The 140366-nt window shown below is 52.2% G+C and overlaps 1 long non-coding RNA gene and 1 pseudogene across 1 annotated transcript; both read left to right on the top strand.

Annotated features, from left to right (window-relative positions):
- Positions 1–5640: 5640 nt before the first annotated feature.
- On the top strand, positions 5641–8964 carry LOC129735154 (uncharacterized). The gene is made up of 2 exons (XR_008730600.1): positions 5641–5713; positions 8924–8964. It is a non-coding gene; the product is annotated as an uncharacterized LOC129735154 (long non-coding RNA).
- Positions 8965–40613: 31649 nt separating this feature from the next.
- Positions 40614–139744, top strand: LOC129735133 (hydrocephalus-inducing protein homolog; annotated as a pseudogene).
- The last annotated feature ends 622 nt before the right edge of the window (positions 139745–140366 follow it).

Here is a 140366-nt window from a genome sequence, read left to right as displayed (position 1 = left end):
CATTATCATAACAGGATTACATAACAAAACACAATACAACATTTCTTAGCATATATAAGGTTTGTTTGTGGGGGTTAAGAATCAAGAGCCAAGAGGTGGGCATTTAAAGGGGTAAATTTTCATGCCCCTTTAAGGTTAGGCTGCGCATGCGTTTTCATTGTGCAGTTTTGGTCAGGGCATTAGCCTGAATCTTGACCAGGAGGGTCACGGACCAATTTGTTTGTCTCGCCACAAACAATCCTTATCATTTTGGAAAAGATGGGAGCAGGAGACGACACACTCTGTACGGTTTTGCTGTTCAGCCTTTGCCTCATCGTGACTACAGTAACCATCAGCATGTGCTTTTGTGAGTGTTTTTGGTCACGCCGGTACAGAAGAGTGGGATCTCTTCCTCACAATCCGCCCCGAGTAGTGGAACCCGTGGGATACCAAAGCAGAGTGCGAGAGACTGTTACATAAACAAAAGAAAACTGTTGATCTCCAGCAGTTACCATGTGACTTGTTATTTGTTTCTGTTCATTTTCGTTACCTCGTGAAGAAAAATACCAAGGACCAGACAGACTATCGTGGAGGGAACAGATGGAGTTACCACCCCGACATTATTCAGGACCGTGCTGGACTCACGAGTGAAGAAGCCTGTTTTCCACCTCACATGAGACTTTGCTGGACTGTCATTCTGTTATTCAACTTCTAGTTCATGTTTGTTAAGAAATTGTTATTTGTTGTTTACTGGTTGTCAAATGATTCATTGAATTTACTTTACATCTAACACACGGTTTTCAAAATAAATCAAAAGGGTTGGGTAATACATATAATAACCTACAAAAACAAAACCTAAAACCAACACTGATAACTCTACATTCCAGTTAAGTAATAAATGAACTATAAATACTATAGTTTCTTTAAACATTCTTTTTTTTTTTTAATACATATGCGTCACTATCATGGCTAGACTATAGGGATTTCGCATGCGCGGTCTTTCCAGATTGTTCCAGTACATTCTGTGGGGTTTAAAATTGCGCATGCGCATGTTCAAAGGCATACACGATAAAAGATGGCTGCTGGGTGTCCAGATGAAGTCCTGGACCCATTTCCCGAGCTTACCACTCCGGTAAGTTTGTTAATGGTAACATTTATGGCACTATGGCCAAATGACAGGTCCTTGCTTTCAGTGCAATGTTTTCTCACCATCAGACCGCCACGTCACCTGCCAGGGAGGAAGGCTCTGGATGGTCTAACCTGTATGGTTCATTATAAAGGGGAATCAAACCCCCCCTTTTTTTTTTTTTTTCTCGTTGGTTAGGCAGAGGGTGAGTTTTTCTGCTGTCACACATCAAGAACTTATGGTGGAGGTGGAAAAGTATAAAAGACGTTACCACATCCTCGTCTGTGCGTTCCTGATGGTTGTTTTCTTTGGTATTCTACTTGTATTCTTCATCAGCCTACATTGTTGTATGAATTGTTAATAGTTAATTATTCCCAGATTCCTGTTTGCTATTAAATTGTTATTGTGTTAACTATCTAATCTGTATTGTCGACTGTACATTTCGGCGTACTACTCGAATTTGTTTAACGCCATTGGGTGAAATCATAGTAGCAAATTGCATGTTAGTTATAACGTGTTGAATTAATCTTATAAAACATGGAACAGCACATGGCAAAAACAATAAGGTGGCTAATCCACATAACAAATAAAATAGGATTCGTTTTACCCAGGGGCTCCCGAGAAGCCAGGAAAACAAGTCAATATTCCAGTCTTTCCAAGTTCGGACGGGAACATGGGCTAACCTCCCTGTCTCTGATGTGATTTGTTTAACTCCCTCACCATTGCCATCAATTTTCAAATAACAATTGGAAACATTTCATTTACCACAAACACTTCCTTCTTCGGCTAGCAGGTAATCGAGAATCATTAGAATAGTTTGGCTCCTGATCTGTACTTACAGTTTGGATTTTACCATCTGGTATTAAGGATAATTCCTCCTTTCCTACCTCCTCTGCTGCTGCAGAGTTTCACCTGCACATCCCATAACAAGTCACTGTCATGGTAAAACACACAGATTTACATTAGTAGAACTACTACAGAGTGTATTTTATTTCAGTTTTTCTGCCAATATTCCCCATAGCCTTGCTGAGCAAGGGATATTGTTTTACCTGAACTAGGCAGGCCTTCCCCTTATCATTTTTACTGTAACAGGTAAAGCATTTTTTCCTTACCTGGAATTTATTTCCAGATATACCTGGTTAAAGATTTCTTTTCCACTTAAAGATTTTGGTGAATTTGGCAGTCTTACTTGTTTTCTTAGTTTGTACTTTAAAGGTTTCAGGATGTTTTCCTGGTGGCCAGCAGCTCCCACAACTGTAACAAATTCTTTTCACTGAAGTTTAACACCAAATAAGTTGGTTTTGTATTCACTAAAAATTCCACCTCATTTTTCCTAGTCCCTAGTTCACCAGAACCCCTTGTTGGTTCTTTAGCTCAGGGCCCTCTCGCTTCCAGTGTCCACTTTCCCTACAATATGCTCATTCGCTTCTGCCTGATATTCCTCCTCGGTCTCTGCTTCATCTCCTCTACCAGTTTAGCACGACCCAGCTCTTCTTCTCTCACCTTCTGTACACGTCCCCTGTTCCTTCTATCAACTTTTCTACATCACGATTACCTTAGTAAAAATCAACTCAAACCTTTATCCAGGCCTATTCACAACCAACTTTCCAACATCTAAATTTCCCCATCCGAGATTCACCTTCACTCTCCTCAGACCCGCTGCCTGCCCTAGAGGGGCCGTTACCGGTCCCGTTGTGCTGCAAATGCTGCAGCAATCGGGGTGACATTGTCAGGTCCTTCTGCTCAATTGTCAGCAACAGCAACCCCCTCCTCCCCACCATCAGAAGGGTTCGGGGCAGGAGATGCTCTTCCTGCTCTGCAGGTTACACAAGCCTGCCTCTGCTACAGCACTTCTGTTTTGACTCTTTCTGACCCTGAATGCAAATCTGCTCCTTGTTGCTTTAAGTCTGCGTTCTTACATACCACGCCTTCGCAGGCAAACAGCAAACACCCTGCCATGCGTCCCGCAGGGCTCAGCCGCACCTTCGAGGGGCGACGGGGCTTTGTACAAACTCACCCCGATACTTTAACACTTTCACAGGGTCTAGATAGCAGCGGGAGGGGAGGGAGGGAGGTGGTAAGGGCTGCTGCGGGGGGGGGGGGGGGGCAGGGGGGGGCGGTGGAGGTATATACGGAGGGGGAGAGGTAGGGATCTCATCCTCACTTCTATTCTTCTTCTTTTCCCCCCTTTGTTTTCTTTTAACGGGAACAAAAGGGCCCTAGTTTCAGACCCTGCCCATAAGGAAGCATACTCACTTTCCTCCGGGCAAAAGGGGTCTTTTGAATTCACATATCTATTCAAAGCCTGGCATATCCAGTCTTCAGGTGGCCCGAAGACTGGTCGGTAGAGGTGGTCGCCCCTGATTTGTTTCCCACCCCAAACTTCCATACAGTAGTGTATCAATCTTACTTTACTCTTACCCTGCCTAGAAGGGTACGCATCCCAAAATTTTACCATGAGTCCTAGCGGACTCTCCGGTGGTATCTGTGGGAGCCTAATCTGGACCCCAGAACCACCCATGGGATCAGAGGGCTTGCTTTTCCTCTGTCCCATCTTCCGAGGCGCCTTCTTTCACTCGCGCAGTCGCTTCCCCTGGTTCGTGGCGCAGCCCCTCGCGGGGTCTGGAAACCGCACTACTGAGGGTCCGCACTCACTTCGCCCTCCCTGGGCGTCGCACACAAGCACGCTTCAGGATACCCAACCCCAACCGAACGGTGAACCGGCCTATACTCACGCGTCCTGCGTCTTCATTCGGGCTTCGTGCACAGAGGTTATGGGGTAACCGGTTTTATTTGCTTACTGTCACATTTGAGGTTCGTCGGTAAAGGATTTGGCGTAGAAGCACCCTGACAAGGGCCGCTTATCCAGCGGGGCGCCTCCCCTGCCACGGACCTCAGGCCAGACTGCCCTTATCCGAGTCACGGCACCAAAATTGTTAGAGTTTACCTGTCCAATGAAATGACAGAGACTGGCCAATTAGAAAATGTGATTTATTAAAGCAAGCGACAAGTAAGCAAAACAGCGCTGGGCGGCCGGGGAGTCTCCTGCTCCACCAGCGGCGCGCAAATTCAAGCAAGCTGAGCAGCTCTTTTTATCTTCCCCGAGGTCGCTTCTGACACCTTCAGTAGCCCCTCTGCTGCTTCTGTTATCGTGGCTTCTCGTCAGACAGGACGTTCCCATGTTTGGTGCAGCAAGATAACATTGTGGAAACGTCTCTTCTTGTTAAACAGTAAGTTCTTAAGGCCACCACGATGGGTTCCTTCCTCTTGCTTACCTTGGTTGATCAGCAAATTCCCTTTAGTTACTTATGACAGTACCAGCCCAGGAGAGAGGGGAGGCTGCTGCAGCCCCCCCCGGCTCCGGCCAAGGAAGTGTGTTCCAGTGGGCACACGCGTGCCGAGCGGGCATGCCCGCCACACACACGTGTGCATGCAGGTAGGGTCAGCGCTGGGTTATGCGGTGTACACACCCGCACAGGCAGGCAGAGGCAGCCCCCAGCCCCTGGTGCCTGTAAGCCCGCCGCAGGGGGCTGCGCTTTTCCAGCGCCGGGTGGGCACCGGGGCCCGGGGGGCAGCGATCTCGCTCGGGCTCTCGGCAGCGGAGCTCGGCAGCAGCCCGGGCTGCGAGAGGGGGGCGGCTCGGGGGGCGCGGGGCCACCCGGGGCGGGGGGACACCCCTCCCGGCCGGCGGGCGGTCCGGCACCGGTGCCGCGGGCTGGAGCGACCCCGCCCGCCCCTCCGTCGGGGCCAGCCGGCGGCTGGAAGCCGGTGGCCGCCCCCCGCCCCCCCGCGCCGCGGTGCGCTCGCTGCGGGGTGCGCCGGCGGGGCCGCTGTGCCCGGGCCGCAGAGCCCGCACGGCAGCCGGGGAGGGCTCCGCCGTCCCCCCCCGCCCTGCCCGGGGGCGGCTGCGGGAGCGGCGCGGGCGAGCCGGGGGAGCTGCGGGTGACGGGCGCCCCCCGAGCGGCTGCGGAGGACGGGCACGACCGCGGCAGAGGCCGCGAGTGCGGCGTGAAGGTGCCGGTCAGCCGGAGCCGCCTCCCGCGGGGGGCCCGGGCTCGCTGCCGGGTCTCCGCGCGGTCGGGGCTGTCGCTGCCGAGGTTCGAGACGTTTCGCCGCCGCCCCTCGCCCCGACACGCTCCTGCGACGGCGGCGCTGGCCGTGCCCGGCTCGGGGCAGGCGTTGGCCAGCCGGAGAGCGGACCCCTTCTCCGGGAGAGGCCGGAGCGAGGCGGCGAGCGCCGGGGAGCGCGCAGGGAAGGGAGCGGGCAGCCCTGCGCAGGGGGCGAACCCGGGGGCTGCGCCGCGGCTCCGCACTCGCGGCTCCGCCTCAGCCGCCGGCAGCCCCCGCAGAGCCGGCCCCGGCCCCGCACCGCGCCGCGCCGCGCCGCAGGCAGCCCCCGGCGCCCCGGGAAGCGTTGCGGACCGACGGCTTGCACGTAGGGGGTCAGCAGAAGGCAGCTCTGCGCCTTAAGTGGCGACGTAGAGAAAAGATGTGAGGGTCTGCAGCGAAGCACAGCAGAGGGTCCGGAGGACGGGCGTGTCGCAGGCGCTTGGCAGCACACGGCCTCGGGAGGGGGAACAGACGCCATGGGGCAAGCTGGGGCACAAGGTAAGCTCAAGGAGAACCAGTTGGTTAATGGGACCAAACAGAAATTACTTGAACTGTGCATGAACACTTGAGTGAAACTAAAGACCGCTGTGCCTTTAAATGGGGACGAGGCTCGTAAGACCCAGTGAGGGTTAAGTGTGACTAAAGGTCATCGTAAACGGTTTTTCCAGGTGTATAAAGTATTTCCCTGTCGCGAAGAGCTGTGCTAGCTTTGTGGGTTTGCCCCCCAGCTCCCGTCCCCGCAGACACGCGTAGCTGGTCCCTCGGCCGTGCGGGTGCTCGATCCGTTGCGCGGCGGGCGATGGGATCCGGCCGTTGGACGGCAGCATCAGGTCCCGAGGAGACGGTCGCTGCCGGCCTCGGCGCTCGGAGGGGCTGCGCGACGTCCCGGTGCGACATGTCCCTTCCCGGGGCTCGCCCCCCGTCTGGGTGCGAGGGGGGTGGCGGCCCGGCGAGTGGCGGGCCTGCCGGGGTGGGAGATGCGGCTCCAGGTGCTTTGGCCGCCGGCCCGGACGGTGCTTTCGCCTCTCGTTACGCGTTCGGGGGAGGCAGGAGGGTCGCCGTTACCGTCAGCGAGCCCGTGCTGCCGCCGCTGCCCGGCGCCGGGGCTGTGTGGCATCCCGGGGTGGCGGGGAGCGGAGCGATGCGCCTCGTCCTTGCAGGGTGCTGAGCTGCCCTTCCCCGGGGCCAGGGCTCGCTGCCGCTTCCAGCTGCGCAGGATTTGGTCCCGCAGCCTCAGGGTGAGGGCTGGATTTTCGCGAAACGAGGAGGAGCTGCTGGCACCTTCTGTACTGGCGGGCGGCTTGATTTCTTGCTGTGCTTTTCGTACATTTTTAATAGCCCGGTGGAGTACAAATTGTAAAGGAAACTTCATACGCAGAGTTTTAGAGTTTGAAGAGAGATTATTCACCCTCCAGCTGTCGTGAGGTTTCACCTCTCCTTCCTGGCAGGACTGATCTTCCAGTTAGAAGTGAAACAAGGTCAAACGGTTAAAAAAAAAGGTTTCCTTCTGTCAGGGCGAATCTAAATCAATCAAATTCCCGGGCACCAAAGTGTGTTGTGTAACAAATGTGAGTGCAAAGGTAAGCACGTAGCTACAGGTAGCAGAAGAGCATGTGCGAGAGAAGTTGTGGGTCTTCTCTCTAAGTTCTAACACCTTGCTCTTTGCGCTGTTCTTCTGCAAATTTGCCTGGATTTTAAGCATGGACAGAAGAGGGAGAGAACGAACATATGCATTTGATTTACTTAATAGAAAATATCTTGGCAGAAACACATGCTTGTGCTGTGTATTCTGTTAGAGTTTGGCTTTTTAAAATACTCGTATGTTCTGTCTAATGAAAAGCTGGTAGTATCTCCCATTCACCTAAGAATATATGTTCAAACATAGCTTGAGGTATGCTGCTAATCACGTTAAGAAAAATGTATAGCTTAATATCAAACTAGCTAAAGTGCAGTCACTGGGGAATATCTCGGTGCTTGTAAACTTTAATTTAAAGAGTGCTATGAGGCTGGATTACCCGATAACCAGTACAATTGAAACAGCAATATAGCCCCTCTTTTTTGAAGGAAGACTGTAGGTCATTTTGAACAGCATAGAATCATAGAATCATTTAGGTTGGAAAAGTCCTTTAAGATCATTGAGTCCAGCCATTAACCTAACACTGCCAAGTCCATCACTAAACTGTGTCCCTGAGCACCACATCTACACATCTTTGAAATGCCTCCAGGGATGGTGAGGCCACCCTGAAACTTCCCTGGGCAGCTGGTTCCAGTCCTTGACAACCCTTTCAATGAAGAATTTTTTCCTAATGTCCAATCTAAACCTCCCCTGGGGCAACCTGAGGCCATTTCCTCTTGTCCTATCCCTTGTATCCTTGTTGGATCTGGTAGAAATGATCCCTAAATGGCAGTGTGTGAAGGATTAATTTAAATTCCAGATTCTGGTTGCCTGGCATTAGCAAAAATAAAGTTTTAGTGTTATTTCTCTTAACAGTTAAAAATTAGATGCAGGAAAAATAAAGAGAAACACTAAGTACTGAATTCTGCCCCCCCCCCCCCCCGGCCCCCATTTACATTTGGTAAGACAGAACTAATTTGCTCTCCTATCTGCTGTGCATCCTGGTGCTGAGCTAATCTTTTCTATGCCCTAGATTGTTATTAGCCTTGCTTGCTTATTACTGAAAGATTTACTTTCTAGGACTCCTTTTAATTCCATTTGCTCCTACACTGCCTTTCGTCTTAAATGTTATTTTTTTGTGGTGTCCTTTGAAAGATTCTTGGCCTTTTCTAACCTGGGACAAATTTATAGTAGCCTGCTCGAGTTTTCCTAATCGTTAATGATCTTCCCAGCAGGATATGTTCTTTGTCTTCTTCCTAACATGATTCGGGACACATTCTGTTTTAAAGTGCCCTTACCCTTGAACCATTGTGCTGGGATTTAGTGTATTGACCCAAACTCTAGTAGATTTTTCTTGAGGCTTTTCTGTGTCACTTTGCACAGCGCTCATAAGATACCTGCTGTCAAAGTGCTTGCATTTTAGTAATAACACCTTGGCATTGTTAAATTAAGTCTGTTTAAATTTTCCTTTGGCCGACTCATCTGTTTTAATTCCTTAAGTATTCAGGTTTGTTCTGAGACAGGTCGAGGAAAGGAGCACTTGTTCTTTACAGAGGATGAAATAGCAGAAATAAATGTGTAAATAGGCATGACCATTAGGCCATCAGGGGTGTTTCTGTGGGTATGCCTGCCATGCCCAGAATGGTGTAAGAACAGTAATCCGCTTTGCAGATTTGGCTGTATGACCATATCACTATGTTTAGAGGTGCAGGCATCAATAGATGCAAGTGTTTTCACAGAATTAAGAAAACCATCTTGTCCATGCAGTCCAGCCATAAATGATGCCGAGAACAACAAATAATAGAAAAAAAAAAGTCTTTTCAGAGGCATATGAGTAAATAGAGTATTCTGTGCTGTCCTGTACATGCATGTGTGTACATGTATTCGTAGCCAGTGAGTCATGGCTCCTAAGCCTGATTTAAAAACTGAATGAGTTCATTATAATCCCCCTCCCCGCCTTCCCACCCCACCCCCCCAAAAAAAAATAAATCTGAGGAATCAATCTAATCTGCTTTACTAAATGAACATGTGAAAGTGCTTACCAGGGATAAACCTGGGGACTCTACATATTTCTCTCTTTTTTCCTCCAACAGAATGAAAACACCTTTGAGACAATAAAGGAGTTGGAAGAGGAGCCAGTGTGTCCCATTCAGTATTCTCTGTGTATCTGCGTGCACCGCTTCCCCTGTTTGGTTTCTGATCGAGACGGGAAGGACAGGGAGGGTGTAAGGACATTGCAACTCTCAGAGAGAAGATAGGCTTTTGTGCTGGCTTCAGCCAGTTCTGAGCTCTTTGGGGCTTAAATCTCCCCAGAATGGGTGTGATGTTGAGTTGTCTACTCCAGGGCAAATGGAGAGGAGGAGGGGCGCCTGGAGGGAGGACCACTGGCGCAGGGGACACCCTGAGCATCAGAAGTTGTTGGAACCAGTGATGACTAGAGCTGTGACCAGGGGGGACCTCTCAGATTTCTCTGCATGTGGTACCCCAGTTGCTGGGACATACATGAAGCAGAGATTGTGCGGTGTGGCGGGAGGGTGACTTGGTTTGCAAAGGGGGAGCTCAGGCCAAGCCCCTGCAAGGCAGGTAGAACTGCAGATCCTCCCTGTGCTTCGTGTTCACCTTGCCTGTGACAACGTGCCGCAGAAAAGCTGAGCACAGCCCTTTGCTGATGCCAGCAGCTTGTGCTCCCTGCTGTGCGCCTCTGAAATATTTTGGTTGATCCTCATTTCATGGCGAGCTCTATTGTCCCCCCAGCCAGGGCTACTGCAGCAGTAGCAAACCAGGGCTTCTAGTTCCTCCCCGACGCCTGCCTTCCTCCCCCTCTGCATCTCCCCAGCTCTCACAGAGGAGGGGTTGCCAGTGGTGCCTTCTCCAGGCAGGGCACATCTGCAGCTTCCATTGAATACCCTCCTTCCCTTTGAAAGCCCTGCCTCTTTCTGGCGGGTGGGGTTTGCTCATTTCCGTGAGCGCTTTTGCAGGTGGTGGTGACATGGGAAGGAAAGGGACATACAGTGCTGGAGGTAAAGAGCCGCTGCGCGTCTGTTTACACCGTGTTTGTACAGCTGAGGTGGGTACAAATCGGGGGTGGCTTTGCTGGAGAACTCTGCCAGGGCTATAACTGACCGCCTGTTTGGGAGTCCCAGAGCAGCACGTTCGGTAACAGGAGATCGCTGCGCTGCCTGCCCTTGCCGTTGCTGTTGCGCATGCGGCAGTAAACACCTCCTCTGCACAAAACTGAGTCCGGGTAGAGTCCACGGAGACAGTTTTGGTAAGAATCCCAGGTGCTGCAGAAAAGCGGTCTGAGGTCTCAGCTGAGCTGTACTGCTTCAGAAGGGAGATCAGCCATAGATGCGTACGTGCTTTCCTTCTCAGAGAGGGGAAAGATGGTGTGGGATAGTCCTTTGCTCGGTGGTCCTGTGGGCATGTGCACCGGAGAGGAGCCATCACAGGCCACCTCTTCCTGAGCAAGCCACCACTGTGGGAGGCACTGAGGTGCTCAGCAGAGGCAGTTTAGGAGCGACAGGGGTGATCTGTCCCGCTGCTTGGAGGTAATCCCCTCCATACAACCCTGAGATGCAACGTACCCAGCTAGAAGGAATCCCAGTAGAGGTGGACAAAAAGATGAACACGTGCAGGTATTGCTCCCCAGCAACATGCGAAAAAATTCATCAGCCGTACATATCCTGGCATGTATCCGTTCATATGGAAGGTGAATATTTATGGTTTTTAGTGTAAGTGAAAAGTTGTTGGACAGTCTGTTTTGCCTTGGAACGAAACCATACAATTAAATTTCGCGAAGCAACCCGTGTTTCACATCCGTGGACAAGGTGAAATGCCATGTGCATGAGAGCGTTTCTCATCAGCGCGGATCTTTGCTGTCTCTAAAGCAGTGCAGGCTGGGGCTGTGGGTGCTACTGGAGATACGCAGCCCGCCTGCACTGCAGGAAGGTCATTCTGGTCTGACTGTCAGCTGGAGCTGTATGTTGTACACTATTGTACGTGTTGTGCCAAGCTTTCTGCAGGTAAAGAAAGAAGCAGTCATGTATTTGACAACAGCAATCATAGGTGATGCTGTGAAGAAATTCAGGGAAAATCTGCGGCGCATGTGATTTTGACTACAACCAAGCTGTAATTCTGACTTGTCTTGGTCACTTTAATTAGTAATGTGTCATTAATTTAAAAATAACCGGTGCGGTTAAAGAGCATGGGTGTTGGTCAGAAATGCCTGGTTTCTCATGTGTAAATTCACCAAGTCAGAGGCACTGATGCAAGTGCCTGGATGAATCGGTAAAACAGGGCTGGGCTAGCCAGGGCTGGCACGGGCAGCGTGTGCAGCATGTAGTGGTTTAGGCAATAGCTCTAATTCAGAGTTATGGTGGAGGCGCTGAACGTGCTTGGGTTTGAAAGCACACAGTCTTCGTTAGCTTCAGCGGAAACTGCAGGATTCTGCTGTGCAAATCAATGAAACTGTGAGATACAATCCACTGTTCAGGAAAGTCAGAACATGTTTTTAAGGAGGTCTCTGTTGGGAGGTAAAACCGCTGCTGAAGCGATAGCAGCGATGGAGCGTGTGTAAAAGAGCCTGGGGAGACCCGCAGCCTTCTGGAGCCAGGCAGAATATTTCCTGTTCACTTGAGCTATTGGTCACGAAGGGAAGATGCTTCCTACAAACTGGGGTTTGTTCTAATGGAAATAGGTGACTGGTGAAGAAAGAGGGCAGTGGAGGGTTGTCTTTTTTCCCCATTTTTGCAAAACGGAATGCATTATTGTTCCAGTTTAGCAGCAGGTGGCACTTGGTTCCAGTGCAAGTAGTTATCTCTTCATTGCCATAAAAAGAAATCCATACAATTATATCAGTTCTGATTCTGAATCAAAGAATGAAAATAGCTTCTGAACAGGGTCCTGACTACTAATTCATGTGCTGTGATATCTGCGTGGTGTGTCTTCATTGCCTTTCACTAAAATTCCTCTTTCCTTTGAAACCAGTTGTGTTTGTGGGTTTGAGATCTTTTTTTCTTTCCTCTCCTTGTTCACAGTTCCACTTGATTTTTTTCTGGTGGTGTTACAACAGGCATTGTGCAGTCCTCCTAACGCTTTGTCCATCAGTAATGCTTTCACTTTTTTCTTGTTCCTGTTTTAAGAGACACTATTGTTTTCTTTCTAAGGGCTGTATTTTTGTTATGTCTTGCATCATGAGTGAATTCAAAGTACTTTCAATGGCATAATACACTTTGTAGTGTAATTTTGTGAAAATGCTTCTCTATGAATTACAAAAAAGATGATTTTATATTATTTCAGGGGTAAACCCTGAATTAATCAATCTTGGATGTGGTGTTTCTGTCTTCTAGAAATACGTGAAGCTTAACTTTGTTTTTATAGGTTAAGAAGGAAAAAAGCAAACAAAGATGTTCAAAAGTGCAGACCGTGGCAAAACAAAAATGTGTGGATAAATTAATTAACATCACTAATCGGCAAATGAAACAAAAGATTACTGTAAGGAAGAATGACTGTTTGAAAATGGAGAATGAAAACATGATAGAAGAAAAAGACAAAAAGTTTTTCATCTGGGGAGAGCTCAAAATTGAGTAAAGTGCCAATGAAAGGGTAAGCTAAGGAAATAATCTCTAATTCTTATTTGTAGTACTATGTAAGTGTCTTAGGTTTTCTGATACTGTGGTAGTTGAAGTAGTTTCCTCAGTGGTGAAAGCCATAGTGAGTAGTCCACTGCTTCTCAAAAAATGAAGAAAAATTCTTTTTTGACAAAATGAAGCGCACGATGGAGGTTCAAATTTATTGCCTGCTCTAAAAAAAGAAAAGGGGAAACCAAAAGAAAACCCCCACCTAAATTCCTGTGATTTCCATGTCAACACTGAGGTAAAATGCATCTTCAAAACCAGAACTGAAGACTGGAAAAAGCAGTTATTTTTGTAGGAAATGGCCACCTAGAAAAGAAAAGTAGGAACTTGGGGTTTGCTACTACTCCCTTTTCTAGGTGATTTTAGTGATCTCCGTGCAGTTGGTGTTTTCCTTTTCATTAAGTTAATATGCCCTTTGTCAGGAGAGGGGAAAAGATGATATTACCAAACCAATCTCAAAAGTCTAAAGAAGGCACACGTATTTTTATGCAGACCTAAGCAGGAGCTTTTTCTGTCTGTCCTTCAAAGGAATCTCTGCTCTAGGTGCTTTCTGTAACGTGGCTATTGGGTATAGTCCAGCTTAACCTGGATCTAGCTCAGATTCCACGTGTCCCCCGCACTCCTAGGGGAAGGGTTTTAAATACTTGGGCGTATTCCATGATCTTTACAGTCAAGTCTGTGATTTTATCATAGATATTTTTTGTCTCAGTTGTTTCTGGACATCATCTTAATGTCTGTTTCACAGAAATATTTTTTATAAACCTAGTAACTTGGTGATTTCTTTCTTTCTTTCTGTGTAATGCAGTAAAATTGCCCTGAATGCCAAAGTTGCAAAGAAAGGTAAAAGACAGCCTTCAAAGCAGAGGGCTCATCAGCAGATGAGCTCTTCCAGTGGCAATCATGGTCAAGTACCGGATGAGAGCACTTCCAGTGAAACATCTGAGGATGAAGGAAGGTATGCATGTAAGGAATGTTGAAAATAAAACTTACTTAATGATAAAAATTGGCCTGAGAGCTAGAGGCAAGTTTGGGTTTTTGTTGTGTGTTTTGGTTTTTTGTAAACCTGATGCATATGAAGATTCTTGTTCTTTCATGTGACCGCCTGATGTTCTTTCTTGTTCTTTCTTGTTCTTTCCTGTGACTGCCTGATGCGCTTTGTGTTGACAAACAGTTCACTTTTGTTTAGAGTGCTTTTGAACATGCTGGCCAAGTTAACAATAAGGTCACGTGCACAAATTCTGATTCATTACATGAGTGTGTGTGCACAGGCATAGAAGTATTTCATGTGTTTAAAAAGGGTGAGGTATCTCAGGTTTTTTCACGGCAGGTATCTCAGGATTTTTTGCCCTGCTCCCCACTCCACCTTTTCTCTTGCAGCTGCGTACCCTCCCGACTTCTTGCCCACCCTGAACTTACTTGTGTGGGTTGTGGCAAAGTGAGAAAGAGCAAGTTGTTGACACTGTTCAGCCCTAGCTAAAAATCTGGTGTGTTATCAACACTGTTTTGGTCAGAAGTCTAACACACAGCCCTGTGTGGGCTGCTGTGAAGAAAATAAACTGCATCCCAGCCAGACCCAGGACACCAGAGAATCCAAAATTACAGTTCTTTGACCTGTAGGAGAAGGATTCTCGGTACTGAAGAGAGCTAAACCCCTGGTATTAAACAGGGAATGCACATAACCGTATAGCTACATGTCTGTAGCTGTAAGATTTCTGTCACTTTGCGTGAAGTTTAGGGAACAGTTATTTCAACTATTTGCTTAATATCTTGCGGAAAAATTAGCCTTCCAGTAGACATTAATAGTACACAATAATTGTTTCAGTCTTGAACTATATCTAGCAAAGTTACTATACCAGATTTTAGTTTAATTCAGTTCTGCAATTAAGTTTTCAAAGCTACTGTAGGTATTATTCATAATGCAAAGTAAGCATTTCAGTACTGAAATATATTTCTGTTTTCTAGACCTGCAGCAACACCCAGGAGTGAAAGGAACGAGGTACTGTAAAACTAGTTTCTTGGTAAACAGTCTCTATCAGCTTTTAATCACGTAGATGGGAGCAGTGTTTATGTAGTGATCAACCAGATGTACAAATTGCTGCTGGTATGCAGCTTTATTGTATTTGAGACAAATCTGTGGGCTGTGAAGGAGAGAATGAATCATTCATGCATTTGTAATGGTCTGTAATACTAGACAGTGGAATTACAGAAAGTACTGTATTTTTTGTAGGTCAGCATACCAATGGAAGTAACTGATGGCCCTGGTTTAACTCACTCATCTGACCCAACTTCAGAGGATGTCCGGTTGGAAGCTTCAACCTACAAGGAGACTATGCTGCTGTTGGAAGAGCTTGGTGTGGTTCATATGGGTATGTTTTCAAGTCTCTGTCTTCAGCTGTTACAAGTTCCCCTTAAAACATGATTTCTTTGTATGCGCTCCTAAGTATTTTAATTTCATATTTTGATATAGTATCTCTTTGTGACTAGAGATCCCCCTCAAAAGCTGTGAAACTGTCACCTGACCTGAGATGTTGCCTGCATTACCAGCCGATGTGCCTTACGTTATCATTGGTTCTCTGTCTAGTCAGAGCTGGAGAAGCAGTTTCTTGCAAAGTACAGTTCAGCTCCTTCTAATGCGGTCATCAAAAGTCAGCAAGAGCTTTTTCTTCTTTATATCCCCTTGATGTGGTTTACGCCCAGCCACACCTAAACACCTAAGCACCACACAGCCACTCACTTGTTCCACCCCAGTGGGGTGGGGGAGAGCATCGGAAAGGGAAAAGTGAGAAAACTCATGGGTCGGCATGAAAACAGGTTAATAGCAAAAGCCACGCACGCAAGCAAAGCAAAGCAAGGAATTCATCCAGCACGTCCCAGTCCCATGGGCAGGCGGGTGTTCAGCCACCTCCAGGACAGCAGGGCTCCGTCACGCATAACAAATACTTGGGAAGACAAAGTGCCATCACTCTGGATGTCCCTCCCTTCCTTCGTCCTCCCCCAGCTTTATATGCTGAGCATGATGCCGCATGGCATGGCACATCCCTTGGGTCAGCTGGGGTCAGCTGTCCCAGCCGTGTCCCGGCCCGGCTCCTTGCGTACCCCCAGCCTGCTCGCTGGTGGGGTGGGGTGAGGAGCAGGAAAGGCCTTGGCTCTGTGTGAGCGCTGCTGGGCCGTAACGAACACATCCCCGTGCTACCAACCCTGTTTGCGGCACAACTGCAAAACATGGCCCCGTACCAGCGACTGCGAAGAAAATTAACACTATCCCAGCCACAACCAGCACACCCCTCAACAGCTAATGACAAAGAGTACAGCAAAATAATGGCTTTGCTTAAAAATAGTAAGTACATATATATAACAAATTTCAACTGTCATAAGATGCTTGCATATATGCACAAGGCATTATATAAACATAAGCATCACTTACTAGGGCTCTTAAACTATGCTAAAATTTCATTAGGCAAGTGTTAACCTTGGCGGAAGGCCAAACTCCCCCCCCAGTGCTGCCACTGCCCGTCCTTGACAAAATGGGGTGAAAAAGCTTGTGGGTCAGTGTGAAGGCAGGGCTGTCACTTCCCAGGGACTGTCACTGGCAAAACAGACTCCACGGATTAAAATACATTTGGATAGTGAGAAACAAAGACCCCAAACCTGAGAAGGACACGTCGGCACCCCCCCTGCTCAAGCTCTGCCGCGCTCCTTCCCTGCCACCTCCCCAGGCAGCGCGGGGAGGCTGCGGTCGGCAGTCGGGACGTAGCAGTTTCTCTGCCGCTCCTTCCTCGTCCCTTTTCCCTGCTCCAGTGTGAGTCCTCCCCCAGGCTGCAGTCCTTTGGGGAAAATCTCCTCCAGCCTGGGCCCTCCATGGGTCGCAGGTCCTTCGGGAAGGATCCGCCTGCTCTGGCACGGGGTCCTCCGCAGCACTGCGCTGTGGGTATCTGCTCCAGCATGGTTCTCTCCGGGGCTGCAGGGGAATCTCTGCTCTGGCACCTGGAGCAGCACCTCTCCCTCCTCCTTCGCTGACCTGGGTGTTCGTTTGCAGGGCTGGTTTTCACATGCTTTTCCCCTTCTCTGCCCGTGTGGTGGTTTCGCCCTTTCCTACATTTGTTTTTCCTGAGGAGCTGCCAGCACGGCTGAGAGGCTCAGCTGTGCCCTGCGGTGGGTCCATTGAAACCGTCCATGTCCAGCACGGGGCGACCCCTGGCTTCTCACAGGGACCTTCCCACTAACCTGCCACCTGCACCTAATACAGCAAAGCACTGAACAGCTTATCCATTGGGCAGTATTTGTGCAGCTTTGTGTCTTTTCTGTCTCAAAACAGGTTCTGCTACTTTGTTGAAAATGCAAAACATACTTCTTGAATATGAACGGAGAATAGAACGTCAGAAAAATCAGTATAAAGCGCTCTCAAGAGAAGTAAGGAAATTGGAAGACGAAAGGGAGGAGTCACAGTTCAGAGCGGAGAAGACTCAAGATTTGAAATCCGTGTTGGCTCACCAAGAAGCAGAATGGAAAAGGGATATCCAAAGCCTTAAGTATGTAAATTGTGGTCTGATAATGTATTATCTTGGTAGTGGTTTTGTTCCGAAAGACACTGATGGTGCAGGCAACAGGATGAGAAGTTTCCAGGCTTTTGGGTTTGGGTTTTTTGAATCCCGTGGGCCAGTTATGCTATGAAGTACATAATGTGAGAGGGGAAAAACGTCCGGATACCAGCTCCATGTACAGTCTTCTGGATGTTGTTCTAACTTTGTTTTCTAGCAAGAAAAGAGCAAGAGAGTGTGTACGGGGAAATCAGATTTATAAGAGAGATTTGAGAGATGGTTGGGTGTTTGGTTTTTTTTCATTTTGTCCTTGCAGCTTCAGTTGGCCTATAATACTAGGATTTCTGGTAACTCCACCCAGTGCAAGTCAAACCAGAGCTTAGAGCATTTGTTTGCTTACCTGTTTGTTTGTTGGAAGGGTCAAGTTTGGGATTGCCCCTTTCCCCACACTCCTGAGCTAGACCCGGAGGCGTGAGGTTTCTCATCGCTGTTGACATCACGTCCGACAGGGGTGGCCAGCAGGCACCGTAGGCAGTTGAGCAAGGACAACTGCAGAGCCCTGGCCTGGGAGGGGAGATCTCCTCGTGGTGATCCCCGGTGGGATGGCGTGGCTGGGGAGCTGGCCCAGCAGGGCCAGGCGGCCCAGGCAGAGAGCGAGCTCAGCAGGAGCCACCGTGAGCTGGCAGCTGGGGCGGCCCGCAGCGGCCTGGGCTGTCTGGGGGGCAGCAGTGCCAGGGCACTGGGGGCAGGCAGTGCCCACCCCTCCTCAGGGCTTGCTGAGCTGTGTCTCGAGCCCGGGGTCCGGTTTTTGGCCGCCCAGCCCAGGAGATCTTGCCCAGCCCGTGTGAGGTCGGCAGGGAGATGCCGGGCTGGCCCGGGGGCAGGAGCACCAGCCCTGTGAGGGGAGGCTGTGGGAGCTGGGCCTGGGGGAGTTGGGCCTCCCAGCGCGGGGGAGGGGAGTACGAGGAAGACGAGGCCGGTCCCAGCTTGGCCTGGGTTTGACTTCAGCAGGTGTTCAAAATCCTCAAGCATCTGTCAAGTATAAAGAAGTAGTATTTTCATTCTAAGTGAATTCTCCAAGCAGCGTTAAATTTATTTTTAATTCGCAACTTTTTGCGAAATTACACTAGAAATTACATGTAAAGCTTTTTCCTTGCAATATACACCATTCAAATACAAATGCTTCTGTCAGTCTTTCAAGTAATTTTAGTGGTGGTTGATTCTTGTTTTGCAGAATTTCTAAAGCAGGCTTTCAATTGGCAGTTCTTCCCTTACGTTGACGATTTTTTTTAATTTATTTTTTTGTTCACTGTTGCGAGTATATGGGAAAAAATAGTCAAAATAATGATCAAACACAAAGCTGCTTGCTTGTTTGGGTACCGTGGGCACACCATGGACCGTTTTTTACCATGTCAGTGCTTATTGCTGATTGTTTCAGTTGGTAAAGAAGCTGACCTTCCATAAGGCTTTCCTTGTAAGTCAGCTTCAAAATGGAATTGCTGTAGTTTCTCCCAGAGGTAGATCCAACTGAGGTTTAAAACTGTTTTTAATCGTATTCAGCTTAAACCCCATGCATTTCTGAATCTGGTTTTGAACACTGACATCCTTCTGGAGTAAACAGAAGCTGCTTGTTCTGCCTGTGGTCAGCAGTTGTTTTAGACTTACAGAAGGCTTGCTGAAAAATTGTTGGGTCTGCCACAGATAAGTGGCGTGCTGATTCACCAGTATTGCTTCTGGTCACTGAATCCGTAATGTGTAGGCAATGCTCAGTATACTAAGAAAATGTATACTAACCATAGTAAAAGTTTGCGATGCTTTGATCTGATGAGACAACAAACTCCTTTTTCAACAAAATGGCTGTAATATGAAGATGGGTTTTTTTAATTTTATTATAGAAGTGTGCACACTGGTGTGTGTTTCCCTATACAAACTTACAAATAACTGATAAATCACTCAAAGTTTTTTTTCTGTATCTTGTACAACTGATACCATGCACAATGGAATGAAGTTAGAATTCTTTAAAAAGTTGAAAAGTACAGTAAAAATATGAACTCTGAAAACGTTTAACATTTTTTATGGTTTGAGTTGTCTCTGCAAGTCCATCATGTGGAATATCTACTTTTATATCAGTGCTTTTGTTTCTCAAATACTCCGTTAAATCCCAGATGTTCTTTGAAACAAGAAGAAGAAAAGAGGCTCAGAGTAGAAGTGCTGTGTGAGAAAAGGAGAGAAGACCTCCGAAGGAAAGAAGATCAATATTGTAAAGAGATGGAGGAGAAACAGAAACTTGAGTTACAGTCTAGGAATTTAGAAATGGAATTAAGAACACTGAGAAAGCTCTTGAAACAGGTATATTAAATAATGAATTAAACTCTTTGTCTTATTTTCTGCTTCTTTTCAATTGTATTCCGGTATGCCTAGAGAAGGAGGCGCTTTGTTCACGGAAGAGGCGCTGGATAACAATTGTCAAATTTTGAGAACAGTAGAGTACAGTTGGTTCACAATTGGGTTGTTCTTTTTTTTTTTTTTTGCTTTGCAGTTTATTATTCCTTTTTTCCTTTTTCAAAATTTAGGTTTCATTTGTATTTCAGGCAAAGCCTGACCTTTTTTTGAATTACTACAAAACATCCTGTATTTTGCCTTCTTAAATTTTCCTAAGAAAATTTAAATTTATTTATTTATAGGTGGATTATCATAACGGTGGGGAATCAAAAATGTTTTCAAGTATGCAAGGGAGAATGGGAAGATGTATTGCTAGCTCTGTTTTTTCTTAAGATGCAAGCAGTTTTATTGTATTACTGTAGGCTGAAGAGGAACGTGATGAAACACAGAGACAGCTCTCTCAGGAAAAGAGGGCCAGAGCCCTTCAAGAAGGAATTTTGAACAACCACCTTGGGAGACAAACGGAACTAGAAGAAGAGACAAGAAGATCTATAGGAAAAAAATCAGAGGTAAGCAGATTTTTTTTCTAATAAATCAAATTTCACCATGTTTGTTTTAAAGTCATAATAAATCTTACATAGCTTTTTCTGTTTCTTGATGGTTTATTTACTGTTTACCCGTGTAACTTACCTGGGTAAATACCTTTCTTGTTTTCTCTTATGTCTAAAAGTTCTGGAAAGCAGCATCACTCCTGTATGTACCTGAATTACTTGTGCAAGTAGGAAACTAATAGAAGACACTATTTACCCCGTTTCTTAACCTATCTGTTATTTTCCATTTCATAGACATTTTGTCATCGCTTTTTAGGCTTTCTAGCAGTGAAACACCTAGCTACCTATGGCAAGGTTGACCAGGAAGAAAGTTGTTTGACAGTGTTTGTGTTTCCATTGCTTTTTTTTTTTAAATTAGTTATTCCCTTATTGAACTTACTTCAAGTATGCCTTTCTTTGCCACCTCCACATAACTAAAATTTTATGATCGACTATCAGCAATGAATTCAACTCTCTGTAAGAGTCAGAGTAACTGGAGGAGAAAAAGCAATCATAAACACTGTATTAAAAAAGATCTTGAAAAGAGTTTACTGAATTTCCTAAAGAATGTGCAGTGCCTGGAAGCCTTTTTGTTCTTGGCTGTGCTGCCCAATAAATGTAGGGTGAATGTGTTTAAGTGGAAAAAAGTTATACATACAATAAAGAGGAAATATACAGGACTATTGCATTCCGGGGGTGATTGAGTCTTATAGCTAACTTTCAGTAATACAAAAGGATAAGTGTTCAGAAGACATTTGAGAAGGAAATTACCCTTTCTAGCCTTGTTTTTACCAGATCTGTAGCACAACTAATTCAACCTTAAAGGCAGTATTATAAAGGCATGCACATACAAGAAAGCGCTGTCATTTTAAAAGCTTTGGTTGCTGGTTTAAGGGGGGGAAAAAAACGAAACTGTGTATTTGGGATGTTCATTTAGGTTTTAAGGATATGTTGCACTTCCGTTGTGTACGTACATTGTACATGTGCATGGGTTCACAGAGTAGCTTATTGCCTGAAACTTCATCTTTGAAGTCATGCTTCAGTACTAGAAATGTTAAAATGCAGTTTATTGCTGCAGGTTTTTTGTAGATTCATTTCCCAATTGGCTCTTTATTCATTTTCCCTGTCATTCAGGAATCCAGCACTGATAGAGAACAGGATCTGTTGTACAAGAATCAGTTACTACAAGATGAGATTGCTGTGCTAAGGCTAGAACTCACTCAAGTAAGACTTAGGCACCAGGAGGAACAAGGAAAATATTTAAAGGAAAATGAGACCTTGAAAGAAAAAAATGAAGCTCTCAAAAAGGAACTTAAACTGAACAAGGAAGCATTAAGACAAATGTTTTTTCAGTTCAACGCGGAGCTGGACTTAGTAAAGACAGAATCTGCAGTGCTGACTTCCAAACTTGAGCAGACGAACAAAAGCAAAGACAGACTAGAGACAGAAATTGAATCATTTCGTTCCTCCCTGAACGCTGCAGTTCAAGAACTTGAACTTCATTTGTCATCAAAAAGCAATGCTGAACGAAGATTTCCCAGAGAACGTGATGAATGCCTTTGCTTGCAAGTCGAGCTCCATCGTGACCTCTCTGACGTGCAAGAAACCAACAAGAGCTTGTCTCTGCAGCTGTGTAAAGCTAAAAGCAAAGCTAACAGGCTAGAAAATGAGCTTCACCAGTTGAAGCAAATGCTCAGAGAAAAAGCTTTGCTTTTAGAAATGACAAAAAAGAATTAAGTCAAGGCCAGTGTCGGGCACAGGAATGTGATCATGCTCGACAACTTGAGAAAGATCCAGTAAGCGAACCTGTAATAAAACAGGAGTCCTTGCAGGAGCGATTGGCCCAGCTCCAGAGTGAAAACCTTTTTACTCCATCAGCAATGGGAAGAGATGCAGAACAAGAGGATCATGAAAGAAAAAATAGTGGATTATGGGCAGGACCGTTTTAATGACATTTTCAACAAACTTAGAGCTGATACAGAAAAGCAAGTTTATCTAATAGAAGAGTGAAACAAGGATTTAAATGCCAAGTGTACTGATTTAAGGGAACAAGTCTTTAAATATGAGACTGACGTAGTAGAAAGACAGGTAAAGTATATGCGTAGAAAGAACAATTTAAAGTTTGTCCATTCTTGAAATCAGTTTGTTCCTACAATGTATCCGGTGCAAGTTACATGCATGGGACCAAAGAATACTGATTTGTTCTGGTTTGTTATGTTTCCCTTGGAATTGCGGAAAGTTTTGGCAACGGGGATATTAGTCCTCAGATCTAAGCAGAGAACAGAAAAAAGGTATCCAAGTCTAAGCTTTGATCAAGAAAGGTGATTCTTCTCTAGAACTTTTTTCCATCTATTTTCCTTAGTCCATGTTATGCCCTATAGAATAGTCTTAAGTATTGGATGGTTTTGATGTAAGTATTGCACTGATGACATGAATGAGAGTGGTATAAAAGGAGGAACCATCCAATACACGAGGGCTGAGAAATGAAGATACAGAGAAGTGAAGCGGTTGGGGATAGATTTATATGAAGCTTCTATAGAGGGGAAAAAATAGGTTCTCTGTAAGCTGCTATCAAGATTGAAGAGTATTAGTAATGTCCAGCTGTTGATTTCTGTATGTGTTTTGAGAGTTCTGAGGGGCCTGCCTGTTCCTCAAAGTTCATGTCAGACGGTGACCTTAAGCTTTCTCTTTTATGATGTGTAGCCACACTCCAGCAGTACTGTCAATCATTGTGAACTGTGACTTGCTTTGTATTCTTACTACCAAAATAATGGGTTCCTTTTGAAGATCATGTGAGAGAGTGTGTGTGTGTATATGTATATAGCTATATATATATATGAGCTATCCAGATTTTTGTAAACCTAATCTATCAGTATTTCTAAAACGAGCTGAGTAAGAAGACTACAAGAGGATGTGATTCAACATACCCTTAAAGTGTATCTCAAAGGAGCTTTCAGATATTTGTATTCATTTAATTGTATTTGTATAGTGAAGAAACAGAACAAAGAACAATCTAACACAAAGTCCTGCCTTCAGTCACCGGAGTAATATTTGCAGTCAAACTGTGGCTCTTGGATCACAACAGATTTCTTTGGGTTTTGTTAGGAAAAAATACCCGATTGCAGTGTGTTCCTGTGTATTGTTCAAGGAAGAACAATACCTGAGCCTTTTTTATGTGTTAGGAAACAGAAATCCTCGTGAACAGCTGCTGATAGTCAAAGGTGCTCAGCTGAGAAAGATGATGAGAGGTCATCATCTGTGCAGATGCCTGCTGGTGGCAGGCAAAATTTCATACTTTTGGGTTCAATCTAGACAGGTCTAATTGTATAACAAAATAAGTTAAAGGCGTATTTCATGTTCTTAGAACTTTCTTCATGCTCATTTAACTGTTTCGTTAGGGCATGGTTGGACAACTGCAGCAGGAGCTTGCTGATGCACTTAAAAAGCAATCTATGCCAGAAGCTTCACTTGAAGTTACTACACGCTACCACAGTGACCTGGAGAGAGACAAGCTGCGCTTGCAAAAGGAGTTGGAAGAAAAGTTGAAAACTAAGGTACTTAATGTCTGTAACTATATGAATAAATCTGAGTGTAGCTGTTGAAAGTAGGAGCGAATGTTGTCCTTTTGCACCACCTTTTGCAGTGTTCTTACGAAAACTGAAGTATAGAGGGAACCAGAGGAGCTTTGCAGGAAAGCTGTAGGGTGATTCTGTGTGTGTGTGCATGTCATCTTATCCCCCAAAGTTGTAACCTCATCCTGTCACTTCTAGAGTATTCCTTCTTCCCACCAGCTCCAGCTGCTGTTCTTGGTTATGATTCCTAAGGTGTGTCTTACACTCCACATCAACCTTGGCCATAGGTCTTGGACGGGGAGAAGAGAGCTTAGGCCTGTTTCTGTGTAAGTTACTGCATTCTCCTGCGCTCTTGTCTTTTCCGGCCACCTTACTTTTTCTTCTGCCACTGTTGCTTTCACAGACGCAGAAGCAGAACATGCTGGCTCTGACATCCAAGGACTTGCACAGCACGTGGGAGGAGCACTTGAAGTCAAGATCCCACCCTGAAGAGCGCGTTGCTCAGCTGGACAAGGAGAAGGCTGAACTGTTGCAACAGGTGAGCCCAGAAAATTCTCCAGGCACCGAGCCAATACCCAGGAGAACCACATGCACCTTCTGGTCAGGTTCTTACATATCATTGTTTTCTGTTATCCCTGCCATTCAGGCTGCGAGTACCTTATCGTTTGGGGGTCATGGAGGAAGCAAATAAAAGCTAGATGGGTGTCTTTGTGTAAGTTCTGGAGTGGCTCTGTTGGGAAGAGTTCCCAGTGTGGTTTGCTATCAGTTGAGCACATCGAGCAAGGCCACAGTTCCCAGTTCTTCCTTGGATTTTGTGTGGTCATCTTCTGACCCCTTGGTTTCTGGGCAGGTTTAAAATGCGTGATGTTTCCAGTGCGTGTGTGGAGGAGCTGCTGTATGTTTTCAGCGTAGCGGGAGCTTAAAAGCCTTGCAGGAAAACATACTGAAGGAATGCTGGGTAAATGAACGAGTGCTTGGGAAACAAGCAGCGCCTGCCAGTTGCCAAGGGACAGCCTTCCCCTTTTCTCCTTTTCTGTAGAGGGAAAATGGAAGTACAAAGTCAAAACAGCTGCCGGCTCTCCTCTGGTGTGGCTGAGAAAACACCAAGAGGAGGAAAACCAGCATGTGGCTAAGTAAATGCCCACACAGAAGAGGTGGAGGTAATGGCTGAGGGGAATAAAATGTTGAAGAACTCCAAAAGATCAGATTCCTCCACAAGCCCCTGCCTGCTGGTTGCTGGAAGATCCCATGAAAGCTTTGGATGAATCCGTGTTCTCCCATGAAGTGCATACCTACGTAATCCCTACTATGAGCAGAGGCACTGCCAAAAGTGTTCTCCAGCATCTTTTCCACCTGTTATGTCTAGAAGAGGACGGCCTTTGCTTCAGCGAGGGCATCTGTTTCTGTAGTTACATATTGGTCTGTTTGATGTGAAACCTGAAGGGATGGAATATCCTCAGGAATTCCGTCCCATGGCATTCTGTGGGACGTGGCTAACAGATAGAGACGTCCAGCAGCTTCTCTGTGGAGAGCGCTAGATGCACAGACTGTACGTAGGTATTTTTCCCGTGCTCTGTGTGTGTGATACATCTTTCTTTTCTCTTTTGAAAGTGTGAGAGTGAAAGAAAGGAAGTGAAGAAGCTGGTAGAGTTGAAACGCCCAGCTGAACTATGTCTGGACCAAGAAAAGAAAATAAACCTCCGCTGCAGAAAGACTGTAAGAGGTACGGCTTTTTAGCGTGGTGAAGAGGTATCCCTGCGTAGAAGTCATGTTTTATTAAACTTTAGTGTAAAAATAGGTGTACCTAACTGTGAGCAGATGCCAGCCTCGTGTTAGTTCTTGCAAGGTACTTCTGTACACCAGCCCCTAGTTTTCAATAGCTGCCAAAACAACTGCAGAGGCAGGTTGCCCTGCAGTTCTCCTGGGAAGAAGGGAGTCTTTCATTCCTCTTTTCAGGTGAAATCTGGACTCTCCAAGTGTATGTGGCACAGGAATACTGTTTTTTCCTGGTGATTCCTGGTGTGTCAAGTACATTAAAGATAAAGCAAGCGGTGTCTGTGCTGTTTACATGAGAGTATGTGAAAAAGTCCAGTTTTGTTCCTTTGCTTCATTGTTTTCATGACTAGTTTGCAGTGCAGGTTGAAGAGGCTGCTGAGCAGAGCTACGAAGGAACTAAGGGTGTATGAGGAGAGAGGGGGACTGTCCCAGCCTAATTTGCAGGGAGAAGTGAAGAACAGGTATTCTGAAATGGTCAATGAAATCGGCAGATTAAGAACAAAGGTGAGCTTTATTTTGTTTAGGTTATTGTGGTGGTTTTTCTTTTGTAACCTTTGTTCTTTCTTTATACTTCTTTTCATGTTGTTGATTTTGACTACTTTTTTCTTGGCTGTATTTCTGAAATTATTTGGCTGGTTTTTGATGTTCCTTCTATGGTCACAGTAGTAGGCGACTGTAATACTGATGTAGCTCTTAGGGGTAAAGATGGAAGTGTTACGTACACAGCAGTATCTGCGAGGGCACATCAGGGGTAGGCTGTCCTGCAGAGGAAGGGCAAAGCAAGAGCCACAGCAAGGCTGGCAGGGTCTGTGACCACACAGGCCAGGGATCAGCCCCACAGGCCCTCACCAAGAAGAGCAGAAGAGTTCTGGGGACAGTTCTGGGGACAGTAAGCAGAGTGCGCCAAGAGTGCAGATCACCAGGCCGGTCCATAGGGATGGGCAGGTCTGCAGTTCTACTGGGCCGTCACGTCCATGGGTGAGGGTCAGGGCTGAGAGCAGTGAAGGCCCAGCACAGGCCTGGCTGCAGCTTGAGGCCGTGGCAGCATCGTCGGGCTCCGACGGATGCATTCCCTCTCGGAAGAGAGGGGAGTAATGCCACCATCACTCGGAACAGCTCTGTGCAGTTGGCCTTGCCCGAGGTCACCCCCTGAAGCCTGTCTCAGGCACGAGTTGAGCAGGAGGCAGGTGGGGGTTTGCTTTTCGGAATGGTGTCTTTGCTTCCCAGGGCACAATGCAGTGTGAGGTGGTGCGGAAAAAACCCTGTAACTTGTTGCTTACTAGTAGCTGACTCAGTCGGTCTTTCCTGGTCTTAGAGACCCACAAATGGTTTTGAGGTTGCTCTGCGGCGAATGAAGAGATGGGACACAGCTTGATGCAAGCAAATGTCAATTTATTGTACAGAAGCACGCGTTTTTATACACTTTCAGAAGCTGCGCGTTTTAAACTAATTGGTTCTTGAAGCTAAGCATTGCATACTAGGCAATCCCTGATTGGTGGTTAACTACCAGCAATTAACCACAAGGTGTTACCTTTCCTTGGCGCCTTCCGTCTCCCACTCCCCTGTGCTCTGCAAACATGCCTCATCATGTTAATTGTTGTCTAGACAAGCCCCAGCACATTCCCCTCAGCTAACTGATTGCCACGCGTGGTCCTAGTTTCCAGCCCGCTCCTGCAGATCTGCAGGGGCTGCTTTTGCTGCTGGCTCTTCGGTTCATGAGAGCTCTTGGGACGTGTGAAGGGTGGGAAGAGGTTCAAAGGAAGAACCCGGGGAGCTCATTTCAGCAGTTCAGCTTCAACAGTCTCTATATGGAAAATGAAAACCTGCCCTTGTGCTGCCACTGCCAAAACGTGATGTGCTGGGAGTCAGCACGGAGACCTTGATCCCCTAAAAGCTGTAGAGTCTGACAGCGCCTCCGTGGCAGAGACCAGAGGCTCTTTTAAGGGATGCACTAGGTGCCCTGTTTAAAAATCAGAAAGCCCTGGCCCGGGTTCCAGCGCAGGGCAGCCTCTGCGTGGCTGCTCGTTAACAAAACTGTGTCTTTTTGGCAAAAGACTTTCCGCTACAAATGCAGTCAAATATTTGTCTAAGCAAAAGGTAACCCAGCAGTCCCTCCCTGAGCAAACCGGCAATTGCTTTGGGATTTTGCTTGAGTTCAAAGTGTGCCTTTGTGGTTGTGTTGGGCCTGTGAAGGCAACTGCCCAGAGCAGGTGAGGCCACATTCAGCTTTGCTTTTATTTCCTTGGTGCCTGCTTCAGGTTAACTTCCTTGCACAGCAGCGGTGGCGCCTGCCGAGTGCCCCAGCACCTCTTAGCGCAGCCCTGTGTGCTGCAGGGAGCTGCGCCAGCTGGCCCGGCAGCAGCCAGGAGATGAGCTTGTCCCTTCAGCGCTTCACAAGTGACAAATAAAAGAAGCTACTCCTTTCACAGCACCGCTTCTGAACACCCGATGGTGCTTTGTAGCTGCTGTGATGGTGCCAGGTGCTCCTGTGGGCTCAGGCTGAAACATGTGTCATGGGCTGGGATTGTCCCTTCCCTGTGTCCCACTGTGTTGTCTGATTTTTCCCTCTCGCTTGCTTCAGATCACAGAAGCAGATGCTGGTGTTTGAAAGTGCCTTGCAGGAGAGGTTAGGATCGGCTGGGGCTGTGGATGACCAGCTTGCTGTGAAGCCGAGGAGAGCAGTCCTACTGCAAATGGAACTGCCAAGTGGTGCCAGAAGCTGCAAATGCCAACCCAGCTGTTGTGGACTGGGTTAAGGCCGTGTGGGTTTTTTCTTGGCCTGGAGAAGTTGGAGGAAGGACCGTCTGTGGCGTTTAACGTGGTCTCTGGAGCCGACCGTGGGAGGATCTTGCTGGGCCGTGGGTGCTTGGGTATTGCCATGGTTTTAAATGCACGTGATGCCAAGCAGTAGAGAGCTGCCATGTGCTTAGGCTCTGAGGGAGGTCGGGTATGTCGGGTGGAGGAGAGGAGGGGCTGGTAGTCCCCAGCCTGTGGTGCCCCGCAGTATGGGGCGGGATGGGAGATGCCCTGGCAGGACCCTGCTAGCTGAGGAGAAGAGCTGGGTGTGAGGGAGGAGGGACTGCTCCTGCTCTGCATCTGTGACAGGCCACTAAGCCCCGCTCCTACAGCGTGGTGGTACTGCAGCATGGTTCTGTCCTCGGTGTCGTGGGGGCTTAGATGGCTCTTAGCTGCCAGAGGAAACAGGAGGCCAAGAGGGCTGGGGTTAAGGCAGCGTCAGCCCCAGGAACAACTACTTGACCGATCCTGTAACTGCATAGATATGGGTGTCCTTGACAGCTGTACCCTTTCTTGTCTAGGTTGAGATGTTGTGCCGATACCTTGCAGAGTCAGGTCTGAACCTCTATCCGGAATCTATCCATCCTTCTGTGGCACTGTCTTCTGGCAGTCGCAGCCTTGGATACTGCCTTGTTGACTTCCATGTCAGAGATTCCCCTTGAACTGTGATTAACTTCTTGAGGCTTGTAAATTTTCTTCTGCATGTACACAGAGACAGCTGTCTGCATTAAAGGGTGTCATAGTATTAAGGAAAAAGAAAAGCTAGGAGGCATCACACTTGTTAGGGCCAAAGATTTTGCTTTGTTTTAAAAAAGCAATGGGAGGAGAACAACTTACTCTGCAAGTAACTGCACAGTTAATGTCTCAAAAATGCAGGCATTTGAAATGCTGTCTTGCTTCAGAGAAGAAGTAGAGAAGCAGTTCAGAGTTTGGAAGTGAGATGTAAACTAAACAAAGTGAGAAAACGAAATGGGTTCCCAGCATGGGTATAAAAAGGGGGACAGCAAAGCCAGGGTTGTGCGTTCAGGTCTGTGCTACCAAAACCAAAATGAAATCGTTGTTCTCCCCTACAGTGTGGGGCTGCATTGCTCAGAACGCGGCAGGGGAAACACAGACAAAAGGAGCCACCTTGATTTTCCTTCTTTCTCATCGGGAAACAAATACGAAGCCTGTTCTGGCTCAAGAAGACTGAGCTGCCTATTTGGGACTTCATCAGGTGTCAGTGGGTAAGTGATCTGACTGCAGTTATTTGTTAGAGGATGTTTTGATAGCATCTAAAATGATTGAGTGTTGCAGTCAGTCCTTTCTTGAACCGAGCGCTGGAGTTCTTCCTCCATGGGTTAAAATGGGGGTAGTGAAGGCTCCTTCTGCACCCCCTCGTATAAGCTGCCTGTGGCAGCACTTCCCCCCCCTCCCTGGATCCTCACTGCAGCTCTTTGCCTTTGCTGCAGCTCTGTGTCCTCTGCAAGACAGCAGCCGTGTCCAGTTATTCTGTGGGTTTGATGGCGTGGGTGCAGCAATGATGACAGGAAAGGTGCTTCTGATGTGCCTGTTTCAGACCCTGTGCAGGGGTTTTGGTGTTCAGAAGCTGGAGAGTGCCTGTGCTGTCAGGGTTGACCTCGGAGCCCGCAGCAGGGCTTCTGGGGGGTGCTGGCTGACGGTGCTCTGTGTCCTTCTAACGCTGCAGCAAAGGAGAGGTTAATAATGCAAGGTGCCTGCTCTTGCCCGCGGCTGTAGGCTCCTTTGTTTCTGCAGGAGGAGAAGAGCTGTGTAAACAGTGTTTCCCCGGGGCTGGGGGGAAGGATTTTCAGCCTGGGTGGAGCAGCTCCCTGCATGAACCAAGTTCTCTGTGCCTCTAAAAGAGAGCAGGGCCACCAGCCTGGTTTGGTCAGACCCCGCTAGGATGGAGCAGGGTGGCTCGCTTGTGCGCTGCGCTGTGCACGAGTGTGATCCCCTGTCTGCTTCCTTGGGACTAGCTGCAGCCTGTGCTGCTGGGCATGTGTCTGTCAGGAGCGCAGGCAGCCAGCTGGGAGCCAAGTGTGAACCGGGAGGGATGGCTCCCAGCTGAACTGGATGGTGGCAGCTGGATGCTGTGAAGGAGAGCAGAGGTGAGCTGCTGGGGCAGGGGGGGTGTTGGCAGGGGAGGAGGGGCTTGGTCCCTGCGGGAGCAGAGCTGGCTGTGTAGGACGCCAGGAACAGAACGGAGAGGGGGCAGTGATATAAACCCTGTACCCCCAAGTCCATGGTCGTGAGCTTGGATGGTGCTGTGATTTTCAGCCTCTGGGCTCTTCCTGAAAGTGTGCGTCTCCCCCAGGGGAGGTGGCTAAGCCCTGTCCCGGGGAAGAAGCCTGGAAGAGACTTGGTTGTCCTTCCCCTTCCCTGTCTCAGCTCCGCCTGTGTGTCTGGGCGTCCAGCTCTGTGACAGGGGTGGTCTGCCTTACATTTCCATCTCCAAGCATGGCGAAGCCCAGAACTGGGTCAGAAAGCGGTGGCTGCAGTCTTCTACATCCTGCAGGGCATCCTGAACCATGTGTGTAGGCTTGCCAAGTGTGGGCACCCATACCGACTGTAACTTCAGGTCCGTGGCTGCTCGAAAATGGCAGCTTGGCAGGGCTGTCTGGTGTCTGTAGCCATCAGGAGCCGTGGCTCTGGTGAAAAAGCTGCAAGACCAGCTGGCTGTGGCCTCCCTCTTGTCGTCTGCCAGCAGGCTGGCTGACAGCACACACCAGCCGTGCCATCTCCCCAGCCTGCTCTCTGGGAATGCAGTGTATTCCTATCCCTCAAAGTCCCCGTGAGCTAGAAAAAAAGAATAGTCTGCACTGTTCACCTTCCCTGCCCTCAGAAATGAAGCAGCTTTGGCAGAACGTGCGTGTTTTGCAAAATGCTGGAGCACCCCAAGGGCTTTGCGTGCAAAACACGAGCGAATCAAATCAAGCTGCCTTTTGCAGAGAGCGTGGGTCCCCTTCTGCTGGATCACCAGGGTCTCTGCAGCTCCCCTTGCACGGGGCTGCATCATCTCTTCCCTGCTGCCTGCCAGGGTTTTTGTCTGGGTGTTTAAAGGCCCTGGCAAAGGGAGTTTGCCTCCCGTGGGGCTGGGAGCGGGTTGTGCAAGGGGGACCCACGCTCTCCCTCCAGTGACAGGCACTGCAGGGAGGCTGAAGAGCCTGTCTGAGCTGGGGCCCTCTGGGTGCTGTGCTTCTCTAGCCTGGGTGGCTGGAAGTAGCTCCTGCAGACCATCTTGGCGTGCTCTTGCCGAGCGATGACCTCTTCAGTGCTGTAAGTTGGGATTTCCACAGCGACAAGCTGTGCTGCTGTGGGTGCGCTGGTGTAGTTACCCTCCAGTTGATGGGCGTGGGTATGTCCAGCCCAGGGTCTGGCAACAGCAGATAGATTTGCCTCCATTACATGTGAGAGTTGGGATGTGGGAAGAGGAGCAAAGGAGAAAAAGGCTTTGAAGTCAAGGTGTATGCATTAAAAAAACAAACAAACAAAAAAAAAGCCCCCCAAAACTGAGCACGTTTCTCTCTGTCCAGCACGCTTGAACTCCCCTGTCCCAGGCTTCTCTTGTACTGTGAACTCTGCTTTACTTTAGGTTGAACCTGTCTAAGAAAAAAAAATAAACTGGCTAAACTTTGTGCAGGAAACTCTAAGATCCCGATGGGTCCTAACCTATACGAGAAAACAGAGTGAACTAACCCTATTGCAATGTCCACGTGGTAAAATGGGGGTGAGCAAGCTGACCTGTGATCGGAGGCTGACGAAGGAAGGCGCTGGCTGGGAAGAATGGTGGGTCCTGCCTTCCCTGCTTCCCTGCCCTGCGTTTGCCTCTGCCAAGTAATGACTGGCTCATCTCGGTGGCAGTGCAGGGAGCACAGGCTAAAAGTGAAGTGGCCCACCGGTAGCGTGTAACTCTGAGATCAAAGTCCGGAGGGAGGAGGGTGAGCCCTGGCTGTGCAAGGCACCGGAGGGTGATGTGCTGCACATCGGGGTGCCTTTTTATTGCATGCCTTCGTGTTTTGTTGCTCAGTCCTTGGAAAAGACTGTGCTGAGGATCAGACGTGGCCCCGTGTCCCTTTCCTGTACCAGGCTGAGCCTTGCCTGAAGGGCTGCAGTTACCCAGGATTGCAATGCTCGTGTTCCCAGGTGCAGTGCGATAATGGCTGTGGGCCTTCTGAGGTCCAGTTACTTGGGCAGAAGCCTTTTTGAGAAGGAAGTATGGGGAAGACTAATATACAACACAAATTCTTTTTGGATGATTATTTCACACTCTGCGATCCCATGGCATATGCCCAAGGCTCAGGCTTTGAGGTGTCCTGCTTGGCTTCTTGATGAAATACCAGCGATGCTCACTCTGAAGTGGGAATAAGTCTCCAGCTGTCTGATTTGGAAGTGCTCTCATTTGCCATCTTACGCAGCTCCATGTTTCCCCTGTGGTCTCACCAGCCAAAGAAGCAGTTCTGTCCTCCTAGCTGGAGGAGCCTCTGTGTCCTTGAAAGGAACGTGAGGGATTCAAACAACACTCAGCAAGCAGTGACCTCCCTCGAGCCCTGTGTCAGACCCTGCACAAGGGCAGGGCAGAGGCACCCAGGTGAAGTGCATCTGTCTGAATGGACCACCGGTGTGCCTGGTGCCCGAGCTCCTCAGCGAGGGCGTAAGGGCACCTGTGGGCTCTGTCAAGAGTTGAGAGCTGTGTGTGATGCTGTGCTTAGCAGGGTTTGCTGGCTGCGGTGCTTCCCCGAGGACAGGTCAGTTGTGCTGGTTTGTGCCCGGGTGTGAGCCTGCGCCGAGAGCCCTGCCGCAGGCAGGCTGTGAGGGGCGCGGTGGCAGCGCAGCAGGTGAGCTGCTTGAGCTGGGCTCCAAGTTATCCCAAAGTGAGCAGGCCAGAAGAGCAGCTGGTCCCTTCTGAGGGCAGTGCTGGCACCTCTGTGGGTTGTGTGGCTTGATTTTTAGGATCTGTTGTCATAGTGGGTGTTTCCAGATGGCGTGTGGCTCTTGGATGATGAGTCTGGAGTGCTGGCTTGCTTTCTTAGCCCCGGGGGAAACCCTGTGGGTCCTGCCATGAATTTCTCTAAGGGCTGCCGCCGTGTTTTGTGCTGAGACGGGCAGGGCTGTGGCTGTGCTGAAGCTGGGAGGGTGTGTTGGAGGCAGTGTGGCTGCATGCTTGCTGTGGGCGTTGCACGCGTTCCCTGAGCTGCTGTTGGTGCTTGGAGAGCAGGCTGTGCTAGCCAGGCACCTGCAGTGCCTGTGCCCAGCAAGTGCAGGGAAGCGCGGCTGGTTCCAGTTGCCCTGGGGCAGGGGTAAGTGGGAGCTCCCTGCTGAAGCCGTGAGCTGGTGTGGTAGCTGGGCACAGCTGGGCTCCTGTTTGTGGGTCCCCCTGGGCTGGCAGAGGCTGGGTGGGAGCCGGCTGGGTGCTGAGCATCCCTGCAGCCCTCTGCTGTGCCTCTCCGCGTCCCTGCCGTTGCCACGGTGGCATTGGCCACTGCCCCTGCCGTTGCCACGGTGGCATCGGCCACTGTCCCTGCCGTTGCCACGGTGGCATCGGCCACTGTCCCTGCCGTTGCCACGGTGGCATCGGCCACTGCCCCTGCATTAGCCACTGTCCCCGTTGAAGTGGCAGCCAGGACAAGGGGCTGGCTGTCAGCGCCGACCGGGAGTGCGCGGAGTGCGCGGGTGTCCCTGCGGCCCCGCCGGTGAGGTGGCGGGTGGCTTTCGGTGCCGGGGCCACCTGCGGGTGGGAGGGCTTGGGAGCGGGGCTGGGGGCAGCTCGGAGCGGGGACACAGAGGCAGGGCTGTGCGTGGGCCGGGGTGACACCGCTCCTGCCAAACGCCTCCCGGCAGGACGTTGTGCCCATCTTCCGGCGGGGTCTGTGTCCCTGCAAGGAAGCTGCTTGTGGGGGGGAGGGTTTGGGGGATGTGGCTGCCTGTGGAGGGAGGGGGGGGGCTCCTGAGGCACCTGGAGGCTGCAGACATCCCTTGTCAGGCACCGGCAGTTGGAGCCCCTTCTCCTCCCCTCCCGAGCCGGACAGGGAGCGAGCTTTGCTCCCCGAAAGAAAACTCGGTTCTTCCTTGCTTCCCATTCCCACGGGGTGTCGGTGTGCCTGCATCCGGACTGGGTTAACCGTGGAGGGGATGGAAGCTGCCTGCTTAGCTGCTGCTGCTCTCGCCCTCCTCATCTTGCTTTCTCCCTGTGTTGCCCCGTCTGTAAATGAGGGGTGAGATGAGTTGTTCTTGCTCTGTCTACAAAATGCTGTGAAGGCTCGCGATGAAAAATCGGACAGATGGCCCAGGTAGAAGTGACTGCAAAGCTCACTGCTTTCCTTGCATTTTAAATCCATAGGTGACTTTCTGAGAAAAAGCAATTTGTGTATACATCTAGAGAAAATGCAGAGGCTAGAGCGCTCCAGGAGGGAGCAGATGATTCTTAACAGGCTGTCCAGCCTCACCCCTTCACTGAAGGATGAGCAGTAACTTGGTGGTGAAGCCAAAGCTTCCTCTGTAACACCTTGGGGTCGCAGCCAGTGCTGTAGTATTACAGCAGCAATCCAGAAAATGCAGAATATTTACTCTTCTGGCAGCCAGTAATGTGTGTGTGTGTGCTGGAGAAGCAGGCAGAAGGCTGGAGCCAGCCCAGGCCGGCTTGGGGGGTTGTGTTTCTGCTTTTGGTTGTTTCCCTGCCTCCACTCTGGTGTCTTCAAACTGAGTTAATGTTTATGCTCTGCCAGAGGTAGAAACTCCTGTGTGACAACTGGGCATGAATATACGTAACTTTTCACTGAGGAAGTTTTGAAGACTGAGGTTCTAACACTTTGGGTTGGATTAAGGCTCGTAGGAGCATTTTGGACAACTGGGCTGATGCCCGAGCTCTCAGGGTCCTGGCAGGTGAAGGCAGCTGGTGGGTATACGTGAACACCGTGCAGCCTGTGCTGTGCGCTGCGAGTTGATGGTGCAGAAACTAAGAGATGGTGCAGAAACAAGGGGAGTGAGTGGTGTTTAGGGCTGCTGGCAGTGTCCCTTGTTCCATCTTGGTGTGCACTTAAAGGGTGGATTAACAAATTCTTGCAGATCATCAGAATGGAGATTACTGGTCTTATGCTTTTTCATGCTGCCCAGGGAAGCGGTTGAGTCACTGTTCCTGGAAGTATTGAAAAGGCACATAGACGTGGTGCTTAGGGACATGGTTTAGTGGTGGACTTGGCAATGTTAGGTTTATAGTTGGGCTCAATCCGAAGGGTCTTTTCCAACCGAAATGATTCTATGAAATGCGATCCAGGTGCCAGAAAAAGAGTAAATAAAGAGGGAGTTGCAAATCTGCAAAGCTAGGGTAGCCGAGATCAAATGCTGGGTGAGGCAGCCTGGAAAGGGACAATAGTACTGTAAATACTTAGGCAGGAACCAGAGTTACTGTAAATGATGGTACGTGAGGCTAGGGAATCTCCAAGCAGACCCTTGGAAGTGAGCTTGGTTGCTGTCACTGTCAGCTGGCAGCTGAAGTTTATTGAAAGAAATTAACAGGAAAGTATAACATGAGGCTCCTATTAATTATCTCGGCTATGGTAGAGCTTTTGTAATAAATTGCAGGATGGCAGAATCAAAGTGATAAATTAGAGGTGGACTGGAATATAAAGGTGACAGGTGAGGCTTCCTGCGTAGCAAGGCTTGATTTAGAAAGCACTCAACCACTTAGCAGCGGGCTGGAGGGGCAAAAGAGTAGTCTTGGAAAATCTGCTTCTCCTTTCCTGGCTTCCTTGAGATGCTGTTGATATGGTAATTATAGGTAAGCAGGTGATTTCTAAGCAAGAGATGTGATGATGCTACTGAAGCCTGAACAGGGCAAGACGGTCTAACTGAACAAAATTGTTCAATAGCATCCTGATTCTCACTTTTAACGGATCTCCTTGTCTTGCTCTTCCAGCAAAGTGTAATAGAAAAGCAAATTAAGCAGTTGCTCCAGAGAGAGATGGTTTATCTTTGCGGAAGCAAGAAGAGGATTTATTGTGTATGCCAAAGCAAGACTGAGCCACCAGTCTGTGCTCCTACCAGAAAAGCTGGGTGTAGTGTGTTGCAGCGCAGTGTGCGGGTCCATCCCCAGCCTCTGCCTGGAGAGCAATCGGCTGGTGTCAGACCGGCTCAGAGGCTGGTGCTGGTGCTGCAGCACGAGTGACGTGGGGTCCTTCGAAACAGGAGCACTGGCACATGGCATGGTGACAGCTGCAGGATCTGTATGGACAGAGCTGTGCCTTTCCGTCAAACTGCCCTTTTTCTCCTAGTGGGCATTAAGGATTTTGCTGTTTGTTCTTAATTTCCTGTCTTGTTTGAGCACAGTACCATCAGAGAGCGGTTCAGTTTCATTTATAGAGGGAAGCTGTTGGACATGCACACAAAGGGATTTGGATGCTTTAGGGCCATATCTAAGTGCTCTCGTCAAAGTGTTCCTCAGCACAGCTTTTGCCAAGCTCACGGGTGCTGAAGGGCCACTCTGTGCCTGCGTTGGTTGAGCTTTCTGACTTTTCAAGACGTGAAGCCCTGCCTTGTGCCTGCAGACACTTCGGCTGTACGGCCCTAGCCCGTATCGTGAGCCAGGCAGTGTTCAGAGGTTAATACTGCTGCCCTAAGGAGAAGAGGTGCTTTTATTTATCCTTAATGTAGCTCATGGCCAAAACACTCGCCTGGGAGCAGGATGATCCTGTGCAGACCCTTCTTTTCTGCCTAACCTGACTCAAGGAATCTCTGTAGTAGCTGTGAGCCCACATCATGAAACGGATCCTTTTCTGTCACCTTGAAGATTGTCCTGATCTTTTTAATTTTTTTCTCCAGAGGCTCCTTATGTGCTGCACATGAGTCATTAGCTAAAAGTCTTTGTAACCCAGGGAGCAGAGCCCCCCCAGCCAAGGGTTTTCCTTAGCTCTCAAGCATCCTAGCTGCTAGCCTGCAGATCAAGCTTTTTCTCACTTGCTTTCTGGAGGCAGCATTGCTAGGAGATCTGGAAGTGATCTTGTTACCGAAATCTCGGAATGAAGAACTTATCGACACCAATGTGATGTAGATAAGCAGACACTTCTTTATTAATGGCCGGGTGTGTGAGCGAGTCCTCTCACGATCAACGCACGCCAGGTCCCAAAATCAGATTCCATATATAGAACTTATTCATACATATTCATTAATTATTCATGCATAATCATAACATTTCCCGTAAATCATTAACATACTCTCCTCCTATATCCGATTCTGCGCAGTAGAGCTTAGAAAGGTCTAGAAATGGGTCTGGGGTGCAATTTGGGTAGGTGGTGTATGAGTCGGTGGTCGTGATCTCCCCCTGCCGGAATTACCTTTTACTGAAGTTCACAGTTTCTTGGCAGGTAACCACAAGCTGTTCCAGTCGACTCTCCCCAGTTCCCATTCATCTCATATTCTGACATTTCAGTACACCTCTGCATACAGAAGACTGGTTAAATACAAAGAAACCTTTCAACCCTAAAGTTATTACCTAAGTTTTAACAATGGTTCCAGCCCCTTCTTCTAGCCTTGGTACAGGACGTACAGAAGATCTCATAGCAGCTTTTACTGTGCAGCTATAAGTTTCTTATAAGATTTTTTTTCTTATCCTTCTATATTTTAATTTTATTAAATGATTTTATAAAATCAATTAATCAATCAAATAAAATCAATCAATCTTAACTTATTAACAAATCGATAACAATCTTGTCTGGGCTGACGAGCAGGGCTGAGGAATGGATTTGGCCCTCTCCATCTCCCTGGGAGGGCGGAAAGGTTTGGGCTGGAAAACCAGAGGAGTTCAATGGCAGGGACGCAGCTGAGTGTGGGAGCAGGGTGCTTGGGTTTGAGAGCAGGCTGAGATGCCAGCGTTGGATGCTGCGGTGCTTGCAGGCTTTGCACAGGTTCCATGTGGCTTCTGCCATGCAGCTCCATGAAGGCACTTTGCAGCTAGTGGTTTCCCTTGCTAAGCACCTGTGGCTGCTTTGTCAAGTCCTCTGAGTGTGAAGCCTGGCTCCAGCTGTGCTGCTTGCCTGCAGCAGGCAGGAGTCACTTCTGTGCCGAGCCGGGGAGGCTCTGGCATTGCTTCTGAGGTGGGGGAGCGGTGGGCAGGAGCACGTGGTGGCAGACCTGTGGGTGCATCTGAGGCCAAGCATGAGAGCCCTGATGGGTCTCACCTTGACGTCTGTCTTGGAGTTCTGCCTTCTGAGGCAGGAAGCATCACCCAGCGTCCGGTTCCCTTTCTTTAGAGCGCTTCTGTCTTGGAGCCTGGAGCGCACCGGGGTGTCATATCTGAGCTCTGCAGTTCCTGCTCAGATTTGTGGCTGGACACCATGTGGGAGACGTGTTAGAGTGAGTTGCCGCAAGCTAGCTGGCTGGAGAGCCAGCTTTTATCTTCCCTGACCGGACTGTAAAGCCCCAGATAATGTATGCTGGTTTTCCAGCGGAGGGTTCCTGGTTCCCTGCTGAGCAGATGTGCTCATTTGGTTTGCTTGTGGCCGCGAGTCTCATGGGAAGCGTTTGTTTATGTCGTATGCTGCGCTGAAAATGCGTGAAGCTCCCTGGCAGCCGAGATGGCCTTGTAAGTTGGATGTCCTCAGCTGGCGTGTGTGTAGATGTGTGCATGGTTAATTGGAACAAGCTCATTAGGTGGCTACTCACCAGGTGCAACAACAGAGGACACCCCAAAGGCATTGTTGGAGCTGTGGCAACACGGTGATTTGCCTGTTCTCTTTTGCGTTGATGTGCTTGGGGTCCTCCCCAGGCAAGCAAAATAGGAATTAAGTTCTTGCTTTGTAAGTCAGCGTGGAGGTTTTTCTGTACTCCTTAAAGAAATGAGTAGCTTGTCTGCAGTGTCTGGATGAATTTACCTGAAGCTGGGATCTGTGAGTTTTTGCTTAATTTCGGGATGTCAAAAAGTGTTAGGGTAGAGCTGGGTCTTTCAAGTCCCATAAAATAAGAAGTGGGCAAATCCATCCGTCCCTTGGTCCAGTTAGCCAGAAAGGGAGGGGAAATGATTTCTAGTCCAAAGTAGTGCTTAGTAAGTGCTGTACATACCTCTCTTTGATTTTTGTCGATGCTTGAGACCTGCTTTCTGGGGGTGTTTTCTCCTCTTTCCCTTTCTTGCACCCGCACTTTTTGAGATGCAGATGGAGAGGTCGTCAGCAGGCTGGTGGTAGAAAAAGAATGGCCCATGGACCTGTTGACCCATGTGGCCTGCAGGATGAGGATGCTGGAGAAGAGCTGCCGTGAGGATAGCCTTAAGTGGCCCTGCTTTCACTAACGTTGCGTTTATATTTGAGCTAATTGCTCATGCAGCTTGAATGGTTTCATGCTTTTCTTTCTGCTGTTACACCTTCGAACGCCTGTAGGGAGCCTTGAGTTTGGGTGTTAATAAGTGAAAAAAGGGGCCCTCGTTCTCCATGGAGAAAGGCTCTTGGTCACTGTGGCAATTTCATGCCTGGAAGGAGTCCTGTTTGCTGGATCATTTTTGCAAGTTAACCAAATTAGCTTTGAGAAACCATAGTTGATAATCAGAGTACTGAGCTCTGTGCTCCATTAGTTAAAACCATCACCAACCTCCTTGCACAAAGGGTGGGCATTCGGTTTGCAAAGTAGGAGAGCGGTCTGATTTTGATGCTCGGGGCAGCAGCGATCCCCGGCTTTAAGGTTGTTCCTAATACTCTGAGCACTTAGTAGGGTCAGGCGCAGAGTCGCATCGGGTCAGCTGCTTTTGCAAAATGAAGCAGTGAAGTGACATTTCTCTTTTGTTCCCACCGAAAAACTTTTGAAGAGTAATAAAGGACAGTTTGGGTATTAATCGAGATTTGGATAAAAATTCCAGTAAATAGTTCCAAAATAGATGGAAGTTGGAGGGAGAAGGTGAGAAATGCCAGCAGGCTCTGATGTGTGCGTGTGGCTTGTGAAAGGCTGTTTTGGCTCAGGGAATATTTGTTGTGGGGTTTTACTTCTATCAATCTTCACTCTTCTGCTTCAACATGGTCTAATTATGAGACAGGGTGGGGAGGCCGCAGTTATGAAGGATGCCACAACCCGGAGACACAGCTGTCTCCTTTGGGTCTGCCATGAAGGGGATTCTGGATTTTCAAAGTCCTGTTGTTGTTCCTTGCAGGTCAACTGAGGCATGGCCACTGGAAAGCCCTGCTGGTTCACGGGGTCCTCCAGGATGGCTGGTGGATTCCCGAGGCAAGTGGTAGTGCCTCGTAATCCGAAGCTAGTCAGAGAGACGGAGAAGCCTGCAGCTGTAAGTACCTGCTGCGGCCAGGTAGGAGCTGTGTAAGGCTGGAAACTGCCCCCGTGTCCTTCCTCTACCTGCCCCTCCTGTTGTCTGGCCGCACTGTGAAGCTGGACACCACCTCCCCGTCTCTCTGCTGCCATGCTTCTGTCGGAGGTGGCGATCATGGTGCAGTAGGGGATGGACTGTGTGCTGCTTCAGGGCAAGCCCAGAGTCTGTCTGGATGTGCCACCGGAGCCAATTTAAATGGACGTACCGGGCATTGCACCGGAATAGCTGAAGCATGAGCATGTGCTTCGTTCTGTCCCCTTTGTGTGGGCAGCAATGTTTTGTCACGTCGGGATGCTTGCCAGCGCTGCTCTGACCATACCTGCCCTCCAGGCAGCTGGGCATGTGGTGGGCTGCTCAAACTCTGCCTGAAGGTTTCGAGAGGTATGGCTGGTCCCAGATGGAACAGGTTCCAAAACAGTTGTTCTGTCCCGTATCCCCTGTGGAGCACAGACCCAGCGCTGCAGACAGCAGCGGAGTCAGGGCAGTTCCTCCTTCCCATCCTCAGACGTCCTTTGCTGACCAGAGCTCACCTGACTGAAGGCGACCTGGCGCTGAGGCTCTGTCGAGGAGATCTCTCTGCATACTTCTGTGGAGAGGTCTCGGAGGCCAGAACAGAGAAAACAAGTGCTAATTCAAAAGAGATAACTAAAACTTGGAGCCATTCCTCTCCACCTCAGTTTTGGCACAACACTGCTTCTCTGCTTTCCTCTGACTCACCCAGCAGTGACGTCTCCACACGTGTGGTGGTTGTAAGCGTTGTGCAAGGATGGAGTTAGGGGGTTGCTGGTAACTCCTCCCGACCTTCTTCAAAGGTCACTGGCTCAATCCAGCAAATCTGAAGAGGAAACAAATGCCTGAAGAGCCAAATCCCCCAACATGTCACATCAAATCACAAAGGAGAAGCTACTGGGACAGAGCCACTTGGTTGGAGCGTGTGCATTCCGCTCTCTGTCATTAATTTACTGATGTTAAATATTTCAGCGGGTAATTATGGGACTTCCAGGACTATCCTAGTGGCTGTGATCACAAATTATTCATCAGTGGCTCTTGCACAAGAAAAGCCTTTCTGAATGAAGGCATTTCTGTAGCTCTTGCTGGTGTTTTGCATTTCAGCTGACTCCCTCTGCCTTCCTGAAGGAGATGACTCTTAGCACCAAGCAGAGGCTGGCCAGCACTCGGGAGATGCGGCGGCCCCAGATTACCCAGCTTCTCGACGTGAGCGAAGCCTCCCGTCATAAGGTAGCCTTTTCTTGCCCTTTTCCTTGCTGTTTGACGTGACATTTGAAGTGGGCCTATGCTTGTGACAGGCTTGCCTCCAGCTTATCTAAATACTTTGGTGGCAGTTTGTCGTTTCAAACTGCTGGTGGTGGTGGCGGCGTTCCTTCTGCTGGGGGAAAGGTGAAATGTTTTCCCCCAGTGAGCTGTTGAAGTCCTGGCCTGCACTAAGCCCATATAAATCACCTCTGCTGAAGTTGGTGGCTTTTGCTGGAGACGAGCTACTGTGGCTAAAGCATGATCCTGGAGAAAGGCTGGGGGGGGACACAAGAATGCAAGCTTGCAATTTCCCACCCTCCTGCTGAAATAGGCAGCCCTTGGTCTGGTGTAGTCTCTGTCAAACGCTTGGGGTCATCGGATGGCCTCAATGGTGGCAGCGTTGGTCTTTGAGGGCTGAGGGCCTACGGTAACTCTTCAAGGTGTAGCTCAAGCAATTGCATGAATGCTTTGGGTTGGAACGACGAGTGGGACCCTTACAGGGTGTTAGATTTTTCAGGCTGCCAGGTACACAGGGGAATGGCGCTGGGCAGAGGGGAGCGGGTGTGCTTTATCTGGATCAGTGTTTGCTTACATGTATGTTGAAAGCTGCTCTTCTTACACATCTGCTTAGTAGAACGCACGTTCCAAGTGGGTAGATGACTGAGGTAGGCTGTTGAGTGGAAAAGTGCCAGCAAGAGACCTCTAACAAATTGGTTGGGGATTGCCTTAGACAGCACGTGAGGTTGGGAACACCTCGGACGAGCGCACACAGAACTGGCCGTGTGCTGTGGCTGCTGGCTTCAGCACGACCCTGACTCCTGTGCAGAAGCAGGAGACGTGCCTGTGTCTTGTGAGTGCGAAGAGTTCAGCTGGAAGGGGGGAGACAAAGCAGGGAGGGATTTTCTCCAAGTAATGCCTCTGCGCCGTAAGCGTTTGCTGTTTCTGTGTGTCGTCAGGCGCGCTTCTGTAGTGGTATTAACTGACGTGGCAATAATGGACTGTAATGAAGCATCCGTTGAAAGCTCATGGGAAAAGGAGATGCCAAGTCCAGCCCTATTCAAGTTGCGCAGTAGTGCTGGGGAAGGAGCTGAACCTTATCACCTCATCTGTTGCTTTCTTAACGGCGGTGTTCCTTTTTGGCCTGTCTTCTCTTCCTCATGGTTTCTAGGCTGTGTATCAAAAAAGAGATTTGAGGATGGGTTGGACTTGGTGACTGTCTCAGGGTAAAGATAATCCCCAAACTGTTTCCCGTGGAGTCTCCTGTAAATGCTTGGCTTTCACTTGCTGCACGAGTGCTTACGGCTCTCGCAGTAAGTGCTCTGGAGCGGTGTGACCGTGTTAGCCCAGGGCTCTGCCGGAGGTAAGCGCTGCCTTGCCTTTTGGAGCAGGAAACCTGGAGAAACGGCCAGCAAAAGAGCTGCTCGCTTGAGCCTGCTCAGTGTGGCCCAGAAACATTTGATCTGCTCAGAGCACAGGTGGGTGAGCTGCCGTTCCCCTGGCGTGAGCTGGGCAGGCGTACTCACCGGGAGACTGTACTTCACTGGGGACCGATGTAGTATTCTCTGATTGATGAATCTTTCTCCCAGCGGCTGAAACTCTGTTTTGCATCTGCAGTTCTCGGCACCTTCCCCGAGACAGCGCTCGTTCCAGCCTTTCCCGTCAGAGGTGGTATTCCAGAGCTACGTCCCCTATGAGGTCTATGAAGTGCCACTGACTCTGAGGAACGAGGACAAGGTAAGTGCTGGGATGTGGAAGTTTAACCCTGTGCTGGAACTGGAGAGCAGTGTCATCCGCGCGGTGCACAGCACAGCCAGTCACCTGCTGCAGCACAGCACATCCGGAGTAAAATGTCTCGCCACCTTTATTTTGCAAGATGGTGGAAATCTTGCCATGCTGAGGTTTCTCGCCCTGGTTTTGGCTGTGTGTTGGTAGTCCCTAACCGAAAGGAGCTTTTCTAGTCAGCATCCTTCCCCCTGAAAGCCCTGGATGGCTGGGAATGTTGAGGGCTGTACAGTTCTTCCCCGCCCTCGTGCTTTCCCTCGAGTGTGCACCGCGTCCTGGTGGCTCCGTGGTTAATCTTGGTTTCCACAGGGCAGCTCTGCCTCTGGGTGAGCTGCACAGAGAGCTGAACGGGCTGTCAGAGCGCAGGGGTTGAGTCTTCTCCGCTTTATGCTGGAGTAAGTTATAATTAGTGGTAACAGCGCTTCAGGAAAGGTGGTTTGAAACAGCAGTGGAAACAGACTGATGTAGCAGAAGCAGTGGGAGGCCTTTAGGTGCCGCTTCAGGCTCCTGCTAAGCTTAATTGGGTTCTGCTCAGGTTTTTCTGAGGCAATGTGACGCTCTGCTTCCCCTTTGGAGAGCCACAGCACGTTCAGAGTCAAGTGCCCTCGGAGGTCTCCACCTTTGCTTGAAAAACCTGATCATTTTGAGATTTCCGAAGAAAGCTGCAAATGGAAAAGTTGGAAAATGTCAGCAGTTTTGTTCCACTGTAAAGAGGGAAATTGAGACCTTTTGAATTTCAGTTGGGGAAACATTTGCTGGAATGAGGCATGTGCCAAGAGCAAGCTGGTGGGAAAAGGCAGAGGGAGGAAAGGAGCTGAGCTCGGTGTTCTCTCACTGCGCACTTTCCTACACGCAAGGGTTTCTCTTGATCTGTAGCAGTAAGTGCACTGGCAGCAGAGAAAGGTCAGGAAGAGAGGTGTAATTAAGGATACTCTTTTGTAATGAGGAATAAGAGGTATGTGTGAGGGGAGGGTGGGATGGGAAGATGGAAGTGTGCGCAAGAGCCAGTGAATTCCGCCCAGATTTCCAGATTTACCTGCTGGGGGGGACAAACAGGTGGACAACAAAAAAAAGCTGCCAAGGCAGCGAGTGGAAGGACAGCGGGAGAAGTCCAAGTATTTCCTGAGAGAACAGGTTTTGACAGGGATGTGGGTGAAAAGGGAAGACCCTTTGGCTGGGAAGGATGCGTGTGTGGTCCCTCAGTTATTCCTGGAGAGTACTGCACCATTCCTGGTCTGGCATTTAACTTGGGAACGTGGATAAGGTGTGGCATGGGTGCCTGCACCCAGGGAATGCCACTGGTGTGGTCTACACTGGGGTTTGGGCACCCCTTGCTGTAGGTATCTTCTTCCCAATTAAAATGTGCCTCAGTTTCTCTCTTCCTACTCTCTGCTTCGTTCCCACTGAGTCTTTTGGCTTCAGCTGCTCCATTATCCATGCAGCACCTCAAAATGGTTATCTTTGCCAAGTACCAGCCAACAGGCAAACAGTTGATTTGCTCTGTTCATGCTTCCTCAGGTGGAAAAGAACATCTGCATAACATTTCTGCCCTTCCCAGTAAGGAATAATAAACTTGTCCAGCTGCACCTTGGGGTTTACGTGCCCTGTAAAGGGGGAGGCAGTGTGTGAATGTGGGATTTTTCCAAACCGAACTAGTTTTGAAGCCGGTAAGACCTCAGCCATTGGAGAGCGTGGGTGTAAAAGTAAGATTAGCTCTAAGGAAAATCCTTGGTATGTTCTAAATACAGAAAGGTAGAGATGATAATCCTGAGAGGGTGTTCTATTCTAATTTTGTTGGCTTTTGGCAATGTCCTGGAGAAGAGCAGTGTTGTGCTCTGTCTCAGAGTTTTCACGCTGGTTTCCCAGATTCTTCTGAATCTTATACTGCATGGCAGCCTGAAGTTGTTTGCCCCCTAAAAATCCAGCTGACAGCAAAATGTATTCCAAATAGAGGCTCTGTAATGGTGCAACTACAGAAGTGCTTCGCTATATACTTACTGCTCTCACCGGTGTTGTACAATTGCTTTTCTGTCTTCAGGCTGTTCCTCAGCACCCTCAGGTGTTCTGGGTGGCTTTTGCTGAAGGTCTTAGCCACACGTGCTCCTCTCCTAAGGGACTTGGTGACCAAACTGCTTGTGTGCGCTGTGAAACTGGCTCCTGGAACCCGCTGCCCCAGGACATTGCTGGGTTCCAAGGGCGTTTGGAGAGTTCAGGACTGCCTGGGCCATGGGTTACCAGGCTCGGGTGGGTGGTGCAGAACAAGCCTCCATTTTTTCCAAGCCTCCTGTGGGGTTGTTGTTTGTCAGTGAAGCTGCCCGTGAGTCCAAATCACCTGCTTTAGACTTTGAGATTTGGTGCTCAGGGGTCGAGAAATGCCTGCGTGCTGTCTGTGTGCTGGTGGTGTCCCAGAGGGCAGAACCGTGCAGCAGGGTGCCTGCAGGGACTGCTGGGGGTGGGCAGGGATCCCCAGGGATCTGGCTTGCCTGCGCTGGCAGCTGCCTGGCTACGGTCACAGGCAGCAGGAGCCTCCGGAGAGCAGAGGTTGGCTTTTAAAACTGAGACTCCAGCGGCAGTCAGTGCCGGTCATGTATCTCGAGGCAGAAGATGCCTTTGGAGCCCATAGTTGATAGCCACAGCCTGGGGGGGGTCGCCTGGCTTTCCATCACTTTGCCAAGTTGCTGGCTCTCATCCTCTGCATCAGTCTTTCCTTGTAGCGTATTGTGCTTCTCCCTTGCTTCTTTACAGCTCCCTGTGAATTTTCCTAGCCATCCTCTGTTTGTGGGGTTGTCGCTTTGTCTTCCCATGTTCCTCCTTTTGCTCTTCAGGCTTGCTTTTATTACCAGTGAGGCCACAGTATGTGTGGTCTCCTCCTCTTGCTGGTCTGCATGCATGACTCTAGCACTGCAGCTTGAGTGCCCTGCTCAAACCCAGCACGTTAAAGTGCATTTCTTCCCCCAGGATTAACACGTACTGTTTGGCTTTCAGACAACACAGTCCCCTTCTAGGGGCATGACTGCCTGGATGTGTATGGGCAGAAGCCGGCAGGTTCTTTGGGCCTGTTGAATACACGGGTGGCTTGATTCAGATATTATATCTCGGTGCTGCTGGTGTCTTCCCTGCTTGGCCCTTCCTTCATTGCCCTGCTGCCTCTGGCCTTGAGCTATTTTGCCCAGGCAGAAGGGATTAATGTTGGCTCTTGTGTATTATGTGCACGTACCTCCAGAGCTAAAAGTGCTTTGGAAAGGTGGTTAAGGAAGGCTATTGGCAGGTCTCTTCTGCTCCTGTTTCCACAAGCTGCAAAATCATACTTTCTTACCTTTTCTGCAGGTTCCTCAGCTGCTGAAGGTCACCTTGGAGAGGTCACCTTATTTCAAGTTGATCAGCCACCATGCCGTGTGCCGCAAAGTACCGCCTGGCATGCTTGTGACTTTCCACATCGTTTTCACCCCCAATGAGAACAAGGTGAGACTGGAGGTCCCAAGAGACAGGTGCCTTCAGCGGGAGGCGAACCTGCGGGGCTGGGTTCAGAACAGGGCGTCTGCTGTGGGGTTTGCGGCACTGCTAATATCTGTCCGTTGCTGTATGGTTATGGGTTTGCTCTGATAATTATAAATACAAAAGCCTATTTAAAATTGACCTGTTGTTTGGAGGACGCGAAGTTGAGCCTGATCAGAGTGAGGACCACCACTTTTGAAAACTGGAGTCACTGGGATGTGTATCACGTTGGACACAGCAGTGAGACAGTGGAACGTTCTGTCTGAAGCCGGCACTTTCCTTGCGCACTGGTTATAGCCCGTGCCGTGCTGCAAGGTTTGCTCTAGGCTGTGGTCAGGCAGCCTGCGGCTGGTCACATCCTGGCTGGCAGCACCATGCGATGCCACCGCAGCAGGGACTGACGGGCTGTGCATTCCCTCCCCGTGCTTTCCTGGGCGTTTGCAGGGGAAGGTGCACGTGGGACAGTAGGAAGATGGCCGGGAGGAGTGTTGATGTTTAGCCATCCCACCTCTCTACTCAGTGTTAGGGGCTTAATTATGATAGAAAATACTAGAGGAGTGAATAGATGCAGAGAGCTTTCCTCTTTCCCATCTGGCAACCAGTTCCCTGCCTCACCCTGGGCTGGAGCGAAGGTGATGCTTTTTCATAGCCTCTGTGTTCCAGCCTTGCCGCTGTGCGGCCCCTGAGGATACTTGCCTGCCTGTGCTCCAGCTGTGATTCTAGGGGAGAAGATGTGCTCGTGGCGGGGAGCCAGCCTGGCACAGCTGCACTGAGCTCTAGATGTCTTTAATCACAGGGGGCCGGTGTGCTGCAGATGACAGAGACATCTGGAGCACACCCAGGCATTGAAGGGGCAGGTAGAATCTGCAGGCAGACACTTACCCCGGAGCCTTTGGGCAGTCACGCTGGTGTGGCTGTGGCTGTGTGCATGTGGCTGTGGCTGCTGTGTCAGCTGGCACCTATTCCCTGCCCCATGTGCCATGCTTTTGCTTGGAGGTTGGAACATCGGTGCTGTGGCTCTGGCAAGCCTGGCACGGTGCCGTGATGTGACGGGGTGACAGTGTTGTCTGGAGGCTTCTTAATGCAGAAGGGTTTAGCACATGGCATGGAAGGGAGGAAGCATCGCAGGGGCATACAGCCAGGCTGACTCTTTCCAGCAGCACTCTGCTGCCTCTTGGCAGGGTTCTTTGTGTGGCTGTGTGGGCGAGGCGAGGTTAGGGGATAGCTCTGAGCCAGCTGATGCTTCTGCGCCAGGCCAGAGGCGCAGGATCCCTTTGGGCACAGCTGTTCTCTCATCTTCTGTTTGCTGCTTAGATTTAGTTTAATGCCCTGTCCTATCCTCAAACAGCGTGGCTGTAGCAAACTAAAGAGGAAATGCCCTGCGGCCCCTGGCTCCCTGAGCTTGTGAAATGATCTGTTGCTTTGGGGAGGGACTGAGAAATGGTTTTACATCATTCGTATGGAAGGTTAAAATGACCTTGGCCTAGGGCAGTTCTCCATACTGCCCAAGTGACATAAGAGCTTAACCTCACCGAGGTAGGCTTTGCAGAGGACGCTGCTTCCTTTAAAATGTGATTTATTAGTATTCATGAGCATTCATTTTTGGGGTGGAAGTAAATCGGTTCCCATGAAGGGCAAATTGCTGCTCTTCAGCTAGAGAGAAGCAGCAGAGCAACAGATGAACATCACCCCAAATAGAAGTAGGGTGAGAGAACCCCCAGGAGCACTCATGTCCAGTACTTTGTCCCTTGTCTTGCCCTTGAACTGGTGAGTGTGTGGCATTAGGGAGCTGTGCCAGCGAGGTCCTCCGCACAGCTTCAGCGACACCACGGCAGTTTCTGCTGACCTGGGTTTTGTGCTCCTTGCAGGGCATTGGGGGAGGGATGTGGGCTGCTTGGTGAGGAGCACAAGGGGATTGTACAGCAGAACCAGAATGTTGTACAAACGGAATGTTTTGGCTCATACTTGATGGAGCGTGAGTCAGCGGAGTGCCAGAGTGCTGTAGCTGAGCTAGAAATGCATCCACAGCGTGGTCAGGAGGTGCAGAGCACCTTGCAAAGCCCTTAGCCAAGAGGCAGGCTTTGGGAAATGGTTCCGTAAAGCCACCTGTGCTGGGCTTGCAGTTGCTTGCCTGCAGAGTATCTGTGTGTTAATTGTGGAAGGCTCAGGAGTGCTGCCTTTGAACAACCTCTACATCCCTGATGCTGCACGATCCACAGGGACTGTGGGTAACCCAGTGAACTGGGATGCGGGTCTTCCTGATGGGGAGTTGGTTTGTATAATTCTCTTGCTTTGAATCTGTTCTTCCCTGGGGTAAGTCTGACTTCAGTGAAGTCACTCCTGAATCAAAGGAGTACAGTTGTGGCCAAGCCTTAAGTACTAGGGCCATGTGAGCTGTTGGTGGCTGAAATGCTGTGTGCCACGTAGCCCTTCCTTGGAAAATGAGCAGTTCCCTGCTGTCTGGCAGTCATTTGGGAATGTGCCACGTGATTGGACTGTCAGAAAATAAATAAACAGCTGACGTGTCTGTTGGTTTATTGGCACTTGTGTTATAAATGAACTGCTAATTTTTCTGCTGGGCAACATTTCCAATTTGTTACTCTTGCTGCTTCTGATTTGCACGTTTCTGTTTTATGGCTCCAGTTGTACAGCGTGGGTGTTCTCGTGCCAGCCCCTGTTCCCACATGTTCTTGCGTTATGGTCTGACGGCCTCTGCTGAATTGGAAACCATTGTGGCACTGACTGGCAGATAAACAACAGACAGAAATACTTCCATTTGTGCGTCCTACAGGCTTATTAATAGTTTATTGTAAAGGAAGAAGGAAGTAAGAAGCACATAAAAACATAGCACAGCTTATTCCGTGTTGTCGTCTTGCTCTTTTCACTGTAGCAGTGCACTGTTTTCAGGCAATGCAAGTTCAGTCTGTGAGGTTTGTGAAATTCATTACTGATGCTCGGTGGAGACTGAATTAATGCACATTGATTACTATGAAATACGACAGGACAGCGAGTTACTGCATTACTGAAATGAAGTCCTTTACAATTCAGCCCAGCCCTGTTAGATGCTTTGTAGCGCCCAGAAGCTATTCCAAGTATACTTTCAAGATGGCTCGTGTGGGGAGGAAAGGGGCAGAAGACCAAGGCAAATGGCCCGGTGATAAATGAACCTGGAGCTAAGCGACTCATTTCAGAGTGCTGCGAACCGGCAGCTGAGGGGGGCAGGTGCAGGGGCACCCCCTTCTCCTGCGACTGTATCTTCATCCTCCGGTCCCTCCTCTCTGGTCATGGCCCTTATTTTCCAGCCTTTGATATCAGGGTTTCAGCGGGAGCTTTCCCTGCTTGGCTTGCCATGTGACCTCATGCTACAAGGATCTTTTCTGTGCAAGTCGTCTGCTGCAAGGAATTCAGTGCAGGATTTAGGATGGGTTATGCAGGAAATCTGACATCCGAGTGTGGTGTTGTGGGCAGCTAAGGTTGATATCACTGTGGCAGTATTACCGTTAGCCCCTGAGTTTGCAGAGAGCCTGAAACAGCATCAGAGACGAGCAGCTGCTTCAGTTCCAGCGGGTGCCAGTTCAGATGCCAGTGGCGATACCTGGAAGGCCAGAGCTTGTAATTTACTGCTTGTCAAAGGGGTGTGAGAGAAGGGGAACCATCGTACAACTGTCTGCCATCCTTGCAATGGAGAGGGGAGTTGTATGAAGGATGTAGTCATGTTTTCATGAAAATCTGTAGCCTGAAGCTGTGTCTAAACACAACAAACTTTAGAGCATAGATGGGATGCAACCCCTCTGTCATCCAGGCACGTTTATTTAGAAACCTGGTCTTAAACAGTCTGCTAAGGGTTTGTAGTTGCGAAGCAGAACAAGATTTTGAACTGGTCTCAACAGTTGCCCAGGCTGTAAGCAAGTGTGTAGCAGAGTTAGTGTCCAGGTAGCACGAGGCAGTGCTGCAGTGGAGACTGCAACCCGTTCCCCACCCAGGGGGGCAATTCAGCTTTCAAAAGCTTAAGGGACCGTGGGTCCACAGCGACACAAACAGCCAGCTTCTGCCTAGCACCCCTCCTGCCTTGGGTTTCGCCCTGTTTGGGCTGACGCTGCATTCAGCCTGGTGCAAGGTCCCACTTTGGTGGGGTGGTAGAGCGTGGCTGAAGGGTCAGCCTGCTCTGAAGTGCTGAGTCAAGCCTTGCATGGGATGCCATGTTCCACGGTGTCCCTGGAGAAGGGGCTTGGGACATGATGTGCATCTGCATGAATGGTGAGAGGCAGCTTTCTCTCCCAAGGTCGTGGTTGTCTCTGTGAAACCAAATCCTTGCTGCTTTAGCCTTGCCCTCAGGTCCATGGAGAAAGAATTCCCTTTCCTTGTGCGTTGCTGTGCAGGTTGTCCCGGTGCCCCTCACCAGCAAAGGAGCTGGGAAGGTTGCCTGTGCTTGCTTTTGGGGGAGGGGGGGATTTATTTCTTGGGCTCTTAATTACCTTGCTGTCATCCATTTGCTCCTTAGCAATGACAACGACTTGACAATTACTTCCTTTTACTTCCCTCAAATACCTCCAGTTGTTTTAAGTTCCTTTTTTTTTATCTCCCTGCTGATCTGAACTTGCATCCTCCTCTGTCTACCTGGCATCTGGAAGAGAGAGATAAGTAAATATGGCATGCCAAGACTAAGGCAGGTAGCTTTCAATTGGATTTGCCTTTGTTACAGTAATGTGGCCGAAATAACAACAACAGCAAAAGCAAATGGCACTCTCCATTTGCTAATGCAGTTTCTGAGCATCTGAACAGTCTGGGAGGTGAAGTACCCAGGAGGTAATGGGTGCTTTAAAGTCATATGGGCTGCCCGTAGCTTTTATTTTAGAGGGCTTGGGCTGCAAGATTGAGTACAAACTTGCTAATTCAGAAAGACTTGCTGAAGATGAAACCCTTGCCTGGAATATGATGTTAAATCCTGCAGGTTGCTTGCTGCAGTTCCCTTGCTAGTATTTTACCTTCCAAATAGGAAAAGCAAAAGCCCTTGTGCAGTTTGTAGGGTGACTGCTTGAGATGTCTAGAAGAAGAGATCCTTCTTTATTCTTTGTGCCTTGGATGGGGCAGCATCTGTTTTGTCAACCTTAGTGGTGGGTGAGGCGCTGGGTGGTGGGTGAGGCGCTGGGTGTCAGCTGTTGTGTTGGAGCACTGGGTACATGTCTGTGCCACGGCTGGCTGCCTTAGGGCCCTTCCAGGAGGGGATGGGGATGGGAGCAGGAAATCCCAACCGCGGAGGAATCCGGATCAGTTCTGCTGAAGGGAGTTTGCTGCTGTGTGCGGTTCCTAAATCAAAGTGCTTGCTGCTTCAACAATTACAAGAATATCAAATGAGTTAAAAGCACCGGGGCAAAAATCAGGGCAGCGAGTGAGTGATGAGAAGCAGAGCTTTGATCAGCTCATCAACAAGAGCGCTGCTGGGGGTAATGGCTCCTGGCCCTATGGCAGCAGCTTTACCACTGATTTCAGTGGGGGCAAGGTGATAGTTCCAGCGCAGCGACGCCATGCCATACATCTGGAGTCTGATCTGCTCATCCCTACAGTAAAATGCTTTTGGTAATTTGATTTGCCTTCCTGCTGCTAAACGCCAGGCAGCCGGGGCGCGGGGGGGATTGCCTGGCTCTGTTCTGAACGAGCCAGTGGCTGGGACTGCACAGCCGGCTTTGCTCTGGTGGGGTGTCTGAGTGTCCCCCGTGTGCAGCTCCCGATGCCGCCTGCCTGGGGTGGGTGTGCTAACCAGGCACGCCGTCACTTACTCCTCTAGAACAGACCTTACAGAGGGGTTCGATTAAGGCATCAGCCAGAGCTGTCTCTGTGTCCCCTGGGGCTGGGTGAGATGTAAAGGGAAACTGAGATGAGGCAGAGGAAGAACTCTCTTGAATTGCAGTGCAGAGCTGGCGTAGGCTGCTGAGGGCAGGGGTGGAACTGTTAGTGCTTTGAAGTACCTGTGAAACCTCTTGCAAAAACAGTTTGGGTCTGGAGCTGAGCCGGCTCTGGTGTGGGGAGATGGATCAGGTGGCTTTTGAAGGGTGCATGTCCCCAGCCTTGGCCCTGTAAGGCTGTGGGAGCGGGTGAGAAATACAGCTGTACCCTACACTCAGCTGGCATCGCAGCAATTACCGTGTCCAGCTTGTGAAGCATTTCCCCAGCGACTGACCGTTGATCACGTATGTGCTGAAGTCCTTTTGAAAACATACCTGAGCATCCCCTGCCAAGCTTCAACAAGGTCTCTGCGTTGCTGGCTTTGAAGTTAGTGCTGTGGCACAGCTGGGTTCTCAGTGGTGCTTCCAACAGTCTGCGGTGGCGATTGAAGCAGGTTCCATTAGTGCTGTGATCCCTTGCATGAAGCGACTCTGTTTTGGTGCCTCGGAATCAAAGCATCAGATAATTGTGGTGCTGCCAGCTTGCTGCGAAAGCGGGTGAATCAGGGGGCTTGTTTCTTCTTTGCAAGTTAACAACTGTGTGCAAGTCATGCTGGAATGAAAGGTCATGAAGGTAAAAGGTACTATTATTCCGTTATTGAACGCTACTGCAACAGTCCTAGAAAACAGCAGTTTTTCTTCTGCCGTGGGAATGGTGCTAAATGCATTGTGCTGAGATTGTTTCTTTCCCTGCAGGATTATTTCCACGAGCTCATCTGCATCACAGAAAGGGAGAAGTTTGTTGTGCCAATCCGAGCTATAGGTGCCCGAGCTATCCTGGACTTCCCCGACCAGGTGAACTTCTCAGCCTGTCCAGTCAAGTACAGCACCCAGAAAACGCTGCTGGTTCGCAATGTTGGTAACCGGGAGGCCCGCTACTGCATCAGCACGCAGAGGTAGGGAGCTCATCTTTTTTTGTGCAAAACACTGTGGCGTGATAATATAGTTGGAAAACAGCAACAAAAAGGAACCGGAGCACCTGAGCTGCCATGCTGCTGTCGTGGCTGGAGATGGGCAGGGCACGTGGGTTTTGCTGTTGATTATAGTGTTTGAAGCATGGCGCAACCTCTGCTAAAACCCTGCAAGCTGCAGAGTGGAGTTTTATAGTGCAACGGTGTCTTCAGAGCACAGTCGTGCAAGACTGATTCTGTTAGACTGAAGGAGCAATTGTAAGAAGGCAGCTGGACTGCCCTCGGGCTGTGGAAGATCCTGCGGGGCAGACGACAGCTCTAGGAGCTCAGTTCCTGCAGACCAAGGGCAGTGTTAAGAAATGGGCAAGCTCTGAGCTGGTGGAAGAGACATTTAAGAATTTATCAGCAGTTTGTCTAGAGTAGCAAGTGCAATTGGAGATTGCAGATCAAAGCAATTGGTATCGAGACCCTGAGAAAAACAGGGTGTGGTCCAGGCCCTGGTTTTCCAGTAGGTTTGATCTGGTCCCTGGGATCCAATATTCTTCAGCAGAATGAGCTTGTAAGTGGAGATGAGCTGGCAGTGGCTTCAAAGCTGCACTACAGCCCCAAAGAGGAATGCCTTACAGCGGGGGCACAGGCCAAAGATGCAGCAAATACCTGGTGCGTGGGTTGGGAGCCTTTTCTAGAGCTTTGTCTCTCTCGGATCTCCTGGAAAGTGCTCTAGCATGCTGTAGTAGCCACCACCAACCTCCTTGATCCTCAGTACCTTCTGAAATGGTTATGTGGCCCTGTTGGCCAAATATACGCATTCCTTGGGAGGCCACAAGCACGTGGTATTTGGGCAGTCTCCTGGTCAAGTGCCTGATGTGTGCTGTGTCGTGGACAGCCTGTACTGTTCCTGTTGGTCTGAGAAGACAGTCACTGTTTTTCCAGTTTGCTGAACTGCACCTGCAAGGAAACCAGTTCAGCTGGCTGGTAGTTAGCTCCGAGTTGCTTGGTCCCAGAGGTCTTGGTGCAGGAGCTGAGGTCCAGAACGCAGCAAAGACCTGCCATCTGCCTTAGTGCACCTGAGTTGCTTCAGTTTCTTCCCCAGGAAAACAGGGGTCAAGAGAAGGCTCTTTGCTCTTTCTCCTGGGAAGCGTGAAGGTCCAAGAGGCTCCTACCAAAGCCTGGCAAGGCTATGGAAGCTTCCAGGATGCTATTCAAGCAGGCTGCTGCTTTTCACTGTGGAAATACGTAGGCAGGACCTTGTAAATCCCTGTACAGCTTCCCTCTGGGATTTCCAGATCTAGTCGTCACCACCAAAACAGATACCCAGTCGTGTCTGGCATCTCTTGGCAATGTCCTTGCCAACTCTTCTGTTGAGTGATCCAGCGTGTGTTGAATCCTGCTTGATACGGATTTTATGCTGAACTTCAGCAATTAAATTTTTCAGTCCTGATTTGCAACAGAGAGATGGGAAGTGTTGCAAAAGCTTTATTTCATACGACACACAAAAAAGTACAATTCTGAATAACTGGATTGTGTGTGTGCAGAGATCAAAAGCTGGTAAGATTTCCCATGTCAGCTGAAGGCATCAGTCATCTCTTCCATTTCATTACGAATTTTTGAAAGCCAGTTTGAAATTTCAAACTGATGATTTAAATCTTTGAGTATAAGCAGCGTTTTATTCTAATGAAGTCGCCTCCACTTTCATTCAGATTTCTTTTTAAATACTCTGAAGTTCCTGTGTTTCTGCTGTTTTTATTTTTTTTGCTTTAAGTGTTCAGCAAAATGTCATAATGGATTCTTCATTGGGAACTTTCTTAGAGGTTGAGTTCCTCCAATGCCTGTCTGTCTACCATCTGCTTGGTTATATGCACAAATGTATAGGAAATATGAGAAATTTGGGGGCTATATGTGAAATGGAATTGGGCTGATGGAGAAGAGAAACTCAGAATAACTTTGGAAGGGACCTCTGGAGATCATCTGACCAAACACGGCGCTCAAAGCAAGACCAGTGTTAAAGTTCAGTCGGGTGTGCACACAACATGAGAAGTAAGATCGGGTAATACCAGCCTTGCTCTGTCCTCCTCCAGGCTGTGCAAAGCCCTTTATCCCAGCATCTCCCTGTATGTCCTGTGCTGCAGCCTCTAAGCTCCCTTTCCGTCGAAAGGCTTTTGTGCCCTCCAGCCTGTACTGCCAGGGATTCTTCCACCCCAAATACAGGTGGCTGCATTTCCCATCCCTCGGCTGCATGCAGTTCTGCTGTGTCCCAGTGAATGGCAGCCCAGCCCTCCAGTATCTGGACCGTAGTGCCCCAAGCTTGTATCCCCCACTCAGAATCCAAGTGTTCCCCCCTCTTGACCAGGTCAGCACATCCCCTTGCAGCCCGAGAGCAGAACCCCCACGTTCTTTCTCCCTGTGCGATGAGGCCATGGTGTGCCAGGAGCGGTTCTTCCAGCCAGTGCTGGGGACTGCACTGTGTGACAGTGGGTTCCCTGCTGCTTGTGCTGTGAGAAGTTGCTCAGGTACCTGCCCCGAGGTCCCAGGTGAGCTCAGTGGCTCCAGCAACCCCAGCAGAAAAGAAGTGGCCTCCCAGCTGGCGTGACAAGTAGGCTGGAGAGTCAGAGCAGTACTAGTGTAAATATAGAAAGTCTCTTCCTGTCGTTCTCATTGTTAAGGCTGGATAACGAGTTTCTTCTCCATGGCATTCAGGGAGATAAATGTCATTCCAGTACGTTTCAGTTGAAAATGGCGTCTGGAAGCAGATCTCAGCGCAGCACTGCCTTTTCCTGACGTTACAGACCTTGTGCTACGCTGTGCTATGGCGCCAGAGAGGATCCGTCTGAGAAGATACATTAAGGAATGGCCCATCAGGCTCTGAAAGCTCAGGAAATGATGCTACAAGGTGCAGTGCTAGGAGCCCCCTGTAGTACCCCTATACGACATCGAGGTGTGGGATTGGAGAGTTACCACAGGATGTACAAGGACAGGACAACAGATGCCAGAACAGATCCCTATGAAATTGCTTACTAGTCTGGTGTTGCTCCCTTTCTGCAGGGCAGTAACGGGCAAGATCTCAGCAGGTTCTGGCGGGAAGGTCTCCCTCAGGCTGGTGTGGCTAGAGGAGTTTATACAAGCTGGGGATTGCAAGGCACCGCTGGGAGATCTGGACCTGTGACAGTTTAGATGTTGTACAACAAAGCAAACGTACAAATGGACATAGTTAAAAAGGATGTCAGAAAAGAAGCTGTTAAAAAACCTCCAAACCTTATGTTTCCTGTTTTTTCAGGAGCAGTAGTGATTCACTAACAGGGTAGATCTAACAGGACAAGAATTATCCTAAAGAACAGCTCACAATTAATGGAGAGAAGGCCAGAGTTTAGCCTGCCAGCTTCATCTCTTGGCAGTGGCTTTCATGTGGCTATTAGTGTGTCAGGGACGTTTCCTTAGCATCTCTTATCTGTAGGCTGCAGGGAACAGCTTAGTGATGTGGACTGAAATTCAGAGTTCAGGTTAAGCATGGACCTTGCGTCCCTCTGGGTCTTGGAGAACCAGGTCTACGTGAGGGATACCAAGCTCCCGCGACAGCAGTAACAAAGTTGTCCCGTGGGTACAGCGTGGGGTGGGAGGCAGGAGGTGCGGTGTCTGACTTGTGCTCTGTTTCTCAGTCCTGAGAATGAGTCCTGACCTTGGTGGGATCCTCTTCTTCTGATAATTTGAAGATGGGAAGATACCTTCTTTCTCGGGCATCCCCTGAAGTCATCCTCAGGAGTGTTATGCCCATCCCAGCTATCTGAGGGCAGGGGTATGCAGACAAGGGGATGGGATGGGAGGTGGTGCTGAAGTGTGGCCCTTAACCAGCAGCTTTTCTGTTCTGGCCATGTTTCGGGGGGGGGGGGGGAGGAAAAAAAAAAAAAAAAGTTGGGGGAATTTTTCTGTGCCTTTCCCCCAGCAGGCAGTGATGCTAGCCAAGCACCAGCAGAGCCCTGCCCAGTATAACCAGGCACAACCCCCAGTGCAGGTGCAGGGCCATGTAGAACAATCCAGTTCTGAGGCTGGCGGGGCCTTGGCTTTCCTCCTCCCTCCCAGGTGTCTCAGGTCCAGCACGTGAACATTGCAGGCCCAGTGCTTCCCCATTAGTCACTGCCAATGTTCTTGCTGTTGTCAGGGGAGCAGGTCAGGCCCCTAATTGCAGCAATATCTCCTTAATGAGCAGGAACTCCAGCAATGTCATCAGCTGTCACTACTTCCATGAATGAAGCTCAGCTCGTGCATGGCTCCAGATTTTCTCATTATTTTTGTGTGCTGCATTCCCTAATCACTGGGAAACTCTCTGGAAGGTGTTTTTGAGGTGACAAATTGACCACCAGCAAAGCACTAAAGCCAGTAACTTTTGCTTTCTAAGTGGGGCTGTACAGGAGCCACAAAGCCCAGCTGCTGTTGTGCAGGAGCATGTTGCATCTGACTTTTCCCTGAGCGTTAAAGAACTGAATTATGTGTCTGTCAGCCGAGAGCTGTTTACCTGGCCACAAATCATAATTGCTCGTGTTAAATCTAAAGTACACCAACACGTTTTCATAATTATTTCCAACACATTGCACAGAATTCCTCCAGCGGGCCAAGCAAAGTTACCAAGCTTGGATTACAACCCGGAGCCCCAGATTGCATTGCTTGTGAATACACCAAAAAGCTCCTGTTAAACTTGCCTCGATACGCTCCTGCTGATGGTGCTTCATTTAGCCAGAGATCTAATTGTTCAGGTTGTAAATGGGTACTCCTTTTGTGTCTTGTTCCCTTGTTATTGTATCACTCTAATGTGCCTTTGCACTCGTAGAGATTTTTCTTTGCTTAGAGCAGCTTTCACTGAAACACTGTTAAAATGTGCCCTTTCTTAGGCAAAACCAGGATGCTTTCAAGGTAAAAAAAAAAAAAAAAAGAGTTGAATTCTGCAAATTAAACTCCAGTTATTCTCTGGTCTTCAAGAAGAAATTCTCTTCTCCCTGTCTGATTTCCAGGCTGCAATCTCACTGCCTTGACATTTGTATCTCTTGAGGTGTATAGGTGGCAGGAAAAGACGGATTCCTGAGGAAGTCTGTGTCAAGCTGTGCATGCAAATAACCCTCACCATCTCCGTGCTCTTCAAAAACCCTCCTCCGATCGTATTGCTAGCAGTCAGACTCTTGAGCCTTGCTGCAGAGAACTGGATGCAGGGTATGGGGGAGACGAGGTCGTTTTATAGCATAGGATGTTCTGAGGGCTGGAGCTCTTCAGGAGTCGAGTTGGTGGCTCAGTTTCTGATACTGTCTGTTCTCTTTTTCTTCTGCTGACTGTGGTTTGTTTGCTTCTTGCTTGCGCAGGTGAGCTGGAGTGAACGAGACAGCCACATAGTCCCCAAATGTCCCACAGTAATCCTGATGTGCCTCTCTGTGTTGCAGCCCTTTCTCTGTCGATCCCTCTGCTGGGACTCTTGGGATTGGTGATGCCGTGCAAGTAACAGTGGACTTCCACCCACAGAAGACTGGTGATTATTCCGGGTCCCTGACAGTACACTACGACACAGGTAAGTGCGGGACACTGCATGGTGCCCACGCTCTGCGTCCTTCAAAGCAGAAGACTGTTAAACTTGCTTTGCAGACTCCTCTAAACCCTTTTCTTTCTAAACCCTTTTCTTTCAAAACCTCTGCATGTTTTGGTGCTTCAAGTGAGCAGGTAAGGGGCAAAGGCTGAGTGTGCCCTTGTTCTGTGTGGCTGCGTGCTGGTCTCTCCCTGGGGGACGCTGGTGTCAGCCGGGAGCGTAAGTGTGTCTGTGTCCCCGGCTCCTCTCCAGGAGAGCAGCAGTAGGGGATGCTCAGCAAAGCGTGTAGAAGCAGGCAGTGCATGTGCTTTCTGCCTCGTGGGCCCTGGAGTTAGCATTTTTCTGTGCTAGAGGCTTTATTCTCATCTTTGTTTAATCACTTCTGATGGTTTTACCTTCCAAGCCTTTGTCCAGTTGCTTTGTGGGTTTGTAGCTATGAGCGTCTGTAGGCTCCCATGGCAGTACGTTCCAAAGGAAGGAATATTCCTTGGGAAAGTGCTGGTACTACACTTCTGTAATTTCTGACTAATACTATTTCAGGCCCTTGGGTTCCTGTTTTACGACAAATGGTGACAAATTTTTCCTCCTTCGGATTTTCCCAGGCCGTTTGTGCTCTTACAAACCTACCTATCTCTTCTGTGATTTCTAGGTTAAGGAATCCTGTTCAGTCTTCATATAGAAGCTGCTCTGTACTTTGGAGAAGGGCAGAAAGAATGATTACATTTCAAAGGCTTCAGCTTGGCTTTGAAGATCAAAACTATACCCATTATTTCGAGACCCACGTGGCCATGGGTTTAGACAGTGAGACCATGATAGTTTTCGTGGAGTTTATTTTGCAGTAGTTAGTTGTCTCGTAGAGCATGAGGTCATGTTTCCATGAACCGGAGTTGTGCATGCTCGAAGCACTGTGCATGTCTCCCAGTTCTTGGGTCCTGCTTCCTCTGCTTGCCAACGTATGCCGAGGATTCAGCGGAGGGGGAAGGCAAGCTTATAAAGCACGCCTGCCTCTGTAACGCTTCTGAACCTCGGTTATTTTTGTACGCTGAGTTGTCTGTTACAGAAAGCAGGCTGTCCAGTCACTGGAGACGTTGCTGTTTCTCGCAACATAACTCGTGTCTGGCCACGAATCCCTCCCACTCCTCCTCGGCTCCCTTAAGAGCAGAGAAGTCGAGGTTATACAGGCACGAAGGCTGAACTCTCCGTGTGTGGAGATGAATGAATGGCTGCAGAGATCTGTTTGAAGGGTGAGTCGTTCTCCAACCTCCCTCCAAGAGAGGGGGGGCTCTTTTTGCCGGCACGACTGTGATACTGCCAGATTGTGTCTGGCTTAGGGTTTAAGGAGTCCATCCAGTGGGCAGCCAGCTCTCCCCTTGTGCTTTTGTGTGGCAGCCTTGGAAAGGCAGGTCCATCCCCTGGCTGCCTTGCTGTAACCCGTGCAGCGAGGGGAAGGCTCTGCCTCGGCAGAGGGATGCTCTCCAGGGATGGCCGGGTCGCTGCCCTTCTCAGCTGGGGCTGGCTCTGAGGCTTTAAACACGCTCCACAGAAGTGCCATTTCGATGGAGAATGTCTCGTGTTTGGGGTTTGCTTCTCACCTGGGAGGCCCTCACCTGCAACAGGCAGAGTAGGCTCGGTGCTCAAGTTTGTGCTTAGTTGACTCCTGGGAGTTGCTTGGTAGGAAGAATGAAGGTTTGGAAGCTCTGGCAGTGAGGGACGCTTTGGTGGGGGTCTCTTCTGGAGGGTGAAGTGCTGGCAGGTGCTCCAGCAAGACTCCAGGCGTTAATCGGCTGCTGTGCGCAGCCAGGGACTCTCTCCTCTTCAGCTCGGTCTGAGGCGGAAAGCAAAGGTGTGCTCGCTCGGGTTGTGGGACAGCTTGGGAATACTCGGTGTAGACTTGCACGCTCAGGCACAGGCACCAGCAGGCTCCAGGCAGAAGAAATGGGCTTGCAGGGCTGTGATGGGCAGGTTGGTGTGGGCCGTGCCCCACCGGTCTCATTCTGACATATCTTCACAGACCCACAGCAAGTGAGGGCACTGCTGCTCCAACACGGTGAAGTTCTCATCTGCGTCCCATCCTGCCGTGGGCTGTCACTTTGCCTGTTTCTCTTCACCTCCCTCTTCTGCCTGCATGCCCCAGGCATCTTGTCATGTTGGCAACAAGGGATCAGGAGAGACACAACCCTGGTGGCGTGCTTGCAGGAGACTCTGGGCGAGCCGTGACCGAGGTGGGGCCTCCTCAGAGTCACCTGAATGACTTTGGATGCAGAATTCCCTGTGACCCAGGTGGGATGGCAACCCAAAGGCCACCTGGGCACACTGAAAACGTCTCCCTGTAGATAGTGTTGCCTTGGGGATAAATGTCTACAAGCCCACCCAGAAATAAGGTGCTTAAGGTGGTGCCCAGGACATCCTCATGCTGTACACCTGCAGCTCTTGGGGTGCAATAAATATATTGATCTGTGGAACTGCTCACACAGCTAAAAGCTGTGACACTTCTGTTCCCTGTGGTTTCCTCCGTTCCTTGTACTCCCATCAGCAAGGGCGATGAGCAATGTCTGCCTTTTGCTTCGTTCTAGGTGAAGATACGCACACAAGCCTTCATGGAGCCGCTGAAGATGTCAACATCAGGCTGGACAGAAACTCCTTGGCAGTTGGGAAGACCTACATCACGCTGTCAAATCACAGATGTGTGGTCATCCACAACCGGAGTAAAATCATAGCCCACTTCCAGTGGAAGGCTTTTCTTACTCAAGAGGAGGAGGATCAGGAGAAGCTGAGGTTCGTTGGAAAGATTCCTTTCAGTAAGACACACTGCCCAGGAGTGAAACTACCATACGGCCTCAGAGGGATGTTGGTGCTTTTTTGGATGGTGTAGGAGAAATAAAGCATCCACCGCATCCGGGTCTGTGTCCATGGGCTTCAGGGTAATGGAGCTCGGTGCTTCCCATTCTGGTTCCATCCATGTTCCAGCTGATGTTTTGGGGAGGAAAGGTTGATTGCAATGACTGCATTTCCTCGGAGAGCAAATTCCCATCTGTGGGAGCCCTAAATCAGTGAGGCCAGGTCCCTGGGCTCGCAGGGGGTCTGTGAGGCTGAGGAAAGTGTCGGCACTCCTTACCTGGGACGGCGTTGAGCGGTAGCACCTAACAGCTGCAGGCAGCGTACCTGCTGTGATATTCACTGCAGTTTCTTCCCCTCCAGCTCTGGTAGGATGGCAACCTTCTTCAGCCTGCTTTTGCAGTAGTGCGCAGGGCAGGGTGCTTTGCTGGCCCCGAACGTTGAGGCCATCCGGCTGTAGGATGCTGAATTGCCTCGCGCTGTCCCGGCTTCCAGCACAGCGAGGTATCCCTGCCCCTTCTCCGGGGCTGGGGAGAGTTCGGAGGTGGAGGGTTCTGCGGGGAAGGCAGGGACAGGACTTGGAAGTGCCTTTGGGCGTCAGCACCTGTGTCTTCATGGTGCTGAGAGATGGGGCAGGCTCTCCAAAGGGTGTCTCTGAAGCTTTGAAATTCCGTTTGGGGCAGCTGGGAAACACTTCTAGCCCAGGGGGAGGCACTGGAAGTGACACTTCAAAGCTGGGGTGATGTAGGGGGGTCCTTGTGTGACTTTTCAGACTTGGACGGCTGTAGGTGTATAGGAGTTAGTCTGAACCCAGAGCTGATCAGGAAACTGCCTTCAACTGGAGCACTTTTTAAGGGCTTCTGAGCAAATAAAGTTCAATGTAATTAGGTCAGAAAAGCCTTGAAGGCCAAAACTAGTTTTCCAGTGTTCTCTGTTTTTAATTACACAGTGTGTGACTTTGGTGCAAGCGCAGTGTGCTAAAGGAAAAAATCTCATGACCTTGTCTTGCTACTTCCCTGCACCATTCTTTTCGCATCTCTCCCCAGCTGCCCGTCACAGATGGGACCCTGAGCGATCCTCTCTCCCCTCAGAAGCGACCAGCTTTCGCCACAGTTAACGTGTTTCCCCAATTTTTTTGCAGTGACGCTTGATCTCGTGCCAGCCTGTGTTCTTTACTGTGACCAGGGCGCTTTGTTCTTCCTTACTTGCAGTCTTAGGGGTGGTCATGGCTCCGAGGCCACTGTGCTGCTGTCGGAGCAGCTTTTGAGATCTTTTGAGAGCAGAGAGGACTTTGACAATGGGAGGAGGCAGTGCAGCAGCCTGTGCTTGGCTGTCACCCAGAAAGACCTGGCTCTCACAAGGTCTACCCAGGGGTTTGCTCTGTCTCCCTCCTGCAGGACTTTCTGGGATGTAGCGGTGGGATTCTTGTCCGTTGCTGAAGGCTGAGTTGAGGGTTGCTCATGTCGGTGGCTGGAAGCCCTCCTCATGCACAGCGCTGTAGGTCAGCCATGGAGAAACATTTCCCACGACACTCCACTGGGAGCGAGCCAAAGAAAGTATTTTTGGCACCGGTGACAGCATCTGCCCGAGGCTCTGTCTGTGTGCCGCTAGTAACGTCCGTGACTGTGTTTCCTTGCTGATTGTATTGGAATTCAGCTGGGTGGTGACTGCTGTCCTGTTTATAGCGTGTTGCCTCGATTTTCTGTGTACGGAGCCTTCCCCTCATCCCCCTCGAGTAGTCACCTGCTGGTTCTTGGTGGCCGGGGGACTGGAGCGTGAAGGGGGCACAGCAACGTGCCAGCTGGGAAGCAAGTGCTCTGCAGCAGTGCTCCCTTCTCACCTCTCGGTTGTGAGCTTTCAATGCTGCAATGATCGCTGCTACAACTACCAAGTAAGGGAGAGGTGACCTGTGTCAAAGCTCTGTGGAGAAGGCCCAAAAGAGGAAAAAGGTGAAGTGGTTCAAGGCTGGATGTAAGGGTTTGGATTCAGAGGTGCTGGTGCTGACTTCTTTATTGGCTAATGCTGATGCCAAAACGGCACAGAGTAACAGCTCAGAGACTAATTTTGTCTTTAAGCAGCAAAGGTATTTATTTCGTGCAACACTGGGGAGCTACCGATTTGCACCGGACAAACTAGCTCTGAAGTTTTCGGTGAAAAGTCGGGTAATTTATACAGTTTTTGTGAGAGGTTACAACATCTTTACATACATATTCATTTGATTTTGACATCTAATCATTCTATTCATAATAGGTGGGATCTAGGTGGAGTAAACCTTTCAACTTTCTTTGTTCAATGATCTTCTGACTCATGGTTTTCCTTTAACATCCTCAGTGGAACCTTTCCTAATTATTCAGAGTACACGCCTTTACCTTTTCTAATCATTCAGAGCACATTCCTCTACTTTAACGTGGTCAGTGGGAGGGAATAGGCCCTGCCATCTCTCTCTTACCTCAACACAAAGAGAGCATCACCCAGAGCACAGTACCAAACACATCCTGACTAATCTTTTTAAGACCTTGCTCTGTTTCAATGCCAGGCAAAGCTCTCAGGGCCTCTGTCTTCATGCACCTAAACCCATTAATTTCACTGAAGTGATGCGATGCCCGAATGCATTAGCTTGCTTTGCAAGTGCTCTGGGATCCTCTGCTGGATGGCAGTGTAGGCAACGGAGCAGCCAGTTTGCTTATCCCTGCTGGTGCAAAGGGGAAGATAAACAAGTGATGCTGGTAACCTGCAGCTGAAGCCCGGCTGCTTCTCCGCTTCCCAGCGAAGCACTGCAGTGGGTGCTCCTTCATCTCCATCCGTCTCCCCCGAGCACCTCTACGGGCAACAAAGCCATCTGAGGGTGTTGGTGGGGTTGTCCATTAGTTGTGGCTGTAGCCTTGAGCCAGGAGGCTCCCCTGAGGGCTGCTAGCTTTCAAACCCCTCTTCTTAGCTTGTGAGTGTGGCGTAAAAGTACCTGCCGTGCCAGTGCAGGAGTGATAACCTGATCTGCTTGGGACCCCGTGGCTTGGGGTCAGCCCCTTGCTGAGCTGCTGCTGCTCTTCCTCCCCCAGTGCATTGCTGCTCCTGCACTTACATGACAGTCTCTGCAAATATGTTGTTTGTTAAATGATCTGCTTGGTTTGTGTCTCCCCATGGCTGCAGGCGCTGTCGCAAGCTGCAGAAGCAGGAGGAGAATGAGAGGAATTCTTTTCTCAAGCAGCGCGCGGTGGACCCCACGCTCCAAGAACGCCTTGCCCTTCTCTCCCGTGCCTTCCAGAACCAGAGGGCAAAGGTGCAGGAAGACTCTATGCTTTTCTCTGATGATATTTTTGCCATTGAGCCAGTGGTAAGTGATAGCTGGGAACCTCCCTTCCTCCTCCTCCTCCTCCTCTTCCTCCTCCCTGAATGAGGTTGCTTGGCAGATCCCCACATCAGTGTCTTGATGTGCCGAGAGGGAAGACATGAGGTTTGTAGTGAGGCTGGGAGAGATTGTTGCAAAAAGCATTTCTAAACTGCGAGCTCCGGGCAGGCGCTGAGAGCCTGCCTAAAGCTGAGCTCTGCTGCAAGGGCTGTAAATTAAGGGCACTTCCTAAGTGTCCCGACAGTGTTCCGAGGTATCGATGATTATATATAAGGGCACTCCTTACACGTAGCGTATGGGGATTAACCATGAGTATTAGTTCACATACTGAAGAATGAAAAGGTCCTCTATGGAAAGGAGGGCAAGTTCAGCCCAAGTTTAATTGCGGCAAGACCAATCCCTTCATATAATCTGGACTTAGACCGTGCCTGAATCTCTCTCCCAGCATCGTCTGTGACCTGCACGCAAGGCTGGCGGGTTTAAACAGACTTTTTTGAGTTCTATTGCACGCTTAGAGAAAACTTTTTGCTTTTGTATTTATGCAAACAAAACCTCATGTCCTTCAATTAACTAGAGCCCTGATTCTGAGTATTTGTGTGGTCTGAGATGACGAGTGCCTGCTGTCTGAGCAGTGTAAAATCCCTTCTCATCTTGGAGCAAACCCTAGAATAATCTTAGCCTCTTCTTTCTTGTAAAATAGGTGAAACTATTGTTTTATTATTTATTTTTAAGGAAGGGGATCGTGTTCTCTTCTTGGTTGCTCCTATAGCCCGTACAAGGCTGAGAGCCCCCCATGTCAGCACAGCTGCAGTTTCACACCGCCGCAGCTGAGAGCAGCGTGATGTGACCAAGAGCCTGTGTCGGAGCAGCAGGGCTGTAGCAGGGAGTGGGAGCTGATCAGCTGAACATGAAGAGCATCCTGCAGTGTGTCAGCTGGTTTTGGAGCGTGTCCCAGGGCTCCTGCTGCGGTACAGCCGACTATACCTCCATAACGAGCTTAACCTGCTCTTGGGCTCCTGAAGTGCATTAGGGTGAGGTCCAGCAGCCTGGCTGCCCACTGAGTCCTGGTGCTCCCTGTAGCGCTGTACGGACCCAGAGTGTAGCCTGGCCTCACGCCTTGAGTGGAAACCTTTCCTAAATGGCTGTGTTGATGTTATAGTTTGCTCTAGGACTGAGCGTAAGTGGGCTGCTGCAGGAGCCTCTCCCCTTCTGTCCTGTCCAGCATTATCAATCTTGTGATTCCCATTAATTCCATGATCTATGGAACAATGAGTTTCACATTCAGAGTTTTGCTCGTGTCTGTCTTCCCCCCCGGCATATCGGTGTCTTCACATCAAATGTTAGTATTTTTTCCTCTTTATCAAGTGTAAAATCTAAGAATGCACTGCCGCCGACTTCCACAACCTTCTCCCCGGTGACAGCCCCGTAACTTTTAGCTTGGGCAGGCCCCTTCTGGCAGCGCCGTGTAAATCTGCTGGAGGGGCCCCGCCAGAGCCTGGACCTTGCTGCCTCGGACCTTCTGGCCAAAAGCGGCTGCTGCTCTTCCCACCTATCACCCTGGGAGCACCCTATAGAAAGAATCAAACCCTTGGAAGAAGCAGCTGGAGGTTCCCAGAGGTTAGGAGGCCGCTGGAGGGACGATAGCCTTGGAAAGGCTCTCTGGGCAGGGTGGCTTTGCAGGGTTTGTGCAGCAGCTTTGCTGTGTAAGCGGGCCGGTAGCTGCCAGGTGTTGCTCTCTGTGGAAGCTGCAGCGGGTTATTTCAGCCTGTATGGGGTTAACTTGTGGATGAAAATAATAACAAAAAAGGAGGCAGTGATTTTGGAATTAGCATGTGACCATGAACATTCCGAGCAGCCATCCAAGCCTGTGGGAGACAAGCTGTTGTGTAAGTCTGGCTTTCTGAGCGTGTCTCCGATTTGATTTATCGGAGATGTCGGCTGTATTTCTGTCACAGATGTGCTGGCCTTGGAGTTCATCGAATCCCAAAGTCAGCTAAACTCACTCAGCTGGAAAAGCGCGCTGTTGTTAGCAGATACGTATTCACCAGGCCAACGGTTCTTTTTAATTTTCTTCCTTTCCCGCTTAGCTTCGTTTTTGCTTATGAATTGTGTTACACTTGCTTCCATTAACGGGAGATGTATTGCCTCTGTCAGCCTCTGAGTAATAACCAAACTGCCCCGAAGCGTCCACAGGGCCAATATATCTGATGGCGGCACATAAAATAGACCAGTGAGTACCACTGGCTTGTGATCCAGCAGAGACGAGCAGCAAAAGAGTACTTTGTTAGATAGTTGACCTGAAAGACTGATACTGCTGCCTTAGGCTGCCAGAAGCTTGTTTTCTGGCCTCAGTGGAAGGAGAGATTTGGTTTGAAGGCTCAGGATGCGCTCTCCTTCCCCGCTTGGTGCCCCTCTAAGATGAAGACCTCAAGCATCGTCACTACTCTCAGCATTTCATTAACGTCCTTCCTCAGCACAGCAGCAGCGATGGTTTGTGTGGCGGGTGGTGCTGGTAAGCCTGGCAAGGCACAGTTTGTCGCGCAGGAGCCGAGCGAGGGCTGTCAGCAGCTCTCTGGGCAGAGGGCCCCAGCAGCTGGAGGATCTAAGGGCACCACTGGGCAGCTCAGCCCACGCAGCGCCCTTTAAGGAGGAGCGCAGAACGCCGGTGAGCCGGGGTGTGTGTTCAGCCGCAGCTGTCAGGCTGGAAGCAAATGCAAGCAGCTGCCTAATGCACGCCCCCCCCCCCCCCACCCCCCCAGGGACTGCCTGCCCAGGGTGAGACCACTGAATTCAGTCTGTTAAACATACAGCGAGCAGCTGGGTGAGGAGCGCTGGTGAGTTATTAGACTCTAATTAGCCAAGCCAGGGAAATCTGTCATCTGAGTGTTTCTTCTCAGTGGCTCGGCTTAGGCAAGCTCCAGGTGTCGTAGCAGGGCTTATGTTGTTCAGAGCAGCACCCCAAAGGCTTTTATTCCTGTAAATTCAAGATTACTCTCTGGACGCTTTTGAGTCTGTGCAGCATCCCAGCAGGACCCGAGGGATCTGCTATCTCGTACGCTGACTGTGGGTTGCAGGCTGGTGTCCCCAGTTTGCTTCCTCAAGCGAGTGTGTTATCATCTAGTAATGCTTCATCTTCCTCCAGTTGCTTGCTGGGTAGAAACACAAAGTCCGTTTGATCTGGCAAAGTGTTTTCTCTAGGTTTTGAGAAAAATCCAGGTGACTTTATTGTTTCTTCTGTGTTCTTACGCTTGGTTTGTTGGAGTTGGAAACGGTTCTCTCTACCTGTTCTTCCCTCTGAGCAGGCTGTGCATTAGGGAATCATTGTAGCTGCAGCCCAGTAACTCAGCATGTCATAGCTCTTTAATTTTTGTGGGGGCTGGCCTCTGAGCTCTATGTGCTAAGTTGATGGGAAGTATTATAGTTGTTTAATATTTATGCTGTGGCAGTGCTGGAGGCTCCACTCAGTTCAAGATTCCCCTGGACAAAGCACGGAGAATACCCAGCAGCAAGCAGAATCAAGCTTTGTGCATAGAAAAATAACTGTTCTTTTTGTGGTCTTCCCAATTTTTTTCATTGCTTTAAAATATTATTACGGTTGTCAGAGATGCATATATTTATGCCAACAAATGGATGAAGAAGCATTTGTAGTGCTGGGGACTGAGGGGAATATCAGTGGTGCCTTTGTTGAAACCGGTCGCAAGAAGCAAGAGCCTTTAGAAGCCAGGGGTGTCTCTGAAAACACATGACGAGGCTCCCTGGGACTGAGCACCAGTGCCAGGACTCTGAGAGAGGGGGAGAGAATGAAGACCCTGAGGAAGCAGCGGTTGCGCACACACTGGTACCATGGGCCGGAGTTAAATCCCGGAGCAAGAGCCTGGCAAGGAAAAGAGCTTGCTGGTTGCAGTAGGTGTGGAGCTGTAAGCAAATGCCATCTCTTCTTGTTTGAGCCTGTGTTCAGGGAAACAGGGATGTACGCACCTTGCAGAGAGAACCGGGCTGCATGTGACTCTCAGCTCCCTTCTCGGGTCATCCATCAGCTGGAAGAGCCTGCGAGCTGGCTCAGTGCTGGCGGCACAGGGCAGGAGGAGCCTGGTCTTCACTGCTCCCCAGGAGGGCTTGTTCTGCTTGGTGCCGAGTGCCCTGACTCACCAGAATCCATTAAAGAGTTACATGCACGTACAGGTTGAGGGTATAAGAGGCAGCACGTTTGTAACGAAGAGTGGAAAAATCCCTTTGACTTGCTGACTCTCTTCTGATCTGGGTAAAACATTCCCATGGCCATAGGGAGACAGGGATGCAAGGGAAGGGTTGGAGGAAAAAGGTGCCTTGTGCTTAGATCAGCTGGTACTTCTGAAGAAATGCTTGATTTGCTGAAGCCAGCCAGTTGGGTTCCTTTATTAGAACCCTAATTAAGAAAAAAAAAAAAAAGCCTTTACCAGGTGCTAGTAAAGGTAAGGGACTGACATTTTTTGCAGCTGCTTCCAAAGTCTTACAAACCTGGATAAGTGCTGTTTGCTTCTTGCTCTTCATTGGTGCTCTAAATAAAGGCTTACAGGGCTGTGGTTGAAAACAAGAAATGTAGTGTTTGAGGATAAATGGTTTGTTGTCTGCTTCTGTTTTAGGAGGGAGATGTCTGGCCAAATTCTTCAATTGAAATTAAGGTGATCTTCAAACCCCGAGAAGCCCGAGTCTATCAACAAACAGCCTACTGCGACATCTCAGGTACGGCTCCTTTCTCCTCCTCCTGCCACCCACCGCAAAGGCAGGGCACAAATACTCTTCCAGCCCCCTTGGTCCCCGTGGACTTGCTAGGAAGGGCCGGTGGTCAGCAGGGCAGCGCCGGCACCTTCCTGCTGTCCCTGTGGCTTCCAGCTGGTCTGTGCAGAGCCAGGGCTTAGGATGCCTGGCTCTGACCACTGATGGCTCTAGAGCAGCCAAAGCAGCGAGGGGATAAGCCTTCCTACCAGGCATTTGCTCTGCTGCAAGGTGTTTGTAAAGGCCAGAGAGCTACACCGCAGAAGAGCTTTGGTGGACGAGCACTGAGCCCCTGTAGACCTGCAAGATGAGCCTTGGATCCATGGATGCACTGTCAGGCTCCTGAGGCGGTAGGAGCTGAGTGAAACGTGCCCCCTGCCCCTGGGTCACCTCCCGCTCTCCAGGCGCTGCCAGACCGTAGGTGGCTGAGCCCCGCTGAGCGCAGGGTGTCTGTGAAAGTACCAGGCGTGTGCCGCTCTCCCTGCGTGGGACCAGTCACCTCGTGGCTCGAAGTCCGTGCTGCATCTGCGTAGTGTTGTACAGGGCTCGCTGCCCTCAGCAGGGTGAGCTCCCTGCCCAGGAAGCACAGTGCGAGCAGTCTGCTAGACAAGCTTTATGCTCCTCCTGGCTGACAGAAGTGCTGTCACGGCTTTTGCTGGGAGCGGTTATCACTGACCCACCGCGTTACGCTGCCTTTGCCCTTACAGAGGTGTGACGGCTTTGCTGTGCTGGCACGGGGCAGGGAATGCTTGCAGCAAGCTCCGTGGTTCAGGTTACCTTGTCCTTCCTCTCCGTCTGTGTGGTGCTGCTTGAGGTGGTTTTCAAGAGCGGGAGGTCCCTGTCAGATTTCCATCCAGGGAAATGATTTTCCCCATCTAAGAGGAAGGAGGTGCGAGGCCAGTGGTCCCCAGCAGCCAGGCTCCCGTTCTGGAGGGTGCTGAGATCACTAACCCAGCTGCTTTGATCCCGTCCTTACTGCTCCAAGCTGACGGATGCAAAGGCCATGAAACAGCTTTTTATTGATACGGTAACTGCGCAGGGTTCAGCAGGCTGCTGGGGTGCGGCTGTCAGCCGGCTGCTGGGCCTTGCTTGGGCTCTTCCTTCTCAGCTCCTGTGCGGTCATCTCTGATGGCAGCGATACAGACAGCAGGTTTTTATCTTTGGTTCTGTTTTGTGAGCTTTGTGCCTTCACTGAACGGATTTCAAAGCTTGTCTAAGTGCATGGGAAGGAATTCCAAAATTGTCTTTTATGCGCAGCATATCTTCTTCAGGGTGCAAAGTGATTGCTAAGTTATAAAGCAGCCCGAGGGCTCAGTTAGAAATGAGAAGCCAGCCCCGAAGTATATCTCCTGAGGGAAGAGAGGGGTCCTGTATCTTCTCACGGAGCACCTAGTGCTGGTGCCACCCAGCCCGGAGTCAGGGACTGCTCCGAGGCTGCCTGGAAAATCCAGGCGAACCGAAGGAATTCTGTACTGACATGGCAATCTCTCCCCAGGCCGTGAGACCAGGCTGCCCCTGCGCATCAAAGGGAGCGGCATAGGGCCCCAGCTGCGCTTCAGCTTTGACCAGCTGGACATCGGGAAGGTTTTTGTTGGATCAGCCCAGAGCTATGAGGTGAGCAGTGGGGTTTTCTGGGGTTGGGGTGGATCCTGATGGCTCCTGGGGCAGCGGTGAGCTTTGTGGGCCTGCGGGATTTCTGGCAACGCTGGCAGTTGTGAGCACGGAATATTTGACGTGAGTGAAATGTGGGAGGTTTTGCAGAATCTGGATAGTTTTGATGGGGTCTGAAGGGTGTGTCTGTTGTTCCCAAAGCCCCGATCCCTGCTTTTTGGCAACCTCCCTTTGAGACCAGCTGGGAGGCTTCATGCAGAAAAACCAGCCCTTGACACATGAAAGCACCACCGGGTCAAAACGGTCAGGATCCAGAGGCTTTTGTTTCAGCCCTAGAATCACTGCACCCTGGTACCCTGGCGGTTAAAAAGCAGCTGGAACAAACGTGTTGTGTTCCAACTCGAGTCCGTTGCAAACACCTTTCAGTGAAGCGCATCCTCCTGGCTCCTGGCGCCGGAGGGAAGCCGGCCAGCCTCCCCGCACAGAGCTGCCCGCGCAGGCACCGGGAGCGCTTTCCCTGCTGACCAGCCTCCTGCCACCCTTCAGACCTGGTGCACCTCTGGCTCTGTGAACAGAGCAGAGCAGTTCTGGAAATGAAGCAGAGGAGCTTTCTACATGTTTCCCTCCCCCCACCCATGATGGCAAGTTTTCTGTCAAAAAAAACAAACCACCAAAACCCACACAAAGAAAAAAAACAACCCAAAAAACCCAAAACCCCCCCAAAAAACAAACCCCCAAAACCCCAAAAATCTAACCCCCCCAAAAAAATACAGCAACTGAAAGAGGTAGAAAATGAGGCAATACGTCGTGCCAGACGCTTTCAAAAGCTTGACTGTGGCAGGGAAGGACATGTTAAGGGGTTTTCTTACCAAAATCTTGTGCGCTCTATGCATTTTTAATGCTGATACTTTATGGAGTCTATTTATATAAATTATTTTTTTTCATTACTTGAGAAAATGTGAATAAGTAGATGATACTGTAGGTGCTGTATTGAGCAGCCAGACTGGAGGTGAACCTCAGCGCAGGATCCCTAAGTGCAATTTGTAACTAAGGTGTAAAACACATGAGTAGTTTTCCAGTTACCAGTGCAGAGTTGGAATAGGTGAATGTTTTCAACAGCAGCTGCAAAACTGGAAAATAAGGGCTGTATGTCTGCTTCTGTCTCAGTTTTTCTGACAGGTTTTGCGGGGACAGAAATTAGGGAAAAAACCTCCAGAGCAGGTAGTTGGGAGCGCAGAAATGGCAGGATGTCACCTGCAGCCATCGGAAACTGTAGGGCTTTGCTTTTGGGTAGGTCTGGTGACCAACAGCGTGCTGGTACTCACAGGCAGGTGTGGGCGCTCCTTGCTGAACGTGAAGAGAGCTGAATCTCACCAAGCGCCGCAGGATTGCGTCGCTTGTTGGAACAGTAAATAATGGTAGATTAGCAGATGATGGCTGTGAATATTTGTGAAAGAGAAATTCTTTAGACTAGGAGGAGCTGCTATGCACCTCACTCTCGCCCTTTCTTGACGTGTCTGGTTGAGCAAAGACAGAGAGACTCTCGGATGAAAGAAAAGAATAAAATGAGCCTCACTGACGTACCCTAGCAGAGTCGGGGAGTGCTGCTGAAGCTGGTTATAGGGCTGTCCCGAGGTATTTTCCACATCAGATGAGCTTGTTGGCGGCAATGGGAGCTGAATGTGTTTGCCCTTGGCGGGACTGGGCTCGTCTGGAGCAGAAGCAGTTAGGTGGCGATGCGCTAGTAATGCTGTGACCGCCCTTTGCTGCTCTTTGGGGCAGGTCTGCATCGCCTTGGTGATGCAAGTCCAAGCGGACTGCTCTGTGTCAGTGGAATAAGCCCAGGGTGACTCAGTTTCTGTGAAGTTATCGCTGTTCTGCATGCAAAAGCCCAAAGGCAGAACCTGTCCCGTTGTGTGTTCTTTAGCTTCAGCCAAGCAGCAACACGTGGCATCTTCTGCCTTTTATAGATGTCTAATTAGAGAAGAAATCAGCCTTCTGTAAGGAAGGAAGATTCCTCATGTATTTCCATTTTGATTTCTTGCTGCTGCAGGCGATCCTGTTTAACAAAGGAGTCATCGATGCCCCCTTCAGCTTGGTCCCTCCAGGGACGGCTCTGGGCTCCTGCTTCTCCTTCCACCCCCAGGAGGGCATCATTTCACCAGATGGCCTCCAAGTCCTCCGGATCTCCTTCAGTTCCACCATCCTGGGGCCATTCACAGAAGAATTCCGGTTCAGTGTGGGTGGGTCCCCTGAGCCTGTGACCTTGACTGTCAGGTGAGGAGGGTTCTAGGAGCCTGGTGGGCACATCTGTAGCCATCTCTGTGTAATCATCTCCCACCTACCTCATTTGGTGATGGAGCAGAGAAAAAAGGGTGTCGTCTAATGTCTTAGTCGAGCACGAGGGTGACGGGTTGGTTTGAAACCCACTGTGGTGCTGAGACCAGCTTTTCCCTGTCCCGGTGGTAACAAAAGCTGAATGCTTTGCAGTTCTTTTTAACCAAGCCAGTTCCTCCTCTGCCTTTGTCCTTACAGGGGCTGTGTCATTGGACCAACTCTCCATTTCAATGTACCTTCCCTCCACTTCGGTGATGTCTCCTTTGGTGAGTGTGCCCTGGGCTTGGACTGCAGGTCGGGAGGTCTGTGCCTTACTGAAATGAAGCACTTGAAGAACATCTGTCGCTTGTGTTCCTCCACAGCAGCCTTCAGGGTGTTAAAAGCAGGGCTGCCGCTTGCTCAGGTGGTGTTTTACTGTCGTGAGAGCAAATAGGGCCAAAGGAATAGCAAGCCAGTATTTTTCTGGTGCCCTCAGAGCCTGCTCAGCCCCAGCCTCCCATACCTTGGCGACAGAATGATGGTGAAAGCCTTTGTCCCAGAAGGGCCCAGGGGTTGGGGCTGCAGGAGAAGGGCGTTGGAGCCACACGCTAGCCTGTGGCTGCTCAGGGCGAACGCTCCTGCTGCAAGGCGAGGACACCACTTACCCACTTGACCTTTAGTGTGAGATGTTGATTTGTGCCGTGAGGGCTCCTGGTTATCTAAGCCCAGGCAGTAGCTCTGTGTTGGGCACTGATGTCCCCAGAGATGTGGGCTCCTTCTCCTTCCCCAGCTGAAGCGCTGACAGAGCGGGTGGCTGAGCCCCAGTGTCTCCATTGAAATGCAGATTCTGATTCTCCATCTCGAGTCTCACAAAAGGCTTTTTACTGAGATGATCTAAAGTTTAAATGTGAAATCAATTGCGGATTGATTGAAGGGCCGTTACCATTCTGCACCCTGGATGCCTCTGTGTTTTCATGATGTTTGTGGGCTTTTTAAAGTAAACTCATTACCTTCCCCGAGCCGCTTCCCCCTCTCCCTGCATCACCGCTCTGCCACTGCTGTGTTTCCTTTTGAATAAATAAACCCACAAGAAATGCACCAGGCAGGAATACGGTTGTGTAATAGGAGATTCATCCTACTTAATCTGATTTCGTTAACAAGGCCTTTTCAGCTGAAGGCAGCTATTGTATTTTTGCTTCTTGTAACTGTGCTGCTGACTGTTGTCTGCCTCTGGCGACTTCGGTCCCATTTGGGGCTGTGCAGTCTGTGTGTGTCCTTTCTGTGCCCCCCCCACCCCCCGGCCGGAGTAATTGCTGGCGGTGGGCAATGCTCACTGCTGATGGGCACGGAGAAACATCTGCTGTGCCTGCAGGTGGTTTTCCTCCCTGTCTGTATGCAAATAGCGCTTGGTAAGCAGGGCATGGGAGGTGTCTCCTTCTGGCAGAGCTGGTGTCTGCTCCAGAGCAAGCTGCGGGCTGGTGTCCTGCCTCTGCAGCACATCCCCTGCCACCCAGTGTGGTTGTATCACTGGTTTTCCATTAGGGAAAGCAAGTGTCAGAGCTAAAGTGATGTCAGGTGTTGCGGGCAGTAATCAAAGGCAGCGAGGATGTGATGTCCCCATTTGTTAGGTAAGGCGAGACACGTTCCTGCTCGTTTCTAAGGAAGCGTCAGGTTTCCTGCAGTGGGGTGGGCTGAGTTGTCCTGTGCTCAGTCGTCCTGTGCTCAGTCTGGTTGCCCCGAAACAGGAGCTGCCTTAGGGATCCTGCCTAGGGAAGCTGCATCAGAGTGCTGTGCATCATGTTGTAGTGCCCAGTTTCGTCCTTCCTTGTTATTGAAGAGAAGCTACAGCAAGGAAAATCTGCTACTTTCATATATTGAAAACCAGGGGAATGTTCATGGAGTTAATGGGGAATTTTACAGGCTGAATTTTCAGGATAAATGGTCTGTCTGGATGCACGCTCGTCAGTGAGAAAGAGTTGGGGCTGGTTTGGGGGCAGGTGAGAGGGCTCCTCACAGTTAGAGGGAGACTTCTGCTCTTCAGCACCAACACCGCTGCCCATTGCCAAGGAAGCAAGCTCGGCCGTCGAGAGAAAAGGCAACTTCAGTCACAACTCGCTCCTCCCTGAGCTTCTCAGTTAACCTGCCGTGCGCATTGACAAGAGCTCAACTCCAAGCAGGGTTTTATCCTAACAGGAGAGTCGCAGCAGGAATCGCAGCGTAACTGGGGACTTAACTGGTATTTGTCTCACCTTTCCAGGCTTTCCTCACACCCTGTCGTGTCGCCTCACTAACACCTCCTTGGTGCCTGTGACTTTCAACCTTCGCATTCCTGGCGATGGCTCAGGACAGCGCAGCATCACCAGTTTTATTCAGATTTCAGACAACACTTGCCTGTCCTGGAGGAAGGGAGCCCAACATCACGTCGAGCCAATGGAATTTACCATAATGCCTTGCAAAGGCACCATCCGCTCCCAAGGAGCCCTGGATATCCAGGTATGGGATGAGCCCGGCTATACGTGCTTCAACAGGTGGAGCTGCCGCGCTGCTGGCTTTGGGCATAACCGAGTAAGAGATGGGCTTTTGTTAGCTGGGGGACTCTGGGATGGAGCAGCGTTTTGTTTCCAGAGTCGTAAGCCAAGGATCACGTATCGTGTGGTCAAGCACAGAAGCCGTGCATGTGTTTCTGAGCTGCTTAGAGCGATTTGTTTGATTTGAAGGGGGCCGAGGAAGGGTGAGGACGGAAGGTGGCTGTTGAAAAGAGAGATGCCATTGCCTAAAGCAGTTTGCTTTTCTTCCCGGTCTTATTTTTCCTCTCCTGTTGAGCAGGATGAGTTGCATTCACTGCAGCGGGGGCTGAGAAAGCTCCAGCAGCCATGAACAAACTGCACAGCTTTTGCGGGGCCACGTTTTGCCCTCAGCTTCCCAGTGTAAAGCTGAACTCGTTCTGGGAAAGTCAACAGATCTCCCCTGGGTTCCCGCTATTGTAGTTGAGATGAAAAATTGGTCCCTTAATACAGTGGTGAGTAGACCATGAGTTGTGCTTTGATTTAGCTTACACGTGCCCTGGTGTGCAAGGTGTATTTCACAGGTGGGGTTTGTCAGCAGAGTTTTGTTACTGGGAAAGGCAGTGGTCCACACGTGGAGCAGCAGCAGAAGCAAGGCAAAACACTCCCTTTCCTTAGCGTGGAAGGAGAAGGGCAGGACACCACACGTGCGTGGCTGATGGCTTCTGGGAGTGCTGAAGTATTTGACGCCGCTCTTCTCCTCTACCAGGTCACCCTGTGTTCCAACACGGTGAGGCAATACGAGCTGGCGCTGGTGCTGGACGTGGATGGTGTTGGCCAGGAGGTGTTGGCGCTGCCTCTCACAGCCAGGTACCGGCGCTTTCCTTGCAGCTGGCCACCTTTCCCCGCGTAGCCAGGCCCAGCACGCTGCCTGGCGTGTGGTGTGCTGGCTGCCGCCCCAAAGGAGAAATGGTGCTTCATGAGCTGGTTCTGCCCAGCTCGCTGTGAGCACAGCCGTGCTTTGCCAGCGGCCCTGTTGAGAAGCACCTGTGCTCCGTGCTCAGGGCCATGCCTTTCTTGTTCTGTTTTGAAGGCAACAGTGCTTATATTCCTTGTTGGCCTGTCGTCTGGGACTTGAGGAGTAACGAATCTGCAAAGGGCTGCCCCTGCTTCTCCCTGCAAGCGGTGGGCTTGTGTTGGGTTGGCCCAAAATGCAGCATTTGTTTGGAAGGCGGCGAGCAGCCTGCTGAAAGCTGGGGTCTGGCTCAGTTAATGAAGGCGTGTGCAAATGGGAAAGGGGCTTACGGCAGGACTGGTGGGGGGAAACTAAAGGGGAAACTCGTCCTTGGTGTGGCAGGTGAGCTCAGCTCTCTCTGGTTCTCTTGAGCATGAACGTTCCCAGACTTAAGCCAAAAGCTGCTCTTGCTGCAGCCACGCTCAATGGCGTTGCGCCGCAGCGGGTGCCAGTTTAATGACGAGAGGGATGCAGTTCGCTGGTGCTGTTCCCTCTCCCAGGCAGTCAGCCAGGCGGTGCCTGGGCTGCAATTTTGTAAAACGAGTGGGAATGGGAAAAGTCAGTGTGTGGGCTGGTGTGTGGAGGACCCAGGCAGCTGCAGGAGCTGGGAGAGGCTGGTCACCCACTGCGAGAGGCAGGCGGTGCTGGTGCCCTCCATCGTGGGGGCAAGCGGCTGAGGTTTCAGGCAGGGCGAGAGCGGTACGGGAGAGGAGGGAGTTGCTTTTACTGAGATGCTGGAGTCTTGTTTTTCTTGAGCTTTGGGGAGCGCTGGTCCTCAGCGGGAAGGCTCCCGCAGAGCTCGTGCCTTGCTGGGACTGTGGGAGGGTCCTTGCCGGCCTCCTGGGGCAAAGGAGGGGCAAAGCTTGATGAGAGAGCACTGGGGCAGGGCACTGGGCAGCCTCTGCCACGGGAGTCTGGGGCTGCCCCTCCTTTACAAGAGTCTGTTGATAAAAAAGAAGTTAGAGGTGAGTGATTGCTGTAGAGGTAGGAAACGTCTATCTGGCAGAGACAAATGCCTTGTGTCTATTTCATGCTGTTTGGGGAGTGAACAACTTCTACATTCTCTGTGTCTCTAATTCCTTTTGGTCATCTCTTCACCCAGATGTGTGGTTCCTCCGCTGCACGTGCTCAGCCCTGTTCTGAGATTCGGACGGTGCTTTCTGAAATTCCCTTACGAGCGGACACTGACCCTTGTGAATGACAGTGATCTTCCAGGCTGCTATGGAGTCCTTCCTCAGGTTTGGCATTGCGTTCGCCTCCTGCCCTCCAACGTCGTTATCGAGGGGTTTATTAGGAAAAAAGGGGGTTTGGGGAAGACCTTGCTGTTTAGTGTTCAAACCTAAAGTTTTGCAGAGAACGGGAAGCTACCTGAATATGAACTTCAGGAGCGGTTTGAACTCTTTAGGAAGCAGTTTTGGTTCTAGTCTTTGGGGTGCTTTCATGCAGGAGAACTTTGAGGGTTGTGAAAAGCAGCTGCAAGGAGGCCGCCGGCACCGGAGTGGGTGTTTGTGGGTGCAGCAGCTTTTGGACCCTGTGAGGATGCTACTTAGCCCCATATAAATCTTGCACCTTGTGTTGCGCTTTTCTGCTTTCTCCTAGGGATTTTTAAAAATGTGGGTGAATTGCTGTTGTGGTAGATGTTAAGGAGCTTGAAGTTTCCTCAGACTCTGAGGTTCTGTCAAATTCTGACAATTGTTGTCTTTGATTCTGTCCCTTACAGGAGCACAAGGAGGATGCTGCTGTGTGGTACTCCAGCCCTGTGCCGTGTGGGATTATCCAGCCTCACAGCTCGGTGGAGATCCCGTTTACGCTGGAAGCCCAGGCGATGGGAAGGCAGGACACTATTGCTAGTGTCTCAGTGTTTGGGAATGAAAGATCCCCGCTGGTGAGTGCTAGGCGAGATGCGTGCCTTTGTGTGACTCATCTTGGTGGGGCATAAAGTGTGCTGGGGTTCTGCCAGGGAAAAGGAGAAGGTCATAATATGTGGCTGGTGTGGACAAGGAAAGAAGGGATTCGTGGCATAAGTAACAGCTAATGCCTAGAGAAGGGTGGTGTCCTCGTAGGCGTCTGAGATGGTGTTTAATTATGGGCGTGTGAAGCGGGATAACAAGCCCAGCCTGAAACCCAGAACAATTCCTGGGTCTCTCGCGCTCCTGCATCATTAGATGAGCAGCAACTGCTGCTTCATTAGAACTTTTGTTCAGGAGCACACAGGGACATTGCTGCATGCCGCTAAAGCAAGGGCGGTGTAGGAGGCCGTGCTGAAATGATGATTTCTGTAAAGCTGGATTTAAGCTTTCATGAAAGTCAGGTCCATCCCACCTGAGAAATATCCATCATATCTCTTTGCCAAAAGCCCCATCCAAAGATGCATGAGACTCCACGCTGCTTGCATCTGGAGTACAGACTGGTTTGGTTTTTTTTTTTTCCCTACCAAGCTTGGAAAGGGGTGAGGCAAAGCATTCCTTGACTAAAGCCTCCTACAAGACATTGGCATTCAGGCATGTACAGCAGCAACAACAAAGTGTAGGCAAGAGAATGTTGTATGTGGTGTCCTGGCTTCCACTGGCTGAAACAGAGAACAAATTTAGTTAATAATTTAATTTTAGAACCTTTTTAATTTAAAAGGAGATTAACTTTTGAAGCAGCTGTTTTAAAATGTCTTGTCCTCTCTCTGAGCACAGAAGGGGATATCAGAGGATTCCTGAGAACCTGAAGCTTTCTGTAACGGAAAGGAAGGCTGACATTTTGAAAGCAAATGCAGGGCTATAAACTTTTTATAAAATGAATTGAAACGATGATGCCAAATCCCCTGGATGCCACTGATCATCTCAACCCCGGCTGCTGGGGATGTGCATGTAAACCAGTCAACAGCAAGGCCAGGCAATGCAGGCTTTGCAGGGAAGTCTCACGTTTGACAAAACAGTTGCTCGCAGATAGAAGGCATGCTTCCCTGGAAGAGGAGGGTTTCTCCCCACTGGAATAGCCAGTTGTTTAAATGTCACCTGGTTTTTGAGCTGCAGGTCCCTTGAAAAGCTTTTACCCTTGGGCTAACAATTTATAAATTGAAAGTTGACCTTACCTTAATCTTTTCTATTTGGCCGTGAACGTGTCGATGTTTTGCCCAAAGGGCGAGCATTTCAGCTGGAGAATCGTAGCTGTCCCTAAAGAAAGGACTAGATGCATTGCGTTTTCTATAGGTCTGTCTTCTGGTTGCAGTGCAGTTCCAGTAGTTCCCTGGTAGCTGACGCACCCAAAGCTTTCTGGGCTGGCAGAAGAGCTGGCTGTCTTGTTACGTGTCCTGCGCTGGTGGCAGATCCTACCCGTACGGCTGCAAGTCTGACCTTGGGAATCGCTGCAGCGTGTTCCAATAGAACTTCAAAGCTCGTTCTTGCCTTCGGCTGGGGTGCCCAGTGTCGATGCCTGGTCTTTACCGCCATTTCAGGCGGAACGTGGTACAGATCTTTCATCCAGGTTGTGCAGAGTCCCTCCACAGCTCTGTTGTCGGGTATTTTGTTTGCAGGTGACCGCGTGCCAGCTTCAGTCTGGTGTGTGTCATCTGCATGAAGGAGCTGGTAAATCCCAGCCCTGGCGTTACTGGTGGCAAGGCAGCCTCGTGTGCCGCGGGCAGGGGGTTTGGCAGCTGACCGCTGTCAGAATAAGCGGGCACTCGAGCACAGCTGTCCGCCAGGGTCAGATGCTCTTCGTTCCTAAGTGATCAAATGTGACATGACCTACCTGTTGACAAAGCCAGAGGTGCTGGGGGGTGGGGTGGGGTGGGGCGGTGGCTGGTGGCTGTTTCTGTAGCTGTGGCAATATTGCTGATGGCAGAGCTGCCATCTCTTCTTGCTGCCTTTCCCTGTGCCATGTTGCCTGTAACGCTGTTGCATGGCATTTTTCTTGTCCCTTTTAAGAACCCTGTAGACGAAGGGGTTGGGGTTTTTGAAGCCCTCTCCTTGGTGGTGAGGATGCGTCGTGTTAGTACACAGGCTGACAGAAGCCAGCTTGCCTGGGCATCCTCCAGATGTTGTTCTGCTCATTCCCAAAGAGCTCTGCCCTGCCTTTGCTGCTGCTGTCCCGCTGTCACCAGGAAGCTGAGCTGGCTGGCGAGGCGCAGCTCTTCCCTGCAGCTCCTCCTTCCTGGGAGCTTTGGGCAGCATCACCCAGACATGCATCGTCGTGCGTGGCTTCAGTTCCTTATTTTTGAGGCCCCAGCCTTGGTAGGTGATTTTTTTTTGGTGCTTAGTTGCATGCATCAGTGGCCTGTCAAGGGATGAGCATTTCTGGATGCTGCTGCTTCTGGCTGAGTTGGGCTGGTGATTCTGACAGCTGTCAATGCCACTTCCTTGAGCCAGACATCATTTAAGGTTGTACACGGTGGAGGCTGGTTTCTTTTTCGGTTAAATCGTACTCTGTGCCCTCCAGTGAATCATACAGCATCTGGTCAGCATTGGGAGTTTTATGCATTCAGATCCTGTTGAAGTGTTGAGGTGTTTGGAACCAGTAAAATCCACAGCAAGACTGGACAAATTCTCCTTGTTTTTAATGATGTGGGAAGGTGGTTTAGCAAAGGGATCTGTGTTCCTCCTCCAGTAGTCTGTGCCAGTTCTGCAAGGAGAAAGCTTTTTGGGTCTGACTGTCAAGAGAAAAAACACCGCTTGAATGATGTAATGAATAATTAATGCCTGTTATTCATGTCATACCGGCAATGCACCTAGGCACACATCAGATGTGTGCAGTAACTTGCACGATCTCTGCTCTGAAGAGCCTGCTTCGCTTCTGGCTTGTGCTGGTTTTCAGAGGTGCATTTTTGGGAATGTCAGAGAAGTAACCGTCCAAGTGTCACTGTGCAGCAGCAGTGGTCAGGGAGGTTTGGGGCTCAGCTGAGCAGCAGAAGGAGCGGGAGCAGGCACAAGGCAGAGAAAGGAGAGCTAACTGTGGAGGAGGTCTGGAAAGGAGAGCGTGGGACCCAGGGTTTCTCTGTCCCCTGAGAACGGGAGCTTGTGGCTTTCAGATGGGATCGCTCCCGAGCCTGCACTTGCCCCAGGCCTTCTGTTTCAGCCTTGCAACACTGAAAACTTCCAACAGCCGTACTTATCGCCCCGTCGAGGAGGAACCTTAGAGCTGTCTCATATTTTTTAACTTCCCCTGCTTTTCTTTTTTCTTTCCTACCTGCTTCCTGGAGCAGAATGTGTCTTTAGTGAGCGTTGGAGAAGGACCGGTTGTCTATGTGCATCCGAGGGAGATAAATTTCGGCAGTATTCAAGTTCTACAAGATGCGTCCAAAAGTCTCCACCTCTCCAATCAGGCTGTCATCCCTGCATCCTTCTGTGTAGAGATGGTAAGTATCTGTGGGGCTGTTTCCCAATGAAAATTGACTGGTCTGTAGCAGCCTGTGGCTTGATTTTTACATGCACCGTTTCCATATTGCTGTCTCGGAGAGAAAGCAAGGCATTCCGTCCCAACGCAGCGAGAGAAGCCTGGCTCTGGGGGCAGTTTTAGCTGGGGCACCCCTCGGTAAAATAGACAGCTTGCATAGACGCTTGTGCAGAAAGGAGTCTGGATCATCTTTACAAGTTTTCCCTTTGTTTTCTGGAGGGTATTTAACGGAGAGTCGTGTCTTTGGAACTCTGAGATCAAGAGGCCCCTGTGGCCCTTTGCTCCTGGACGGGCATGGATTTCCCGACACTTTCCCCATTAGGTCTGCGTTTGCTTTGTGTCAGACTGCTGTTTGTGACAGTCTGGGGTGTGAAGTTTGTCCTCAGCCTGCTTGTGGTGAGGTGAGTTTCACACCTGCTGGGGGCCCAACCAGCTGTGGTGTTGCACAAACATGTAACGGTAAGGGTTGTGTAGCTACAGGGTCTGTGGGCTCCGTCGCGTTGCAGAGCATCTCCGGGGGCCAGCCGCAGGGAAAGGCCGTTGAACTGATGGAGGCCGCAGCTGACAAGCTGCGTGGCAGGTGGCAGGAGGCGGTTGGGTTGCTGCCCTGGCGGGGGGGGCAGGGCTGGTGCAGCCAGGGAGGGCTCCGTGTGGAGGCTGGGTGGGATGTGCCGCTCACTGGAGGTGGGATCTGTGAGGGGCTTAAAAACAGGGTTGGGGGGAGGTTTGTTCTGCTCCACGCTAGGTGGGCTGGATTTGTGGAGCTGGTTCACCCAGGCCTGGCTCTGTGGGCTTGGTTGGGTCTGCGGGTAAAGCATCAGGCAGCATGCGAGAGGCCAGGCTCAGCCTCCTGGGCCAAGGAGGAGGGGGACGAATTTCCTCCTTGCTGCTTTTCCAGCTGTTTGGGGGACAAAGGTAACCTCCAAGTGGGGGAGGGATTCCCAGGGCAGCTTTCTCTGAATCCACCATGAAAACCCACTTTCCATCTGTGGCGAGAGCAAGCCACCAGGGATGGCTGGTACTGGTGTTGAAATGATGGGTTTGCATGCCTGTCGCAGGCAGTGACCCGCAGAGCTGTTCGGGTCCTGCTGCCCCGGTGCAATGCCTCCCTCCTCCCCGGGCAGCTCGCGGTGTAGCCGGGGGGCTTGCAGGGTACATCTGCCCCTCCGTTGCCTCAGGGCCCTAACCCATGGGACTGGGCAATAAAGCCTGTCGTGCTTCACCGCCATCTCTGCCAGTCCTGGGGCTGATCAGTCACTAGAGCAGTAATACGAGGCGGCTCAGGGACGGTTTCTTTGCCTGCAATAAAGACGGGCTCTGCTTGAGCAGTGGCTTGGGCCAGATGATCTCCAGAGGTCTCGCCAGCCCCAGCCGCTCTGTGACTCTGTGTGTGTGATGATCCCCCCTGCTGACTCCACGGGGCCGAGTTCCCCCATGGTGAGCATCTCTGCTTTTCAGGGCAGCTGCTGCTCTCATGGAGACGTGCCAGGAGGCAGGTCCTGGGAACCTGCTCCATCAGCCGCTTCACCAAGGGCTCTTCAGACAGACTCCGGGCACGGTGCTGCTGAGGCTGCCTGATGGGAGCAGCGCGGGCATGGGCGAGATGTGCCCGAGCTGCGCCCTGGCCCTCAGCAGCTGCCTGCTCTGCTGCTCTTTTGCTGCCCCAGTTGAAGTTTTGCCCTTGGCTGCCTTACGCTGCCTGGCAGCTCCTTGACGGGAAGCAGAGGGGACTGAATAATTGTGGAGATAAAGCCTGGGATGCAGTCGGGCGTCAGGGTGACGCGCACGTGTCCACCTGAGAGCGGAGCAGGCTGGGCTGTGCCTTAGCCCAGCTGATGGGTGACACGGGCATCCTTCATTCCCCCGTGTCCCTGAACCCAAGCCTTGTGTCCTGTAAAGCGCCAAAGCCACTGCTTTGATTCCTGCTTGGAGGTTGCTGCAGGGGGGTGAGCCGTGATTTCCCTGTCTCCCATTTGTTGGCCAATCTGCAAACGGTGGCTGTGAGGCTCAGAGATCATGGTCTCCACTTGAAAGAGCAAGTTATTGACTGAAATTTTCACAGGAGCGTTGCATTGGGAATGTTATGCGCACTGACCGGCAGCTTGACGAACTGAATGAGGTTAATTGAAGGGGCAGCAACAGGGCAAACGAAAGGCTGGTGTCTTGTTTGAAACAGAAAAGGAAGATGCTGTAATGCAGATGGCCGTGCTGCCACCCCGATGGTACTCTTAACCGTCGAGTGAAAATTGCTCTTCCTCTTAAGGCAAGCTTGCTGCTCGCTTTGGGGGAGACAAGATCATTACCTGAGCAAGCCAGCATGATTTGTGGTGAACTTCACTTTGGGACAGTGACTTCAGGAATTACTTGCAGTTCCCCTCAGGCACCAGCTTCCCTGTACCCCTCTCCTCTCTGCTGGGTGAGTTGTGTCTGTTCTGTTCTCAGTTGCAGGGAGCAGCAGGGAGCATCTCTGCCACCAGAAGAAAATAAATAAAACCCCGCCAAATCTGTGTGTTGAGATGGGGCTTTTTGGGTGGGAAGAGGGTTGTAGGGACTGCATACCTGCGTCCTCGGTTGGCTTATCCCTGCTTGCCAGGGTGTCTGCAGATCTGCGACCCTTGGGACCAGTGTGTCATCCTGTGCTCACCCAGTGAATCCTGTGTCTGTCGGGTGTGCTTTTCCCTGTCAGATTGCTTTCCCAGCTGCCAGGCAGCCCAGCCTGCTAGGGAATCCTCTGGATCCAGCGAGGGGGGGATTTGTGTCTGCCCTGGGTAAAAAAAGACTGGAGCAATGGATCAACATGAAGGAGCTGTTGCAGCTTAGCTGGGGGCTGATGTAACCTGCTGATAAAAGTGGCTGTTTCTCCTCCTTGCTCCGCTGTCATCTTCTTTTCCTGCCTCCCTAAGTGCCTGATTTTTGCCATATTGACAAGTGCCAAAGGCTTGTTATGGATTGATGGAAGTGTTTGCTCTCCCTGCAGAAAGGAAAAAGCATCGTTCTTAGATCATTTCCTACTTGTTCTTTGTCATGCTGTCTTCTCAGGGATCTTTTGTGTGACTGCTAAGGTTGACATCTCTTGGCATCGCAGAAGGCAGCTGCGTATCGCGTCTCTGTGATCAGGAAAGAAAAGACAGGCCTAGGGTGTAATTTTTCTCAATCAGTGGCAGCTTTCTTCTGCCTGCATAACCCCCGTGCTGGGTCTGTTATGTGCTACCGCAGGGTGGCAAATGGTTTCCCAGTGCCTTGTAACGAGGAGGAGACAGAAAAGCTTCCTTGGGGTTTCCTCTTCTCATGACAGTCGTAATGCGGGGTCCTGTCTCCTTCAGCCTGAGCCCTGAGCTCCCGGATCCAGAGCCCTGTGCTCCAGGTGAAGCTTGCTGCTGCCTGGTTTCCAGCAGTGCTTGTACAGCCAGCTGGGTTGTCTTCAGGAGGGTGCCTGGTGGCTCAGTGCAGATCCCCGTCTGCGTTCCCGGGGATGAGCTGCTGCCACATTCAACTGGAGCTGACCTTGCAGCATAGACCAAGATTTCGTTGGTTGGTTGTTGTTTGTTTTTTTTTTAAAAAAAAAAAAAGCAAAAAAAAAAAAGCTGTACCTGGTTATCTTGTCACTGGGATTCGCTGTGGATAACTCCATGGATTTTTCAGGCAGCGTATAAAGGCTCTTGGTCAGGTGCGGTGTAAGCAAGGGCAGAACACGCAGTTCCCATACTCTCTGCTCCCCTGTAGTGCAGGATTTGTTTCATTTACTAATTTCATTGCTTATTCCCTCAAGCTTTTGATGACATTGCTTTTATTAATGAAATGGCCATATGGAAAGACCGCAAAACACGGAGATAAACTTCCAAACAGTGCTGATGCTGCTTTAGTGACTCTGTTTCTGGGTCTGGCTGACGGGCGATTCTGTTGCTCTCTGAGCAAACCGTGCAGGTTGCGGGCAGTGAAGGCTTTGAAGAGCACATCAGCATTGTCTGCAATTCTCCCCAGCTACTCTTGCTGAAGTCGGAGCAGACTTCAATCAGCAAGAGGGTGGTTTTCAAATCTACTGTAAATCACTCCCCCCGCCCCCAAAGCAGCTGAATAATTAGCCAGCCTGTCAGTGTTTGCTCATAGTGAGACAGAGGCAGACAGTGCTGCGCCCTTCTCATGATATCTGCAGTGCTGTTTAGAAATTAGGGTTAAATTAACTTTCCAGGGTACGGGCAGCACTAGCCCTGCATATGTGGCCTCTTCCAAGGTGAGCAGAAGTTTTGAAGATGGATAGGCTTAACTCTTTCCTGAGCTGTCCCACCAGAGCCTCATGGTGCTCCAAAAGCTCACCTTTAGAGTGAAACCCTTGGTTTGGCTTTAAAGGCTGTGTTTTGCTTATACACAGCGGTACCAGTTTGTGCATTTCCACCCAGTTTGGTTTTGCCGGAGCCCTTTGTTGTAGCTGACAGGGCCTGGAAACACACAGCATCAGTCGTGAACAGGGCTCGTGGCCAGGAGCGTCCAGTCTCATGCTGGTGAGGGGTTGTACCAAAAGCTGAGGAAGGTAGAAGGCTGTTTCCCTCCCAGTGTCACTCAGGCTTAGGTCTGGGGCACGTGGGCCTTAAAAGGGGGAGCAAAGGTTTGGAGGAGACCTTGGAAAAGGTGCCTGAAACCTGGCCTCAGGGAAGAGTTTGGATTTTATGGCATCCGGTATCTTCTATGGGTTCATGGTCTTTCAAAATTGCTGTGTTTCAGTAATGGAAGAAATTGTTACTCTGCTCATCTAGGAGAAGGGAACTTGTCGCATTGTGCTGCACCCGCTGGCCAACAGGGTTCAAGAAGGGTAGAAGTCTTCAAGGCAGTTACGCTGCTACAGGCCAGAGTGACTCAGCTGTGCTCTCTTCCCAAGGGAAAAGCCGGAGGATTTTGGTTGTTCAGTCCTGTGCTTGGCAGCAGCTGGCCAAGCCGTGTCCGTGTCCTGGCTGGAGAGCCCCAATGTGCAGAGTGGTGGCACTGGTCTCCCCAGCCCAGCGGGGAGGGCAGATGGGACCTGGAGGGCTGAGCAATGGCCAGGGGACACAAATGGAGACAAGCTTTGCTGGCTCACTCAGCAGCTGCTGTTAGCTGAAGCAAGTGTGACAAATTGGGCTCCGTTGTCGGTGGCAGTGAGTGCCACACTTTAATTCTTTTTTCTTTTCTTTTTTTTTTTCCACTGGCTTTAGAAGCTCTGCCTCGATTTCACAAAACTTCTCCTTGCTGGTGCTCTGGGGCAGAGGCTCAACCAAAGCGGTCCCCCTGCTTTTGCCGAGGAGATGCTGGTGCCGAGGTGCCAGGAGGAGGCTGGTGGCTGGTGGGAGCATCCGGCCAGCCTTGTGCTCTGATCCCCACCCTGTGGGCCTTAGGGTGCTTCTGGGCTCTTTCTGCCACTGGCAGTTTGTGCGGGTGAGGAGTCACTCTGCTATGAAGAGCACAGGCTCCCGCCCCTTAGGACAGCTAAAGCCCCTGGGACAAGGCTCCGTGCGCAGCTGATGTGGTGGGGGGTTATTTCCCCTTCGTGCGTGACCCCCACTGGGGGCGGTGGATCCGCCTGACGAGGTGTGAGCGCTCTCTCGCCAGAGCTATGGCTTGGTAAAGTACAGCTGCATTTTTCATGTTGAGTTCTGCTGCTTCTTCCACTCGTGCAAGGCTGGAATGACCAGATGGCTTCAATTAACGGGCTCAAAGTAACTTGCAGAGGGCAGCGTGGTGGGTCCTCGGCCATCCCTTGGGGCAGCCATCCAGCCGTCCATCTCTGATGCGCGCTGATGCCCGCTAGAAGCAAACGTTGGCAGCTCTTATTCCCAATGAAATCTGTCCCAGGAGAAGCTAACGATCTCAGCGCTGAGCTTCTCGAAGCGGTTGATGCCAGCCCTTGCCTGGCGCTCTGGCTCTGGCGTCCAGTGGTGCAGGCTCCTGCAGGGACAGAAATAGCTGCTGTCTTTGTCTGCCCAGCACGTGCAGCTATTGCATCGTGTCCTGGAGCATTCAAGCCTAAGCAAGGAGCAGGGATCTTGTCAGAAGTTAGATTTTGGCCTTCAGAGCAGGGGGATGGATGCTTTTAGCGTGTTCCCAAGGGATTTCTTGTCTCTGGGACACAACCTGGACCGGTGTAGGCAGAAGCTGACCTAAAAACCTGAGCGGAGCTGGTCCGGCAGAGCCTTTTGGTCCTGGCAGGTCTCCTGTTCAGCGGTGCACTGTGCTGCCCCTGGGACCCACACCAGATGCTAACGGAAAGGATGAGGATGCGATGCAAATCGTGCTCCTCCGGGGTGGGCTGTTGGCCTGGCAGGGCACGGTGGGTCTGCGCTGGGTCACCCTGGGACACTGCGAGTCTGGCTCCATCGAGACAGCCTGTCATTGTTCCTCAGTAATAGTTCCTTGGGTACAACTTACTGCGCGGCTTGTTGCCAAGCTGTGATAAATGAGCTTTGTCAGATAGCAGACTTGCAGATTCACCTCTGGAGCAGAGCTATCGGGTCTCCTTTTCAAGCAAGCTGCTCGGTGTCAGCGTGAATCGGAGGAGAAGTTGTACATTAACGTCAGTGAAAACCTAACGCCCACTGGCTCGGTGTGAATGAGCTGGCTGGGTAGCCCTTGGCTGGCGGCAGCGCAGCCGATGCCTCCGAGGCCAGCGACCAGCTGCAGGGACCACAGGGGAGGGTTGGTGGGAATCCTCCGTGGTCAGTGAGGTCCCAGTGTTTACCCCGTGGCAGCCACCTGCCTCCATCCCAGTCTCGTCTTGCTTTTTTAAAAATTTTTTTCAAGACTCTTTTTTTGAAGCCCTAGAGGACAAATTAAATGGAGCTGAGTGTATAAATGTTGCTGGTGCCTGGAATCATTTTGATGCCTTTGGCACGCTCCGTTATGGGATGCAGGCATGCAGCCCTGACCTGCTCTACGTGGAGGGCACAGCCAGCCTAAGGAGTTAGCGTAGCGGGAGCACCTACGCTTGCTGCTGGGACCCTGAATGCTCAGCAAGTTACCGCTTCCCTGGCCTCCAGCTAGCCTTCACCTTGTCAGCAGAGGTCATTTTGGGGTGTTATTTTAAATGTTTCTGTGACTTCGAAGTGCTGCTTGGTTTTCTGCTGCTCTTCTCCCTTGGGCTGGCTGGTGTCCTGTTAGAGCTCAGAGCTGCCAGCCCGCCGGACAGAAACTCGAGCTAACTTCACCTGGATCGAGCACTTGCTTTTATCATGTTAGGCCTCTGAGCACACCGTTGTTTTCTATTTAAAGCAAAAAAAAAAAAAAAGAAAAGGAAAGTAACCCTCTCCTGGACAATACTGTAGAGTTTTGGATGAGTGGTGCCTGTCATCCCAAACACAGCGCTGAACTGTGATGCATGTAGCACTGATGCTGTGACGGACACTTGAAAGCCACGTGTCTGCATCCCAGTGCATTTCCTGCTGGCCCAGGAGCACTGCGTGCATTTCTCTTCTGCGAGCTTGCTCCTTGTGAATGTGGCTTTAGGTGGGCTGGAGGGGTCCAGCGCCTCTGTTGCCCCATCCGTAGAGGGAGGCCCGTGAGGACCCAGAGGAAAAGAGTGCTTGGGAAGCCCAGGCCATGCCCACAGGGCACATGTCTTGTGGTTTTCTTTCTGCTTCTTGTTTCGCTGCCCTGCTATAAACACTTAGAGCTGACTTTGCCAAAGCAGAGGGCCTTGGGGCACCTCACTGCAGGTGATGATTCATGGGAACAGAGGGCTGCAGCCCTTGAGGGGCTGTTGAGAAGCCTGACTCTTGGGAAAGAAGACTTTGGGGTTTCATCAACCGCTTTTGCAAAGTTATTCTTTGGGGTCTCAGCAGTATCCCCCAGCCGTGTGGCTGCGGCGGGGGGACTGGAGCAGTCCTGGCTTCCTCTGGCCTGGAGCCTTTATGGCAGAGCTGGCCACCGTTGTCGGGAAGCCAGGAGATATCAAGTGGCTTCCCTGGGTGTGCCCTCCAAGAGGGAGGCTGGAGGGACAGTAGCATTCTCCTGAGGGTGAGCATCCCTTGGGTCAGACAAAGCTGGGTTAACAAAGTGAGTCTGTTAAGGGAGGGTAAAACAGAGGTTGTATGAGCTCCTGCACGGGTGCTGTTTCCAGGCACTGTAGCTCAGAGTTGGGGAAACGAAGCCTTCATGGTTTTTACCCTCATGTCTTTAATCCTTTTCTGCATCCCGCAGGAGACCAGGGTCCATGGTTTCCATCCTAAGTTACTGTTTGGCTCATCTTACAGGCTGGCAAACGCTCGCGCTGGAGGATTGAACCCAGTAAAGGAGTGATCCCCCCCGAGAGCGAGGTGTCTGTGGCCATCATAGCAAACTTGGACGACACCGAGAGATTTGAGGATGAGGTGAAGGTGTCCATAGAGAACAGCCACACCTACGTCATCCCCGTCCAGGCTGTCGGCACGGGCACAACGATTGTCACCGACAAACCCATTGCTCCGGAGCTCAACTTGGGCCTCCGCTTCAGGTAGGGATCTCTCAGCTCCCACTTCCCACGTGGGCTCGGCAAGGAGTTTTGCTGTAGTCCTTCAGGCTAGTTGTTCTTCAGTGCTCGAGGTCCTGGCTCTGCTTCACCGAAGCCACAGGAACTCCTTTAGGAATGTTCTATGGCCATTTCAAAGTCGTTAGATACCCTCAGAAGCTACCAAAATGGAAACCAGTTGCTAGGTTGTCCCTGACTTGTCTTTAGTTGGAATATGTTTATTTCCATACTTTATCAAAGAATGAGCTGGAGGAAAACAGCAGGTCCCAGAAGCCTCCTGCTGGAAAATGCTACATTACAAGTATAAACATATTTCTGTTTGCAATAACGTTGCTTACCTTTCCAGTCGCTATGGACTATTCTCTCGCAAGAGTGGAAAACCTTGGTGGTAGCTTGTTAGCAACTCCTCGACTGAATTAATGGTGCTGGTTTATTTCCCTTCTGCCTGGGAGTCCTGCAGGAGCTGCCGAGTTTCTTTGCCCTGTATCATCCATCAGTTTGCTCGTCTTCCCCGGTTCCCCGGCTGGGCCGCTCTTTAGAGGCGCTTGCTCTTCCCTCGTTTCCCCCGCCCGCTTTCCTTGCGGTCTGCCAGCACTGCGGCGGCGGCAGCCCGAGGCAGAAGCGAGCGAGGGTGCCTGCAGGAGCAGCTCTGAGCGGGAGAGGAGGAGAGGTTGGCTGAGGTTGGGTGGGATAAATTGCGTGTGCTACCTGAAAGAGCTTAGCTCGGGAGGGGGCATTCGCGGATCCTAGTGCGTGTGTCTGAAACTGGCTACATTCTTATAAATGGGAGAGAAAATAAGCCTTTTCAAAGCGCTGTTGCTGTCGGAGTCCTCTTGAGACGAGAATAATACTCTTCTCCAAGTGCCTGTTCCTTTTGCTGGCTGCAAAGAGGCTCCACAGTGCTCTGATACCTAAATTTTGGGCTAGAAAGAGGAGGTTGATGCTGCCTTAAGCATTGAGGCTAGATTAGTGGGGTGGGGTGGGGTGTTGGGGTGTGTTAAATGTGCACCCACAAGCCCCCCAGGTAAGCAGGGACATTACAGGGAGATTGGCACTTGGCCAGCGTGCCCTGTGCTCTGTGCAGCCACAGATGGGCTGCACTGCGGAGGGGAGAGTGTGGGTGGGATTGCTGTCGTCGTCCTCTGCCCCCCTTCGTGTCTTTGCCCGCAAGCTAGTTGGGAGCCGCCGTTGGCAGCGGGTGCAGAGCTGCCACCAGGTGAGCTGGGGGGACCCAGGTGACATCCCGGATGAGGTGGGCTTTCCCAGAGCCACAAATCAGGCATCTACCCAGAGCTTCCCCTAGCCTTCATCTGCCGCTGTCCACAACAGAAAACCGGTTCATACTAAGCCTTGTACACATCATTTGTAAAGTGTGTTTCAAAGACTCGTTTGTTCTAATCTGTCACTTCTGTGTTGGTGTTTAGCTGCTTGTGGCAGACGTGCATTTTGCAAGCCACGTGTTCTGTACCTTTCAAAAACCCAATAACTGTTGTAGGAACAATTCTGTTCCTGGTGGTGCTCAGATTTATAGAGGGTAGAATAATTATTCCACGCTGGCCTGCAGTTAGTGTTTCTTTACATAATGGAACCAATTTCCATGGAATATTCGTTTTGGTTTATATCTAGCTGTAGTGGTCAATCTCTTGTTGTCACTCCATTCCCTCAGCTGGTAGACCGGGTCTTGTTGCTGTGTTTGTCTTGGGCGAAGCTTATGCTGATCCTGCGTTCTCACAGTGCGTTTACCTTCCGAAGACACAAAACCATCTGCCCTGTTCAGCTGATGCGTTGGGGGCAGGGAGAGTTGGATGCTCCCTAAGAGATGGGGGAGTGAGGGGGGTAAGATGGGCCCCGACGGTGGGATAACTGGTGCCCAGATCTCCAGATGAGTCTCTGCACCCTGCCAGCTCCCCAGTAGCATCTTCAGAGGAAGCCACCTGAGGCAGCAGCTCCCCAGGGGCAGGTGAAATGGCAGCAGAGCTGTTCGTCCACCCACCTGCAGCCAGGGCAGACCAGCTTCGTGCCTGGTGCAGGGAGACCTGCAGGACGCACCTTGGGAAAACCCTCTGAGTGCTGAGCACCAAAGGGTGATGCTCTGCTCGCGAGTACCTGAGGTGATGGATCTTTGCGAAGCTTTTCCTTGCTGTACACAAACTGACCAGCTGCTGGATGCTGAACTTCGGGCCAGCCGAGGTCTGGCTTTGGCTGAAGCTTTGAGCTAGGTCAGCCTTTTCAGAGGTGGTTTTGTTGCTGGGCGTGTGGTCAGATAACGCCATCGGGGTGCTGAAGCTGGGTGACCGCTGGGAAATAGCAGCTCCCATAACGTTTTCCATCTCTGCTTGTCTTCTAGCTTTGATCGCTGCTGTTACCGTTTCAAGATGACAAACAGAGGACGACGCACCCACCAGCTGTATTGGTCAACAGAAGGCTTCCCCACGTTCAGCCATCGTGACCGTCTCCGTGCCATCAGTAACACCAAGGGCACAGATTCCTCCCAGAGCCCCAAACCTGCCTGCCCTGTGTTTAAGCTTCAACCGCTGAGGACAGAGCTGATGCCGGGCAAGACTGTGGAGATGGTGCTGGAAGGCTCCTCCAGCACTCCCCAGGTGAGGTGCCCCACGAGGGCTGCGCCCTCCCCACCAGGTCACCTCCGCTGGGGCTTCTTCCGACCCCTTGACATTTGCCTTGGGAAGAGGAGCAAGCGCTTTCCAGAAACTGTTTTAATGCCACAAGTTGCCATGGCAGCACCGGCTGCTTTCCTTGCTGGCCGCCATCAGTGTTTCCATAGCCACCATAAACCCAGCTCGCTGGTACCAAAATGCGGGCTGAAGGGAATGTTGCTGCTTCAGAAGCAGAGGGCAGGTTACAGGGTGTCGTGTGCTGAGGCAGAAAGGAAGGGCGGAGAAAATAAGTTACGCTTAGGCTAGGAGCAGAGGCTGTAAATAAATGAAAACATGTGAGGTCATAGATCTGGTGAAAAGAGTGAGTTAAAAAAACCCAAGCACCAAACCTGTGAAGAGAGGGAGAGTCTGAGAGCAGCATCATTTTTCCTCTGTAGACAAACATGGGCAGAGGCTTGTCTAGCGCTGAGTCCTGGAGGAGAAAAAACAGTGCGTGCCAGCCCTGATGGTCAGAGTGACGTTCATCCACGTGGGAAAGTGTTCCCAGGGACCGTTATAATTGACAGCTTGACTTGTCGGTATTTCCATACCAGCTCACCCCAGACTCTCAGCCAGCCTTGGTGTCCCAAGGGCAGCCGGGTCTGGCAGCACCCTTGGGTGGCAGCTCAGCAGGGTCACGGGGTGTTCTCCCCCCCCGGGCCCTTCTTTCCAGGCCAGGGGAAATCCAACTCTGCAGAGGAGCTGCCAGCTAACCCTGGTGTACATTCCTTGGCTCTGGGACCGCTGGGCCCAGGTGTTTAAGCAAATGTGGAATGAATCTTCATGAAGCTCCTGCTGTTCCTAATGATCTGAAAGGTGCTTGCAAGGGTTGCCTCAGTGGCAGCTTGCAGAAGGCTTGATCGCTCGCCTAGCTGAGTGCCCTCATAAATAGGATGCAGCATAACAAGAGGAGGGGGCTATTGAGGAGAGCAGTGGCTGTAAGTTGCGGCAGGAATAGGGTCCGTGGTTGGGTGGCTAGCAACTGCAGCGTGTTTTGTGGATGCCCTGCCAGCACCTGCTTGGGTGACGCGTGACTCTTGCATGCAGGTGGTGAAGGAGCGGCTGCTGTGTCACGCCGTGGTGGGGAGCAAGGCGGGGAAGGCACAGATAATGCAGATGGACGTCACGTGTGAGTTCGTTGATCCCGTTCTGCAAGTGTCTACCAGAGAAATCGCATTCCGGGTGGAGAAGGTAAGTCTCAGGATTGCATCCTGGCATTGAAGAGCGTGGCTGATGGCCGAAAGCCTGCGGGGTGTGCGTGCCCGTTAAACACGGGGGGACGGGGATGGTTAAACCGCTTCCCCAAGTCCACGGGGCTTCGGCTATCGATTCGAGCCAGAGCAAGCTTTGGCCGTTACCACGAGATGGTTCTACCACAGAGATGGTGATTTTGCTGCCCTGGGGTCGGGGACAGTCACAGCTCTGCCCTTCTCGAGGTGGAGGCAGGATCGAGCTGCTGCGCCAAGGGCACAGGTGAGGCAGTGGGACCCGCGAGCGCAGCGTGGCCGTTGCACAGCTGCCTTGTGCGCTGGGGCTGCTGGGGGAAGAGCCGATCGCTGCAGCTGAGCAATGCTAAACCCCTCCTCACCCTTCCTGAGGTGCTTTGTGAAGTAAGTGAGGGTATTCTTAGTGATGAGATGGTTTTCTGACTTCAGCGAAGTAAAGCTGAGATTGCAGCTGCTGCGCTGAGGGGGGATCGTAGCCGCTTGTAGAGAGACACGCATTTGTGTAGTCAGGATGAAGGGAGGTTTTTGAGGCTCCTCCAAGGCATGGGGATGTCTGAACACCGATCCTGCAGGGAAGCTGAGAAAAATGGAGCTTCCTGCCAATTCCTCAGGCTGGTGAAGGAAAACTGTCATCTTTTGTCTCTCTCTGCCTTCCCTGCTCTTGGCATGGATGCTCTTTGCGTTTCCCTCAGCCTCACCTCCTTCAAAGGACCTGCAGTCATCCCTCAGCTGCAGTGATGACAACACCGATGCAAAACAGGAGCCCTTTAGTCTCTGGGTCCTGACTCCTCCATCATCTTTCCCTCTCCAATGCGGTGTCTGAAACAGAGAAGATTGTCCATTATTTAGTTTCTGTATTTTCAGGCCTCTCCTCTGGTTCCCAGGCTTCCAGAGAAGCACAAAATCCTGTGAGCGGGCGGTTCACACTTAATGAGAAGCTTTTCAGCGGTTCCTGATGTCTGCCTGTGTTCTGCTTGATGCCCCGTGCTCTGGTTTATCGAGTGCTATGACACTGCAGCTGTTGGATATCGATACATCCAGAACTAGTTTCCCAACCGCTGCCTAGTTGATGTGAACCCTGCAGGAAGGCCAGAGCGATGCATAAGCAGGAAGAAATAGCTTAGGCTGAGCTTGACTGTGAGGCTACAGACACTTTGTCACTGGAGCAGGGACAGCAGGACACACGTTGCAACCAGACCGTTGAGGTTTCTAGCTGGCTGTTTGTGCGTGTAAATGTTCCAAGCTAACCTTAGGCTACTGCAGGCTCTCTCCTCCAGGCCAAATCCTGCTTGCTTTTCTCTTCTGACTAGCCATCCCTGCTTTTATGAGGCTCCTGGAGCCACTAAGGCTGTACGAAATGACTGGGGGTGAAAATCGTCTTGTGCCATTCTGCCCAAGAGAGGGTAAACTGGAGACAAGCGCTCTGCGTTCACTTTCTGCTTTTGACCTTGGTCAAGCAGCTGCCTCCTCTCGAGGTGCTGTTCCCTCGTCTGTATGTGAGACTGTTTCCCGGCCCCCTGGGGGATGCTGTGGTTTCTAAACGTGAAAAGCACCTGACGTTCTGAAAGAAAAACCTTGTAGAAGGGTAGAAACTAATACAGACAGTGAATAAGAGATGTGTGCAATTTTGGGGTTGAAAACTCTGAAATGCGTCGGAAGGGAAGGGAGGTGCGTGGCCACTTCAGGTTGTTTTTTTCTTGTCTCCTCTTTCTGTAGCTACCCAGTGACGTCCTCAGCCTACAGCATAAGCCTCTTTCTTTAAAAAACATGTCCTCCCTGCCACTGGGCGTCGTCCTGGCCTTAGACCAACCCTTCCGAGTCTGTGATGCGGCCCGGCAGCCCCTCCCTGCAGATGTCCAGGTGAGCAGGACCTTCCCGCGGTGGGCTTTGAGGAGGAGGGATGTGGCGGTGCGTTCCTGTTGGGAGGTCCTCTGGCAGGGTCTCCTGTAGAGTCAGCAGTAGCCTGGCCCCAGCTCAATCAGATCTGAAGCGAGCTGCTGGAAGAAACAAAAATACCCGAGTTGGGAAGATACTTCGTGGCTCAAAGCCATGAGGAGAAGGGAGCAGGCACCTAGGGCTGGGCAAGCCATGGAGTAGAGGTATCTCCTGGGACTTGCAGCAGCCGTCCTCAGCCAACCTCAAGAGCAGCTTGCTCTCTGTGAGGGCAGCTCTGCCTTCGGGAAGGCTGAGGATGCTCCTCCCACTGTCGCCTGGCACCTGCCCTGTCGGTGGTGGAAGGCGCTGGACATGGGCTCTGCTGGACACGCGCTGGTGGAGGTGCGGGCACCGTTCCTGTGCCGCGCCGGTGACTGGCCCCTGCGAGGCTGAGGCTGCCGTGCCGGTGCACTTGTGCTGTGAGGATAAAGGAGTTTCTCTGGAGTCAGGGCAGCAGCCCTGGCTTGCCGGAGTGCTGGTTCGGCTGTGTGTTTAGCCCAGAGCCTCTGTGGGTCCAGAATTCAGTAGGACAATATTTATTTCCCCCTGGTATCGATGCAAAGTGCAGAAACGTGAGCCTGCAATAGTCTGACGAGAGCGTGGTGCTTGCAGTCAGGCACTCGCTGTAAAGAACGTGCAGGGTGGGCTGAGAAGCCCACGCTGAGGTCATGCTTTAAGACATTGACGTGTTCCATGCTATCCAGCCTTGGACTTCATTACGCTGGTGTTTGATCTTTTTAATCTCCTTGCAGCCAACGAAGCTGGAGGTAGGGGAGGAACGTCATTTCTTCATCGGATTTAACCCTGCTCACGAGGAGCGTCTGAATAGCTGGGTGGCAGAGAAGGCTCTGAAGATACAGCTGCTCGAGCATCCTCACGAGGAGCAGGTCACTGTTCGGGGAGAAGTCTTCTTCCCAAATCTCCAGTTCCAGACCATGGCCGTGGACTTTGGGTGCATCTTGAATGACACTGAGGTGGAGCGTTACATTGAGATGACCAACTGCAGCCCGCTTCTCGTCCGGTACCACTGGTCATTCCTGACGGGCGGCCACGCGAGCCAGCTGAGGTATGTGCACCGTTGCCCTCTCCTTGAAGCTCCTCTTCCTAGTGTCCTGTCTGTACCTGGCAAAGACCCAGGCTGTTTGCCTGGGATCTGGCAAGCAGCTTTCAACTCTCCCTGGTGGGAATAACACCTGCCAGCCGTGGTCAGGCTAGATGCTCAGGGAAAAGGTGATCTCTGCCGGTTGGACGCTGCAGGGGAGACCATGTTCTCCAGCCAAGCTGGGGCTGTATGACACTACTAACGCTTTTTGCTTAGCCCATACCCTGGAGTCCTGCTGTGCCTCTGGAGCTACAAAGCCACGCTTAGGCACGTGGACGGTAACATCACCGGTTTTCCATCCCTGCCGACCCTGTACGTTGTCATTTCATCCTAAGAGCCTACATAGGCGCTGCCACCAGAAGGACCTGCTGCTGCCCCGGTCCCTTGCTGCTGCTTTGCTGTAGCCCCCGTACTGGTTCCCCGGGAAGGAAAGCTGCTGTGGAGAGCTGTGCTCGCAGACCCTGGTGGCCTGAGGCAAACACCACCCTGGAGAAGGGAGTTTTTGTCTGTTAGCTGTTTTGTGAATGCGATGTGCAGTTGATTCAGCATTTTTCACCAAAACGGCAGGTTCTGCTGGGGCTGTAGGTCCAGCTGCAGGTGTCAGTGGGAGCGCTTGTCTGAGCATCCCTGGGAGGCAGGGCATCCAGCCTTGGTCAGTGGTTTCCAAGCCCAAGAGCACTCTTGCAGTGGTGCTGCAGCACGTCTATAAACACATTTCTAGCAGTTCCTCCCGCTGTGGCCTCTCTGCGTAGTACAGAAGTCTAGTCTGGGCGGTTTTAATGGCAGTAGCAACTGGTTTTTCCATAATGCCCTGGGAAACCAAGCAAAGTTAACCACTGCGCGTTGAAGTGCTGCTGTTGCAAATAACAGAGATCATAAATAAACAGTTTTGTTTAGGGAGTTGGAATTTGGCTTAGAGGAGACTGGGCACTGGCATTAGCTATGGCGGTGAGGAGGGCTTGGGGGAGAAGCTGTGGACACTGGGGTAGCCCGTTCACAGCGGGGTCTTACCAGGGAACGGCCAGTCTGGTGTGGCCCTTCATGCGCGGCACCTTCAAGAACAGACCCTAAAATGCAGGGGAAAGTCTGCAAAAGCAGGTGCAAGGAGGTGGACAGGGAAAGAGTAACAGGGCTGTAAGCTTTGCTCGGAAGCCCCTGTCATCTCCTGGTAAATTAGATTAGGGTTTAATTACAAGCTAAGGGAAAAATCTAATGTTGATGGTAGAACAATGCATATATTTTATGATAACAGAGAAACACACACATTGGAGCAAAGCCTGTGTGGAATTAATTTCCTCTGGGGCCACTTATTGGCCAGTTGCCTGTTTGGTTTGGTTTTTGGTTTTTTTTTTTTTTTTTTAGGGTTTTGGAAATGTGACTGCTGAATCAGTTTTCAGCTTTTAATTCCCCCATCTCCACTTAAACTAGCTTTGCTGGACCTGAGCCTGCAGGTTCTTCCGGCAGACGCTGAGTTACCCAGCTCTGAGTTGGTAGCAGCTGAGGGTCCTGAGCATCTGGCAGGATAGCTGAGCATCTGGCAGGATAGCAGCCCCTGCTCCAGAGGGTTTGGCATAGCCCCTTTGCTGGCTCGTTAGTGCTGTGGACGTTAGGACAGCTCCCTTTTCTGCTCTGCATGTTAATTCAGCAGTAATGTGCTCGCTCTGGGTCCCTCGGCAGACACCATGTGATTCTCCATGTCAGGGCTGGAAATGAAGATGGTCTCCAGGCTATTAACACCTCAGATGGCTCATTAAGAGCCCAGCAGAAGGGCAGCATGTCAGATATTATTTCTGGTCTACATTAAGCACTGTTGCTATTCTAAATTATCAGATCAAACTAACTTGGTCTGACATCGAGGGAATCAAACATCGGGTCTCGTGAAGGCGAGATCGATAGAATTGAAGCGTCCACACTTCTAACCTTGCTGGAGCTGATCGCCAGAGACTCCCAGCATCAATCAGACACACACATTTATTTTGGCCAGGAGAGAAAAATGTTGTTTCTCTGCCTGGACAAGACTATTTGTGCTTAAAGTGGGTTTGGTTTTTTTGTTTCTTCTAATTGTTCAACCCATTTTTTCCTCCTTACTCTTTAGTCACTGCTGCTACTTTGAGCAATCGTATCAGCAACACAGTCCAGCCATTGCTGTGCGGTTAGTCATTTCCAGGGCGCGCACAGTGACAGTTGGAGCTGTCGGATCTCACTGTAATGATGTTGCTTCTCTGTCTCCGCGCTGCCTGGTCTGAATGTCAACGGGTGGCTCAGTAAATGCACAAATCTTAGCTCAGCAGAGGAATTTATCCTAGCAAAGAAATAGTCATCAGGGCATTGGGACAAAATGCAGTTTCTAGTTTTTGCTCTTGGCGAGGGCAGACCATCACCACCACCTTCCCCAGCTGCTGGCCATGTGGCCCAGCTCAAGCCGCGTGTTCCCACAGGGTGCACTGGGCAGGTTTTGAGTTTACTTCTGTATCACATTGTTTTGTTTTCAGTTGCAAACACCCTTGAGCTGTCTTGCTTGTTCCAAAGTCCCTTTTTAATCTGCGTCTGTTGGCCTGCAGGACAAATCAAAGTGCATCGTCGGGGTCCGTAAGCCTGTTTAGATGCCTCAGGGGCGCGTGGTCTCTGGTGCTTTGCCCTGTGACAGAGCTCGGGCTTTGTTGGGGGGCTTGTTTTCCCCCGGTGCTTTGGCTGTGCCGAAGGGATGCACCAGCGTGTGGTCCCTGGGGGCCTGGGCAAGGATGCTGGGCGTGTGGGTGCCACGCACCAGGGCAGCAGCCTCAGCGCTGTTAAAACTCCTGCATTTAATGCAAAGGGGTGGTGGCTCCTGGCACGTGTCCTTGGTGCTGGCAGGACCTGCAGGGACCTCGGGTCTTCAGATCACCGTTCTGGGGTGTCTGTCCTGCTGGTGGTGGCTCTCACACAGCCTGAGCTGGCAAGGTCACGTCATCCTGCCTGAATCTTCACGCGCAGTTTGCAGAAGCAGTGTGATTTCTAGCTCCTCTGTTTTGGGAGGTGGGTGTGGGAAGTGGTGTGAAGCTGTGTCCTTAGGAGGCTCAGAAACCAAGAGACAGGCTGAGATGATTTTTTTCCTAATGTCTCAGCGGTTCGGATGGTGGGTGGCACAAGGCTGTCCTGGCCCTAGCAGGAAGGACTCTTCTCTCCCTGCTGTCAGTGTGCCTGTGCTGCCATTGAATCCCCCCTGTTAATACCTGGATCCATTTTGTCTCATCTGACGGGTGGTCAGGTTGGGTGAGATGGACACAGGGGGGTTAACACCTTGCTGTCAGCCCCTCCAGCCCCAGGCTGACCTGCTTATGTCAGGAGGCTCCTCATCTCTGCTCCAGCGTGCTGGTGGAGGCACTTCCGCAGCCCTTTGGCCCCTCTGCTTTGGGGCTGGTCCCTTCTGCAGGTGGAGGAGCCACTCTCTGCTCCTTGCCTTCATCCCTGCGTTCACAGCCTTGCTCTGAAAGTGCTGGAGGCTGCCCAGAAGGTCCTGATTCTGAGAAAGGGTTACCTCAAGCCTGGGCTGATGCCAAACATCTCATCATCTTGCCCTTCTTTCCCAGGACCAACCCCCTTTCCTTCAGTGCCAGGAAGATGTCGTGTCATAGAGATCAGCTTTCTGTTGACACCTCGGGTTCCTCACTCCCTTCCTTTTCATGTGATGCTCATTGTTGTTCGTTTTGACTTTCCCCCACTGGAAAGAGTCCCTGGCTGTGCTGCTTCACGCTTCGCCGCAGCAGGACTTGCTAATCGCATCATCTCCCAGCGCTGGGTCCCAGAGGGCTTCTACTTTAGAGGGAAAAATACTGTTGTTGTCTAGGCACCACGGTCTGGTGAAGTTGCCTCAAACCATTCTGTAGAACTAGAGGTACCTTAATAAATGATTATGGATTTTCCATCTCGGGGGTTTCCCTCTCCTCGGGAGCTGTTACTCAGCCGCAGTATTTATCACGAGCCACTCTAAGAGCTGCGGTTTCATTTCCTCACCATGTGCATCGTAGCGAGCGGTTCTGGGACAGCTGCCGTGTTGACGGCCGGACCCAGGCGCCCAACGGGTGCGTGGGCTGGTGCGTGGCTGGAGGGTGTTGAGGTGCTCCTCTTGGTGGCCTGACACTGCGGGCATCTCCCCTGCCGCCAGGGAAAGGTAGCGTGCAGCTGCAGGCTGCCCAAAAGCACCACTGTCCCAGCTGAGCTGGATTTATCTCATCCTTACGGAGCTGCCCAAGTCAGCGGCCGCTGGAGGTGTCGGGCAGTTTGGTCGCCCATCAGGGCGCCCCAACATGCACCCGGGTGCCTGGGCTGAGAGGAGCAGAGGTTGCGTGGGTGGGACCGTAGGTGGGCGATGCGCTGCAGGGCTGAGCGAGCACCTTCATCCCCTCCAGCCCTGGTTTGTTCTTCCCCACGGACGGTGCCGAGCTGTTGCTCGGGGTCCCCGTGGCGTCCCAGCAGCAGGCGGAGGGAGGGCTGTCAGGGGCTCACCTGGGCCAAGCCGTGTTCTTGCATGTCGCTGTAGGGAGGGCAAGTCAGGCGGGATCTCTTCCGGGTTATGAAGAGCAGAGCCTGTAATCCAGAAATGAAAACCAGCCTTAGATACTAAAGACAAATCTTTGTTTGGAGCCCGTGGTTCAAGGCACTGAATTCCCAGCTGTAAAAAATGTGCCGTGTTTGACGGCGGGGGGAACGCTTACGACTAGGCACAGCGGCAGGTAGGCATGGCCTGAGCGCGTCCCTCCACGTGGCGTTGGAAATCCAAGCAGAGCTACTGTGAGCACCTGCTGCAATTTCATACAGGGACCATAGTCAGAGTCACTTGGGAATTCTGAAAACGTTAACTCATATGCTTTTTACTGGCTGCTGTTGCTCAAAGGATAAACTCGGCTCTGTTTGCAAAACGAGCGGTTGAACTGCTTTGCTGAACCATTTGCCAAATTTGTCCTCCAACAGTTTGTGTTTAGAAACTGCTGGGGAGGTAATGATGGCATCAGGACGTGCCACACCGGTTATAAGCTCGTTTCAGCAGAGCTGCAGCCTTTGTGGCGCGAGGTGCGGTTCGAGCTGCTGTTTTGCAGCCAAGGAGTACCTGTGGCACGGCAGGGAGCTGAATCTCGGTGTCGCGATTGGAATAGATTGATTAAAAATGACCAGCGTTTCCTTCCCCAAAGTACTAATCGCGGCTGCTTTGGTGCTCATCGGGGATCAATGGGCTGTTTAATTGCGAGTCTCTGCCTGGAGCCGCTTGACGTGTCTTCCCGTGTTCCTTGCGTGTGCGAAGGTGTCCCGTGCTGGGCTCGTGCCGGCTCTGTCGGGGTTCGGGCACAGCAGGCGGCGGGCTCCGTCCCTGCTCCTGCCATCGCCGCTGCTGGTCCTGACCCGCAGCTGTGCGTAACCGCCCAGGGGAGAATTCAGGGTAAATACCTAGAAGAGCTGAAAACCTCCTTGCGGCGCTGGGTCTGTGCTGGCGCATCGCCATCCAGATCTGCCCCTTTGTGTCTCAGTCCCACCTTTTTGTGCAGTTTGTCCTTTTGTCTCCCTGCAAGGTGTTCACCTCTGATATCTGCAGTTCCTCATGGCAAGCAGTTGCCACTGCTGGACCAGCGTTGTCCCTGGGCAGCCCCCAGCATTGACCTGCTGCATCCTGGTTCTGGAGCTGCCAGGTCGGATCCATTCCTGGGCTGGCGGCACCAGTGCCCACCCAGGGGCCACGTCCTGCCAAGGAGCTGCTTGTCCAGGTCTTCCTCCCTCCTACTGCAGCTTCATGATGGAAGTTACGGTTTCTTCCAGGTTCAGCCCTCCAGCACCTAAACTGTTCATCAAACCCCAGCCACCGAAGGAGGAGGGAGCCTGCTCGGAGCACTCGGCATCTGCAGAGAGCAGTGTCAGTGATGGATGCGTAGAGGAGCCAGCTGAAGCCCTGGGAGCAGTGGGGGATCCTGCCCAAGAGCCAGCAGATGCAGAGGACTCCCTGGAAGCAAAGGTAGATTTTCTTGTACGCTCACTGTTTTGCATTGCCTCCCCCAGCTTGCCACCAAAAAGCCGTGCTGGTGCCAGCGTAGCGTCCCTTTTTTGCTGCCCTGCTGCCATGTGCCCTGAGAGTGGGCTGGGCAGCAGGGCCAGCAGCTGGACACGGGGCTTATGGGGAGGGACAAGTAGGGTAGTGTTGTTTGGAGAAGCCCATTCAGGTCCTCCTGACCTGTGGTGAGGTTGGGGTTTTTTGGCTGGGTTTTTTTTGCACTGTGAAAGGAGGGGTTTTACCTGCACCGTGATGTGGAGGCTTCCAGTTCCCTTCCTCTGTCAAGCCCTGCCCAGTACTGGTCTCCATGTACCACCTTCTCAGCCCCAGCTAGAGCCACCCGTTGTCACGTCTCTGCCTTCGCCCGAGCCCCGGTATTGCAGCGATGGCCACAGAGCTGCCTTTTTATAAATGGAGACTTGACAAAGTTGCTGTCTTTTCCTCTTAGTATGGGAAACAGCCTTTGGTCTGCTGACCTTCCTGGTGAGCCTCGGTGCTTTGGGGCTTGGCCTCGGTGCTAGTGGGAGCTGATGGCACCTTTTGCTTCGCGTGGGACAGAGGCTGCTCCTGGGGCAATAAAAAAGGATATAGGAGAGCACAGGAGGTTCTGAAAGTGCCGGAGTTGGTGTCAAGTTCAAGGAGGGGGGTTGCACCTGCTGACATCTAAATATCAGTGGTTTTAATGTTGTAGCTCTGCACGTGTTTTCTGAATCAGGAAAAAGGATACCTGGTAGGCATAAAGAATAGCGCGGCTGAATGTTTTCAGATAGAAGCATGAAATCATTTTTGTGCCCTGCTTTGTTGCCATGTATGCGCAGATAAAGCAGGGAAATTCAAGGGGATATGGCTAGGTAGGATCCAAAATTGCTTCGAAGGATACATCTGGGTTGCAGTGTTGTCTTCTGCTTGTGTCACTGTATCAAGGCAATGTCCATGTAGCCTTCCTGGGGAGGTGGGAGACCATAAGCCTGGGAAAGATGTGGGTTAGCGTCTTTGGGAATATGCCCTTGGCAAAGCTTTGCAGGCTGGAAGATGTGGAGACAACAGAAAGAGCACTGAGATGTGAGAAGGCTCAGCCCTCCCCAGTGCTTTATCTCCTTGGAGAGATGTAGCCTCTGGTTAGGCCTGAGGATGTGCTGTACATACCCTGCCCATGTCAGAGCCCCAGCGCAAAGCCCTCCTTCATGTTACCGAAGCAGCAGGTATTCTTAAACTTCAAGAGCAATCACAAAGCCCTTGCTTATAAATAGGGGTCAGAAGCCCAGGGACGAGGTTCCATTTAAAGGATGGCACCTCTGAGGTTAAACACCAGCCCTCAGCTGCTGCAAGGCAGAAAAACATCTCAGCTGCCTTTTCCAGGATGGTGTTATTCAAGAGAAATGGCGATCCTCAGCCCTCCGGCACTGACGAGTGCACAAGGGGAAAGCTAAGCACCACCTGAAATGGGACAGCTGTGCCAAGGACTTCTGAAGTCCTTATTTCCCCTTTTTGACACTTCTCGCTTGCAGCTGCATTCCTATTGTTGTCATGGAGAACCTGAGCTGTCCAGGGGTGGGGTGTTTGGTGCGTTTCTTGGGCAGGAGTGAGCAAAGCTGGGGTGGCATGAGGGTGCAACGTGCCCTCGAGGTCCCTGCCAGGACAGGGTGCTGGGAGCACCCCGCTTCCTCGTGCAAGCCGGTGGGTCCGAGCCCACCTGCCGGTGTGACACGGGCTCCACCTGCACCTCGTGTCTCATCCGCACGGGTCTTGGACCCACACTCGGCTAATGGCACAGGCGTCCCCGTACTTGGTGTGTGCCTGTGTCCCATCTTAGCTGCTCTTGGCTCGATGAGGCGGTGGAGCCTGCAGCACAGTGATCCCCCTCAGCCCAGCCAGCTGCCTCCTGTAGCCCATGGTGCTTGTTTTCCAGCTGCTGCCGTCCGCTGCTGTGGATCTGGAAAGTCGGAGGCCGGTGAGGACCCAGGAAAGGATGCGGTTTGTGGAGGTGGAGCCCCTCCCCTCGGGAGCGGAGGAGGTAAGTGGGCATCTGTCTCACTTCCCCGTTCCCAGCGTGGCAAACAGTTACGTAGCCCCTGCTGCCACTGGTGGCCCTCGGTGCTGCTCACGGAGTGGCCTCGCATCCCTCCCAGCACGTTGCGCAGCGCTGCTGAAGCAACCGGCCATGTAGGGCTGACCGAGGGTCCTGCCTGTGCAGCGCCTGTGGAGGGTGTATTCATCTTGTTGCTCATCAGGTGCTCGGTAGGAAATTTTTGCAGTAGCTTTTGCAGTAGCTTTTGCGAGAGCAGTGTGTGGGTCGGAGAGAGAGTGAAAAGTGTCAGGAATCAGACGAGCTGGGCTGGAGTCCACCCCCAGCTCCAAGGGCTCTCATCTCCAAGTCTCGTGTTTTTCTGAAGGCAGTAAAAAGTGTTTTTAAAGGCAAGTTCTTCAGCTGAGAGAATGTCTTGCTGCCAGGAGACATCCCAAATTAATTTAGTGTATTAATACATTAATTAGTATGGGAGAAGATTTTTCCCAGGGTCTCTCCCACCGGTAAGTGGAATGGATGCAGAATGAGAGTAGGGTGATCTCGCCTGTGATGAGGAGGCCCCTCCAGCCACATCTGTACTTTGCTCCAAGCCACGGCTGCTCTTCTGCATCAATTTCCACGCTCGACATCTCTGTCTCTCCTCCCCTGCCTCCAGGTTTTTGATGTCCTGCCACTGTACGGCGTGCTGCCGCCGGGCAAGAGCCAGCGCGTCACATTCACCTTCGTTGGCCGCACAAACATTGCTGCCCGTGTCACGGCGCTGTGCAGTGTGGAGGGAGGCCCGACCTACGAGATTGCGCTGAGTGGGGAGGCTTCGCTCATCAACTACTTCCTTGACGTGACGGAGATCGACTGCGGGCTGCAGGTACCGCACGCTTCTCTTGGCAGAGGTCCTTGTCTTGGAACTGTCGCCGGCGCGTTGCTGCCCACCGAGGTCTAGGGCGCTCTTCCCTTCCCAGCTACTCTGTTGGCTCTGTCGCTTGGAAGTACTGCCTTTGGGTGATACATTCTGCATCAGAGTTGTTTTTTAATGGCCATCTCTACCCCCCCATATTTGGGATTTCCTCCTCTTCAAGGTAACGAGCGCTGCCTCCCGGGACAGGCAGGGACCCCGTGGTGATCTCCAAAGGGACATGTCCCCAGGACCCTCATCCGCCCATCCGTTCCTAAAGCCTGAGGTCCAAGGAGATGCTTTCTTTTAATGCTCTTGATTAATCAACAAAATAAACCAGGGAGGAAGTTAACTTGGGCTTCCAGTCACTGCATCTGGCGAGAATGTCCCAGAACAATTGGCACTCCTTTTCAGTTAAAATCCCCACAGACCCTTCCAGCTGTTGGCCCTGTTTGGCTGTTGCCCTGTCTGTCTCTACTTTTGCTTCTGTTTTGCCTGCAAATACTTGTATGCAGGTGCCTCTTGTTCTGAAATGCCTCGATGCCTCCTCTTTTGTTTCAGCTGGCTGTTAGGTGACACCTTAAAGAGCAGGGGGCTTGTATCCCCTGGTTTATTTATTACTGCACCTCTACGTGCTGCCGTCGATAGTGTTCCTGCGTAGGGCTAAGAGGTACCCTGTGGCTGGGGGTTGCCCAGGTTAACCCAGGACACCGCAGTGCCTGTACCTCCTCTGCGCTCCCTGCTTCTGCGCTGTGTTCATGTGCTTTCAAGCCAGGGAAAAGGGAAGGAGACTCCCAGCAGCAGACCTGCGTCTGTAACTTCCCGCTCCTCTGTCTTCTCTCCAGCTGTTTAACAAAGTCAGGGAAGCGGAGGTCACCCTGCAGAACAGAGGGAAGATGGGATTCACCTACGTGGTGCTCGGCTCCAGCGCAGCCGCTGCGGACAGCCCTCCGCTCGGCGTGCCCCTGGCCGTGCCCAGCACGGTGAGTAGCACGAGTGATTCACCCTGGCCAGGCTGCCCAGGAGAGGGTTATAGGGAAAAAAGGTGGTGGGGTGGGTGGAAAAAAAGAAAAGGAAGACAGAGCCACAAAACCAGCACGGAGAGCCAGGGCTGTAAGCAGCTGCTGCTGGGTGGCAGAGCAGGTCGAGCAAGCGCGGTCCTACTAGAGCCCCTTCATGGCCTTTGCTGGTGGGTGGCTCTGGCATCCTGCAGCAGCCGCCGGCGGGAGGCACGAGGGCTTCGGTAGCTCTTTGGACCCCGAGTGCTGAGCTCTGTGGTTGTGCCGACACTGGAGCCAGATGGTGCAGGCTCTTGTGAGGGTCACCTTCCCCAGGTTGTGTGGTCAAGCAGGGCGTACTCCCTGTCCCTGCCTGTAAGAAACCCCACCTGCCCCCTGCCAGCACTAAGCAGGACTGAAATACTGTCTTGCCTGGGCATGAAGCTGCTTTGCCAGAAATTTTAGCAGCCCCTGTATTGGTCCCTCCTCCAGCTTTGCTGCTTTGCAGCAGTTTTGTGGGGCAGCGAGGGGGTCAGGGAGGATCGGGGCTGGAACAGCCAGGAGAGGAGTTTGCAGCATCCCGGCGCCCCAGCTTCTTAGTCCCGCGTGGATGTCTTTGAGCTGAAGCAGCGTTCTTACCTTTGTCTCTTTTTGCAAGGGGAAGAGGAAGCCAAATGGCTTTCACATTGTTTTTGTGCCCGTCTCCTACAAGGGATGACACACTGATGCCCTCTTCCCGCGGGCTGCCGAAGACGCAGCTCTGCTTGGACCCGTGCAGCCAGCTGCTGCAGCAGCAGCGTGGGTGCTGGCAGCTTGGCAGGGCTCACCTTTGCTGCAGCTGCGCTGTGCGCTGGAGTACGGGCTCAGGGGACCAAGTGGCAGGAGCTGTCCCACTCAGCGGCTTCCCCTGCAGCGTGAAGGGGAGCCGAGGGTCCAGCCCAGCGTGCAGAGGGCGAGCCAAAGGCGTCTGCGTCTGTGCCCGGTCACGCAGAGCCATGCTGCTGTCTGCTTCCATTTGCTCTCGATGTGGCTGGCGTGAGCCCAGCCTGAGGCTTGGAGAGCCTTTCTGGAAGCCCAGAGAGGAGATGTCCTTCCCAGCAACACCTTCTTCCCTAGAATTTGTCCTAGTCTGCTCCTGCATTTCCAGAGATGTATGTTTGCAGGTCGCTGTGAGTCTGGATGGGCTCACGCACCCCTGGTGTAACCACGCAGGCAGGAGATGTTTGGTTGGGATGATGAATGAGTCAGGCCCTTCAGCAGCAGCCTGGGAACCACTGACGTGCAGTGTGAGGAGCTGCTGGCCCTGCTGAGGGCATGGGCTTTAGCTCGTCTTCCACAGCAGCTGGTAAAAGAGCTTTTCTTTATTCAGTCTGGCTCTTGCTAGCAGAGGGTAAGCGCTGTGAGCAGCAGAGCTGCGCTCCTGCTGAGCAAAGGGCGGTCTGTGCTGTGGGAATGCAGCCTTGCGAGCCCTCTGAAGGACGTACTGCACCCTGGTGTAGGAGACTCGAGCTTTTAGGATACGAGAAAGCCAGAAGGCCATGTTGTCTGACGTTTTCTTCCATAGGAGAAGCTGTTTTCTCTTCTCAGTGTGTCTGTCGCCTGAGCCGTCCCCCCACCAAATGCTCTTTGGTGCATTCCCTCTCTTGTCTCCCGTGCCCTGCAGGGTTACATTGGACCTGGCAAGGAGCAAGTGCTCAAAGTCTGTTACCTGCCAGGAGTGCCCGGAGTCTTCTGCAGGGCTTTGCAGATTCAAGTGGGTCACCTGGAACCAGCAAGCATCACCCTGAGAGGAGAAGGGACCCTTCCCAGGATCTGCTTGGACCTGCCCAGGAACATCAGCGGTGAGCACTGCCTCTCTGCTCCGCAGGAAGGTCCCCTGGCTTTTTCCCCATGTCATATGCCCACAGGGCAGCTCACCCCCACCCCCACTGAGCCTGGAGGTTTCAGGGCTGTCAGAGCAACACTCAACCCTCGGTTTACTTCCTGAGTCTCTAGTAGGTGAGTCCATGTGGGCTTTGCCCCAGGAACCACCCTGCAGAGCTTGCCAGCATATCTGTCGGAGGCCTGGGAAGGTGGCGGCTGGGCAGAAAAGCTTGGGGAAGCTGTAACGCGGGCTGGCAGGGATGTTGGCAGGGTTGGATTTGCCATGGCGTTGCAGGGGATGGGATGCTCCTCTGTAGAGGGGAAGGTGGGTGGTAGTGAACGTCAGGATTCAGAGAGGAGCAGCAGCATCCACTTCCCATAGATTGCTCAAGGAGTTTGTTTCTGGGAGAGGCCATCATCAGGGGAGTGGGGCTTCCCAGCTTAAGTGGGATTGGCACGGCGTCCACGCTTCTATTTGTGGATCTCTTCTTCCTCCAGGAAATGCAAAATATGAGAAGGTCCTCAAAGAGGCCAAAGAAAAGATGGCAAAGGACAGCCAGCGAGCTGAAGCAGTTGCTTTGGGGGAGGCTGCGGCCGCGGAGCCACCCAGGGACGATGGGGACACCGCGGTGAGAAGCCCCATTTGGCATGTGCCACCCTGCCCCTGTGTCACTCGAGCCCTGGGCACCCCGCAGCAGGCTTCCTGGGGCCCTGCTGGCACTTGGGACCTCCCTGCCCGCACCTGGCCACGACCATGTGTCAGCTCAGCGTTGCCCCAGGGGCTGCCCAGCTCTGGCTGTTGTCCCTCCAGCAGATGCACCAGCTCCCCGACTGCCTCAGGGAGAGCTCCTGAAGGCCGTGCTCAAGTGACTGAGTTCCTGGCACTTTGAAGGAGCTGCGGGTCGTGGCTGAGGGGTTTGTTGCTCACGACCCAGCTTACCAGCAGCAGCCTGACTGCGCCCTGGGGCTGCGCTGTCAGCGGTCATCTCCAAGAGGCGTCAGCTTTCTCGTGGTTCCCTTTCCAAGAGAGCTGCTGTCCAAGCTGCTCTGGCACTGGTTGGGGGCAGGCAAATACTCGGAGCTCTGGAAGGTTCCTGGCTTGTCTGGCTGTCTGTCTGGCCAGATCAGCTTTTGTGACAGTGACTGGGCAGGCGAAGGTGCTGGAGTTTGTTTCCCTTGAGATCAGGTCTTGACTAAGGGAGCAGGAGGTGTCACAGACGCTGAGCAGCGAGGCAGAGGGACTCCATCGCCCCTCTCAACAAGATCAGGGTGGGATCCTCTCTCAGAGACAAGCCTGTGCCTTGGGCAGGACCTTTGCTAACCAGCCGCTCTCTTTCCTTTCCTCAGTGGGACACGCAGCTGCAGCTGCAGATGGAGCAGTTGCTGATAGAGGAACATGCCCTGGAGCAGCAGAAAGCTCTCAGCTCCGGTCCCCCCGAGGAAGCGGCCTTTGACCAGCGTGCTCGTCGGAGGCTTCTCAAGTTAGTAGAGACTCCAGGTGCCCCAAGGGTGACACCCAGCAGTGCACCCCTGCTCCCGAGAGCTCCTGGTGTCTGCAGAGCTGGCAGTAGCTGGGCACTGCAGAAAGGGTCTGACCCTGGTAGCTCTGACGTGCTCCCTGTGAGCAGCCGAGTGTCCTCACTTCATAGTGCCACCCTGGGGTGCTCAGCTCCCCACAGATGCTGGGTTCTGCTCTTAGTGCTGAGGGGGTGCAGTGCAGACCATCCAAGCCCCTCCAGACAGCACAGACACCGTCCCTGCTGACCAGCTCTGAAAGAGGCAGCTCAAAGCTGGCATCTTTGTTCCAACTGACAGGCCACGCTAAGCAAAGCCAGCAGGGAATCGCACGGGCTGAGAAACCCTAAAGCAGGGGGTGTAGATGCTGGTGGGACCGTAGGGCTTGCCTGGGTGCCTTGGTCCTTCCCTCTGCTCCTTCCTGATGAGGCAGGGGCACGGTAGGCTCCGGTTCAGGAAGAAAATGCTCTGCAAAACAGACCACTTATGCGCTTTCCCGAGTGGGATTGCTCTGGAAAAGGAGCTGCCCTTGAACGCTGTAGGTGTCGATTCCTGCCTTTCCCGGGGCTGCTCTGGGGACAGACCTGGCTGCAGAGCAGGGAAGATTGCCTGTGCAGGCAAATCTCATTGCAAGGTCCTGAAGCGATTTCAGGCTTGGGCTGTACACCAGGTTAGCAGTTCCACTGAGGCCAGTGGAGGTCTGGTGGACTTAGCCACAGTGGCTCTTTGTAGCCGAGGAGCTGCGACCAGTTAAACACAATTTTATGTTGAGGTCCCGTTGGTAGCTGATAAAACCTAGGACCTGCACCCTCCGTGACTTACCAAAGTGTTACTACCAGGTGGTCAGGCCTTGGCTTTCACAGGCTTGAGCTGGGTTTTTACAGCAGCAAATACCCACTTTATTTGTGTCTTCTGTCCACCTGGAAATGTAGCCGAGCTGTGGTTTAAGGAATGTCTCTATTCCTTTCAGAGTTCAGCTGCCTGAGTACATCCTGGACTTTGGCTGTGTCATTCCTGGTACCGTCCGCACACACCTTGTGAAGATCACCAACCCCGGGCGGTTGCCTGTGTCCTTCCTCGCCGATAGACGTGTCTTGTGTGGCACAGGTAACCAGTGCTGGAGGGACTTCCCGTGGGCTTGACAGATGAGCTTAAGTCACTGGGTGTGTGGGGGGGTTGAGTGCCTGTTTGTACAGCTTTTTTCTTCCTGACTGCCCCCTGCTCGGTGCTTTAGAGCCTGAATTCTCCTGGCCAGCAGTGCCCAGAGACCTGGTCTGCCTGGGACTGCCCTGACACCTCATTTCAGGGACTAGGTGGGCTGATCACCTTGGTCACCTCTCATCATCTTCTGCTCTTGGCTACCATGAGTGACAGCCGAGGTTTTGTGCTCTTTGTGGGCTCATGTTGCAAACGGACGGGACCCTTTGTGGTTTGGAAGTGCTTTGTTTAGACTTCATGATGTCATAGCCCTTCAGTTGAGCCTTTATTGAGAAAAGAGCCTGTGAGATCCTCTGGTGTATCAAAACAGGCTTCCACGACAGGCCCTGAGGCAAGGCTGTGTCCCATCAAACGGTGACTTGCTGTGTCTGGGGGGTGGTCAGGTGTCTTCTCTAAGTTGTTGTCCAGGGAACACCGCAGCATGGGGGAACCTTCGTTGGAAATTCTCCTTTGGGGAGGTCTGTGCCTCCTTCCCTGAGATGCCCAAGGAAGGAATTGCTGAAGCTCAGCTGATGGGTTTCATTTTTACCATGTGGACCTTGGATTCTGGCTGCAAAAACGCTTTCTCCTTGGGCGGTGACAAGGGAGAAAGAGCAGCAGGCTTCTCCGGGGATACAAGGGGGTCTTTCGCAGAGCTGCCAGCCAGGACACCCGCGTGGCCTTAACGTGCTTGTGACACACAAGCGGCATGAGATGTATCTCAGCTGCTTTATTTTCATCTGTTCAAGGTTTCAGCGTGGATCTGGACCATGTGAAGTGCCTGCCCTGCTGCAGGACTAAGACATTCAGAGTGCGCTTTGACCCACAAAGCGCCAACCTGCCACTGGGAGAGGTGGACGTGCTCCTGCCCATCAAGGTACCACCTTTTGGGGCAGGCAGCAGGCTGGACACAGCCGCAGATGTCACCTGGTCTCTCAGCTGGATGTTCTGTCCTTCACTAGGTAGCAGGTGGCCCCACGTTCCATGTCCGCCTCCGTGCCGACGTGACTGTGCCGTCCCTCTGCCTCTCCAGGGACAGGCTGGAGTTCTCCGCTGTCCAGTGTGGGCAGTGCCGGGAAGAAACTGTCCAGCTCCACAATCAGCTCCAGGTCCCCTGTCAATGGTTCGTCACCGTGCACGAGCCTGTTAAGGTAAAGCACAGACAACGTGTGACACGTAACTTCTTGGTTGGGTTTTCTTTGCCTCTCTTGCCCTTTCTGCCCCCGTGGCTGCCTGGGCGCTTGGGCTACAGCTGGGCTGAGGAAGCTTCTGAGGGTACGGAGCAAGGCTGCTTCGCCTGGACCTGTTCGTTAGCTGATGCTTCACTTCTCTGCCATCTTCACCCATTCCTCCTCCTCTGAGGACAGTGCCTCCCCATCTGCCTGCCCTGCCTACACATCTTTGCTCCCATTTATGGTGCCACCAGGTTATGGTGGCCACGTCTGGTTTGGACGTGGGTGCTCTCCGCACCGTAACAGTATCTCAGAGCACGGCAGGAACCAAGAGTCTGTCCCCACAAAGGCCACCTCACACGCCTGGTTTCTGTGCCCAGGTGGACAAATGCTTGTCAGCGAGCATGCGTCGGAAGCTGCTGCAGGAGTTGGAAGCCAAGCCCCGTGTCTTTGAGGCACTGCCCTCGGCCGGAACCCTCGCTCCCGGACAGCGATGCAACATGCGAGTCAGGTTTTCACCCGTGGAAGAGGTGAGATTGGCAGGTGTCACCCCGCGGAGGTCTGGCAGGGCAGTGTGGAAATGAGAGCCCAGCGCAGGGGATGAGGTCTGGCCTCCGCATGGAGCTTTCTGCCAGCCCCGTACCCACTGTGCCCCAGTTTCCCCTGTAGCGCGCACTTCTGAGAAGCGCTTTGGAATCCCCACGGGGAGTTGCACAGGGAGCATCCAGGCTCGGCGGTGTGGCTCCCTCTCGGCACGTGGAGGAGATCCACCTGTTTCCCCTCATCTTCCACCTGGTGTGGGCATATCTGCAGGCTGCAACGCCCCGGCGCAGAGCAGCTGGCATGCTCGCAGGGGACAACCCTGGAAGGGCCAACCTGGGCTAATCCTGCTGCCGGTACCAGCAGACAAAACAGCCGCCAGACACCTTCCTGGGCACGGCGGGACTGTCACCTGTAGCGGTACGCTGCCAGCAGTCCCTGTGGCTCTGGCCCAACCTGCCTGCGTGTTCCCACGCGGTCTGGGAGTCAGCTTAAGCGATGGAGCATTCCCAAAGGCAGTTTGCATGTGGCCACAGTGACTTGGAAGCTGGCAGTGTGTGACAGCATGGACACAAGTGCTTCCATGCCTGGGAACAGTCCCAGGGACGGTAGAATTGCTAGTAGGGATGCAACCAGCTTGTGTTGGGCTTTGGCCAGAGCCAAACGCTGAGCAGAGAAGATGACCCTTATTTCTAGCCAGCGGGAGCTCATCTGCCTCTTGCGTGGCTGGTGTTTGCCTGATGCAGCAGTGCCGTAGCTGTGTCTGGGCAGCGTAACCCCGAGGACCTTTCTCACGAGCACTGCGCTCCCTCGTGACTGGGTGAAAACGTGTGACAGACTGTTTCAGATCTGACACCAAACAGCCAGTTACACCTCACCCAGGATCCATCCCAGTTACCCGGAGCCAGCATGCAGGTGCTGCAGCCTCTGCTATAATTAAATACCTGTTTTCCATTCACCTTAGAGGTACTGAATGACACCGCTGACCTTGGGGCAAGGGTTGAATTCCAGGCCCTTGTCACCTGGGACTTAGTGCAGGACCTTTCTGTGCTTCTCTCTTTTCAGAAGTCCTACAGAAGGAGGCTGAAGATTAACATTTGCCAGAGCAGCCAGCACCTCCAGCTGCAGGTCTCGGGACAAGGTCTGGAGCCGCAGCTGGAGTTCAGCCCCCCAGTGCTTGAGCTGGGACCGGTGCTGCCATACAGCCGTGGGGCGGAGGGGACAGTGGTGGTGAAGAACCCGTGCGAGTTTCCCATCGAGTTTTACTCGCTGGAGTTTGACCAGCAGTACCTTGAGGAGGAGCAGGTGAGCGGGAAGGTCTGGTCCCCGTGTGCGTGCTGCCGTAGCTTCACAGCGCTGTGGTGGCATTCCCGGGCTTGCGCCAGGGAGATGGAGGCAGTCCCCAGGGCACAGCCTGGCGGCACTTGAGGGGCAGCCAGCTCTGCTGGCAGGCGGAGGGGGGTGCTTGGGTAGTCCGTGTTGGGAGGAAGGCATGAGGGAGAAGACTGGTTGGCTGGGCAGTGTGTTCGTGTGGTCAAGAAACCCCTCCTGTACGTGGTTTCTCTTCCCTCCGCGCACAGGTCCTGCGCATGCTGAAGGACTACGACAGCCGCAACACCTTGTTGCTGCCTCTGCGTGGCCCGGGTGAGAAGCTGCCCCCAGAGGTGCTGGAGTACTCTCAGGACCAGAAGAGGCTGCAGGATGATCAAGCAAAGCCCAAGACCGGGGACCCAGCGGACCAGGACAAGGGTGAGGGTTTGGCATGGTCTGTCCTGAGTGTGGACACAGCAGGGAGTCCAGGCTGCGTACCCTGAGTTCTCCATGACCTCATTCTCCACGGAAAGCCCGTGCTTTTAGCAGCCGCCTGTTCCCCAGCTTGGTGGAGGAATTGCCAGGTGAAAACCTGTGGCTTGTGAGACGCATCCTCTCGCAGCCCTGAGTGCAGCTAAAGCAAGCTCATATCTTACTGCCACACACTGGGGAAATCATCAGGGTGTCCCCTTGTGTCCCTCAGCCGCAAAGAGCAGGCTCAGATGAGTTCTTCAGCCTGTAGGACCAAGTCTAATCTAACGAGCTGGTTTAGATTTGTTCCTTCGCGGCAACACAAGCACAAGCTCAGAATACCCCTGGACAGGCTCCTCGGTGCCTTGGGAGTCTCCCTCCTTAGGAGATTTTTGCTTTTGCTTGTGGCCCTGCAAAGTGGGAATGGCCAAGAGCAGGTTGCCATTCCTTCCCCACGTCCTTCCTCCTCGGCCAGCTCTGAAGGTGCCTGGCACCTGTCAGATGGGGGCAGAAAGCACTCCGCTGGGGTTGTTTGCAGCACCTCACCCCGTAGCTCGGTCGTTCCCCCCTCCCTTTTCGATGAAAGCCAGTCCAACAGGGTGAATTCAGAATCCGAATGTGGGGAAGAGGAGGAGGAAGGTGTTAAGGAAAGACGCGGGACGGCTGGTAACCCGAAGCTCTTCACCTATTTTGTCCATTGTAGCAAAAGAGCCCCAGTGGTGGACTTCAGTGCCACCTCCATTGCTTCACTGCAGCCTGGTGCCATCTCCCTCGGGACTGTTCCCAATGCCCAGTTGCACCTGTCACCCCCCTTAGGCACCAGGACCCGGGACCAAACTCCCATGAGGACCGTGGGGAGGGTTCATGGAAGATGTGGCCCGGGCCTCTTGGGTGTTGCCAGATGCTCTTTCCTCCTCCTGCCACCCCACTTACTGTGCTCTGAACAGGCCCCTTCACCAGCAGCTGGATCTGCGCGAGCCTCGAGGACAGGCACGATGAGATCTGGGCTGTGACATTGGTTTCAGCAGTCTCCTCTCGCAGGATCTGAGGGGATGGGGAGGGCGATCAGGGTCACAGGGAGGCAGGAGGCTGACTTTTCTACCTGGTTCTACACAGCAGAGCACCAGCAGAGCACCAGCAGCAGCAAGGAGGCTGCGGGAGAGCTGGCCGACAGCCCTGTCCATAGGGCCATCGCCCGCCACCTGGGCATCGATATCCCTGCAGAAGGGCGCACAGGCGGAAACCGCAGAGGGATCGTCATCATCGTCCATGGGGCACCTCGGACAGGTACGTGAGCTGTTGGCTGCAAGGAGAGCGGGAAGCAGGAGAGACTTATCCTGGTGGGCCATGGTGCTTGGTCGGCCAGTTGAAGCGAAGCGAGGCAAGCCACAGCTCTGCTGGTCCGTGAAACAGTCCCAGGCCTTTGCCTAGCTGGTGCCAGTGGTGTGGCTCATCTTGTGTCCGTATAGCTAGGCTCTTGTCCCCCCAGACGGGGTGGCCACGTCCCTCTTGCTGCATGGGACCACATTGCCTAGTGCCCGTGTTTCCTCATGGGAGCAGCCCCTAGCCCGTGCTGACCCCCAGACTGTGCCCAGCTGGCACCCACCAGCACAGGGTAGCGAACGGTGGTGGTGGGACAGGGCTCGAAACAATGTCCTGGCCCAGGGCTGAGGTCACACCACAAGGGACAGAGTCCTGGGCTGAACCGGAGGTGGAGGCGATCCACCTGCCTCTGGAGTTCAGCGCTTCTGACCGTGCTGAAGCTGCCTCCCTCGTGGTGTCCCCTAAAGGGACATGTGCTTTCTGACTGTCCTTGAAACCTGCAAAGCCTCTGGGGGGGCTTTCCAGAGCCTGTCACTGAGAATGCTTCACCTGCAAATGTCACCAAGCCGCCTTCCTCTCTCTCTCAAGGAAAGACAGCGGCAGCGGTCGCCCTGTCCAAATATTACGGCGCTGCCTGCTTGTCCATCGACGCCATGGTGACAGAAGCCATCTCTGACGGGAGCAGCGCGGCAGGGCTCCGTGCCCGGGAGCTGTGCGTCAGGGCTGCCGCTGAGCAGAGCCACAAGGAGACAGAGGATGAGGGTAAGGAGGAACACTGGGCGCAGAGCGGCGCTTTGGAAACCCACCACGGCCACCTGCTTCTGCTTGCTCCAGAGGAGTTTGGCAGCCCTTGGGTCTCTTGGGGAGCACGGGTGCAAGCGTGTAGAAATGCAGAGCCATTTCATAACACAGCTCGGGTGATTAAGCAGCTCTGTTTTGAGGGGTCAGACAAAGGCATTTTTACTGCCTCTGGGCTTCTTGACACACGTCCCTTTTTCTGGGAGTGGTGAAGCACACCCGTACCTTTCTCAGAGCTTTATAAAAACATTTTCTCAGAGCTGAATCCAGCTTGCTCCCTGTGGCCATCAGGCAGAACTGCTGCCCACTTGAACAAGGAATAACCCTCTGAAGTGGCTCATTAAGCTCTAGGTGACTGACTGTGAGTGTAGCTTCACAGACATGAGAGGAAGGGAAGAATAACCTCCTGGAGGAATTTTGGATGAGACTCACTGCAGATGAGCTCTTTTTCTCTGGAAATGTATTTTTTTTCCCCCTATACTGACACTGCCAGGTTGTGGAGCTGGCGCGTGCTGTGCTGTGCTCCATGTGAGACTGGAGACTTTGGGGAAACTTTCTTGGGCAGTTGTTGCCCTGAGCTCTGCAGGGTGAGGCCAGACGCTGGCCTTGGCGGGGGACGTTTTACATTGCTCAGCTTTGAACCTGGGTGGTTGGGAGCTGGTGGAAGGGAAAAGGCTCTGGGTGCCGGGTGGGGTTATCCCAGGCAGAGGGTTTAGCTTCCGTGGAGATGGGTGATGCCGCTGGGGCAGGGCTGCCCGTTACAGTCTCCACGGGAGAAGGCAGGATGGGTGCAAGGTAGGAAAATGATGGTGCTGGGGGACGAATCTTTGGCTTGATCCATAGGGGAGCTGCTGTGCAAAGTGTCACCTGTGTGCATGTTTATTAAGGAGGGACACGGGGCTGTGCACGACAAACTCTCTGGCTTTTCCGTCCTCTCTCAGCTTTATCGTGCTAGTAAGGGAAGCAGGGCAGGAGCTGCTTCTGGAGAGCAGCGCTGCTAGTGCCCAGCAGGCTGGGGGACAAGTGCTGTGTCCCTGCCAGGGGTGGAAGGTGCCCGCTTGCTCCCCGCAGCACCCATCGCCAGCCCCGCTGAGCCATCTGTCCCCTCTGCAGGTCACAATGCAGATGTCTCTCTCAGCGTGCAGTGCCACGCCAAGGCCGGGCACAGCTCAGTGCTGCGCCAGTCCAGCTCTGGGGAGGACGGCAGCCTGCAGTCCCCGAGTTCCCAAAGGCCGGTGAGCACTGCAGCAAGCAAGAGGAAGGCGGATGGCCGTGCATCCCAATCCCGGGAACAGCATCGAAGGGATTCGACAAGCTGCCAGGTGAAGCGTGATCTGCGCTGGTTAATGCCTGGGTCCTTTCTGTTGCCTCTGAGAAGCGAAGGGGCTGCTTAGAGTGGGGGCTGGTGTGTGGGTGTGTGGTGCAGAGCGCCAGCTGGGCATGCTTGGGGTGGGAACAAACCCCTGTGCTCTGGCAGAAATCTCGACTGGGCCTCAACAGTTTGTTGGCAAAGTGCAGTCCTGGCTAATGTGGCCGCAGGCAGTGGGCAAAGCTGCGGGATGCTGCGCTGGGGGCTTGCAAGCCACGGGATGTGTCCTCCAGGGTTGTCCCCTGGAGCTGCTGGCCTGCAGGGTTGGTTCGAGCCTCCCGCTAGTGGAAAACCCTGGCTGCAAGCCCAGCAGTTGGAACTGTTCAGGGGTTACCCAAGTGGTTTACTTTTCTTGTGGCGTTCAACATTGCAGGGCTCCTCCATTTCTCATCTCCACCCTCCCCTTCCCTGCGTCCCTGCGCAGCGACGGCTGAGCATCGGTGGCAGCACAGAGGGAGGGCTGGGCTGTCTGAGCTGCGTGCTGCCCGAGGACTTGCTGGTGGCCATCCTCTCCGAAAGGCTCCAGGTACGTGGGTGGGGTGGGGGCAGATGCTGCGTTCCTGCTCCAGAGAGACAGGCAGCGAGGCAGTTTGGAGAGGAGGTCTGTATCTGCTCTCAGAGGAGCCCCGAGCTGCACGCAGGGATCCTTGGGGGAAGCTGCAGATGCCCCAAGGTGGCAGAACGTGGGGAAAGATCAGAGCTCGTCTGGGCTGATGCGCTGGACACAACGATGGCTGGTGTCCTTTGACATCTGCTGACAGTGGACATTTACTGACTGGCTGAGAGCCCCGTGTGTGCCACAGCTGACTAGAAAAGCTGTTCCTTTTCAACTTTATTCGCAGCTGAGTGACTGCTACCAGGGCGTGGTGTTTGATGGCCTGGAAACCCTCTTTGCGCACAACATGGCATCTGCTCTCCTCTGCCTGCTCAAAGCTGTTGGAAATCGGCCTCACATCTACGTCGTGAACCTGTTCCAGGATTATGTGTCCTTTAAAGCCAGGGAGACAGCTGCAAAAGAGCAGGAAGGTGAGACTTTTCATCTCCGCACCTCTCAAATCTTCCCTGTCAAGCACTCAGCCTTATCTGTGTGTATCTGGGTTACCAGCAGAGCTTGTAAGAAGTGGTCTTATTAATCCTTCCACCTTCTGCCTGGGTGTAGCCAGCGCTCAGCTCACAGTTGCTTAAAATGCAGCAGAGCAGAGCTGAGGCTGGGAAGACTTCCCTTGGTCTCTACCGTGAAAGCCTGGGCACAAGTGCCAGCTGTTGTGGCTCAGTACCGAAGCAGCAGCAGCAGCTGCCTGCCACGCTGGTGCGCAGGAGCCAGGCAAGGCGCGGGAACTCGCCGTGAACTGTTGACAGTTCAGGGGCTGATCTGAATTTTGGAGCAGGGCTGTGAGCTCCCCAGCATCTCCTGGCAGGATGATCGGCTGGCTCGGGACACAGCTGTGAATCCTGGCAGCTCACCCCCAACAGCAAGCTCTGCTAATGGTTTCTCCTCTGGCCTTGGCTGAAGGGCGGGAGCAGGAAGAAGCTGCCCGCAGGGAGAGAGAACGTCTCTGGGAGATGGACGAGGATGAGTATGATGCCCTCAGTGCGGAGCAGAAAATTCAGCTTCATAACAAGATACGCCAAGTCCAGCGCGAGAGGAGGCAGAGGTCTGTGCGCCTGTAACTCCCCAGGAGGGTGCCCCTGCAGGGTTTTCCTGCTCCGGAGACCTCGGTTGAGCTCAGAGGGGTCACGGGGCGAAGGCCCGAAAGTGTCTGTTCCAAGAGGGCAGTTCCACCCTCCAGGTTCCCAGCAGAGGAAGGCCCTTCCTCCCGGGAGAGAACATCTTCTCTCCAGCTGAGCGGAGAGCCCGCGGGTTTAGACGGTGGCTGCCGGGACCTGGGCTCTGGGCTTGCCTGACCGCTGCTCTTAGAAGTGTCTCTAAGTTAATTACGTTGGTTCTCATCTTCACCCCCCTTCTTCCCCACACCAGAGGGGTTGTGGTGTGGCTTGGTGTGAGGCGCAGCTGTGCTGGCTTGGTTTAGATGCCAGTCCTGCCGTAGGGGAAGTCCTTGCTGATCTCCTAGGTTTTTCCTTCCTGAGCGACACTGGCCATAGAAGCCGGTGGCTCTTGGGCTCACCCTCAGCTGCAGCAGCAGGTCAGCCTGGGAGAAGCTCTGATCCAGCAAAGCAGCCCAGGAGGGGAGGCCGCAGGGGTTGAGGAGGATGCACAGGCTAAGTCTGAAACTGGGAGGGGGACCTGTTTAAAGCGAGCGTGTGTTTCCGCACTTCGTTCAGCCCAGGCTGACCTTACGAAGCAAGGCTGAGGTTTGGCTGGCCCTGGAGGTCCCCTCCCACCTCTCCTCACATGGGATATTCCCAGCCTCCCCAGGCTGAGGGAGGTCCACAGAGATGGCCTAACGGTTCTGCCTGGCCTCAGGGTCAGGGAACGAAGTGCAGGACCAGCTGGGATGGCGGCAAGCCCAGGCTTCTGGTGGTGACTCTCGGGCATGTTTTCTGTTTGGCTTGCTGAAGGGAGATGGAGCAGCTAGCTCGAGAGCTGGAGGAAAAGCGTCGGCAGGAGCTGGAACGCTTGAAGGAGGAAGAGCTGAAGAATTCTGAGCAGGGGAAGAGAAAGGCTGGAAAAGACCAAGAGAATGCTTTGAGGAGGAAAAGCCGGCCTGGTGGCAAGCAGGTGCGTGGTTGTTTACAGAGATGACTGAAAGCCCTGGGGACCTTCCTACGGAGCTGCGCCGTGCCCCAGGGAGCCCCACGCAGTGCTGGGGACGAGCACCTGTCAGGAGCAACATGTGGGGCTGTGCTGGGAAACAACCACCGGGGTCTGATCATGCTGCTGCTGCACCGGGGTGTCTTCCCATGGGTTTGCTGCTAGAGCTGCTCTACTAAGATCATGCCGCCTTTGAGTCCTGGCTTCATGTAACTCCACATACTGACTACTGAAGCCCTAGGTAGTTTTAGTCCAGCGTTTCTTCCCACTCTGCCTGTGACTTACACCTGTGAGCCATGATCTGTCTGGGATGTGGGGTCTTTTCCTACATGTCTGGCAGGAGATGCCCCCAGGCCTTAGGTATTCATTAGCAGGCAGACTTTGCAAAGGATCAGCCAGCCACAGGGATGCTCAGCGCACCAGAAATGAACCCAGAGGACTGCACGGGAGTAAGGAGGTGTCTTAAGTTCTCTGCTTGGGTTGGGAACCTGTTCTGTTCCTCAGCTGGTTTGCAGGACTCCTCATCAGTCTGACACTGAAGAGTTTGGTTTGTTGAGCTAAACTGGGTACCAGCTATGTTCTGAACTGGGATTTGTAGGGTGCCTAGCACAGGTCTCGAGCGAGGTTTGGGGTGCTATTGTAAAGATCATTGCTGCCCTACAGCACCTGAGTCAGTGCTTTGAAATGCTCACTGCTTTTTTTGCTCTTCCTGCCCAGGGCATGAACAGTCCCACCAGCAACACCAACACATCCAACAGCCGGAGGTCGGAGGTCGCCAAGGGGGTGGTCAAGACACGATCTGTAAGGAAGCACCCGGGCTCTGTTGCACGTTGCACAAAGGAAGATGAGCAAAAGCAGAGCAAGGTCACCCTGATGGATGCCCACCTGGCAGCGGCTGCACACCCCACAGACCTGGAAGAGGGGGAAACCAAAAATGAGGCCCAGAGTGACAGCGAGAACTTAGCCCTGAGGTTTAATATCTACGAGACGTCGCAGAAGGATGTTGCGCATATTTTGTCATCCTGGGACAGGGTTCAGGGTATCCTGCTGTTCCCCCTGAACCACGAGGACGCACGGCACCCAGCAGAAGAGCAGCCCCAGCACACATCCAGCCCCAGGAGCCGGAGGGACAGAGAGAAGGAGCATCAGGGGAGGCTGGAGAAAGAGCATCTGGCAGAAATGAAGGCTCTTGAGGATGCCAGAATACCTCAGCTGGAAGGGGAAGGTGCAAAAGGGTCAGCCAGAGGCCAGGGTGTCGGGGTGCCCTGCTTGGACATCCAGGTGCTGGGCTCAGAAGATGTGACTAGGAAGATCCTGGAGAGCAGCGAGCTGCCAGCGGCAGAGCAGGTAAAGCCCTGTGAGGCTCGGAGGCTGAGCCTGCCGTGCTCCTGGGCCCCGGTGCATCGTGTCCCACCAGGTGACAATGGCACAGAGCCTTGTCCGGGCCACCGATGATGTTCTACAATGGCTCCGCAGCAGCCCCATGGCTGCGGGAGGTTCTCACCATCCCTCAGGTGGGTGGGAAGCAGGAGTGCTCTCTGTACAAGCATCCCGTCTGTTGAGAGAATTTCCCAGCCTGGAAATCATTGCAAATGGTCCCAGGGCAGGGCAGCTCAGGTTTCCTTCAGCTGAGTCACTGCAGGGAGAGGTTTCTCTCTAGGTCCCACTTGTAGGTCCTGGCACTGCTCTGGAGCCTGCCCACTCCACTGGGCATGAAGAAGCACGGTGCCCGATATAAATAAACCCCCACCACATTGCCGAAAGCTCCGTGCCTTTAAGGAGTGAGTGTGAGGATGAAGGTGACAGGAGTACAAACAGGGTTTTCTCTTACGCTTTAGGTCCTGGATAGCCTTGGACTGGGTCCCTCCGGGCTTCCCATCCCCCCTACTGCTTTCTACTCCGTGATCCACTACCCGGCGGAGCGGATGGCCCCTGCAGCAGAAGCCCTCAAGCACTTTGTCTTTGTTGTGCCAGAAGGCGCCACTGCAGAAGAAGACAAGAATGCTGCCGTAAGTCTCGTGGATGCCCCCGTTGTGCCCGAAGTGAAGGTGCCAGGGCAGGGGGGTGGGTGGGGAAGGATCACTGTGATGTCTGTAAGATGAGAATAACGGTTTAAAAAAACACCTCAAACCCTCGCCTTGCCTTCAGGTCCTGGGCAAGGAGAGTGTTGTAGGCAAAACTAGACCTGATGAGGAAGACCAAGTCCCTGGGCAGATGTGGTTGTTTATTTAGTGCTTCCCCTAATTGTTAACAAACCCACAGCTTGCTTTCCAGGAGGGGGATGTCTCGGGGCAGGTCTCACCTCTCTGTTTTCTCCCTCCCCTTGTGGCTCAGACCCCAGAGGAGCAGGTCACCCCTGTGAGGAGCCAGTCGAGTGAGGAGAAAGCTGCGGGCAGCTGGGAGGCTGCGAGGGAGAAGCAGAGCTCCGGTCAGGGCAGGAGATGTCTCCAGGGGCTGGACAGGGAAGCACCCGTATCTTCTCCTGGGGCGCACCAAAGCGGCGAGGACATGGTCCCATCCCCGCCGAGACATGTCAGGTGAGCTGAGGGCTGAGGAGATCGCTCTGCTCCATGGCCACCCTGTCAAGTGAGGTCTGTCATCCCCAGCTCCTCAGGGCCCCTCTGTTGGTGCCTCCGTGGGATGGCGAGTCCACAGCCCTCCTCCTCGTCTTGTTTGCTCATTAGCCGTGTCTGAAGCCCTCTCTTTAACTGCCAGGCTGAGCAGCTGCCGGTGGATAGTGCCTGCCCGCGGTGAGGTGGAACTGAAGGTCCACTTCAGCTCCACGGTGCTGGGCCAGTTTGAGCAGACGCTGCGTTTCGAGATCCTGGGGACAAAGCGACTCTACCAGCTGCCCTGCAGGGGCACCTGCCTGTACCCCACCATCAGCCAAGACCCACGGTAAGGCTTGCCCCTGGGAGCCTCCCACGCTGCTCCCCCCTGGGCTCAGAGCCAGGGCTGCCCCTTGTACCCCGGTGACCTTCTGGCTCGGGCAGAGCGTGCTGCCTGAGCCGCCCAGCATCTTGTCCCATGCCTGGAGCTGGGAGTACTGGTACCACAGCCACCAGTAAGGGTTACGGCTTTCTGACCAGGTTTTCTACTTGGAGCATCTCACAGCTCTTCATTCCCTGTTTTCTCTGCCCAGGCTGGTGTTTCCCCACCGAAGGAAGAGCAAGGCAGACGACGACATTGTCTTCAAGCAGTATGTCACGGAGACGGGTGTCTTCCACTTTGGACCGCTGCTGTGTGGGAAGTCAAGAAACTGGTACGTGCTTCCCGCCCTGAGCGAGCATCCTGATGCGCTGCCTGCGCAGCATGGGACGTTGGGATGGCACCTCCAGGGCCTCGTGCTGTCACGGACACGTCTGGGGACGAGCCGTCCCAGAGGCACAATTCAGGGCAGGCCCAGGTGGAGACCTGCCTGGGAGATGCAGGGGGCTGAAGGGCCACAGATGTGTGAACTTGAGCAGATGATGGGCAAGTGAGTCCTGGAGGAGCAGGGGAGAGACGGAGCTGATCTTCCTCCCTGGTGGGTGCCTTGGTGGCCAGAGCCATGTGCTGCTTCCAGCCTGAAGGTCACTTGGAGCAGCTTGTGTCTCCCCGCCACATCTCAGCTTCGCCACCTAAGAAATGAACTTTATGGTGTTTTTTAAAAGTGCTTTGAGCTCTACAGGTGGACTGAACAAGCAATTATTTTGCTGATGGTTTTATAAAACATTCATCCGTTTGTAATATTAGTAAGGCCTTATGATTCGACCTGCCGATATGGGGGCGTGGGGGATCTGCAGAGGAATGAAAATGGAAATTGTTTCCCCGTCCTCAATGCTGGACAAAGTCTGCCGGAAAAAGTTGCCATTGTAGCTGCTGGCGCATTTCTATTTTTAACATAGCTTTTTTTTTAAATATTAGAAATTAAGTTCTCCTCTTCATGGGAGCTCTGGAGAGCCAGTGGTATTTTGACAACCCAAGCAAATGAAATCAAAACAGTTCAAAACCCAAAAGAGGATCTTTAGCCAGGCTGCTGCATGGCCTTGGGTTTCTGTTTGTGCTTTTTAACCCTTTAACTCCCAAATCTGCTCCATACCCGAGGGAAGGGACGTTTTTTAAATTCAGCATTCCTCTTGGGAATGAATCCTCTCTATTTCCTTCCCTCAGACTTTGAGCTAACCTGTGAAATACAAGGCAATCTCGTGACTGTTTTGGAAGACAAAAGCTAAACTATTTTTAAAAGCTCTTTCCAAGAGCATTTCTTTGTACCCTGCAGGGAAGGAAACCCAACAAAGAAAGGGGGAGAACCCACGTGCCTGCAGTACCTCTGTTTTTCCAGGCATCTTTGAATTTCTAATTTGTAAAATGCTCTTTAAGTGGCCTGTGCATCATCACGCGTCTGGGCTGGAGGCACCAAGTACAGGGGTGGACATCAAAGTAACGCAAGGATGGACACACATAGCATCCAGTGTGCCCCTGAAAATGATGCTTTTTCTTGGCCTGCTTGTTGGTACATGGTCTTGCAGTGCAGCCTCCCGCTGCCAGGACATGGCGCTTTCCTTGGTGTGGGATGAAGGCGACGGTCTCCTCTGCAGCCTTTTCCCCTTTTGTGGACAGGTACAAGGCACTGGACTGTCCCAGCAACTGTGAGACGATAACCATCCTCAACGTCACCCCCGTGGAAGTAGAGGCGCGTTTCTCCTTTGAGCGCGATCTCAAGGCGGACACGTTCCTTGTAGAACCTCCCAGCCTGAGGCTGAAACCGAACGAGAAGCAGGTAGGGGACAGCAGGTAGGGCAGGCACTGGTGTAAGTGCCCAGGAGCCATTCCTCCTGCTCACTGAGTGCTCTTCTGTATTTCTTGTTTCGGGGACGGGGCTAGAAGCTGAGCATTTGGGCGTACCCCACTTCAGCTGGTCTGGTGGAAGACAAGCTCGTCTGCCGCGTTAAGGAGAACCCAGAGCCGGTGGTCTTCCCCCTGTGCTGCCAGGGGGTGAAGGTGGAGCTGAGGGTCAGCCCCAAGCACGTGCATTTCAACAGGCTGCTTCTGCACAGGTCAGTCATCTCACGGCCCCTCTGCTGGGGACGGGTGCTGTCGGTGAGCTCCCCTTCAGCCTCTCTGGCTGGCTGCGTGGCCCTTCAGGCTGGATGTTGGGCTGGCGTCCCTCTTTCTGCCAGCAGTTCCCGGTCTCTTGCTCACCGTTCCTTGCTGGCTTGGTTCTCCCAGGACAGCCGCAAGCTCTGTAGCCCCCAGCAACGTGGTGCAATGGGCATCTTGATTCATTTGTATCTCGTCTGCTGGTTCGGAGAGCAGTGCAGTTGCTCCTCCTTATGTCCCTTCTGTTGGATACACCGTTAGCACCCAGCCCTTCCCCAGGACCTCACCTCTGAGACTTGTGACACAGAGAAAACATTTAACTAATGTTATGGATACTATAAATACTGGATGTGTATAGATAAAGATATATATATAAACTAATGCATAGGGCTGCTCCAAGATGCATTCAGTTGCAAGGCCTATCCTGACCATCGAGCAGCTGGTGCAGGGTGTCTTTCTGCCTCTGCAGGGAGGACAGCAAGACCCTGGTCCTGCAAAACAGCACCCTGCTGCCTGTGGCCTGGCAGCTCTGTGGGCTGGAAAACCTGGGCGAGGACTTCTCCGTGTCACAACGCGAGGGCATCGTGGCTCCGCGCACGGAGTTTGACGTGCATCTGTATTTCAAGCCCACAAAGGCTCTCAACATTGAGAAGAAGATCCGACTGGAGGTGAGGGGGGGACTGTGCCCTCCCTGGCAGGGCAACGAGATCTTCGGGGTGGAGGCTGTGCTTGAAGGGTTCCCTGCAAAGAGGGGGACAAAGGATGAGCCTTCCTGAGGTTCCTTTCTACCCGCATCGCCGGGGGGGCAGGCCCTTAGCAGCAAGGAACTTGCTCTTATAGCTGAGCTTCAGGGGGCATGTGTGCTGCTGGGCCAGGAAGAGCTGCACCTGAGGGACACAAGGCTGCTGTGACCCCAACTTCTGCTGCCTCAGCCTGGGTTCACCAGAGCACATGGTGCATCCCTGAGCATCTGCGTCAGCCCAGACAACCAGGCGCTGTGTCCTGAGCGCACGTTACAGCCACCTTGCCGCTGTGCGTGGTTGAATGCTGCTGTTTGGTTGTCCAGACCTCGGCGTGCTCCCTGCGCCCATGCTGGAGCCTGTCCGGAGCTCTTAACGGAGAGCAACAAGCTGTCACCCTGGGGTTTTGTTCCCCGTGGTTTGGGGGCTGCACTTCAGTGAGGATGCTGGGTGATTGAAGAGGAGAGGGTTGACGGTCAATGCCACCTGCTCTGGGACACCTCACAATTCTTGAGGTTGTTTTTCCATTGCTGTGTCTCCCCGGGTGCTTCCGCGGCAGCACTCCCTGCTGAAGGAGTGCCGAGCTGGGCTGGTAGGGCTTCTTACTGCAGCAGCATCTCGCTGGGTCAGCCCGTGAGATGAGCAGGTTGGGAGAGTTTGGGAATCCACAAGTGCTTGTCAAGCAGGGGAGGCCATGGTGGAAGCAGCCAGCAGAGACAAGGACTCGTACGTTGTCTACCAAAAGAATTTAAGAGAACGGTCTAAGCAGTGTTCGTTTCTCGCTGCCTCAGGTTTCAGATGCAGAAAACATCCTGGGGATTGTCCAGACTGAAAATATCCTCATTTCTGCAGAGGGCTATGACGTTGCTCCAATCATCAGCATTCCTAAAGGTCAGTGGATGCCCCAAAACAAAGCAGTCTGGGTGTGTTGCCTTGCCTTGGCAGGTGAGCAACCAAAGCGCTTGGGATGGGGTAGCATGCAAGCGTGGCCCAGTCACATAAAGCGCGTATCCTGCAAGTTGAGTGGAGTGAAGGGCTGTCAGGGCACAGCCAGCCTCGAGTCTCTCGCCCCTGAGCTTTGCAGTGTGCAGGTTGGTCTGGGGGCTTAGAAACAACAGCGATGTGAGCGAGCAATTGGCAGCTCCTGAGGGCTCAGCAGGGCACACAAAGTTGTCGGATCAGTGCTTGGAAGCAAGAAGACAGAAACGCAGCTCCTCACCTGCTAAACCCTGCAGATACCCTCCGAGTAAGAAGAGCAAGGGCAGCAAAGTAGCTAAAGAAAATTTCCAAGAATGGAGACTTGCTGAGAAGGGTTTTGGGCTGCCTGAGAACTCCAGGTGTCATAGAACAGTTTGGGTTGGAAAGGACCTCAAAGATTGTCTTGTCCCAACCCCCCTGCCATGGGCAGGAACACCTTCCACTAGTCCAGGTTGCCCCAAGCCCCGTCCAACCTGGCCTTGAATGGGGCAGCCACAGCTGCTCGGGCAGCCTCTGCCAGTGCCTCGCCACCCTCACAGTGAAGAATTTCTTCCCAACAGCTAATGTAATTCTCCCCTCCAGTTCAAAGCCATTGCCCCCTGTCCTGTCACTACAGCCCCCCCGGAAACACCTGTCCCCACCTTTCTTATAAGCCCCATTTCAGTATTGAGAGGCCAATTGAAATTGGCCTGGAAGTGTTGAAATATCTGTCTTGTCACTTGGTGTGGTCTGTAGCAGCTCACTAATACTCCCCGTTTCTTGCCTGGCTCTGCGGGTTTTCTGCAGGTGCAGGTGGCACCGTGGATTTTGGAGTCCTGAAAGTCCTGGATGATGCAAAGCAAGTGCTGACTCTGAGGAACAAGGGGAAGTACGAGATTGCGTACAGGTGGGTCCAGCTGCCTGGTCTGTGAACGCGTGGTGCCACCATCTGCCCAGGCCTGCCTTCTCCTCCTGCCCTTGGCTAGAACCGCTTCCCGTGCTGGCTGCCTCGTGGTCTGGTTAAATAAAAAGCCCGGGCTCCCTAATCTCAAAGACTTTAAGGGAGAATGCAGCCCCACACCAGCAGTCCTTCACAGCTGAGCAGGAACCAGAAGGAGAGACCCTGAAATTGAAGCCACTCACTGCTGAGATCCATTGCCTTCCTCTGAGGGGCAGCTCCTTTCTCTTTATGACTCTTTAAAGGAGGGGATGAGAAAATTGGGTGTCGAGGTTAGTTTGCAACACTCATGATGGTCTGCACTCTGTCAAGATCTGAGATTCCCCAAGCAGAGCTGGACTCATTCCCTTTTAATTTTTTTATGGTCTTATGTCAAGTCCTGGCTGTGCTGGTGGCACTTGTACTTTTAACTGCAGAGGTCTTTGTTCCTTTCCTTTCTCCCCAGTTTCCAGCTGAAAGCTGCAGGCACCACCATACCAGACCTGGCAAGCCACTTCACTATCCAGCCGCAGAAGGGCCTGCTGGCTGCCTCCGGGCGCCCTGTGCAGGTCCAGGTGTTCTTCCACCCCAAGACGGAAGTGAATATCGAGGACAAACCCATCCTGCACTACCAGGTGAGCTGCCCCAGCCAGGCAGTGGTGGCACAGCACGTCTTGGGAGCGTGAGCAGGACAGGTGCCTTCTGGAAGGAGGGCTTTAGCTGGGTAATTCTCGTAGGTGACAGCAATGTCTCAGAAAACATTTGTGATGCTTCCTAAGCGGAGCTGAAAGTCTGGCTCCGGAGGAGGCGTTGAAACAGGGAGGATGAGCTGGTGGGGACCTGGGGTGGGATCAGGGAACAGAGTCAGAGGCTGGCCTCTTTGCTGGTTTTACCAAGCCCTCCTCTGGCTGCAGGTGATGGAGCCCAGCATCTGCGGAGGAGGCGAGACCGTCGCCGTCATCCCAGTGAGGGTGTCGGCGAAAGCTGTGTTCAGCAAGTACAGCATTCACCCCGCCTCGCTCATCAACTTCGGTGCCATGGTGAAGGGCAGCAGGAAAACCTGCACCTTCATGCTGGAGAACAAAGGCAGCCTTGACTTTAAATTCCTCATCTACCGAGCAGACCAGGACGCATCCCGATTGCAAGAGAAAAGGTGAGAGAAGACCTGCACCACCTGCCCTGCCTGAGGAGGCACGACAGCATGGCTGGTGTGTGACAGGCAGCCCAGACACCTGGGTTATTGTCCAGTTCACGTCACCTGCTTGTGAACAGGGAGTGGAAAAATGCCTCAGTGTCCCCGTGTGTCGGGCAAAGCTGGTGATACAGCTGAGCTGTCCGTAAGCTGCAGGAGGTGCCGCCGGGGGCTGCGAGGGGCAGGGAGGCTTTCCTCGGTGGGGAGGGGAAGGTCAGCTTTGGCTTCAGAGAAGACGGGGTGGGGGCTCAGCATGATGGACGTTTCTGCTTTCTCCTCTTAGTGGATGTCAAATGAAATCTGCCCACTCTGGCAAGAGTGAGAACTTACACCAAAGGACTTCCTCAGCCAAGAAAAGCAAGCGCTCGCTGCAGAAGGTTGCCAGCCCCTTCATGCAGGTGGGTGGCTCCCGCTCCCCAAGACACACTGCTGTGGGTGCTGTGGGAGGACGCTGATGGGGACTCATCACCGTGGGATGGGACATGGTCTGCACGATGGAGGTCCGTCATCTCCCAGCCACAAGCAGAGGCAGGAGCTGCTCAGTTGCACTGACAGTCCCGTGCTCCGGCTCAGACTTGGAGTTGTGGGGTCAAGAGAGAGGAGCAGGTCCCGTGTTTGGTGGCTGCTAGCCAAAATAGGTCTGTGAATACCACAGATGTGGGCACGTTCCTGTTTGAAGTCCCACTCCATAGATACCAGCTGACCTTGTGTTTTCGTCTTCCCAGTCCCCTCTCTTCCCTCCCGTCACTTCTCACAGTTATTTCTGCTCTCCTGTTTTACCCCTGAGGCTGGAGGATCCCAGCTAGCACCTTCACCTTTTACACCCAAACTCCTTCCTGTGTGCCAGCCAGGACAGGCCTGCAGCTCCTCCTGGCTTGTCCCTCTCCTCCTGGCTTGTCCCTCTCCTCCTGGCTTGCTTGTTCCTCTCCTCCTGGCTTGTCCCTCTCGTCCTGGGGCTGCCTCTGGGCCGTGCAGTCATCCCTCCCTGCCCTGGGACTGGGGGCTCGGCCTGGCTGGAGGTTGAGGAGTGGCGTACTCCTTGCTGGGGATGCTCAAGGCTGGGCTGCTGGACATCAGCCTTCTCCTGGGACTCTTTCTGCAGGCTCGCATCACTCTAGGCATGTTCACGGTGTACCCTGGCTTTGGTTCCATCCCTCCTGGGGGCCAGCAGATGATCACGGTGGATTGCTCTGCGGAATCACTGGGGACGTGCGAGGAGCACCTGCGCATCGATATCAGTGACAGAGACCCCCAGGACAATCCCCTCGGCATCCCCTATACCCTGCTGGCTGAGTCCTGCCTCCCAGGTACGCCCCGTCCACAGGTTCCCGCAGCCAGACCTGCTGCTGGTCAGCACCTGAACTTACTGCTTGGTTAGAGAGGCGCCCTGACCTTGAAGCTAAACCCTAAAATCCTCAGAGGTTCCAGTTCTTTTCAAGTCAGCCAGCGGGGAGAGGCTGGGAGGGATGCATGGAAGGATAAAAGGAAAGCAATACTCCTTGACTGGGACTGAGCTCCATCCTCGCAGCCGACTCCCTGCCCAAGGCTGGGTTTTGCAGTGACCTGGGCAAAAAGGGTTTATCAAGCCTTCCGAGAGGCCAGCAGGGTCCCGAGAAATTCATCAGGAATTCAGCATTCAGCCCTCCCTCTGCTCTGCTCGCAGCATTTGTGGTTGATGACATCGAGTCCATCTTTGAGGAGCACCGAATCTGCAGCAACGTCAACCTCTGCCAGACCCCGCAGACGGTGCGAGACAAGGGTGTGTATGTCAGAGATGAGAACAAGTTTATCTTCACCGATGTTCGGGTTGGGCACCGGGCCACAGCTCGCTTCAAGATCCACAACGTCAACAAAGTCCCCTGCAATGTGGTCCTTTCCATCAAACCCATCGCCGGTGAGGTAAGAACAAGAGGCCAGGGTGACCGTTGCTCTTTACAGGCTGCGCTGCCTTGTTCTCCAGACTCGCTGCTTCCTCTTGCCCGCACTAGTCCAGCTCCGTGCAGGTCAGGCTGCAGGGGGGAGCAGCAGTGCCAGGGTGGCAGTTCTGAATTTGGCACGTCTCGAGCAAGGCTTTGGCTCGCCGCTCTGGGTCTTTGGTGGGAGACCCAAACCCTTCTGCACATCTCTTGGAAGCCCGCTCGGAGGGGGCCTTTACTGGCCTGACGTGCCTGGGCTCAAAGCAGACCATTCCCTCAGGCTCCCTGGCCTTTTCCTTCTCTTTAAAGGCCAGTTTGAGGTTAGTCGCGGGGTTTCCGTGCAGTGCCCCCCTCCCTTGTGTGCTGGGGTGGCTGCCCAGTGCTCAAAGCCAGCTTTTGCGCTCCTGGGCTCCCTGTGCAAGGTCAGCACCGCTTTGGAGTCACCCCCTGCGATGGAAGGAGCCTGCCCAGGGCAAGCAGGAAGGGAGACACGCTGTCTGGGGCTGTTCCCGCTGACGCATATAAGAATAAGACTGCGTAAGAAACACCGAAGGATGTTTCCTCCTAACAGGGCTCTGTGGGTTCCCCCAAGTTTCACAGCCCCATCAGGGACATTTTCAAGGTGGATCCCGTTCGGATGTGCGTGCCCAGCTGCTCCCACGCCTTTGCTACGGTGACCTTCACTCCACAGATGATGCAGAGCTACCAGTGCACTTTTGAGGCTTCCCTCGATGTCCTGGCGAGGTAACTCCCCCTGTGAAATCTGGGCGGGGGGACCTGCCTGATGGCTGCCCCTCCTCTGGGAGGACCCCGACCTCTTGTTAACCCTGATGCTCTCAGTAGCCTTAGGCAGAGTGCTTAGCATTAGAGAATAGAGGAGGCGGTAACTACTAGACAGAGTAGAAGGAGAAGGGGTTATAGCTTAGCCTCGAGTGACTGTGAAGACAGTGCAGCATTTGGCAGCCAACTGGGAGTTAGTGAATCCGAAAGAAATGGAGATGTGCAACAGTTGAGCTGGGGCTTTCCAAGGACAAAGGTTTAGATGAAGCCGTTTCTGTGCCAGCCAGCCAGCGTGCGTTATTTCCTCCTTGTTTCTGTTAAAATGAGATGATTGTATGTGATTACCTGGGGTATGTTAAGCTATTCTCTGTCAAAGGAGCGACTGGAGCCCTTCTAAAAGAGGAGCCCAGTTCCCCTGTCCTGGGACGTGTGTACCAGGGCCCTGACCGGCTCTTCCCCAGCCGTTTAGTGGCTGAGTCAGGACAAGTCAGCTTTCTGCTCTAGTACGCAATTCCTTTTTTAGCGTCCTTGGAAATAATCATTACTGATGGTGCTATTTATTTTTCCCTTCTTGCTTTTATACTATTTCCATGCTGCGCTCGTGCTTTTTGCATGTGTCTCATATCATCGCAGCCAGTGAATTTGCCATGTCTCACCTGTCGCCTCATTATTTACCTGCTGTGCTGCACGATTCGATTCAGTGACATGTTCTTTAACTGCTACTCTGGAAGGCTCTGGCTCTTCAGAGCTCTTGTGAATGGCCCTGATCGGACTGGGAGGAGGGGGGTGGAGGAGACCTGTGTCGTGGGGTACAGGAGCACCAGCCAGGGGAAATGCAGTGGGTGGCCCCTGCTTTGTTGCTTGCCAGGTGGGAAATTGGTTAGTGCCAGCCGTCATGATTTCTCCTCTGCCTTTCCTGCAGCCCTGCAGCAATTAAAGCGCAAAGCCTGACCTTCCGTGTCAGTGGAGATGGGACTCTGCCTCGGGTGACAGTCCTGCGCCCGGTACTTCACAGTAAGAGAGGGAACCCTCTGCTGGTCTTTAAGAAGCTGTTGCTGGGTGATTCACAAAAACTCCCTCTGGTCCTTCGTAATGGTGGCACCCTACCTGTCCAGGTGAGGACCTGCTCAGGAAATGCTCTGGTCTGGGAACAAGTGCTTGTCTCGTGGAGAAGAGGTCCCAGGAAGCATGGCAGACCTGGAAACAGCTCTCAAATTCTTTTTAAGCAAATGAATGACTTGTAATTTCCAGGAAGAGAGTTCCTCTTGGAAATGCGATTTTTCTGACTAGCCTATCCTTTTCAGTTAAATGCAACGCAAGAAAGTTGGTGGGGTGTTTTCCCCCCATCTCTCTTCTCACGCTTTGATTCTCGGGTGGGCACGTGTGATGTCCTAGTTGCATTAGATTGTATTTGATCCCATTTTACTACACTTTAATGAAAAATTCTGTTCATTACTTTTGTATCCCAGCGCCTCTGAACACTTCTTTTTTCTGTCTAGTTTTACTTGAACTTTGTAAGTTTAGCTACGAGCTGTGTTTGAAGCGGAGAAGCATGCTGGATGCCCCGTGCTGGACCAGCACCAGTACGGTGCCAAACCCACGTGTCACCCTGTACCCACACCAGTGTGGTTGTGCTCTGTGTTCCTTTTTCTCAGTTGACGATAGACCTGTTGGATGAAGCGGGAGTTTTCTTCTTGAAAGCCAGGCCCACCACACAGTGCGTCTACCAAGCTGGGGGCGTGAAGGAGGACTCTCCTGCAGGACGTAAATCCAGTAAGCGTGAAGCGCGGTCATCCACACAGGGGAGAAATGTGTGCCCTGCTCTTGGCTTGGCCAAGCAGCCGCCAAATGTTAGATGTTGTTTCTTTGCTGGGGCTCTCTGTACCCCCAGCTTTTCATGTGGACTCTGCGCAGGGCTTCCTTCTAGAAAGTGGTTGGAAGTTTTTTCTGTTCCTCTGGACATGGTGGGTTGAGTTGCGGGGGCCTATCACCACTTCAGCGGACTATCTGAGGTCTTTGCTGCGTGTGAGAGTAGCAGCCTGAATGGAGGCAGCCCCTGAGCCCACAGCCAGCCAACAGAAGCCAAACCCATTCTTTGGCTCAGCTTTACGTGTGCCAGGAGCTGACTGACTGCAGTTTGAGTGAGCGCTGGGTGTTAACCTGTGTTTAAGACACTTCAGCAGTGATACGCGTGGTGCTGTCGTAGCCTTGTGAACATAGGAGGAGGGTCTGGCACCATTGGTGGGAGAACCTGTGCTTGGAGGCAGCTGGGTTTCAGCCCCTTACGCCCCACGGAAATATTTCAGCGGTACAGCTGTATCACTTGTCGCTGATTCCATTGCTGTGCAGAGAGAAAGCCTCACACCGCTCTCCTGGTCCTGCTCCGTGGGGAATTAGCAGAGTTTGACGTGCTTTTCAAACCCACCCTGGCCCAACGTGTGGAAGGCAGGATCCACCTGTCAGTGGTGAACAACCCGTATGAGGAGACCGACATTCAGCTGGTGGGCGAAGGCTACGAGGATGACTTCACGCTAGATAACATCCACGGACTGGTGGCAGACAGTGAGGAGGAGGAGAATGCTGAGGGCAATCTAGAGGAAGACGTAATTGAGGGTAAGAGAGGAAAGGCTGCCCAGGTGGATCAAGGAACAGGAAAACAGACGTTTCTGCTCACCCTGTGCCGCGCACCTGCGGTCCAGCTTCAGCAGCCAGATCCTGCTGCCTTTTGTAGCCTGCAGAGGCTTAAGAGGCAGCTTGAGAGCAGAAGAGAAGATCTTCTGTCAAGGGAGAAGCTTGCAGGCTAGCAGGGAAGGGTCAGAGATACCCACGTTCAGCTGGGTATCTCCAAAAGGAGGGCTGCCAGCCCATGGTATGCTATGGAGATGAAGCCTGTGCCTAATGATTTGTGCCCTCGATATACGCAGCCTGTGCTGTCACCCCCTGACCTGGCGGTCTGGGAGCGTGCTGGCTCTGTGCAGAGGGGCAGTGCATGCTGTGCTGCGTGGCTCTGCACAGCCACAGCCACGGGTTTAGGCATGTGGCAGGGCGCTTCCATGGAAGCGGGAGGATGGGGAACTGCGTCTCCCCAGGGAGGAAGGCTTGGAGCAAGGAAGAGTTGGCCACGCCTGTCTCTGTGGATGTGAGGGGGGTGGATGGACCTCAGGCACACTGAGACCTCCTGCTCTCATTCCTAGCAGCTGCCAGAGTGAATCACATCCCGTTTGGGGACTGTCACATTGGGAAACCCTACAGCGTGACCTTCACCATCACCAACCGCAGCAGGACGGAGGCGATGCGGTTTGAGTGGCTGGCAGACACCCCATTTCACTTCTCCCCCAAGGTGAGTTTGGATGGCTCTGCCTTTTCCCATTGCTCCAGCCCTGCCCGGCGGGTTCCCAGGAGCTGGCAGGGAGTCACCATGTACTGGTGAGAGCCTGTTTCAGTGCCACAAAGGAGCTGCAATCCCTGGCTTAGCTGGCGCGGGGCTGTCAACCCCACAGAAAAGGCTCAGTGTTACGGGAGGTGGCATCTTTTGTATTTTCCTCTGTCAAACCTCAGATGAATACACGGTAAGAGGCAGATTCCTGGCACAGCTGCTCACCACATCGACCTCTTTGCTGTCAGTCCTGCCCTTGCTAGTGATTCCAGTTTGGTCTTGGCTCTCTGGTTCTCCCTAGGTGGGACACCTCCATGCTGGCTGTGCTAAGGCCATCACAGTGACCTTGAAATCGGATGTCGCGGTCACCTTCAAAATGCACCCTGTGAAGTGCAAGGTGGCTAGGATCACCTTCGCGCTGCCGCCGGAGCAGATTAAAGACTGGGATGACTGCCTGCGCACCATCAAGTGGGTGGATACCACCATGAGGGGCCCAGGAGCCACGTGGCCTGTGAAGAAGAAGGTAAGAAACGCAAACAGGAAAAGCTAACGGAGCTGCTACAAAAAAACCCTGGCAGGCCACCATCTCTGCTGGCTGAGCAGCTCCTGCATCCTCCTGACATTTAATCCATCCGTGAGGTTCACCCGCAGTGCGTTTTGGGGGAGAGGCAGATGCAGTGACCTGTGACACCAACACAAAATGGGGAGGTCTTTTGACAAGACACGTTTAGCCACATGCAAACTACCGGTCTCTGCCAAAAGCTGAAGTGTTGCAACCTGTTTGAACGGGAGGGCACATTTTACGATTTTATCACGTTTTGTGGTGTTAAAATTTCTTCATCAAATTCAGTGCCTTGTCACCAACAGGGAGTTTAAGACGCTGCACTCTGACTCTTGTTTTGGAGTGGAGAGCCACACTAGTGCTCTTGTGTGTGCGCTGGCCAGCCCACCGGCACATGGTGGGTGAGCTGTCAGCTCTGCCTACACCGATAGCAGAGATTTTGGTGGTGGTGCCCATGTTGTGTGGGATGTCTCATTGTGGAGCAGCCCGGGCGCTGCGTGGCAGTCGTGCAGCAGTCTGGAGAAGCATCGCTCCAGAAACTGCCACACACACATACCTGGAGTGACAGTTCCTCCCTAGTTTCTGAGCCTTTTTAAGACCTGTAAACCACACTTCTTCCCCGTCAGCAGCAGCACTCGGAGGCTTTCCTAGTGAGTTCGTCCCCATTCCAAAATGCCCATCCCCAGCCCTCACCAGCGTGGCTGTTGCCCCACACATGGTGTCTGGAAAGCACCTCCCGCTAAGACAAGAGGGAAAAGGTGCTTTCTGGTTTGGTTCAGTCTTGGGGTTCTCCATCCACAGACCTCCCACAGGGGAACTTAATCCTAATTTAGAGGCCTGCTGGATCTGTAGCGGGCCATGAAAAAGGTCTGACACTCTACAGGGTTGAAACACAGGGAGAGGTACCTATGACCCGGTCATTGTCCCCATGGGTGTACTCTCAGTCGTGGTGGTGATTATGGTGTTCAGTCGGTAGAAACAAACACTGTAATGGAAGGGTTAAATTTTATCACCTTCCCGGGGAAATAAATGGGAATGGTCCTTTCTAGCCCCTGTACGTGGCTGATCTTGGAGGCCAAAAGCCTCCTCTTGCTCAGCCGGGCTTTCTAGGCTCTGCTCAGTGATTCTTCCCTTTCCTGTTTGGAGGTGATCGAGACAGACCCAGAACCAGCTCACACTGTCCTGGAGGAGAGCAGCCGTGAGGTGGAGCTTTGCCTCAGTGCTGTTGTCGACTACGCTGAGCTCAAGCTGGATACGGACACGATTCAAGGAAGTTCAAGGAGACCTTGCTCTTCCAGATGAGGACATTCACGTGAGAGCCAGAGGCCAGGCAGGGACCCGTGCGTGGGAGCTGCCTTTGCCCAGGGCTGACCTGGTGCCTGCTTCGCCGGAGCCGTGCCGTGCTCTCTGGTGGCCTCTGCTTCTCCTTCTACTCGTGGTCTGGCGAAAATAAAGGCAATAAAGTGCCAATAAAGGCAAAAAAAACCCCACTGACGTGTTTATTGCTTGGCCACTTAATAAACCTCTTCTAATTTCTAACTGGGTGGTTAGGCCTGGCGGGGGGTGGGGGCAGGGGTGTGTGTGCTGCTGCCTGCTGGTTCTGAGGTTTCAGCTTCCACACATCCTGGGCGCCTGGAGATGCCTCACATGTGGACTCGAGTCCCTTCTAGGGCTTTGTGTTCAGTCTCACCTGCTGTTCTTCTCTTTAAACAAGTCATGTATTGTTTCATCCTGTCCAAGTCCTGGCAGGGTGCTGGGGCCTGCGTATCTGCACGTAAAGCCAAGCAGGAGATGGTGGCCGCCATCCTGCCAAGACGTGCCAGGAAAGGTTCGATTCTGCCATGCCTTTCTGCTGACAACAACCATGGGTTTGCTTCCATTGCGTGTTGCCTGTCCTCATCTGCTCGAGGACAAGTTTGCAGTCAAAATAATGTCAAACTGAATAAGACCCTTGGATTAAGTCTCCTGGGCACCATGCCTGCCCTTTCCTCTTTAACCTCCAAACTTTGAAACACTTTGTCTCGGGGCAGCCCAGGGCAGTGGTCTAGACGTGGCAGAGTTGCCTGGGGACAAAGATACTCCTGAGCATCAAGGAAGGGGTACCAGA

The sequence above is a fragment of the Falco cherrug genome, unplaced genomic scaffold, assembly GCF_023634085.1.
Source record: "Falco cherrug isolate bFalChe1 unplaced genomic scaffold, bFalChe1.pri scaffold_41, whole genome shotgun sequence".
Taxonomy (NCBI): domain Eukaryota; kingdom Metazoa; phylum Chordata; class Aves; order Falconiformes; family Falconidae; genus Falco; species Falco cherrug.
The sequence above is the reverse complement of the archived record's forward strand: the minus strand, read 5'-3'. Positions and strand labels throughout refer to the sequence as shown.